At 41.1% G+C, this 144,179-nt stretch overlaps 3 protein-coding genes across 3 annotated transcripts; 1 reads left to right on the top strand and 2 right to left on the bottom strand.

The window, feature by feature from the left end:
• Positions 1-8,298: 8,298 nt before the first annotated feature.
• Positions 8,299-11,335, bottom strand: LOC311166884 (trypsin I-P1-like; the record flags this gene model as incomplete). Its single annotated transcript, XM_084227105.1, has 5 exons — positions 8,299-8,448; positions 8,836-8,972; positions 9,574-9,827; positions 10,423-10,591; positions 11,296-11,335. 5 exons carry the CDS (start codon positions 11,333-11,335, stop codon positions 8,299-8,301), a joined length of 750 nt encoding a protein of 249 aa, XP_084083231.1.
• A 14,553-nt stretch (positions 11,336-25,888) lies between these two features.
• Positions 25,889-28,936, bottom strand: LOC311166207 (trypsin I-P1-like; the record flags this gene model as incomplete). Its single annotated transcript, XM_084226061.1, has 5 exons — positions 25,889-26,038; positions 26,435-26,571; positions 27,173-27,426; positions 28,022-28,190; positions 28,897-28,936. 5 exons carry the CDS (start codon positions 28,934-28,936, stop codon positions 25,889-25,891), a joined length of 750 nt encoding a protein of 249 aa, XP_084082187.1.
• Positions 28,937-87,028: 58,092 nt separating this feature from the next.
• On the top strand, positions 87,029-142,911 carry PRMT8 (protein arginine methyltransferase 8; the record flags this gene model as incomplete). The annotated part of the gene is made up of 11 exons (XM_084226798.1): positions 87,029-87,076; positions 87,698-87,841; positions 117,998-118,183; positions 121,377-121,532; positions 126,437-126,500; positions 130,228-130,370; positions 130,752-130,839; positions 133,927-134,042; positions 138,526-138,676; positions 140,930-141,051; positions 142,828-142,911. The coding sequence occupies 11 exons, from the start codon at positions 87,029-87,031 to the stop codon at positions 142,909-142,911; spliced, it is 1,302 nt and encodes a 433-aa protein (XP_084082924.1).
• Positions 142,912-144,179: the final 1,268 nt, after the last annotated feature.

Here is a 144,179-nt window from a genome sequence, read left to right as displayed (position 1 = left end):
GACCCTCAAGGGCAAATTCTTTTCATTTCCATCTTTCCATCAACCCTTAACCATTCCAACTTGTCCTTATGGCATGCACTGTATTTCCCTACACCTGCCTTTTTAGTAGTGAAAGGTTGGAATTACACCTCCCCTAGACCCAGCTGCCCTTAGCTTTCTTCTCTCCAAGCAAAGAATAGCAAGTCTCTCATTTTTAATTGTATGTCTTATTCCACCTAATCATCTTGGACACTAATCAACTTGTTGGCCATCTGCTGTAAATTCTCAGGTATTTAACACTACTTCTGCATGGGGGACAAGGTGTGAACAAAATTTGACTTTATTCAGCCCTTTACAATAGTCAGCTCCCCATAAGGAGCAGAAGGGGTTTGTCATCAAAGTCAGTAGCACAGATCAAGCAGAAAATGGACAAAAATGCTTTTTGCTTATGACATAGTAGATGGTCTATGGACCTAGCAATAATAGAGAGTCTATGATCCATCTTGCCCTTAATTATTGAAGGGACAGATAACTTTTACACCAGTTTTACATGTTGCAAAGAAAATTAATTTTTTTTCCTAGCCTAGGAAGCAGGGTAAGAATAATTTTGCATTTTTCCCATAAATTTAAATTGGTATAGAGCTCCAGTGTGCTGGAACACGTGATGTTTTTATCTACAAATAATTCCAGCATTTTAGCATATTAGATTATTTCTGTAGTGCGTGCTTGTTGACCAGTTACACTGGCGTTTGAAATGCTTGAGAGAATGGGCAGGTCCAAGTCCCAATTCTTTGACAGCTGTGCAATCATTTTCATTAGCCAATAAGACAAGAGTCAAATAATTTACTAGAGTCTGTAGTTACTGCTGCTCGCACACAAAACGAAATCATTCCACGAGATGCACATCAGGTAACATGTCCAGGAGATTTTCATTGCAATACATTGCCTGGATTTAAAAATGCACCCTCTTGGTGGACCAGAGTCTGAATTGGGAGGAGCACATGTGCATTTTCCCTGCAGGTGCTTCAGGGGAACCTCTCTCTCGGAAGGATAATGTAAGTAAGCCACCAGCTCACTTGGGGCAAGTGAAAACTAGAGCTTTCAAAAAATGATGGCCTGGAAATATGGTTCTTGACTGAAATCAAGAACCAGATCAGTTCCGGTGGAACACAACACAGAATCATAGAATTACAGAATCACACTGCCATAGAATGTTAGGGGATTGGAATGGACTTTAAAAACTGTGTAGTCCCAACCCCATTTTGTCCCCCACCACATCGTTGGGTCACTAGTTTAGCACTTTAGTCCTCATGCTGCTCACATGGCCTCTTCTTATGCCCGTGACTGATCCCTCCTCATTTACACAGTTGTCTTGCTTCAGTCCAGCAAATCAATGTGGTATTGAAATGTTCTGGGTTTCAATACAATTTGAAGGTGAAAGGGTTTTGTGGACCTTGCACTTAACATTGGTGTCTTAGTTCCAGCAAAACTATAACATGTCAGTTTACAGTTGTAGAGATAGAGGGAACTCTTTGAATGCAGCTGATGATTTATTATAGTGTATAAATCTGCAGAGAGGTTAGGAAGATTTCCAGCAGGACAAATTCCCTAAGTTTTTAATGAATTCAGAAAACTGTTCTGGCTTTGTGGGGCCTTTTCACTATTTTCTTCCCCCTGCCCAAATGTTTTATTACCTTTCTAAGGACTATGAATTAAAACTCAGACAATTGCTTTCTACTTACTATGTATTATATGAGGTGTTACTAGGATGACACTGAACAAAATTCTCTCAGGAGTAAGGCTAATCAAGAGCAGAAGTCTCACTTTAAAGATTACCAATATCACAGAGTCTGGAGTCAACCAGGCTTCCCCAGCAAGAGTCCTGTCTTGTCAGGGAGATCTCATGCAATGAAGCTCTTGCAGAGAACTTTAAGTTAGGTTCATTTTAAGTTATCAATTAGCTATATTATACCTTTTTGGTTTAGATACATAAGTAGGCATAAGGGCATCAGTGCCTGGAAGAGTTGTTCTTGACTCCTTTTTTTTCTGCAAGTCAGTTCTTTATTACGATTTCTTTGTCCTGCACCCAGCAGTTTGGTTGGTGGATTTTTTGGGAGGTTTTTTTCATTTGTTTGTTTGTTTGTTTTGGTTTTGGGGTTTGTTTTGGTTTGGTGGTTTTTGGAGTTTTTGTTGGTTTTTTTTTTATCGGAGGGGAACATGCTCTTATTTATAAGAGTGTTCCCAAGAGAACTCTGTCACTGCAGAAGACATGTTTACCAGTGAAATAGATATATTTGCTAAAATACTCTTTGCTATGGAGAACTTCTGCCGTTGTTACCTATCATTCTTCACTGCAGTGGCTGAAAATGATGATTGATGCCATCCATCTATTTTACAGCACAAGTTAACATTTTCCATAATGAGCTGGGCAGATGGACAGTCCACCCTCAGCAATTTTGCAGATGATATAAAACTGGGAGGACTGATTGATACACCTGTTGAGAGAAGGGGAACATCCTGTACATGGGAAAGAATAACCTCTTGTACCAAAGTTGGAAAGCAGCTTTCCAAAAACCAAAGGGACGTAGCATTCCTCAAGGAAAGGTTGAAGATGAGTCAGCAACATGCCCTTGCAGCAAATAAGTCCAACAGCATTTTTGACTGCACTAAGAAAAGTATTCCCAGGTCTAGGAAGTCATTACCCCTATTATGCACCAGCAAGATCACATCTGAGATATGTATTAAGTTCTGGACTCCCCAGCACAAGAATTATAGGGACACGCTGGAGCAAGTCCAGCAAAAGGCCACTAAGATCATGAAAGGGCTGGAGGAGAGGCTGAGAGATCTGGGATTATTTAGCCTTAAAAAAGAAGGTTCAGAAAGAACCTAATTGGTGGGTATGAATGTGTGAATAAAGAAAATATCAGCTATTCTCAGATGTGTAAGAGACATAAATTCAAATGCAGAAAATTCTGTTTAAAAACAACCCCCCTCACGTTTTTCTGTAAGGGTAGTCAAACACAGGAACAGGTTGCCTGGCTATGTTGTACAGCCCTTGAATATCTTTGGATATTGAATGTCTTTGGAGATATTTCAAACTTGACTGAATACTGAGCAAGCTGCTCTAGCTGACCATTATTCAAGAGCAGAGGTCAGCCTAGATAATCTGCAGAGATTCCTTTCAACCTCAAGATATTCACCGTGATTCCATAAATAGAATCTCCAAGGCAAAGAGTCTTAAATATTCTTTTAATTTTTGAGATGCTTGCATAAATAAATTATAATTTCTAAATTGACTCTCACACACCCAGGAAAGAAGAAGATACTTTTTGCTGTACCAAATAAGTTGACTCTTTGTATCTGCACTACATTTCATCTTTCCTTTTGGAAGTTGCTGTTATGCTGCCTGCAGTGCACTGAATGAAGATACATTAAAAACAATAAAATTGTTCCATTAAACTGTAAAGGTTTATGATTGAGGTCCTGCTCTCCTAGCACTCTGAATAAGTTGGAAGAAGCAAATCCTAGTCCTAGTCTCATAGCAATAGTTATATTACCTGCTGAAACTACCAGGAATATACATTTCATTTACTGGATTTAAAGTCAACTAGGAGAGATTTTATGTGCCATTTTAGCTGCAAGACTGTAATTTCTTTCACCATTAGTTCTACAAAAATGACACAGACCACTGCAAAGTAAAAACTTCACTTTTCCTTGACCCTGTAGACATACAAGCTGTCCTCAAATTTTAGAATCTATGCCTATCTTGGCCCAGACTACTTCAAGTGATAGGTCCCCCTCAAATCCTAATGTCAATTTACTTTTTGCTTTCTCTTGAAGAAGCTAAAGAGAAGAGACACCTAAGTCTGTAATGGTCCTTCTGAAATGTCAGAGCTTGTGTAAATTAAAGGCTGTAAAAGACACAACCTGTTATACAAATCCCACTTAACAACCATTAAAGCTAAATGAATTCTAAGCAGGAAGAAGAATTATCCTGTGGTGTGTGTTCCGCCACTGGGCCTCTTCTAGCCGGATAGTTAGACGGGTCCAGGGTTCCTCCAGGTTCCTCGGGCTGGGCAGCTCAGCCTTCAGCAGGCCGAGTGTCCAAACCCAAGTGCCCTTAGCCTGACACCTTAGCGAGGTTAGTGACTATCAGCTCTTAGTGATTTTCAGCTCTTTTAATTTCAGCTCTTTGCTCGCTAAGATGCGGCCTCAGTGGCATCCACAGAGCAGACGGAGAGAGAGGAGAAGGCGGCCTCGGAGATTCCACGATGATTTATTTGCAGGGATTCGCGAAGGGTTCCGACGGCAGCTCTTCTACCAGAATGGGCCGGGGTGGCAGAATAGAGCTGTGAAGCATTCATCTCACTACTTCCTGAAGCCAGTGTGTAGGAAACCAGGAAGGGTTTGAAGGAAAGATTCTGTGGGAAGGGATACGAAAATCCTAGCTCAACCATTCTGATCCTTGTTATTCCCTATTTTTTTGCACAGTCTCTTCAAAAAATTGCTTTCGGCAGTTCACTCTTGAATGGAAAAGAGTCCCTTGACATAAAATTCTTTTCAATGAGGAGGCAAGTGTTTGCCATGGGCTTACAGAGGAAAGCCTGGAGTGGAAAGGAGAGGAGGCAGGACAAATAAACTAAAAGCATCTGGGAACAGGAGGAAGGCAAGGCAAAGAAGCAGAGCAGCAAATGAGTGAGAAGTGATCACCCTGCCTCGTGCAGCACCCACAAGGTGGAAAGCAGGTCCTGTTTGTGCAGGGACAAGTTTGTGCTCAGCTGCCTCAGCAGTCTCACCACTGTGTTCACTCTCAGCACAGTAGTATGTGCCAGAGTCATTGAGAAAGGCATGTTCTATTGAGAGGGTGATACTGTCTCCTTGTATATTGCTGCTCTTGAAATGGCTCTCAAAACCCTTCTCCACTGCTGCGGTACCACCTTGTACTGCAGAAGCCAGAAGAGTCAGACTGGAATTCTTCTCTGAAGGCTGCATGTACCAGTACATAACTCTGTGGATTTCTTCTTGGAACATTCCAGATTCGCAGACTGGCCTTCTTTTATCACCATGTCTGGAGACTGTTCCAGGGCTAACACTGGAAAGGAAAAGTAGGGGCAGTGAGGAGGTAGAAAAAATGGGGAAAATCTCAGCTAGGCCCTGTGGGTTTGTACGGAATGGATGAGAACAAATTGGGCAGCAAATGGAGCAGTTCAAGGCATGGGAAAGCTCTTCAGATCAGTAGGTGAATTTCCAATCTCTCCTCAGTAGGCAAGATCCAATCCATTTGGACGTTTGAGTCCAAAACCCGGAACCATCTACGGGCTGCACAACGAATGACAAATAGATGGCCATTGCAGAAGATTTCAGAGACTCCTGATCACCACATTATGCATTTCTGCAGAATGTGCATTCTGTGCTTCATTCTGCATTTCTGCATTTCCTCCATGCAGAAGTCTCTGCAGAAGGAAGCACTGCCAGGCACTGGTTACACAGCTGGGAGAGCAGCAGCGGGATCAGGGGAGGTGCTCAGGGCTGCGTTGAGTTCACTTACCCAGCGGGGCCAGCATGGCCACCAAGAAACAGCAGGGCACCATGGGGGGAAAGGCCCTACCCTCTGAGCAAGGTGCCTCTTGTAGCTGCCCAAAGGTATGTAAAGAGGCAGCAGGGAGTGAGGGTGAGACATCTCGGGGTGGGGCTGGCCAAGAAATGAGAGAAGGCATTGGCTGGCTGGGAGCCCTGGGCAGCGACACAAACTGTGTGTCAGCACAAACTCTGTTTCTGCAGGAAAGCGCAAACCCAGCAGAGATGCAGCAGGTGGAAGGGGCAGGCTGGGCGTGGGTGGGTGTGGAGGGAAGGATGGGGTTGGAAGGACAGGACTGTGCTGAGCTTGCAGGGGGGGCTGAGTGAGTGCAAGGCAGAGCAATGCCGGCTGCTCCCCTCCTGCTTCTGAAGGCCTTGGGAGATGGAGGAATGAGGGATAAAGCCACATCGAGGCGCCTTGGATTTTCCCATGCTCTCTCCCTGCGTTCCCCAGACCTGGCTGCTTCAGTCCCTGCCTGGCCAGCCCACGTCCCAGCCCGCTGTGGGACAGCTCCTCTTCTCCTTGCAGCCCTGTGAGCACAGCAAACGCCATCGGTGAGAGGGAGGCAGGAGCCCGAAAGGCACCACAGCAGCCCCAGCACTCAGAGCTGTGAGGGCCCTCATGGGCCTTGCAGCGAGAGCGGTAGGGGAGGAAGGTAAATACCTGTGGGGAGCTGGGGGACAGTCAGTGCCCTGGCAGGGGAAGAGAGAAGGGATCGACTGTGGCCCACAGGGACAGCCATGAGGGTGACAAGGAGCTGGGATGGGGATCAGGGTGACAGGAGATTGGCTAAGTAGCTCCAGAGATGGCTTCTCCCTGTACCTGGGGCCTACCTGGGGCGTCCAGGCTGTGTCAGACTGGTGCTGCCAGTGGCACAAGGGCTTCTGGGGTTGGAATTCAGAAACACACTGCATTTGGAAAATTCAGGGATTGCTCAGGGACAGAGAGCATCTGTGTTACTGCTCCTTCTGCCCTGAGAATTGGCCTCTGCAAGGAGATTTGCTTTCCTGTAGGACTGAGCTTGTCCTCCAGTGGGTGTGGAGGCGCCCCTGGGATTCAGGCAGTGAGAGCACTGGGGGCTAGAAAGCAGCTGTACAGTGCAATTGCCTTCACTCATGCTCTGCCAGGGACACCTCTGTGCTGCTCTGCTCTCAGGCTGAGGAGACCCAGGCCACTGCAGCCTCTCCTCTGTGCCCTCAGGTGTTTCTGCTCTGAAGAAAATCCACGTGTCCTCTGCTGCATGGGACAAAATCTGCATGGGATAGCTGGGGAAGCCGATGAGCACAGGGATAAATAACATCAGGCACCATGGCAAGGGGTGAAGGGGACACAGGGAAGGAGTGACAGGCCATTCTGCTGAGGTCTGCTGGCAGCACATTTCTCTCATCCTTCTCCTTCCTGTGCCTCGAGCTCTGCCTGACAATAGGGAAGGAGAAACAAGTGGAAATGGGTGAGGATCCCTGGTGGAACTTCTGCTTCAAAAAGAAGGGAAGGATAAGTGAAGGAGAAGGCTCGTGAGGTATCACCCAATTCAGTGTTTCACTGAAGGAGAAATTTCAGTGGAAGTCCTGAGGTAAACTGTGTGCAAGTGCTAAGAAGGAGACAGGATCAACCAGAGGTGACTATGGCACAGTTCTGCTTTCACTATGTTCTGCTTGCTTTTGAATTCACTATGACAATAATGCTGATAACAGAATTTTACTTGTAGTTAAGCCCTGCTTACCCCAAATCCAGGACCTTGCAGTGTCTCATGCTCTGCCAGAGATCAGCTGCACAAGCAGCTGGCAGGGAGCATTTCCAGGACAGCAGACCCAAAGTGGCCAAAAGGATATTTGCTCCCATTCAGCCTGATGCTCAACATGGAAACAGAGGGGAGCTGGCCAGCTGCGGCCTGTCACTGCTCAGGGATGGGCTGGGCACCAGGTCAGTGGGTGCTGAGGGACAGTATTGCATATCCCATGGATTTATCTGGCACTTTTTTTCACTCTTTTCCCTTTCCCCTATATTGCTTAGTTTGGATCTCAGCCTGTCAGTTCTACCCTTGTTCCCATCCCACCAGGGGCAGGGGGCAGTGAGGGAGTGCCTGTAACACCCAGAGGCTGACTGGGCTTTAACCACAAGGACATGAGCACCAGACAGCATCTCCCTGTTCCCACTGCTATGGCATGAGCTGCAGCTCTCCTGACCAAGCCTGTGCTTCACACTCCAGCAAGGAATTTCCAGCTTCTGTTCTTGATGGATTATGATAATTTAGAGGAGCATCACATTCCTCTGAAACCCTCTGCTGTCCTTTGAATTGAGAGTAATGAAGTGCAGGCGATTCAGGGTAGCCCTCATGTCTAGAAGCAAGAAGCATCCTCCACAGTGGACTGGAGAGCTACAGGAGGAGGAGGCAGAAGTCTGAAATGGCCATTTCAAAGTGAGAAATGTGTGGTAACCCTCATAAATGAAAAGCTTCAGAAACAACTTAAAATAACTGACTGAAAGACTTTTAAAAAGGAGTCTGTAATGTTTTCCAAGATACTTAGAGTTCTATAGGAACTGAAAATATTAAATACTTTCTTCTGTGTAGCATACACTATGCATCTGCTCCATATCACAGGTATGGAAGTTCCCAGAGAAACAGTGCACAAAGTAGGATTGCCTGAAAGTCTTTATTAATTTCTCATAATTTTTGCTTGTCCAGACCCAAAAGAACAGAAACTATGACGTGAAAATACAGGTCACACCAAGCCAGCATCTCAGTTGGAGGCGATGGTAGACTCGATCCAGGAGACGTAGTTGCAAACCTTGGTGTAAACTCCAGGTAAGCCCCTCTGGGCACATCCATAACCCCAGGAGACAATGCCCTGGAGCTCTCCATTGCAGACCATGGGACCGCCGGAATCTCCCTGTGCACACAAAGATAATGGATACTCAGCAAATGGCATCAGCTTAAGCAACGAGCCAGAGATCCCTGAGATCACTGACCCCGGAGGAAGCCCTGCCGGATGTACTCTGCACAAAAGTTCTACAAAGGCTGTTCCTGATTCGCTCTCTCCACCTGATACTCCCATGCCTGACTTTAGCACCACAGCTAAGGATGAGTCAGCTGCCTGCTTTTTCCAGATGTGGTACTTGGCAAACCTTCAGGATATGTGTGCCTGAAGCCTCTGCTGTCATTCAGAAACTCAGATTTACCAGTGCAGTGAGTATAGCTGACTCTGTAATGTGAAGGCCTCTTCAGCTGCAAAAAGGTGGGAGAGAAATAACTGGGAAAGGAGAGGCAGATGAGTTACCTGGCAGGAGTCTTTTCCTCCCTCCACAAATCCTGCACACATCATGTTGTTGGTGATTTCCCCAGGGTAGGCATCAGAGCACTGCTGGGCAGAGAGGACTGGAGCCTTCAGGCACTGCAGTTGGTCCGGTAATTTAGCTGCAAAGAAATAGGGAGAGATGGCTGATGGCATTGCTGAGTCCTTTTCAGAGCTTGGAGAAGACCTTAGCAGAAAAGCAAATGCTGGACAGCCTGTTCTAGCAGCCATCCTGCTTCCTGGCAACAGTAAGCACAGCATGGGCCCCTTCTGTAGAGATGGAACAAATTCTTACCCATGGGCCAACCGTTCTACACTGCAGCCACCTTAACTTTTCTGGTACCTGGAAGTTCATCAGCTCATGTGATACATACACTGGAAGAACCCTGAGCCTAAGGAAAACCATCCTCGCCTCTGGTGAAGGTTTAGATGTCATCAGGGGAATAGACACCACTGGCCATGCACATCCCTGACCATCGATGTGAGAGAACAGAGATCTCTGGTAGGAATTCAAGATCCACAGTCCCAGACTTCACCCTTATTCTCAGAGAACAGACAGCTCTTGTTGGCATTATCTGTGCAGTCCCTACACTGACGAATCACTCAGAAAATCTGTCCCCCAGCACTTCCCTGTGTTTTAGCCTGTCCTGTTGGGGGTTAATGGCCAGGTCTTAGTGACTGTCCTGGGCCCCCGAGGGTCTGCAGTTCCCCCAGAGTACTTACAGCCACTGCTGAGAGTGTTGCCCCAGCCGGAGATCAGGCAGGTGGTGCCGGCGGCCACGCAGCTGGTAGGCAGAGGAATGGTTTGGACAGCACTGCTGAGCGTGGCTGGGGTGGCCAGCTTGATAAGCATGATGTCATTATTCAGGGTGGCCGGGTTGTAGCCAGAGTGGCGGATGATTTTAGCAGCGTTGATAAACTGCTGTGTGGATTCAGTGAGCGCCAGGTTGTGTTTCCCGAGCCGCACTTGGATTCGACTGGAAAACAGAAGGCACGGCGTGTCCTTTAGTGCTACAGGCAGGCTGAGAGAAACCCCTGCCACTGAGTGCACGTGCTCCAAAATCACTGCCACAGAAGCCTTCTGGGGCACAGGATCTTTCTTGTCCTACAGGGAGCCCTGGGGTTCCACTCTGAGACTGTAACCCACTCCATGCATGGTGGTGAATACCAGCCATGGGGGTGGGGGTTGAAAATACATGATAACAGTACAATACAAAGCAGCACTAGGTACAAATATTCTGGGACAAGGCAAAGGGCTCCAGCTGGACCTTGATCCTCTTCCTGTTCTCCAGGGAGAATGCTTTAGCAAGGATCATGCTATTGATAAGAAATCCCAGCCCAGAACTCTCTGCTTGATTATCCCATTGTTATTTCAGAAAATGCTCTGCCTTCACAGGAACATTTGCAGAAATGGACAATCCCTCAGGATGCCTGAATGATCCACCCATCCCTTGGCTATCTCCAGTGAGAATGGAAGCACTTACATATTTCTGTCTCATAGCTCAGAATTCCTGCTAGAAGTGAACTGGAAGACAGAAATGTGTTTTAGAAAGTTGTAATTTTTCCACTCACGATTTGTAGCAGTGAGCAGCTGACAGGACCCACTGGCTGCTGATCAGGGAACCTCCACAGAAGTGATATCCAGAATTCAGGGACACCTGGTAGGGCACCGAGTTCTTTGCACAGGTGTAGCCTCCCACAATCTTGTCATCGTCGTCTTCAGCAAAGGTGGGGAAGGCAACTGGGGGACAAGAAGGGCCATGTGTCAACAGCTGGCCTAAGGTAATGTGACCTGTCATCTGCCCTGTGACTGCCTGTCTGAGGCCCCTCACTTGTAGGCTCCCCTTCTATGGACACTCAGGGCAGCGCTGCTGGGCAGGTCTAAGGCACAGGCATTTGCTGCACCCTCAAAGAAGGGGATCAGACTTACAGGGGTGCCTCTCATGCCTGCAACTAAAGCCCTGCTGGCTACTCCCTGAGGGAACATAGGGACACAGAAATGTTCTTGTTGGATCAGATCACAGGTGTGTCTTTCCCTGAATCCCATCTACTGAAACAGTCAAGGGTTGACTGAGGGAAAAAGTAAAAACAACTGTGCAGTGATCTTCTTGGAGAACCCACTGAGGATCCAAAATTTTGCAATTGCCTTAGAACTTTCTGAGTCAGAGCGATTCCCTGTGCCCTCCTTAGTCCTGAAGGAGGAGGCAGCCTTTTTCTGAAGCTGTGGTCACATCTCCATAGCTGGGCTGGGAACCCCCATGAAGGGCTCATTCCCCAGCTTGTGGCACAAGGAGTTATGAGCAGACCAAAGATGGAAGTTGCAGGGCTCTGACTTGTGCAAGTCAAAACTGGACTTGGCTTTCCCACAATAGGCTACCTTGCAGTTTTGCTCAGAAAATCAGCTTGCTATTAAATGACAGAAATAGAAATAAAAAATGTACTCACCTGCCACCCCAATAAAGGCGAGAAGCAGCAGGCACTTCATGGTCTCGATTCGATCTCAAACCCAGACTGGTTGAGTGGACGTGGGAGCTGCTAGAAATACGTTTCTGGTGATGGTCTTATCTCTTGTCAAGGTTGTCTTGTCAAGATTTTCTCCAGACAAAAAGTACACGGTGGAAAATTTGAAGATTCAAATATGGGCATTAACAGGCATTGATAGAATGTACAAATGTCATACATGTTAATCATAAACTCTGCTAAGATAGAGAGCTATTTTAATTATTCTGTAAGGTAGCCTTCAATCTAAAAATACCTTTTGGCTTTGGAAGATGTGTAGTTGTTTCTCTGTCTCATTCTTATATGCAGACCCTGTATAACAGAAATAACAACTCTCAAACCTCTTTCAGATTCCTCTGTGCTGACGGTATCTTTTCTAAAAATGCATATTTTTACCCAAAGTTGCATATTTTAGGTAGTGGGCAAAAACATACATTGCATGTATTTGGGGAAATAAACCCCCAAAAACTCCAGCAAACCCAGTGGTTAACTTTGTTAAATTTATTTTAGCAAATTCCTACTCTTGAATAATGTCTGTTTTTATCATATGCAAAACAGTGTTTTTCTAAATCCTAAATTCCTCCATTGTAATTTCAAATGGGAGGACAGAAAACTGATCCTGTGCCCCCCACTGTTTCTCAAGTTCAATAGTTCAAATGTGGGAATGCTCAGCAGCTCCCTTTTCTAATTTCTCTCTCGTAACCCCTCTTAAAATATCTGCCTATGTACCAAACCATGCTTTTATTCATCTTTGGAATATTCTACAGACTCATTTTTGCCACATCAGAATTTCAGTACAATGCTGATGTTTATGAGTGTAATGTAGATGAGCAATACTGCTGTGAACACAAATAGTGAGATCTTCTGAAATACCTCTGTGCAGGAGTGGGGATTTCTGTCATGACGCAAAGTTTACTAAAGCCTTGAAGAATAATCATGTTCATTCTCCAAGCAGCTGCCAACTTCATCATGTTAGCTCCTGAAAGACATGGGATGCTCTCCAGAGACATTAAAGAGAAGCCATATGTTTGGAAATGCTGGAATAGCTTGAGACACTAAATAGGAATACTCTTCCTCTCCATCTCTTGAATAATTTTTTTGTGGGTCCTGGAGGACTGATTCGCACAGTGTCACTGTCCAGAGGGAAATTTTCCTTCATGTTGAAGTACAAGTCCAAGGCCGGGGCCCTCTCCAAGGTGGAGTATGAATTCTGTTGGCCTTTAAACTGGTATTAGCACACAGCTTTCTTACAAGCATGTTGTATCCTGTGAAAGAATGAAGGATCAAAAGATTCTTGTGGGAAAGGAAAGTGTTCTAAGGATGAAGAGGGTCAAAAATTACCGAGGGTGTCCAATCCCATCATAACTAAGTGCAGCAAGAAAAATTTCCAGTTTATACAACGCTTTAGTTTGAAATTTCTGTTTCTTTTTCCAAAACATGCCATTGGCATAGAGCACCGCTGACATGAGATGTGCAGGTGAACATTCCGTAGACCCAGTGTATTGTGTTTTGCAAGCTCTTTCAAAGAATACAAGGGTGAACATCTATAATTACAAACAAGTTTCTCATTTCCTGCAGTGATGCTGCAGAAGAAAGCTGGTGGCTCCTGGGGGTGCAGGAATGGGGAGGGATGGTGATGAAGAGCAGGTGTGTTAGGTACTATTCATGGACAAACAATGGCAGTTTGTACTTCTAGAACTTCATATTCCTAGTTCAAGTATTTCAGACATCTGTATCAACACTAGAATCAGATAAAGGAAAATACATTTGCCCAGGCTGATGCAAGATCCTGGGAAAAGGAACTGTGGAAAACTGTGGGCTGACAGAAATGTAGCTTCCTAGGAGCATAAATCAGGAGGAATTTCTGAGGGTACTCCTTTTATACCTCACATAACCTGGTGGTGGAATTTGCATTGCTTCTCTCTTCCCACCTGTCTCTTTTCTGAGAGAAGCTGGTACATTCTCCAAAGCTTCTTATCCTCCATCTCTCCACACCTGAACAAAACTGCTGTCACAGCCTCTTCATTGTTCTCTGTGCCTGTATTTCTCTTTAACCTATGGCCACAATATTTTTTTTCTATTTCTGCCCTTGCCAGAAACATGGATTCTTAGTGTCCTGGAGAGAAAGAGGATGTAGGACATGACAGGGATTTATAAAATTGTGAGTGGCCTGCGGAGCCTGGGGAACGATGGGATTGCTTATTGTGTCTTAGGGAGTAGTGTGCAAAACTTGGTGGGGTTGGCTTGTTCAGAGCAAGCCAAGGAAACATTCTCTATTTTAGGAATGCTATGAAGACTTTTCCACAGGTTTTTATGGATGCAAAACATTTACATTACCTCAAAAAGAGAAGGGACACAAGGAAGAAATATCCTTGGAGGGCTGTGAGGTTGAAGGACATCCGATCCAATCTCCCTTGTCCCCAGGAGTAGCCTGGTGTTGGAATGTTCCCTGCTACTACAGCCCAGCAATAGACCAAAGATTAGTACATATCTCTCTGGAGGAAAGTCAGGGTTGCTTAAATCCTGCCAAGGTTTGGAGAGTTACCCAAACTCATGCCTTCATTTGCTGCAGCATAGAAGGTCTCCTGGGAGCATCTCAGCCCCATTTGAGCAGCATGGGAAGGCACAGGTCAGGTTCAACCTGACAAAGATGTGTGTTAGAAGGTGGATTTATCTGACAGTGCTGCTGGGCTGTTCTTGTTCAGGCAGATATGGAAGTGGAGATCGGGCTTAAATGATGGGAACACGCCCTAATGATTCTGAGTTATAAAGGGTTGGCTGGGGGAGTAAAATACCTGTCTGTCCTGGGAAACATAAAGACTACTCAGAACACTGCTTTCCACACAACTTCTCTTCTCTCTCTCTCAGAAGGGATACCTCGATAGAGATGCTTATGTCTTCCTTCCCCTAAAGCTTGTTTCTGCGTTGCTTGCATCATTGTTTAAATCGCATCCAGAGGGCAACTGAAGGTGGGAGATGCACATTTTCTTCTCCAGCCTTTGAGCAAAATTTCCCTGTGTCCGGGACATTCTCCAGTTGCCTTGGTATCATTTCTTCCTGCACTCTTCTTGCTCCCTTTTCTGAGGCAGAGAAACCAGGCATCTAGTGAGGAGTGTGGCCAAGCAAGGCTGTGGCAACCAAGGTACAGTCTCCAGTTTTGGTGGAGAAGGAACTGGGAAAGTAGGAATGTTGCCACATTACATCACCATACAGGCTGGCTTGTACTGGGCAAATGAATTCAGCTACCCAGCCAGCTCCATAAACCAGCCCTTGGGTTAAATGACAGGACCTTCAACCAATTATGTTCCTTCCTAAGCTGCAAGCATATCACGGGCCCAGGATTTGGGGGGCATGAAAGATCAGATCAATGAGTTATAAAGGGCATTTAAAAACCCAGGCTGGGTTTTTCAAATGCCCTTTATAAAGAAGAGCTGAAGAATAAACTCTCTCTGTTGCTACATGAACATCGGGTGAGTGGTTTTCTTTGTCTCCAACCCACTCCCCCCCACATTCACATAGGAGAGGGAAGGGCAGAGTCAGAGGAGAGGGAGAGGGAGAGGGTTTGGTATGGTTAAAAACACTCCCCAGGGAGAGCTCCTTGTCTTTTTCCACTACTGTTTACTGCCAGAACCCGCTGTGGTCTCCTTAAGTCACCTAATCATCCTTCTAATATCTTTGTCCAGTACCTCTTCCATTGACTCCTCTTTCTAAAATTCTGCTGCCTTCTTCCATTGTCTACTGTCTCTTCCTTCCCTAGTTATGCTGCTTTTCTTCACCCCTTTGGCAGACATCCTCTGTCAACTTTTCCATTGCCACCTTCTATTCTTCTGCCATATTCTTTTGCCACCTTCTTCAGTCACCGCCTGTTTTTCTTCTTCCACTGCCTTCTTTTGCTGCCTCCTTCTGTCCCTTCCTCTGTCATCTTCTACTGCACATCATCCACATCCCTGTTCCTCCTCTTCTTCCTGTCCTTCCATGTCCTTCTGACATGTTCTTCTGCTACCTTATTCCACTCTCTTCTTCATCCCCTTCTCCTTGTATTCTACTGCTTCCATCTTCCTTTCCCTTCTTTTGCCACCTTCTTCTACTGTGACTCTTTCCTATTTTTCCAGTGCCAGTATCTGTGGAGCATACAGGTCTCAGATGGAGCATACATGCCAGTGGAGCATACAGGCCTCAGATCCTCAGTATCCCTGACTCCAAAAGCCTAGGGATCAACCTTCAGTCTCCCTTAGTGCTTTCCACAAGAGTTGTAATTGGCGGGAGTAGGCGGGAGGGAGGGAGGGAGGGAGGGAGGGAAGGTAGGGAGGGAGGGAGGGAGGGAGGGAGGGAGGGAGGAAGGAAGGAAGGAAGGAAGGAAGGAAGGAAGGAAGGAAGGAAGGAAGGAAGGAAGGAAGGAAGGAAGGAAGGAAGGAAGGAAGGAAGGAAGGAAGGAAGGAAGGAAGGAAGGAAGGAAGGAAGGAAGGAAGGAAGGAAGGAAGGAAGGAAGGAAGGAAGGAAGGAAGGAAGGAAGGAAGGAAGGAAGGAAGGAAGGAAGGAAGGAAGGAAGGAAGGAAGGAAGGAAGGAAGGAAGGAAGGAAGGAAGGAAGGAAGGAAGGAAGGAAGGAAGGAAGGAAGGAAGGAAGGAAGGAAGGAAGGAAGGAATTAGGAATTTCCCCCCCTATATTGGCTCTGCAAGGAGAAAAGGCAAAGCATGTCATTATTAGTAGTTCCCAATAGGTGGCTCCCAAATCACAGCGGTGACAGCAATGCTGAGCACACAGATGAGATTAGTTTCAAGACTAGCAAATCTATCATACCTGATAAAAATGAATGCTTTTCTTTGGTTTGAAAATATGCAAAAATTATTTTGTTTCATCACACTTTGGTCAGATCTGTAGTAATCTCAACCCTTCGTGCCCCACATTGGCACCAAAAAAGGATCATTGTGCTTCAACCCCAGCCAGAATCTAGGTACAATGCAGCCGCTCACTCACTCCCTCACTTCCACTCCTCCAGCTGGATGGGGAGAGAAATTTAAAAAATAAAATAAAAGTAAAAAATCTTTGTGGCTTGAGATAAGAACTGCTTAATTCTTTGGGAAAAAAAAGGTATAAGAAGAACAGAAAAAGAAACCACCAGAAAAAGTGCAATTGCTTACCACCTGCTGAGCGATGCTCAGCCTGTCTCTGGGCAGTGATTAGTTCTGTCTGTCCAACTCCCCCCAGTTTACATTGTAAGGATGATGTTCTGTGGAGTGAAATATCCTGTTGGCCAGTTAGTGTCAGTTGTCCCAGCTATGCTCCCTCACAGCTTCATGTTCACCTCCTTGCTGGTAGAGCATGGCAAGCTGAAAAGTCCTTGATGTGGACTAAGCACTACATAGGAACAACCAAAACATCAGTGTGTTGTCAATATTATTCTTATATTAAAAACATAGTGCTGTACCAACCAACTACTAAGATGAAAATTAACTTTATGCCAGCCAAAATAAGAACAGTCACCTCCTCCATCTCCTCCTTCATCTTCTCCTGATCTTCCAACATTTTCTTCCATTGCCTCCTCCTTCCCTTCTGCAGCCCCTCTAATTGGCAAGCCCTATAATCAGAACTGTAGTTGTTAAGGACTATATAAGAATGTCTGTGTCAGCTCATTGGGAAATGATTACATTGGAAAACTTATCTTTTTAATTATACCTATGAGAGAAGTGTTGCATTCTAACAGCATTAAGAAAATAGGTTTTTTACTAGAATATTGCTCAGTGGTACACGTCTTAACTCTGCCTCTGACAATAATCTTGTACTATTCCACTGATCCTTGAGCAAATAACATTACCCTTCTATCTGTTTATCTTCCTGCCTTTTTTGTGTGTCTTAGCTATACAGACTGGAGATCTTAAGACAGGGACACTTTACATTAGTTATTTTCAGTTGGCCCAGCATGAAAGAAATACAATGGGATGTTTATAGCAAAAAGTAGTATTGAAGTGCATTTCCAGTTTAAATGTCTGTATATTTTGTGCTCTTTGACAATCAAGAGGCAATTTCATAGAATCACAGAATACTTTTTGCCTGAAAGAACATCCACAGGTTGGAGGTCTGTGGTCCAACCTCCAACTTAAAGCAATTCCAGTTTGTAACCTAGAAGAGGTTGCTTAGGGACTTACCCATCTGACAATTGGAAACCTCCAAGGAGGCAGATTCTACAATCTTTCTGGGCATTCTCTGTTCTGGCACAGTAGGACCCTCAAGGGCAAATTCTTTTCATTTCCATCTTTCCATCAACCCTTAACCATTCCAACTTGTCCTTATGGCATGCACTGTATTTCCCTACATCTGCCTTTTTAGTAGTGAAAGGTTGGAATTACACCTCCCCTAGACCCAGCTGCCCTTAGCTTTCTTCTCTCCAAGCAAAGAATACCAAGTCTCTCATTTTTAATTGTATGTCTTGTTCCACCTAATCATCTTGGACACTAATCAACTTGTTGGCCATCTGCTGTAAATTCTCAGGTATTTAACACTACTTCTGCATGGGGGAGAAGGTGTGAACAAAATTTGACTTTTTTCAGCCCTTTAAAATAGTCAGCTCCCCATAGGAAGCAGAAGGGGTTTGTCATCAAAGTCAGTAGCACAGATCATGCAGAAAATGGATAAAAATGCTTTTTGCTTATGACATAGTAGATGTTCTAAGGACCTAGCAATAATAGAGAGTCTATGATCCATCTTGCCCTTAATTATTGAAGGGACAGATAACTTTTTCACCAGTTTTACATGTTGCAAAGAAAATTAATTTTTTTTCCTAGCCTAGGCAGCAGGGTAAGAATAATTTTGCGTTTTTCCCATAAATTTAAATTGGTATAGAGGTCCAGTGTGCTGGAACACGTGATGTTTTTATCTACAAATAGTAATTCCAGCATTTTAGCATATTAGATTATTTCTGTAGTGCGTGCTTGTTGACCAGTTACACTGGCGTTTGAAATGCTTGAGAGAATGGGCAGGTCCAAGTCCCAATTCTTTGACAGCTGTGCAATCATTTTCATTAGCCAATAAGACAAGAGTCAAATAATTTACTAGAGTCTGTAGTTACTGCTGCTCGCACACAAAACGAAATCATTCCACGAGATGCACATCAGGTAACATGTCCAGGAGATTTTCATTGCAATACATTGCCTGGATTTAAAAATGCACCCTCTTGGTGGACCAGAGTCTGAATTGGGAGGAGCACATGTGCATTTTCCCTGCAGGTGCTTCAGGGGAACCTCTGTCTCTGAAGGATAATGTAAGTAAGCCACCAGCTCACTTGGGGCAAGTGAAAACTAGAGCTTTCAAAAAATGATGGCCTGGAAATATGGTTCTTGACTGAAATCAAGAACCAGATCAGTTCCGGTGGAACACAACACAGAATCATAGAATTACAGAATCACACTGCCATAGAATGTTAGGGGATTGGAATGGACTTTAAAAACTGTGTAGTCCCAACCCCATTTTGTCCCCCACCACATCGTTGGGTCACTAGTTTAGCACTTTAGTCCTCATGCTGCTCACATGGCCTCTTCTTATGCCCGTGACTGGCCCTTCCTCATTACACAGTTGTCTTGCTTCAGACCAGCAAATCAATGTGGTATTGAAATGTTCTGGGTTTCAATACAATTTGAAGGTGAAAGGGTTTTGTGGACCTTGCACTTAACATTGGTGTCTTAGTTCCAGCAAAGCTATAACATGTCAGTTTACAGTTGTAGAGATAGAGGGAACTCTTTGAATGCAGCTGATGATTTATTATAGTGTATAAATCTGCAGAGAGGTTAGGAAGATTTCCAGCAGGACAAATTCCCTAAGTTTTTAAGGAATTCAGAAAACTGTTCTGGCTTTGTGGGGCCTTTTCACTATTTTCTTCCCCCTGCCCAAATGTTTTATTACCTTTCTAAGGACTATGAATTAAAACTCAGACAATTGCTTTCTACTTACTATGTATTATATGAGGTGTTACTAGGATGACACTGAACAAAATTCTCTCAGGAGAAAGGCTAAGCAAGAGCAGAAGTCTCACTTTAAAGATTACCAATATCACAGAGTCTGGAGTCAGCCAGGCTTCCCCAGCAAGAGTCCTGTCTTGTCAGGGAGATCTCATGCAATGAAGCTCTTGCAGAGAACTTTAAGTTAGGTTCATTTTAGGAAAGCAATTAGCTATTTTATACCTTTTTGGTGTAGATACATAAGTAGGCATAAGGGCATCAGTGCCTGGAAGAGTTGTTCTTGACTCCTTTTTTTCTGCAAGTCAGTTCTTTATTACGATTTCTTTGTCCTGCACCCAGCAGTTTGCTTGGTGGCTTTTTTGGGAGGTTTTTTCATTTGTTTGTTTGTTTGTTTTGGTTTTGGGGTTTGTTTTGGTTTGGTGGTTTTTGGGTTTTTTGTTGGTTTTTTTTTTATCGGAGGGGAACATGCTCTTATTTATAAGAGTGTTCCCAAGAGAACTCTGTCAATGCAGAAGACATATTTACCAGTGAAATAGATATATTTGCTAAAATACTCTTTGCTATGGAGAGCTTCTGCCGTTGTTACCTATCATTCTTCACTGAAGTGGCTGAAAATGATGATTGATGCCATCCATCTATTTTACAGCACAAGTTAACATTTTCCATAATGAGTTGGGCAGATGGACAGTCCACCCTCAGCAATTTTGCAGATGATATAAAACTGGGAGGACTGATTGATACACCTGTTGAGAGAAGGGGAACATCCTGTACATGGGAAAGAATAACCTCTTGTACCAAAGTTGGAAAGCAGCTTTGCAAAAACAAAAGGGACGTAGCATTCCTCAAGGAAAGGTTGAAGATGAGTCAGCAACATGCCCTTGCAGCAAATAAGTCCAACAGCATTTTTGACTGCACTAAGAAAAGTATTCCCAGGTCTAGGAAGTCATTACCCCTATTATGCACCAGCAAGATCACATCTGAGATATGTATTAAGTTCTGGACTCCCCAGCACAAGAATAATAGGGACACGCTGGAGCAAGTCCAGCAAAAGGCCACTAAGATCATGAAAGGGCTGGAGGAGAGGCTGAGAGATCTGGGATTATTTAGCCTTAAAAAAGAAGGTTCAGAAAGAACCTAATTGGTGGGTATGAATGTGTGAATAAAGAAAATATCAGCTATTCTCAGTTGTGTAAGAGACATAAATTCAAATGCAGAAAATTCTGTTTAAAAACAACCCCCCTCACGTTTTTCTGTAAGGGTAGTCAAACACAGGAACAGGTTGCCTGGCTATGTTGTACAGCCCTTGAATATCTTTGGATATTGAATGTCTTTGGAGATATTTCAAACTTGACTGAATACTGAGCAAGCTGCTCTAGCTGACCATTATTCAAGAGCAGAGGTCAGCCTAGATAATCTGCAGAGATTCCTTTCAACCTCAAGATATTCACCGTGATTCCATAAATAGAATCTCCAAGGCAAAGAGTCTTAAATATTCTTTCAATTTTTGAGATGCTTGCATAAATAAATTATAATTTCTAAATTGACTCTCACACACCCAGGAAAGAAGAAGATACTTTTTGCTGTACCAAATAAGTTGACTCTTTGTATCTGCACTACATTTCATCTTTCCTTTTGGAAGTTGCTGTTATGCTGCCTGCAGTGCACTGAATGAAGATACATTAAAAACAATAAAATTGTTCCATTAAACTGTAAAGGTTTATGATTGAGCTCCTGCTCTCCTAGCACTCTGAATAAGTTGGAAGAAGCAAATCCTAGTCCTAGTCTCATAGCAATAGTTATATTACCTGCTGAAACTACCAGGAATATACATTTCATTTACTGGCTTTAAAGTCAACTAGGAGAGATTTTATGTGCCATTTTAGCTGCAAGACTGTAATTTCTTTCACCATTAGTTCTACAAAAATGACACAGACCACTGCAAAGTAAAAACTTCACTTTTCCTTGACCCTGTAGACATACAAGCTGTCCTCAAATTTTAGAATCTATGCCTATCTTGGCCCAGACTACTTCAAGTGATAGGTCCCCCTCAAATCCTAATGTCAATTTACTTTTTGCTTTCTCTTGAAGAAGCTAAAGAGAAGAGACACCTAAGTCTGTAATGGTCCTTCTGAAATGTCAGAGCTTGTGTAAATTAAAGGCAGTAAAAAACACAACCTGTTATACAAATCCCACTTAACAACCATTAAAGCTAAATGAATTCTAAGCAGGAAGAAGAATTATCCTGTGGTGTGTGTTCCGCCACTGGGCCTCTTCTAGCCGGATAGTTAGACGGGTCCAGGGTTCCTCCAGGTTCCTCGGGCCGGGCAGCTCAGCCTTCAGCAGGCCGAGTGTCCAAACCCAAGTGCCCTTAGCCTGACACCTTAGCGAGGTTAGTGACTATCAGCTCTTAGTGATTTTCAGCTCTTTTATAATTTCAGCTCTTTGCTCGCTAAGATGCGGCCTCAGTGGCATCCACAGAGCAGACAGAGAGAGAGGAGAAGGCGGCCTCGGAGATTCCACGAGGATTTATTTGCAGGGATTCGCGAAGGGTTCCGACGGCAGCTCTTCTACCAGAATGGGCCGGGGTGGCAGAATAGAGCTGTGAAGCATTCATCTCACTACTTCCTGAAGCCAGTGTGTAGGAAACCAGGAAGGGTTTGAAGGAAAGATTCTGTGGGAAGGGATACGAAAATCCTAGCTCAACCATTCTGATCCTTATTATTCCCTATTTTTTGGCACAGTGTCTTCAAAAAATCGCTTTCGGCATGTCACTCTTGAATGGAAAAGAGTCCCTTGACATAAAATTCTTTTCACTGAGGAGGCAAAGCTAGCAAGATAAGTGTTTGCCATGGGCTTACAGAGGAAAGCCTGGAGTGGAAAGGAGAGGAGGCAGGACAAATAAACTAAAAGCATCTGGGAACAGGAGGAAGGCAAGGCAAAGAAGCAGAGCAGCAAATGAGTGAGAAGTGATCACCCTGCCACGTGCAGCACCCACAAGGTGGAAAGCAGGTCCTGTTTGTGCAGGGACAAGTTTGTGCTCAGCTGCCTCAGCAGTCTCACCACTGTGATCACTCTCAGCACAGTAGTATGTGCCAGAGTCATTGAGAAAGGCATGTTCTATTGAGAGGGTGATACTGTCTCCTTGTATATTGCTGCTCTTGAAATGGCTCTCAAAACCCTTCTCCAGCACTGAGGTACCACCTTTGAATGTATAAACAACCCCGGTCAGACTGGAATTCTTCTCTGAAGGCTGCATGTACCAGTACATAACTCTGTGGATTTCTTCTTGGAACATTCCAGATTCGCAGACTGGCCTTCTTTTATCACCATGTCTGGAGACTGTTCCAGGGCTAACACTGGAAAGGAAAAGTAGGGGCAGTGAGGAGGTAGAAAAAATGGGGAAAATCTCAGCTAGGCCCTGTGGGTTTGTACGGAATGGATGAGAACAAATTGGGCAGCAAATGGAGCAGTTCAAGGCATGGGAAAGCTCTTCAGATCAGTAGGTGAATTTCCAATCTCTCCTCAGTAGGCAAGATCCATTCCATTTGGACGTTTGAGTCCAAAACCCGGAACCATCTACGGGCTGCACAACGAATGACAAATAGATGGCCATTGCAGAAGATTTCAGAGACTCCTGATCACCACATTATGCATTTCTGCAGAATGTGCATTCTGTGCTTCATTCTGCATTTCTGCATTTCCTCCCTGCAGAAGTCTCTGCAGAAGGAAGCACTGCCAGGCACTGGTTACACAGCTGGGAGAGCAGCAGCGCGATCAGGGGAGGTGCTCAGGGCTGCGTTGAGTTCACTTACCCAGCGGGGCCAGCATGGCCACCAAGAAACAGCAGGGCACCATGGGGGGAAAGGCCCTACCCTCTGAGCAAGGAGCCTCTTGTAGCTGCCCAAAGGTATGTGCAGAGGGAGCAGTGAGTGAGGGTGAGACATCTCGGGGTGGGGCTGGCCAAGAAATGAGAGAAGGCATTGGCTGGCTGGGAGCCCTGGGCAGGGACACAAACTGTGTGTCAGCACAAACTCTGTTTCTGCAGGAAAGCGCAAACCCAGCAGAGATGCAGCAGGTGGAAGGGGCAGGCTGGGCGTGGGTGGGTGTGGAGGGAAGGATGGGGTTGGAAGGACAGGACTGAGCTGAGCTTGCAGGGGAGGCTGAGTGAGTGCAAGGCAGAGCAATGCCGGCTGCTCCCCTCCTGCTTCTGAAGGCCTTGGGAGATGGAGGAATGAGGGATAAAGCCACATCGAGGCGCCTTGGATTTTCCCATGCACTCTCCCTGCGTTCCCCAGACCTGGCTGCTTCAGTCCCTGCCTGGCCAGCCCACGTCCCAGCCCGCTGTGGGACAGCTCCTCTTCTCCTTGCAGCCCTGTGAGCACAGCAAATGCCATCGGTGAGAGGGAGGCAGGAGCCCGAAAGGCACCACAGCAGCCCCAGCACTCAGAGCTGTGAGGGCCCTCATGGGCCTTGCAGCGATAGTGGTAGGGGAGGAAGGTAAATACCTGTGGGGAGCTGGGGGACAGTCAGTGCCCTGGCAGGGGAAGAGAGAAGGGATCGACTGTGGCCCACAGGGACAGCCATGAGGGTGACAAGGAGCTGGGATGGGGATCAGGGTGACAGGAGATTGGCTAAGTAGCTCCAGAGATGGCTTCTCCCTGTACCTGGGGCCTACCTGGGGCGTCCAGGCTGTGTCAGACTGGTGCTGCCTGTGGCACAAGGGCTTCTGGTGTTGGAATTCAGAAACACACTGCATTTGGAAAATTCAGGGATTGCTCAGGGACAGAGAGCATCTGTGTCACTGCTCCTTCTGGCCTGAGAATTGGCCTCTGCAAGGAGATTTGCTTTCCTGTAGGACTGAGCTTGTCCTCCAGTGGGTGTGGAGGCGCCCCTGGGATTCAGGCAGTGAGAGCACTGGGGGCTAGAAAGCAGCTGTACAGTGCAATTGCCTTCACTCATGCTCTGCCAGGGACACCTCTGTGCTGCTCTGCTCTCAGGCTGAGGAGACCCAGGCCACTGCAGCCTCTCCTCTGTGCCCTCAGGTGTTTCTGCTCTGAAGAAAATCCACGTGTTCTCTGCTGCATGGGACAAAATCTGCATAACTGGGGATAGCTGGGGAAGCCGATGAGCACAGGGATAAATAACATCAGGCACCATGGCAAGGGGTGAAGGGGACACAGGGAAGGAGTGACAGGCCAGTCTGCTGAGGTCTGCTGGCAGCACATTTCCCTCCTCCTTCTCCTTCCTTTGCCTCAAGCTCTGCCTGACAATAGGGAAGGAGAAACAAGTGGAAATGGGTGAGGATCCCTGGTGGAACTTCTGCTTCAAAAGGAAGGGAAGGATAAGTGAAGGAGAAGGCTCATGAGGTGTCAACCAATTCAGTGTTTCACTGAAGGAGAAATTTCAGTGGAAGTCCTGAGGTAAACTGTGTGCAAGTGCTAAGAAGGAGACAGGATCAACCAGAGGTGACTATGGCACAGTTCTGCTTTCACTATGTTCTGCTTGCTTTTGAATTCACTATGACAATAATGGTGATAACAGAATTTTACTTGTAGTGACGCACTGCTTACCTAAAATCCAGGACCTTGCAGTGTCTCATGCTCTGCCAGAGATCAGATGCACAAGCAGCTGGCAGGGAACATTTCCAGGACAGCAGACCCAAACTGGCCAAAAGGATATTTGCTCCCATTCAGCCTGATGCTCAACATGGAACCAGAGGGGGGCTGGCCAGCTGCGGCCTGTCACTGCTCAGGGATGGGCTGGGCACCAGGTCAGTGGGTGCTGAGGGACAGTATTGCATATCCCATGGATTTATCTGGCACTTTTTTTCATTCTTTTCCCTTTCCCCTATATTGCTTAGTTTGGATCTCAGCCTGTCAGTTCTACCCTTGTTCCCATCCCACCAGGGGCAGGGGGCAGTGAGGGAGTGCCTGTAACCCCCAGAGGCTGACTGGGCTTTAACCACAAGGACATGAGCACCAGACAGCATCTCCCTGTTCCCACTGCTATGGCATGAGCTGCAGCTCCCCTGACCAAGCCTGTGCTTCACACTCCAGCAAGGAATTTCCAGCTTCTGTTCTTGATGGATTATGATAATTTAGAGGAGCATCACATTCCTCTGAAACCCTCTGCTGTCCTTTGAATTGAGAGTAATGAAGTGCAGGCGATTCAGGGTAGCCCTCATGTCTAGAAGCAAGAAGCATCCTCCACAGTGGACTGGAGAGCTACAGGAGGAGGAGGCAGAAGTCTGAAATGGCCATTTCAAAGTGAGAAATGTGTTGTAACCCTCATAAATGAAAAGCTTCAGAAACAACTTAAAATAACTGACTGAAAGACTTTTAAAAAGGAGTCTGTAATGTTTTCCTAGATACTTAGAGTTCTGTAGGAACTGAAAATATTAAATACTTTCTTCTGTGTAGCATACACTATGCATCTGCTCCATATCACAGGTATGGAAGTTCCCAGAGAAACAGTGCACAAAGTAGGATTGCCTGAAAGTCTTTATTAATTTCTCATAATTTTTGCTTGTCCAGACCCAAAAGAACAGAAACTATGACATGAAAATACAGGTCACACCAAGCCAGCATCTCAGTTGGAGGCGATGGTAGACTCGATCCAGGAGACGTAGTTGCAAACCTTGGTGTAAACTCCAGGTAAGCCCCTCTGGGCACATCCATAACCCCAGGAGACAATGCCCTGGAGCTCTCCATTGCAGACCATGGGACCACCGGAATCTCCCTGTGCGCACAAAGATAATGGATACTCAGCAAATGGCATCAGCTTAAGCAATGAGCCAGAGATCCCTGAGATCACTGACCCCGGAGGAAGCCCTGCCGGATGTACTCTGCACAAAAGTTCTACAAAGGCTGTTCCTGATTCGCTCTCTCCACCTGATGCTCCCATGCCTGACTTGAGCTCCAAGGGCACCACAGCTAAGGATGAGCCAGCTGCCTGCTTTTTCCAGATGTGGTACTTGGCAAACCTTCAGGATATGTGTGCCTGAAGCCTCTGCTGTCATTCAGAAACTCAGATTTACCAGTGCAGTGAGTATAGCTGACTCTGTAATGTGAAGGCCTCTTCAGCTGCAAAAAGGTGGGAGAGAAATAACTGGGAAAGGAGAGGCAGATGAGTTACCTGGCAGGAGTCTTTTCCTCCCTCCACAAATCCTGCACACATCATGTTGTTGGTGATTTCCCCAGGGTAGGCATCAGAGCACTGCTGGGCAGAGAGGACTGGAGCCTTCAGGCACTGCAGTTGGTCCGGTAATTTAGCTGCAAAGAAATAGGGAGAGATGGCTGATGGCATTGCTGAGTCCTTTTCAGAGCTTGGAGAAGACCTTAGCAGAAAAGCAAATGCTGGACACCCTGTTCTAGCAGCCATCCTGCTTCCTGGCAACAGTAAGCACAGCATGGGCCCCTTCTGTAGAGATGGAACAAATTCTTACCCATGGGCCAACCGTTCTACACTGCAGCCACCTTAACTTTTCTGGTACCTGGAAGCCCATCAGTTCATGTGATACATACACGGGAAGAACCCTGAGCCTAAGGAAAACCATCCTCGCCTCTGGTGAAGGTTTAGATGTCATCAGGGGAATAGACACCACTGGCCATGCACATCCCTGACCATCGGTGTAAGAGAACAGAGATCTCTGGTAGGAATTCAAGATCCACAGTCCCAAACTTCACCCTTATTCCCAGAGAACAGACAGCTCTTGTTGGCATTATCTGTGCAGTCCCTACACTGACGAATCACTCAGAAAATCTGTCCCCCAGCACTTCCCTGTGTTTTAGCCTGTCCTGTTGGGGGTTAATGGCCAGGTCTTAGTGACTGTCCTGGGCCCCCGAGGGTCTGCAGTTCCCCCAGAGTACTTACAGCCACTGCTGAGAGTGTTGCCCCAGCCGGAGATCAGGCAGGTGGTGCCGGCGGCCACGCAGCTGGTAGGCAGAGGAATGGTTTGGACAGCACTGCTGAGCGTGGCTGGGGTGGCCAGCTTGATGAGCATGATGTCATTATTCAGGGTGGCCGGGTTGTAGCCAGAGTGGCGGATGATTTTAGCAGCGTTGATAAACTGCTGTGTGGATTCAGTGAGCGCCAGGTTGTGTTTCCCGAGCCGCACTTGGATTCGACTGGAAAACAGAAGGCACGGCGTGTCCTTTAGTGCTACAGGCAGGCTGAGAGAAACCCCTGCCACTGAGTGCACGTGCTCCAAAATCACTGCCACAGAAGCCTTCTGGGGCACAGGATCTTTCTTGTCCTACAGGGAGCCCTGGGGTTCCACTCTGAGACCGTAACCCACTCCATGCATGGTGGTGAATACCAGCCATGGGGGTGGGGGTTGAAAATACATGACAACAGTAGAATACAGAGCAGCACTAGGTACAAATATTCTAGGACAAGGCAAACGGCTCCAGCTGGACCTTGATCCTCTTCCTGTTCTCCAGGGAGAATGCTTTAGCAAGGATCATGCTATTGATAAGAAATCCCAGCCCAGAACTCTCTGCTTGATTATCCCATTGTTATTTCAGAAAATGCTCTGCCTTCACAAGAACATTTGCAGAAATGGACAATCCCTCAGAATGCCTGAATGATCCACCCATCCCTTGGCTATCTCCAGTGAGAATGGAAGCACTTACATATTTCTGTCTCATAGCTCAGAATTCCTGCTAGAAGTGAACTGGAAGACAGAAATGTGTTTTAGAAAGATGTGATTTTTCCACTCACGATTTGTAGCAGTGAGCAGCCGACAGGACCCACTGGCTATTGATGAGGGAACCTCCACAGAAGTGATATCCAGAATTCAGGGACACCTGGTAGGGCACCGAGTTCTTTGCACAGGTGTAGCCTCCCACAATCTTGTCATCGTCGTCTTCAGCAAAGGTGGGGAAGGCAACTGGGGGACAAGAAGGGCCATGTGTCAACAGCTGGCCTAAGGTAATGTGACCTGTCATCTGCCCTGTGACTGCCTGTCTGAGGCCCCTCACTTGTAGGCTCCCCTTCTATGGACACTCAGGGCAGCGCTGCTGGGCAGGTCTAAGGCACAGGCATTTGCTGCACCCTCAAAGAAGGGGATCAGACTTACAGGGGTGCCTCTCGTGCCTACAACTAAAGCCCTGCTGGCTACTCCCTGAGGGAACACAGGGACACAGAAATGTTCTTGTTGGATCAGATCACAGGTGTGTCTTTCCCTGAATCCTATCTACTGAAACAGTCAAGGGTTGACTGAGGGAAAAAGTAAAAACAACTGTGCAGTGATATCTTCTTGGAGAACCCACTGAGGATCCAAAATTTTGCAATTGCCTTAGAACTTTCTGAGTCAGAGCTATTCCCTGTGCTCTCCTTAGTCCTGAAGGAGGAGGCAGCCTTTTTCTGAAGCTGTGGTCACATCTCCATAGCTGGGTTGGGAACCCCCATGAAGGACTCATTCCCCAGCTTGTGGCACAAGGAGTTATGAGCAGACCAAAGATGGAAGTTGCAGGGCTCTGACTTGTGCAAGTCAAAACTGGACTTGGCTTTCCCACAATAGGCTACTTTGCAGTTTTTCTCAGAAAATCAGCTTGCTATTAAATGACAGAAATACAAATAAAAAATGTACTCACCTGCCACCCCAATAAAGGCGAGAAGCAGCAGGCACTTCATGGTCTTGATTCGATCTCAAACCCAGACAGGTTGAGTGGACGTGGGAGCTGCTAGAAATACGGTTTTGGTGATGGTCTTATCTCTTGTCAAGGCTGTCTTGTCAAGGTTTTCTCCAGACAAAAAGTACGCAGTGGAAAATTTGAAGATCCAAATGTAGTCATTAACAGGCATTGATAGAATGTACAAATGTCATACACGTTAATCATAAACCTCTGCTGAGATAGCTATTGTACTTATTCTGTAAGGTAGCCTTCAATCTAAAAATACTTTTTGGCTTTGGAAGATGTGTAGTTGTTTGTCTGTCTCAGTCTTATACACAGCACCTGTATTACAGAAATAACAACTCTCAAACCTCTTTCAGATTCCTCTGTGCTGATGGTATCTATCTTGAAAAAGCATGTTTTTACCCAAAGTTGCATATTTTAGATAGTGGACAAAAAGATATTTGGGGAAAAGAACCCCAAAAACTCCAGCAAACCCAGTGGTTAACTTTGTTAAATTTATTTCAGCAAATTCCTTTTCTTGAATAATGTCTGTTTTTTTCATATGCAAGATAGAGTTTTCCTAAAACAAATTCCTCCAGTGTAATTTCAAATGGGAGGACAGAAAAACAATCTTATGCCCCCTGCTGTTTCCCAAGTTAAATAGTTCAAATGTGGGAATGCTCAGCAGCTCCCTTTTCTAATTTCTCTCTCCTAACCTCTATTAAAATATCTGCCTATGTACCAAACCATGCTTTTATTCATCTTTGGACTGTTCCACAGACTCAGTTTTGCCACACCAGAATTTCAGTACAATGCTGATGTTTATGAGTGTAATGTAGATGAGCAATACTTCTGTGAACACAAATAGTGAGATCTTCTGAAATCCCTCTGTGCAGGAGTGGGGATTTCTGTCATGACACAAAGTTTACTAAAGCTTTGCAGAATAATCATGTTCATTCTCCAAGCAGCTGCCAATTTCATCAAGGTCGCTCCTGAAAGACATGGGATGCTCTCCAGAGACATTAAAGAGAAGCCATATGTTTGGAACTGCTGGAATAGCTTGAGACACTAAATAGGAATACTCTTCCTCTCCATCTCTTGAATAATTTTTTTGTGGGTCCTGGAGGACTGATTCGCACAGTGTCACTGTCCAGAGGGAAATTTTCCCTTCATGTTGAAGTACAAGTCCAAGCCCGGGGCCCTCTCCAAGGTGGAGTATGAATTCTGTTGGCCTTTAAACTGGTATTAGCACAGAGCTTTCTTACAAGCATGTTGTATCCTGTGAAAGAAAGAAGGATTAGAAGCTTCTTGTGGGAAAGGAAAGTGTTCTAAGGATGAAGAGGGTCAAAAATTACCGAGGGTGTCCAATCCCATCATAACTAAGTGCAGCAAGAAAAATTTCCAGTTTATAAAACGCTTTAGTTTGAAATTTCTGTTTCTTTTACCAAAACATGCCATTGGTATAGAGCAGCGCTGACATGAGATGTGCAGGTGAACATTCCGTAGACCCAGTGTATTGTGTTTTGCAGGCTCTTTCAAAGAATACAAGGGTGTTCATCTATAATTACAAACAAGTTTCTCATTTCCTGCAGTGATGCTGCAGAAGAAAGCTGGTGGCTCCTGGGGGTGCAGGAACGGGGAGGGATGGTGATGAAGAGCAGGTGTGTTAGGTACTATTCATGGACAAACAATGGCAGTTTGTACTTCTAGAACTTCATATTCCTAGTTCAAGTATTTCAGACATCTGTATCAACACTAGAATCAGATAAAGGAAAATACATTTGCCCAGGCTGATGCAAGATCCTGGGAAAAGGAACTGTGGAAAACTGTGGGCTGACAGAAATGTAGCTTCCTAGGAGCATAAATCAGGAGGAATTTCTGAGGGTACTCCTTTTATACCTCACATAACCTGGTGGTGGAATTTGCATTGCTTCTCTCTTCCCACCTGTCTCTTTTCTGAGAGAAGCTGGTACATTCTCCAAAGCTTCTTATCCTCCATCTCTCCACACCTGAACAAAACTGCTGTCACAGCCTCTTCATTGTTCTCTGTGCCTGTATTTCTCTTTAACCTATGGCCACAATATTTTTTTTCTATTTCTGCCCTTGCCAGAAACATGGATTCTTAGTGTCCTGGAGAGAAAGAGGATGTAGGACATGACAGGGATTTATAAAATTGTGAGTGGCCTGCAGAGCCTGGGGAACGATGGGATTGCTTATTGTGTCTTAGGGAGTAGCATGCAAAACTTGGTGGGGTGGCTTGTTCAGAGCAAGCCAAGGACACATTCTCTATTTTAGGAATGCTATGAAGACTTTTCCACAGGTTTTTATGGATGCAAAACATTTACATTACCTCAAAAAGAGAAGGGACACAAGGAAGAAATATCCTTGGAGGGCTGTGAGGTTGAAGGACATCGATCCAATCTCCCTTGTCCCCAGGAGTGGCCTGGTGTTGGAATGTTCCCTGCTACTACAGCCCAGCAATAGACCAAAGATTAGTACATATCTCTCTGGAGGAAAGTCAGGGTTGCTTAAATCCTGCCAAGGTTTGGAGAGTTACCCAAACTCATGCCTTCATTTGCTGCAGCATAGAAGGTCTCCTGGGAGCATCTCAGCCCCATTTGAGCAGCATGGGAAGGCACAGGTCAGGTTGAACCTGACAAAGATGTGTGTTAGAAGGTGGATTTATCTGACAGTGCTGCTGAGCTGTTCTTGTTCAGGCAGATATGGAAGTGGCGATCGGGCTTAAATGATGGGAACGCTTGCCCTAATGATTCTGAGTTATAAAGGGTTGGCTGGGGGAGTAAAATACCTGTCTGTCCTGGGAAACATAAAGACTACTCAGAACACTGCTTTCCACACAACTTCTCTTCTCTCTCTCTCAGAAGGGATACCTCGATAGAGATGCTTATGTCTTCCTTCCCCTAAAGCTTGTTTCTGCGTTGCTTGCATCATTGTTTAAATCGCATCCAGAGGGCAACTGAAGGTGGGAGATGCACATTTTCTTCTCCAGCCTTTGAGCAAAATTTCCCTGTGTCCGGGACATTCTCCAGTTGCCTTGGTATCATTTCTTCCTGCACTCTTCTTGCTCCCTTTTCTGAGGCAGAGAAACCAGGCATCTAGTGAGGAGTGTGGCCAAGCAAGGCTGTGGCAACCAAGGTACAGTCTCCAGTTTTGGTGGAGAAGGAACTGGGAAAGTAGGAATGTTGCCACATTACATCACCATACAAGCTGGCTTGTACTGGGCAAATGAATTCAGCTACCCAGCCAGCTCCATAAACCAGCCTTTGGGTTAACTGACAGGAACTTCAACCAATTATGTTCCTTCCTAAGCTGCAAGCATATCACTGGCCCAGGATTTGGGGGGCATGAAAGATCAGATCAATGAGTTATAAAGGGCATTTAAAAACCCAGACTGGGTTTTTCAAATGCCCTTTATAAAGAAGAGCTGAAGAATAAACTCTCTCTGTTGCTACATGAACATCGGGTGAGTGGTTTTCTTTGTCTCCAACCCACTCCTCCCCACATTCACATAGGAGAGGGAAGGGCAGAGTCAGAGGAGAGGGAGAGGGAGAGGGTTTGGTATGGTTAAAAACACTCCCCAGGGAGAGCTCCTTGTCTTTTTCCACTACTGTTTACTGCCACAACCTGCTGTGGTCTCCTTAAGTCACCTAATCATCCTTCTAATATCTTTGTCCAGTACCTCTTCCATTGACTCCTCTTTCTAAAATTCTGCTGCCTTCTTCCATTGTCTGCTGTCTCTTCCTTCCCTAGTTATGCTGCTTTTCTTCACCCCTTTGGCAGACATCCTCTGTCAACTTTTCCATTGCCACCTTCTATTCTTCTGCCATATTCTTTTGCCACCTTCTTCAGTCACCGCCTGTTTTTCTTCTTCCACTGCCTTCTTTTGCTGCCTCCTTCTGTCCTTCCTCTGTCATCTTCTACTGCACATCATCCACATCCCTGTTCCTCCTCTTCTTCCTGTCCTTCCAATACCACCTTCTGACATGTTCTTCTGCTACCTTATTCCCCTCTCTTCTTCATCCCCTTCTCCTTGTATTCTACTGCTTCCATCTTCCTTTCCCTTCTTTTGCCACCTTCTTCTACTGTGACTCCTTCCTATTTTTCCAGTGCCAGTATCTGTTTTTCAGGTGGAGCATACAGGCCTGAGATCCTCAGTATCCCTGACTCCAAAGGCCTAGGGATCAACCTTCAGTCTCCCTTAGTGCTTTCCACAACAGTTGTAATTGGCGGGAGTAGGCGGGGGGGGGGGGGAGGTGGGAGGGATGGAGGGATGGAGGGATGGAGGGATGGAGGGATGGAGGGATGGAGGGATGGAGGGATGGAGGGAGGGAGGCAGGAAGGAAGGAAGGAAGGAAGGAAGGAAGGAAGGAAGGAAGGAAGGAAGGAAGGAAGGAAGGAAGGAAGGAAGGAAGGAAGGAAGGAAGGAAGGAAGGAAGGAAGGAAGGAAGGAAGGAAGGAAGGAAGGAAGGAAGGAAGGAAGGAAGGAAGGAAGGAAGGAAGGAAGGAAGGAAGGAAGGAAGGAAGGAAGGAAGGAAGGAATTAGGAATTTCCCCCCCATATTGGCTCTGCAAGGAGAAAAGGCAAAGCATGTCATTATTAGTAGTTCCCAATAGGTGGCTCCCAAATCACAGCGGTGACAGCAATGCTGAGCACACAGATGAGATTAGTTTCAAGACTAGCAAATCTATCATACCTGATAAAAATGAATGCTTTTGTTTGGTTTGGAAAAATGCAAAAATTATTTTGTTTCATCACACTTTGGTCAGATCTGTAGTAATCTCAACCCTTCGTGCCCCACATTGGCACCAAAAAAGGATCATTGTGCTTCAACCCCAGCCAGAATCTAGGTACAATGCAGCCGCTCACTCACTCCCTCACTTCCACTCCTCCAGCTGGATGGGGAGAAGAATTTAAAAAATAAAATAAAAGAAAAAATCTTTGTGGCTTGAGATAAGAACTGCTTAATTCTTTGGAAAAAAAAAAGGTATAAGAAGAACAGAAAAAGAAACCACCAGAAAAAGTGCAATTGCTTACCACCTGCTGAGCGATGCTCAGCCTGTCTCTAGGCAGTGATTAGTTCTGTCTGTCCAACTCCCCCCAGTTTACATTGTAAGGATGATGTTCTGTGGAGTGAAATATCCTGTTGGCCAGTTAGTGTCAGTTGTCCCAGCTATGCTTCCCCACAGCTTCATGTTCACCTCCTTGCTGCTAGAGCATGGCAAGCTGAAAAGTCCTTGATGTGGACTAAGCACTACATAGGAACAACCAAAACATCAGTGTGTTATCAATATTATTCTCATATTAAAAACATAGTGCTGTACCAACCAACTACTAAGAAGAAAATTAACTTTATGCCGGCCAAAATAAGAACAGTCACCTCCTCCATCTCCTCCTTCATCTTCTCCTGATCTTCCAACATTTTCTTCCATTGCCTCCTCCTTCCTTTCTGCTGCCCCCTTCTTCCACTTCCTTATTCTATTCTATTCTGTTCTATTCTATTCTATTCTATTCTATTCTATTCTATTCTATTCTATTCTATTCTGTTCTACCTCTTCTGTCTCCTCCTTCTTTTCTTCTTATACCACCTTCTTCTACCACTTTCATCCTCTGCTTTCTTCTGTGGCCTTTTCCTCACACTGCCTTCTTCCATTGCCTCCTGCTCTTTTTCCAACAACTTCTTCCATCAAGTCTTCCTTCTCATTTTTTGCTGCGGTCTGAGACTTTATTCCACCACCTTCTCCATTCCCTCTGCCTTCTTTTCCTCTCCCATCTTCTTTTGTCACCTGCACCATCACATCCTCCTTTTCTTCCACCACATTTTTCTGGTCTCTTCTTCCATCACTTACCTCGTCTCATTCTTAATCACTTCCTTCATTCCTAATTCCAGCACCTTCTTCCATTGCCTTCTTTCACATCCTCCTTTTCTTCTTCCATCCCACACTTCTACTGCATTCTGCTGCATTCTGTCTGCCCTCTCTTCCTTCACTGCCTTTTCCCACCATTGCCATTGCCTCCTCCTTCACTTCTTCTGCCACCTTTTTCCTTCACCTCCTTTGTTGTCTCTTGCTTCTTCTTCCATTGCCTTCTTCACCATTGTCTTCTATTGCCTCCTCAGTTGTTTCTTCCTTCTTTACTTTCACAGCCTCCTCCTCCCCCTCCTTCACTGTCTTCTTCCATAGCCTCCCTTTTCTCCTAATGTCTTCTGCCACCTTCTTTCCTTGCCTTGTCTGTAGCCGTCTCTTTCTCTTCTTACAACCTTTTTTCTTTGCCTCCTCCTTTTCCTTCTTCTTTAATCTGCAGCTTTATTCCTCTGCTTTTTTTTGTTCTCTCCACCATTGCCTCCTCCTTCTATTTTTCTGCTTGCTTCTGTTGCTTTCATCTGCCACAGCCACCTTCCAACGCAAATGCCTTCCTTCTGCCACCTCCACCTTCTTCTGTCTTCTTCCACCACCATTTTTGATGCCTCCTTCCACCGCTGCTGCCTTCATGCGCCGCCTGTCTCTGCTGTCTTCCTCCAGTGCTTTCTGCTGCCACCAGCTCCTGTCAATGCAGTCTGCTGTCACATTTCATCACTGCCTCCTGTTGCTGCCTTCTGCCACCTCCCACTGCTGCCACCTTCCACTGCTGAATTAATCAGCCACTGCCTCCATATGCCAAAGCTGCCTCCTGTCTCACTGCTTTTACCACTCCATTCCACCACCACACCATTCCATGACTTCCACCCTTGAGCCACTGTATACCTCCAGCTTTGGCCTCTGCCACCTTCCATTCCCTCCACTTTCTCTTATTCACCACCTTCTTCCAGCTTCTTCTGTCACCTGCTCTATCATCTCATTCACCATCTCCTTCTCTTCCACCACCTTCTACTGCCTCATTTCTTACATCACTTCCTCTGTCACCTCCTTCTTCTCTGCTTCTGCTGCAGCTCTTTGCAACTTCATTTGTCACCTTCTCCATGGCCTCCTCCTTCTGCTCCTCTATGGCCTTCTGCTGCTCACTGCCACTGCTTGCTTCTGCCAGCTCTTCCACCATTTCCTCCTTTTCTTCTACATTACCAAGACATCCTAATGAAACTCTAATTGGCAAGCCCAATAATCAGAACTGTAGTTGTTAAGGACTATATAAGAATGTCTGTGTCAACTCATTGGGAAATGATTACATTGGAAAACTTATCTTTTTAATTATACCTATGAGAGAAGTGTTGCATTCTAACAGCATTAAGAAAATAGGTTTTTTACTAGAATATTGCTCAGTGGTACACGTCTTAACTCTGCCTCTGACAATAATCTTGTACTATTCCACTGATCCTTGAGCAAATAACATTACCCTTCTATCTATTTATCTTCCTGCCTTTTTTGTGTGTCTTAGCTATACAGACTGGAGATCTTAAGACAGGGACACTTTACATTAGTTATTTTCAGTTGGCCCAGCATGAAAGAAATACAATGGGATGTTTATAGCAAAAAGTAGTATTGAAGTGTCATTTCCAGTTTAAATGTCTGTATACTTTATGCTCTTTGACAATCAAGAAGCAATTTCATAGAATCACAGAATACTTTTTGCCTGAAAGAACATCCACAGGTTGGAGGTCTGTGGTCCAACCTCCAACTTAAAGCAATTCCAGTTTGTAACCTAGAAGAGGTTGCTTACGGACTTACCCATCTGACAATTGGAAACCTCCAAGGAGGCAGATTCTACAATCTCTCTGGGCATTCTCTGTTCTGGCACAGTAGGACCCTCAAGGGCAAATTCTTTTCATTTCCATCTTTCCATCAACATTTAACCATTCCAACTTGTCCTTATGGCATGCACTGTATTTCCCTACATCTGCCTTTTTAGTAGTGAAAGGTTGGAATTACACCTCCCCTAGACCCAGCTGCCCTTAGCTTTCTTCTCTCCAAGCAAAGAATTCATTTTTTCTTGTTCATGTGCCACCTAATCATCTTGGACACTAATCAACTTGTTGGCCATCTGCTGTAAATTCTCAGGTATTTAACACTACTTCTGCATGGAGGAGAAGGTGTGAACAAAATTTGACTTTATTCAGCCCTTTACAATAGTCAGCTCCCCATAAGGAGCAGAAGGGGTTTGTCATCAAAGTCAGTAGCACAGATCAAGCAGAAAATGGACAAAAATGCTTTTTGCTTATGACATAGTAGATGGTCTATGGACCTAGCAATAATAGAGAGTCTATGATCCATCTTGCCCTTAATTATTGAAGGGACAGATACTTTTTTCACCAGTTTTACATGTTGCAAAAGAAATTTAACTTTTTTTTCCCTAGCCTAGGAAGCAGGGTAAGAATAATTTTGCATTTTTCCCATAAATTTAAATTGGTATAGAGGTCCAGTGTGCTGGAACATGTGATGTTTTTATCTACAAATAATAATTCCAGCATTTTAGCATATTAGATTATTTCTGTAGTGCGTGCTTGTTGACCAGTTACACTGGCATTTGAAATGCTTGAGAGAATGGGCAGGTCCAAGTCCTAATTCTTTGACAGCTGTGCAATCATTTTCATTAGCCAATAAGACAAGAGTCAAATAATTTACTAGAGTCTGTAGTTACTGCTGCTCGCACACAAAACAAAATCATTCCACGAGATGCACATCAGGTAACATGTCCAGGAGATTTTCATTGCAATACATTGCCTGGATTTAAAAATGCACCCTCTTGGTGGACCAGAGTCTGAATTGGGAGGAGCACATGTGCATTTTCCCTGCAGGTGCTTCAGGGGAACCTCTGTCTCTGAAGGATAATGTAAGTAAGCCACCAGCTCACTTGGGGCAAGTGAAAACTAGAGCTTTCAAAAAATGATGGCCTGGAAATATGGTTCTTGACTGAAATCAAGAACCAGATCAGTTCCGGTGGAACACAACACAGAATCATAGAATTACAGAATCACACTGCCATAGAATGTTAGGGGATTGGAATGGACTTTAAAAACTGTGTAGTCCCAACCCAGTTTTGTCCCCCACCACATCGTTGGGTCACTAGTTTAGCACTTTAGTCCTCATGCTGCTCACATGGCCTCTTCTTATGCCCGTGACTGACCCCTCCTCATTTACACAGTTGTCTTGCTTCAGACCAGCAAATCAATGTGGTATTGAAATGTTCTGGGTTTCAATACAATTTGAAGGTGAAAGGGTTTTGTGGACCTTGCACTTAACATTGGTGTCTTAGTTCCAGCAAAGCTATAACATGTCATTTTACAGTTGTAGAGATAGAGGGAACTCTCTGAATGCAGCTGATGATTTATTATAGTGTATAAATCTGCAGAGAGGTTAGGAAGATTTCCAGCAGGACAAATTCCCTAAGTTTTTAAGGAATTCAGAAAACTGTTCTGGCTTTGTGGGGCCTTTTCACTATTTTCTTCCCCCTGCCCAAATGTTTTATTACCTTTCTAAGGACTATGAATTAAAACTCAGACAATTGCTTTCTACTTACTATGTATTATATGAGGTGTTACTAGGATGACACTGAACAAAATTCTCTCAGGAGTAAGGCTAATCAAGAGCAGAAGTCTCACTTTAAAGATTACCAATATCACAGAGTCTGGAGTCAGCCAGGCTTCCCCAGCAAGAGTCCTGTCTTGTCAGGGAGATCTCATGCAATGAAGCTCTTGCAGAGAACTTTAAGTTAGGTTCATTTTAGGCAAGCAATTAGCTATTTTATACCTTTTTGGTGTAGATACATAAGTAGGCATAAGGGCATCAGTGCCTGGAAGAGTTGTTCTTGACTCCTTTTTTTCTGCAAGTCAGTTCTTTATTACGATTTCTTTGTCCTGCACCCAGCAGTTTGGTTGGTGGCTTTTTTTGGGAGGTTTTTTTCATTTGTTTGTTTGTTTGTTTTGGTTTTGGGGTTTGTTTTGGTTTGGAGGTTTTTGGGGTTTTTGTTGGTTTTTTTTTTATCGGAGGGGAACATGCTCTTATTTATAAGAGTGTTCCCAAGAGAACTCTGTCACTGCAGAAGACATGTTTACCAGTGAAATAGATATATTTGCTAAAATACTCTTTGCTATGGAGAGCTTCTGCCGTTGTTACCTATCATTCTTCACTGCAGTGGCTGAAGATGATGATTGATGCCATCCATCTATTTTACAGCACAAGTTAACATTTTCCATAATGAGTTGGGCAGATGGACAGTCCACCCTCAGCAATTTTGCAGATGATATAAAACTGGGAGGACTGATTAATACACCTGTTGAGAGAAGGGGAACATCCTGTACATGGGAAAGAATAACCTCTTGTACCAAAGTTGGAAAGCAGCTTTGCAAAAACAAAAGGGACGTAGCATTCCTCAAGGAAAGGTTGAAGATGAGTCAGCAACATGCCCTTGCAGCAAATAAGTCCAACAGCATTTTTGACTGCACTAAGAAAAGTATTCCCAGGTCTAGGAAGTCATTACCCCTATTATGCACCAGCAAGATCACATCTGAGATATGTATTCAGTTCTGGACTCAGCACAAGAATTATAGGGACATGCTGGAGCAAGTCCAGCAAAAGGTCACTAAGATCATGAAAGGGCTGGAGGAGAGGCTGAGAGATCTGGGATTATTTAGCCTTTAAAAAGAAGGTTCAGAAAGAACCTAATTGGTGGGTATGAATGTGTGAATAAAGAAAATATCAGCTATTATCAGTTGTGTAAGAGGCAAAAATTCAAATGCAGAAAATTCTGTTTAAAAACAACCCCCCTCATGTTTTTCTGTAAGGGTAGTCAAACACAGGAACAGGTTGCCTGGCTATGTTGTACAGCCCTTGAATACCTTTGGATATTGAATGTCTTTGGAGATATTTCAAACTTGACTGAATACTGAGCAAGCTGCTCTAGCTGACCATTATTCAAGAGCAGAGGTCAGCCTAGATAATCTGCAGAGATTCCTTTCAACCTCAAGATATTCACCGTGATTCCATAAATAGAATCTCCAAGGCAAAGAGTCTTAAATATTCTTTCAATTTTTGAGATGCTTGCATAAATAAATTATAATTTCTAAATTGACTCTCACACACCCAGGAAAGAAGAAGATACTTTTTGCTGTACCAAATAAGTTGACTCTTTGTATCTGCACTACATTTCATCTTTCCTTTTGGAAGTTGCTGTTATGCTGCCTGCAGTGCACTGAATGAAGTTACATTAAAAACAATAAAATTGTTCCATTAAACTGTAAAGGTTTATGATTGAGGTCCTGCTCTCCTAGCACTCTTAATAAGTTGGAAGAAGCAAATCCTAGTCCTAGTCTCATAGCAATAGTTATATTACCTGCTGAAACTACCAGGAATATACATTTCATTTACTGGCTTTAAAGTCAACTAGGAGAGATTTTATGTGCCATTTTAGCTGCAAGACTGTAATTTCTTTCACCATTAGTTCTACAAAAATGACACAGACCACTGCAAAGTAAAAACTTCACTTTTCCTTGACCCTGTAGACATACAAGCTGTCCTCAAATTTTAGAATCTATGCCTATCTCGGCCCAGACTACTTCAAGTGATAGGTCCCCCTGAAATCCTAATGTCAATTTACTTTTTGCTTTCTCTTGAAGAAGCTAAAGAGAAGAGACACCTAAGTCTGTAATGGTCCTTCTGAAATGTCAGAGCTTGTGTAAATTAAATGCTGTAAAAGACACAACCTGTTATACAAATCCCACTTAACAATCATTAAAGCTAAATGAATTCTAAGCAGGAAGAAGAATTATCCTGTGGGCCGCCATTCATTCACTGAGCAGCTCTCTCTTTCTTCACCTCTCTGTTTCTCTTCTACTTTTTCCTCTTTAATCTTGTCAAAGTGCCTGAGGAAAATAAAACCAGTTGAAAGTGTTTGTAGTTCATACAGAGAACAGAGCTGTGAAGCATTCATCTCACTACTTCCTGAAGCCAGTGTGTAGGAAACCAGGAAGGGTTTGAAGGAAAGATTCTGTGGGAACAGATATGAAAATCCTAGCTCAACCATTCTGATCCTTTCTATTCCCTATGTTTTGCACTGTTTCTTCAAACAATCTCTTTGGGCAGTTCGCTCTTGAACTGGAATAGAGTCCCTTGACATAAAATTCTTTTCATTGTGGAGGCAAAGCTAGCAAGCTAAGTGTTGGCACGGGCTTTCAGAATCTGGAATGCTACCAGTAAGCACTGCACAGTTGACAGCTTTATGGTGATATAATTGCTAAATTATAATGGCTTTAACAGCTGTGTCACAGACCAAGTTTTTTACGCAATCTTATTCAGGGCATATTTATCCTAGTCCACACAATTCCAATACCCAGAGTATGTTTATGAGATTATTTCAAGCTCCATGACTTGGTTAACAGGAGCACAGTGAAGGTTGTTCACTTGACCTAATTGATTAAGGGACTAGAGCTCCTCTGCATCTACTGAACTTAGTAAAAAGTAAATCCTTCCCCTCTGGGATGCGTCTCATGATCTACACCCCAGATAAAGAGAGTATCTCATTCACAAATTCTGGTTGATACGTAGTCTTACAGACACAGACTACTGCTACTTCTGCTATGAATTTCACTGAAAAACAGATTGACATCAGTTTTGACATTTTCCCTGTCCTCCAAAGGACGCTATATTTTCTTCAATAAGACCACGGATTTAATAATGCAATTTCAGCCTTCAGGATAGGAGTAATCTTAAGGTATAAAAGCTGTATCAGCCCTAGCATGCATCCTGAGTTGCAAAGCTACTATTTAGAGCTAGTCAATATTCTCTACAGGTAAATTGTAGGCAACACTCTTAGAAGTCAGACAAAAAGGATACAGAAAGGCAATGCTTTGACGCAAGCCATTTGTGAAGGAGACAAAACTTCCATTTGCAATTCTGCAAGTGCAAGTCAGTTTACAGTGGAATCAAGCTTGAGGGTATTTCTTATTCCTGTCTCTCTCTATTGCTATATTAAGAGCTAGTGCTCATGGGACTTGGAAATATCATTCTTATTGGACAGCACAATTCTTTACAGCTCTGAATTGATTTCAAGGTTCTATAATTGGGTTTATATGGTATTGTAACCCAACACGTCAGACAGAACTTCTGTTATTTGAGGTCTATAGAAAGTCATTGGCAGGAAGATGATACTTTAATCAGTTTGACCAACACATTAATGTCTTTGGAATAAAAATACTCTCTGGATCACATCCTGTGATTTCAGAGCTCTTTCTTATTTGAGTTGCTCTCACTGTTTGGGCTTTCATTTGATGTTATTCTAGCCTTTTTTAAACTAAGAGTGATAATTATTAAATATTTTATTGTGCAGCATACTGCAGCTTCAGGGCATACTGAAGGGCACTGCTATGATGTTTTATTGCAGTTGACAATGAATGTGGTAATGTTTTGGTGTGCTTGTCTCTGGAGTGTTCTCTTTACATTCTGTTACCCTACTTATTTCCCCATTCCTGGATGCTAAAATGGATCTCTTTGTAACTGTAAACAAAACAAAATTTTAATCATGTGAGGGATTCTGGATGCTCTCTGAGTAGGGTGGTGTTTTACTGGAATAGAAACTCATGTGGGCTTCCTGCACAGCTGGATAGAAGTGGTCAAAAATTATCTTGGCTTGCCCATACTCTTGGCAGGACATGAAACAAAATCTGCTCCCAAAGCCATTTATACGTGTTAACATAGGACTGAGCCTGATCACAGAAACTCTTAGTCTCAAGGCTGCAAAAACCTTCTGATCCAGAGACAGTCCATAGCAAGACAGGACTTAAAACCATCTAATTAAGAAAAGTTTGTCTTGCTATTAAATCTTTCATTTAAAGCAACTTATTTTACATAATTGTATTTCCACCCCTCCCAATAAAATGCATCTGCATGGCAAAATGCATGGCCAATGATTTTTTGATGGAACTTACCACTTAGCCCCTGAGCTTGTTATTGGTAGTCACAGGTAGAGCATGCTTAGATGGGTGGTTTGCAATGTCTTGCATTCATAGCATGCATTTTACATTTGTCAAACTCAGAGCAGAAATTGGCCAAGTAAACAGAGTTCTTTACTGTAACTACTGCATATTATCCAGCTTTTGTCAGTGGTCAGTTCATGCTATGTCCAGTCTATATATGCTCCTACTGCATATTTATAAATATTCTTTATGATCAGCTTTCCTTTATCTTTTCTCTGTTTTCTGCTAGTTTTATACTGCATTTCATTTTTCTCTTTCTCTGAACAAGGTCTTTGATCTTTCACATGGTGACTCAATGACTTACTGAGGTTTTAAACAAGATGGATTCATTCAGAGAATTCACAGAAACCTGAGACAAAATTATTCATATGTACTGAATTATACTATTAAGCCTTTTATTAAGTCTAACTATTTTGCTGCAAGCTAGGCCCAGAGAGGAATGAGTTTAAGAACCCAAGAAAATCTTTGCTTTGGCTTTTCCTCAGTTAGCTATCTGAAAGCCATTAAATGTTACAGGCATGTCACATCTGCTCTGCTTTGTCTGGCTGACAAAGAAAACTAAAACAGGGATAAAGACCTTGGAAGTGAACATCAAATAAGATTTATATTTCTCCTGTCATTGATGTTACTTAAGAATTATTCTGTTGATGCCGTTGATTTCTAAGACAAATGGAGAACTTGGCTTCCCCTGGACAAGTGTAGAAGAGAAGCTGACTTGGACCAAATAGCAGCAAAATCAAAGCCCATTGCATGTTAGCTCAGTTTTCAGAGCTCAGGTATGCCTGGTATCTTTTTCAGGCTTCAAATGAGAAGCTTTCATCGATTTCCCCAGTTATGGGAGGCATTTTTTTTCACAAGCCTGCACCAATTAAAAAAAAAATTCTCACTTTAATTTGGAAAACTAGAATATAATAAAACAACCTATTATGTCCCTCGGTCAGACATCTCTGTCAGGAGGATCTGACAGTCAGACAGATAGGATTATTGAGTCTCTTTCTTTGGCTGACTATACTGTTCTTAGTTCAGGTGAGCAGTCTGGTCATGCTGATGTTAATGCCAGTGCAGAACACAAACATGCATAGTGAAGGCAGAATTTATTTCCATGTTTCATTATTTTTAAATCATGAAAAGATTACAAAGACAATATCCATGTTTACAAAAACAGAACAATTTCTTCAGAGCCAATGTACTTACATATTCACATACCTGCTCACAGGTCTGTAACTGTGCACAGGTGCAGCTCTTCTAGGGAGCTGTCAGAGGCATTGTGTCTCAGGAAACAAAAATGGGCTCTGTCAAGGCACAAGATTTGCAGCCAACAGTGACCAGCAGAAACAGACTTTAACTATGAAGAACAAAAAAAAAACCAAAAAACACCCCAAAAACCCCAACCAACTAAAATGCCCCAAACAACCAAACCAAAACATAAAGAGTTACAGGATTTCTAAATTTGTTTCCTTGATAAGCAGTGGCTTTGATTAATACGTGGAAGGTTTAAGAATCAGAACTACAAAAGAGTTAAAAGCCCATGTGTTTCTGGACGAAAGTCATCTTTAATCCAGGATGAGAGAAAAATTGCAGAGCAGCTAGTAACTTTCCATTTGAGAAAGTCATTCTGTAGCTGTTTAATCTGAGGCTTCTTGCATCTCCTTCTGAAGCACCAGGTACTGGCCTCAGGGCCAGTCTACCACTTCTGTGCTATCCTTAGCATGTGATGAACTCTTTCTGGTTGGCTGTAGGTTTGAAAAGAAGTGGAAGAAACATGCTTTACTTCCTTTACCATCGTAATTACAGCAAAAATATGCTATCTTTATTGACACCTTAGGTGTCAAAGTATGAGTTAAAGACAAATAAAGGCCAAGCTGCAAAATTGCATTTATTCTTGCTGCGTGTATATGGATATGCCATGTTCAGTTTGCAGTGAAGGAAGATGAAACCCATCATGTTCTGCTTCAGATCCATTAACCCAGAGGATGTTTAGAAAACACCTGTATTTGATCCTCTTCAAAGCTCCAGACATCACTGCTAGGAATATTTTATGACTTCCAGAACTCTGTGCTCTCTAGCATTGGCAGTTTGCAATTGCCTGGCCACATGAGATTAAAGGCATTCATCAGAAACAAAAGGATCATTCGGTGCCTTAGGTTTTCTTGGCAAGTGAAACAGAGAGACCTCACTTAAAATTAATTTTAAGCACATCACTAATGGGATATTCTCCTGGTAACTTCAATATTTATTTTCTTAATAGCTACTTTCTGGAGCCAAGAGAACTATCATACTTTCTATGCAGAGTTGTGCATTGAGGAGTCTGTGCCTCCGTGTCTCTGGCAAAATATGTTTCCCCATGTGTATTGATGTAGCTCTTTATTCCATGCTGCTGCTTCCTTCATTCAGGATGGAATGCTTAAAAACAAAAATTTGAGAACAGCTGTTTACTCCCTATAATCCCTGCAGCATATCAACTAGACAGAAAGTGCCCTTGTGCTATACTTCAGAAGAATTAGGAAAGAATAGTATTGTATCCCCACACTCCCCTTTCTTTTTGTTTGGTAGTGTTTTCCTTTTACTCATCAGGGTAAAAGAGGGATGCACAGCAAGCAGAAAGATTTTTGCCACAAGCTCATCTGAAAAAAAGTCTAAGAAGTTCCCAATCTTCATTTTTTTGTCTTTCTTGATTGCTCTTTATAGCTCAGCATAAACCTGAAGCCAGTCCTGACTTCCAAGACCTGGGGTCTGACTATTATTTTTTATATTTGGGCAATTCCTAATCAGGGCAGAGTGAGATGCAAAGAGACAGGGGATCAGAGAAAGCATTTTAATGAAATGCTGAAGCATTTATAAAATACTGGCATTAATAAAATTCTGTTTGCAGCAGTAGATTCCAAAAAGAATCAAAAGCAAGGGACAAGGAGGGACAGCATGGGTATCGTATCGATATAAGAATGTTACGTAGTCAACATTGTTGGGAATCTGCTGTAGGCCTTAATTTAATATAAAGTACTAATTTAGTATGAATTAATGTCAGTAAATAATTAGTAATAATTATTATTAATAATTTATAAATTAGTAATTATAAATTATTATTACTCATTACTAATTTTATAATAATTAATTTAGACTGCAGGATTAAATTAATGTAGAGTATTTATTAATTTTGTAGTATTTCTAGTGATTGTTCCTTAGCAGGAGCGTTTCAAACAACCAAAATGAAAACACAGGCTTCTATGAAAAAATCTTCTCAACAAACAACTGCTCTGGTGCAGTGCATGAAAGAGCTGGTGCCCAAATGCAGCTGTGCAGAATGCTGTGATACACAAATGTATGTTTGTTACATGAATATGATTCTGAATATGTGATGAAAGACCAAAAGAAGAGTTTGTTTGAGAAGAAAAAGAAGCAATAATAAAGAAGCCTTTAAATAAATGGAGTTTTAGAAATCTTATATTATTATTAATTATATTTCCTCTCTGATCACTTGCCTGTTTGATCTACTGCCACCACAGAACTGCAGGGTTCCTCAGTTTGTTCACCTGTAAAAATTTTATTTGTAAAAAATATAATATTGTGTGCACATTGTGGTGCTCTTTTATTGCTTAGGTTTGCACCAAACCTTACTAGCCTGACCAATAAGGTGGCAGTCTACTCATACCATAAGTACTGCCAAATTTTTGTTCCTAATCTTTCCTTTTCCAGAGATCTTTATATTCATGATTCCTAATAGGTAGAGGCATAATAAACCTTTATTGGATTGTTTTCTTTTGGAGAGCGTAGTTTGATTACATTGAATTCATGTTTTGCAGCAATTGAAATACACTGAATATAAGTCTGAATATATATTATTCTAATGTAACTTCTTGAAGGTCTAGTGACTGAAAGGCGGCTGTTGTAAAGCTATATAACTGATATTTCCCACCAATAATTGCCTAGCTTTTTTTACTACCTTTATGTACTTTGCTTTAAAATCTTTTTATGTACCTTTATTGATGCTGATATGTGTTTTTTGTACTTTGATGTCAGTGCCTGTGTTTTGGTATTCCTGCCTATTGAGTATTCTTTCCTTGACCCAATGAAGTTGTAATATTATCACTTAAAAAGTGAGTTAGAGTCAGCTGCCATAAATCCTCAGAATGTTTGTGATCCTCAGGATGTGAGTGCAATCAATCAGCAGTTCCAGCCAGCAGACTTTAATGAATCATATGCTTTGGTCTACTTTTGGTGGTTGTATAAGATACATTAATCAACAATCCATGCATGTTTAGAAAATACTAGAATCAGCCAGCCTTTGCTTTGAGATTTTTAATTTTTCGCATTGCTTTGATGATTACAACATCATTTGGTATAGAGGGTGGTTTGCTCATCATGGTCTGATGATTTGCTTATGATTTAATCAAGCACTAAATTCAGAGTGTAATGTGACTGCATCTGGCTTCCCTTACTATTTTTAAAGAGATGGGGGGCAGTCAGTATTCCAGGAACATGACAGCTTTGCAATCATAGTGCTTACATTTAAGGTTTTTGTAAAGAGGTTCATTATGTGAAGTGTTTATGCTAAGGATGATTATGAAATCAGTGGTGAATAAGGGACTGGCGTTCCCATTTATGAAGCCTTAATGGAACCCTGGGCCACCCTTGCAATGCCCAGCAGAGCACAGTATCAAGAAAATGGCAAGGGGGCCTTCTGAAAAACTTCATATGCCCTTTGAGGAGCTGGTAGTGCAAGGTGTCTGCTCAGAGGAGAATGTTTTCAGTGACTACTGTCAGAGAGAAAGGCATCCTGGCCTGACTGATATAGAGAGAAATGTTCTTTAGGATCCTACAAGAATTTACAATATCAGTATACAAGTTTTAAAAACCTTTTCAAAGGATTGGGAAAGGGGTTTTTTGTGTTTGCATGAAATTGAAGAGTAATATGAGATTGTTTACAAAAAATCAATGGTAACATCTGCATAAAGAGCTATCTAGAAAACATATCAAGGGTGAATAAGAAAGTCACTTTGTAAGATTTTTGTTGAAAGGGTTTGGTTGGCTTTATGTCTGTTCATCACTTGCCAGTGTACCTTGCAGGTTCCTTATTTACTATCCTATTTAATACTTAATTTATGCCCAGTTTCCATTGCACATAGCAGCTAGAAGTCCAGACATCATTGATAATTTTTAAGTTAGGTGGTTCCAGAAAGTAATTTTCTGACTAATTATTACTACTTTGGCTTCACCCATCAAGTGTGATCTAACTAAAATTACTACCTTGTCATGATAAGAAAGACTGAACCATCCTTTCCTAATTCCCATGAACAAGCTGTGACATGTAAATTGTTACACGTGATGCTCCTCTGACTGACATTAGCATTCTCTGACAGAGTCTGTAGAAATGGATGGGCACAATTTTAGTCACTTTCTCTCATGGTCTAGCATGTTGTCTGAAAATATAGCTTGAAATGGAATTTTGCTATGATACCAGACCATGGGCATGGGTTTCTGAGGCTCATATCTATCCTGGTTACTCTACAAATCACTGCCTCCCAGCAGCCTCATTATGTTGTATTATTGTAAGAGTCTTTCAGGTAGCAGATCTACTATGATAAATGTCTGTGTGAAGATGGTGATTTCTTGTTGAATGGACTTATTCCCTGTGTATATTCCTTTCCTCCCCATTTTTACCGAAACAACTCTTATTGCTGGTTTTTATCTCTATTTATCTTTCAAAGCCTGAAGAGAGCAATGAGAAGACTTGGAAAGAGTGATTATATACTTTCTTTCATGTCATCAGTCTTTTTGACTTAGTAGAAATTCACTCACTGCAGAAACGAAATAGAATCCCCAGGGAGTTGTTACAAGAACGGGACTGAGGTAGTACATTTGCAAAGGGAAGAAAGGGAATTAGTCACTTTGTGTAACTTACTAGCATTAGTAAGTGGACATGCTGAAACCTCAGGCCACAAGTTGTAAACTTTATCCTAAATATGCTGAGCTTTTTATCTACTTAGGTAATAGGAGGCTTCACAGCCAGTTCACAGTGGAAGATAAGGAAGCAAGGAAGGTCACTACCTCCATCAGCAGGGGCTGCAGCCTTAGACACAGGAGGAGAAATAGTCTGCCTAGAGACAGTGAAGACAACCAGCAGAGAACAAGAAGACCTAAGAACCTAAAACAAATATGGGACCAAACTGTCACATGAGGGGTGGGAAACTTAGTTTGTAACAGCATAATTCCTATGTATTCCTTTGTTTGGGGTACTCAGCTTGAGCCAATCCTATTGTTGTACCACTCAAATATTCAGACATCTGAGACTCTGCTGTGGGAAACCTAGGGTGAAGACATTTCTTTAACACATTTACACAGATTCCAGTGAGCATCCTAATTTATTCTGCAGAATTTTATTGCTTATGGCAATAGAAAGGAAACTCAGTTTGTCTCAGACTCCAGATTGTATTTCAAGGAATGACACCTAAACTATAACTGAAAGCTATTTTGACTACTCTTTCACCTAAAGTTTAATCTTGGTACTTGATAATTTTTTTGTGCAGTTAGAATACAACAAAGCTTTATGAATGATAGTTCAAACAATCAATTCTTAATATCGGTTAATCTATCATATTACATATCTATATAACAACAGATATAACCCTTTATAGAGACCAAGAGAGAAGTCCGTACTTTGCAACCCATTCTGCTTGGCAATGGAAAAGCAAAACAAGAACATTCTAGAAGTTCTTTCACAAGAATGCCATGGGCTCACAGAATCACAGAATGGGTCAGTCTGGAAGGTACAACAGTGGATAATCTGGTTAAAACCCCCTGCTTAAGCAGAGTCATCCTAGAGCACATGGCACAGGATTGCATCCAGATGGTTCTGGAATATCGCCAGTGAGGGAGATTCCACAACTGCTCTGAGCAATCACGTGCTTGGTCACCTGCACAGCAAAATTCTTCCTTATGTTCAGGTGGAATTTCCTCTGCAGGCAGCTCAGTCTTGGAAACATCTACTAGTGGAAATTACCCATTTTGTTCCTGCCCATACAAGCTTCTAATAGACAAAAAGAAGAACAAAAGTTTTTTGGGATTTTTGATTGGTTTTTTGTTGTTGTTTTTTGGGATTTTGTTTTTGGTTTTGTTTTGTTTTGTTTTGTTCTGACTTCATGATTCATGCCTGAAAACTTTCTCACATATGGTGAATTTTCTATACCTTGTGGTGAAAACAGTGCTCCATCTGTGAGAGCACAGGGAGAGTGCTGACAGGAAGTAGCTATCTGTTTACTGTCACTGTTGGCAGTGTAAATTATAAAGGTCTCTGAGCCCTGCAAGGAGTGTTTTTGCAGTTTTCTTAACTATGACCAACAAAAGAATGAGATACCAAATCAGCAGAACTCGGAAAAGAGCAATATTGGCAAGTATTGCCACTACTGGAAATGGCCTTAAATTGCATCAAGGGAGGTTTAGATTAGATATTAGGGAAGAAAAAAACTTCACAAAAAGGATTGTAAAGCACTGGAACAGACTTCCCATGGAAGTGGTGAAGTTGCCACCACTGGAAGTGTTCAAAAAATCTGTGGATATGGCACTTGAGAACATGTTTTAATACATGGAGGTGGTGCTGGGTAGGACCTCATGGTCCTAAAGGTCTTTTCCAACCTTTATGGTTCTATGACTGTCATTCTAAGAACCAGGATTTTGAACATGATAACTGACAAAATGAGGTGATTGCAGCATATGGGGCAGCAGCAAGGAACAGCAGTCTTTTCCCTGTGATCTCTCTTCAGGGAAAACATCTTGTTTCTACCATGGTTTCTATGCAAGCTTGCATCAGAGCCACTTCTGATATGGAGCTGGAACATCACATGGTCAACACATCTCACAAGGTCAACAATGAGCAGCTGACAATTGTTAGTGTGTGATACTCAACTTGGTGCCACCCTCATAATCCAAAAAATGCATGAGTGTTCTTCTCAACTACCTCATCCTTGTTGGATGTGCTGCTGTGTGAAGATGGCAGCAGGCTGACTCCAGAAAGACTCAGCTTTCTTGGCATCTTAGATGCCTTCTAGTCAGTATGGAAGTTGAATGTGTTGAGAGAAAGCAGTTGTATTGTGTCAGTGAATCATCTACAAGGAATTGCAGCTCTAGGCCAAGAATCCAGAATCCACTTTTCAATTTGGTATGGAATAACACAAATCATATGTGGAAAAACCCTAAACCATGAGGATTACTCCATTCTTCAATGTTACAGCATTGTTCTCTGCAGTAACACTTCCTATTACTGTGTTCAGTACTGCTGACCATTATTTATTGACTTGCAAGGATTTTAAGTATTAGATTAAATTGCCATTCTTTACTCATCTCTGCCCAATCCCAAAGGCTGCCGATTGCAGCTATGCTCTCTTCTAATTCCTTTAAGTTATTCCTATGATGTGCAGTGTTCAGCTTTATTATGTTATTAATTAAATGTCTTCAGTTACTCAGCAACACCACAGAAGTGTATTGCATTTTGTAAATCAATTCTTGTCCTGGTTTCATATGGGAAAGAGTTCATTTTCCTCTCAGCAGCTGGCACAGTGCTGTGTTTTGGGTTTATATGAGAAAAACATTGATAACACACCGATGTTTCAGTTTTTGCTCTGTGGTGTTTACTCTCAATCAAGAACTTTTCTGCTTCCCATGCTCTGCCAGTGAGGAGATGCACAAGAAGCTGGGAGGGAGGGAGCATGGCCAGAACAGCTGACCTGAATTGGCCAAAGGGATGTTCCACACCATGCAATGTCATGCTCAGCATATAAACTAGGGAGACCTGGCCAGCTGTTGATTGCTGCCCAGGGATGGGCTGGGCATGCGTCAGGAAGTGGTGAATGACTGTTGTGCATCACTTGTAGTGTATTTAAATTTCATTGTGTTTCAGTTATAAAACCTTTCCTGTCTCATTTTTTCTTGATCCTCCTCCCCCAGGGGGAAGATGGGGCCAAGGCAGCTGGGGTGTACCTCGTTGCTGACTGGAGTTAAACCACAATAGTTTTGTATGTTAAACACATCCTGCTTTCATTCCTTCCGTGGTGAACATAAACCCTGATGTTTCCCAGTTCAGTCCCTATGAAATGAAAGCAGTTGCTAAGGTAGTCAATTAAAAAGAAGCTTTAAAAAGGTAAAGATTTTTAGGACAGGAATATTTTTAGGTTTTTTCCTTTTTTCTTTTTTTCTTCCTTTTCTTCATCTGGTTTTGTTTTTCTGAAAAGGTATATATTTTCAGAGATGAATGTAATCAAGATAAAGAACAATGTTTTGTTCAATTTCAGCCTTTTTCTGTAGGCATTTTGAACAGAACTATTGCATCATTGAATGGCTGAAGGTAAAGACTGACTCACTGCCCTGTTTTTATTGTCTAAGTTGAGTGCTATGAAAATAGTAAATGCTTGGTGCTGACACCAAAAAACTGTTTAAAATCATCACCCTTTTTTAATGCTCCAAATTCATCTTAGGGTATTATTAAAATTATCGGATTCCATTTTGATTATGGTACCACAATGGTATTTGTTATATATATTTGTTATATATTCCTACCCTGCTTCTGTAGAGTTACCATTCAACAATATTTCGTGTCCCTACATGTTGCTGGCAGTTTGCTCTTTAGTGGTGATGTGTATTGGCACCATCCTGTAGAACTTGTGTCTATTCTTCTTTAACTAGAATATTCTGTCAGTTCATTAATTTTTAAATTTTTTTTTAAAGCCTAGAGGTTATCAGCTATAAGACATTTTTATATAAATGTATTATGGTCATCATGGTCCCTTCATGCATATGCCTTCTTTATACATCGCCCAAAAACTTTAGTAGTGATAGACCATGCCATGCCACATAGCATATAAAAAAAATAGTAATGGATTGGATTCCTAGTATTGCCATTCCAGTTAAGATCACTGAGGCTGTGACCAAGGGTCTTTTTAGATATCTTTAAAGGTAAGTTCAGCCACATTTTATATGAGAGCTTTTTAATAGAGTTTTTTTCTTCACTTTGCTTTAAAGATCCCTATTTCTGGAAACTCACTGAAATTTTCTTAAACTTTCTTTACCATTTAAATTACAATATTTTTGGCTATAGATTGCATTTAAGCACAATTCCACTGTAATTTTGAGGGAGAACAGGTTGTTTGCCTTTTAGATTTGCTTTTTTATTGGCTATTTTTAGCTCTTGGGAGAAGTATTTTCAGATATTTGCTCAATCTGCTCTCTTTGACCTGTTCTGACTTAAGCAGAAGTTTTTGTCTGAAAGAGCCAAAATTTGCTCACCTTTAATTTCACCTTATATCACACTACCAGAACTTTGTGTAAGTTAAATTGAAAAACCTCACTTTTCACTTTGGGAAGATTAAAAGACTGAACAGAGAATAATGGAGAGAATCAAGGGGTGAATCTCTACAGTTCACATTTTATAGGTAGTTGGAGTTCTTACATCTTATCCAGTTTTTAGTTAAATATGAGAGTACAATCTGAATTAAAGAACCTTGCTGAATGTCAATTCTAGATATTTTCTGTAAGTATCTTTGTGTAACAAATGTTTATAAATATATATATACCTTACTATAACATTATAAACAGTGAAGGATATTTGAGAATGTGGATGAAGCCTCTTTAACAGCAACAGCACCAGTAAAAATTTTTTTTTTTCCTAGAGGCCAATTGCATTCCCACGAATGAATGACAGAAAACAATTGAGAATTAGTTTATGTCTTCATAGATCCAGGTTGTACTGAAGTCAGTGGAAAAACCCATGACTTTTAGGGAAGTCAGTATTTTAAAATAATGTTTAGTCAAATTTGTCAGATTTCTAAGACCAGGAGGAACCAATAAAATCTTTTGTGGTCTACTCCACAATGCAGGATGTAAAACTTATTTCCCTGATATCTGCACTGAATCTGTTCTGATTGCTCTTATATTTGGTGGAATGATGCAAAGTAATTTAGCTGTTGCACAAGAATGGATAACATCCAGACCCCTGGATGAATTGTGTGGGTTCTGCAAGGGGACAGGACAGGAATAAAAGTTGTAAAGGCATATTTTTGTCTATGAGGTAAATAGATCTGACTCTGAATAAACACAGCAATCAAATCTGTTGAGTAGGAAGGTGTAATTTTTATGTAATCACTTTTGGAATAGAACTTCCAATAGTCTATCCAGTTATCCAGTTTTTAGTTAAGTAAGCGAATACAATCTGACTTTAGGTACCTAATGTCCATTTAAATTATTTTCTGTAAAATAATACATTCAACATTCCCACTTGAACTTTCAATATAAACATGAGTGCTGCCCTCATATCTCCTTGTTGTTACAGTAGCAATTTAAATTTTACTGTCAACTTTTTTAGGGTTTCACAACTTCAGCACTGTCATCTCTTCCTGAACACTTCTCAAGACTCTGCATCTCTTGAGTCTAATGTGAAGTGTGTATCTCTCTTCTTTCTTTACCCCTTTGTTTGGCTTGCTCTCTGGCTTTTGTTTGCCCATTCTGAAGATGCACAACATCTTTCAAACAACACATAACTCATGCAGAACAACAAACTGCCATTGAGATTGAGAGCACTGTGTTCTTAAAGTACTCTTTGCACTTGCCTTCTCTGACCTGTGTGCCTTAGATCAGAAGTTAAAAACCAGAGTGCACCACTGCATGCAATTCTTCCTCTTTCCCACTACATTTGACAGGTAAAAACTGTTCATATTTAACTTTTGGGCATTTATTTTGTTTAAGCGTACAGCTCTCAAAGAGATATTATATTCCTCTTTGGAATCTGCTCGTCTGCCTCCTTTCTGTACACTTGGTTGACTTCACCTGTTTTCTGTTAACCGCAACATTAACTGATTTTCATGGTCTAATTTGCATAAACTGTCCATGGAGCTTTTGCTTTCCCCTCACAAAATTCAACACCAAGCTCTTGCCCATAACTCCTAGTCTGTTTTCAGGCTTTCACATGGACCCCAATCAATTTCCTTACTCCTAACTTTGCCAATACATGCAGGGATACCTGGGTGAATTTTCTCTAGTTTTCTGACAGTGCAACTCTTACTAGGAATTGAAAGATCCTTTGTTCTGTAGTTGGTGAGTTTCAGCACAGAAACCAATTTTAACACCTCCTACCTTCACTATAAACAGCCCAAAACTTTCTTGCACCAAATATCAAATCAGGAATTTTTTTAAAATCTTTAAAAATTAGTCAGTGGCTTAGTTAACAAAGATATTTAAATTTTCCCAGTATTTATTTTCCAGAAAATTCTTTTAAAGGTTTGGATTGGGTTGGTTTTAGTTTATTTTTTAGTGTGAAATTTCAAAGACATCCAGTGAATTTGTACTTTATTGATGTTTCCCCTGTGCAGGATAGCAGAGCCAGTGGAAAGGAAGGGGAAATGGCAGAATATTGCAATCAGCACGCAGTTGTTTATTGCACAGTAAATTCTGGTTTGTTTCTAGTGTATTTTTCCTGGAAAAGGCCACCAAAAGCCCCCATACATGTCCCGCATCACCTTGTCTTTTACCAGCTGTTGAAGTGTAGGGGCTGCCTTGCTCAGAGACAAGGTGTCACTGCTCATTGTTTACCTTTTACAATGTGAGCTGATATCTCTAAATCCCTTAAAGCTTTTGCAGGAGCTTAAATGGTGTTAAACATCTGGGCAATGACAGAGTGGTGATGTTCAGGCAGAGTGGGATATTTGTCCTGATTTCAGCTGGGATGGAGTTATTTTCTTAGTAGGTGGCACAGTGCTGTGTTTTCAATTTAGTATGAGAATAAAGTTGATAACACACCAATGCTTTCATTGTTGCTAAGAAGAGCTTACTCTAAATCAAGGACTTTTCAGTTTCCCATGTCCTGTCAGTGAGCAGATGCACAAGAAGTTGGGAGGGAGCATGGCCAGGACAGCTGACACAAACTGGCCTGAGGGATATTCTGTACTAGGGAACATCATGCCCAGTACATGCACTGGGGAGAGTTTTGCCAGAAGCCACCAAATGCTGTGCAGGTGTAGGCTGGGGAGTCAGTGGGTGGTGAGTATTGTGCATCACTTGGTTTTTTGGGGGTTTTAATTTGCTTTCTCCTTTTCCTTTTTAAATTATTTTTGCCATGACTATTATTATTAAACTGCTCTTTTCTCAACCCACGAGTTTTACGTTTTTCCAATTCCCTTCTTTATTTCATTGTGTGTGGGAGAAGCGTGAGCATGTTGCTGTGTAGTGCTTAGTTGCCAGCAGGGGTTAAACCACGACAGTCCTTCTTGGTGCCCAGTGGGGGGCAAAAAGAGTTGAGGAAACAACAGATCTGACCAGAGCATATTAAAACAAAATTAATTTAAGCGTTCATTTTATTAGTTCAATAGTCACTGGCCACACTGCTGATTTATTTGCTCTCAGAGCTTCTGCATGTGTGTTCAATACTTCACTTGATGTGTGTGTTCCCTGTTGTGCTGCCTATACTTCTCGAGGTCAGGGCCAAGGTTGTCATTTTGTTTGTCTATGCAATACTGGCTTATGATTAGATATAGAATCACAGGTTGTGAAACTAATCTGCTACGTGTGATCTGTGTGCTCAGCACTGCTGTCACCTCTGTGTTTCGGGAGCCATCTATTGGGAACTATTAATAACTACACTTTCCACCTTTTCTCCTTGCAGAGACAACCTAGGGGACAAACATCTTCCTTCCTTCCTTCCTTCCTTCCTTCCTTCCTTCCTTCCTTCCTTCCTTCCTTCCTTCCTTCCTTCCTTCCTTCCTTCCTTCCTTCCTTCCTTCCTTCCTTCCTTCCTTCCTTCCTTCCTTCCTTCCTTCCTTCCTTCCTTCCTTCCTTCCTTCCTTCCTTCCTTCCTTCCTTCCTTCCTTCCTTCCTTCCTTCCTTCCTTCCTTCCTTCCTTCCTTCCTTCCTTCCTTCCTTCCTTCCTTCCTTCCTTCCTTCCTTCCTTCCTTCCTTCCTTCCTTCCTTCCTTCCTTCCTTCCTTCCTTCCTTCCTTCCTTCCTTCCTTCCTTCCTTCCTTCCTTCCTTCCTTCCTTCCTTCCTTCCTTCCTTCCTTCCTTCCTTCCTTCCTTCCTTCCTTCCTTCCTTCCTTCCTTCCTTCCTTCCTTCCTTCCTTCCTTCCTTCCTTCCTTCCTTCCTTCCTTCCTTCCTTCCTTCCTTCCTCAAAGCTGTTTACTGTAGCATGTGGGATTTTTAAAGGTGTTGAATATCCTTTGAATTACCTCAAAACAAACCTGCTCCTTCTGCTAGGATCCAGCCTACTGTTGAATTCAGTTCAGATCATGTTTAGGGCTAAGCAAATGTCTGTAACATGCTACTCCAGAAAGAACTCCAGACAATGGACTCACATCCAACAGGACCTTATAGATCCCTGGTCCAAAGAAAAGGGTATTGAGTGGTGTATCACATTCTTTCTCATGCACCAGCCTCTGGGAAAATTGAACAATGCAAGGGACTGTTAAAGACTGCTGAAAGCAATGGATGGGGGGACCCTCAAACTTTGGGTTACACATTTGGCAAAGGTGACCTAATTAATCAACACTAGGCAATCTGCCAATTGATCTGACCCTCCCCAAACTTTTATGACTGTAGAATGGATAAAGTTGCTGTAGTGGACATGAAAAATACTCCAGAGAAAACAGTCTGGGTTATTCCTGCCTCAGGCAAAGGCTGACCCATCCATAGGATTGCTTTTACTCAAGAGCCTGAGTGCCCTTGGTGGGTAAAGTGGGAGGATGGGGAGTTCTGGTGTGTGCCTCAGGGGGATTTGATAAGGGGTAAGAATAGTCGATCAATTAAATTGCATTATGTTAATTGCTAGATAACACTATATGTTATCACTTGTGCAGTGCCTGTATGCTCATCACACTGGGATTTGAGCCCCACTTAATTTTGATTGCCAGATTACTGAAAACTGAATTTTGATGAAACTGGACAAGCACAGCAGTGATGGAATCAGAACTGACTTCAACATGCAACAATTCACACACCATCTTTGCTGCTGTGAAAGATTGTTATGACAGATGGAGCCCAATTTCATGGACTAAATGAACTCAATAAATGGTCCATACACTAAGAGAGTATATCTGTGTGCATATATCCAAAACCAGGAAAGGTGACAGATAGGGTCTTGGAAGTGTGGCATGACATACATTATATGGAAAAAGTCATGTAGTACAAGTTTTATCTGGGATAGAACTAATTTTCTTCTTAGTAGCTGGCACAGTGCTGTGTCTTGGATTTAGTGTGAAATAATGTTGATAATACTCTGATGCTTCAGTTGTTGCTAAGTAGTGCTTACTCTAAATCGAGACCTTTTCAATTTCTCGTGCTCTGCCAGCAAGCAGATGCAGAAGAAGCTGGGAGGAAGCGTGGCCAGGACAACTGACCTGAACTGGCCAAAGACACATTCCATATGATGCAGTGTTATTCTCAGTATTTAAATGGAGCGAAGTTGGCTGTGAGCCACCAATTGCTGCTCGGGGATGGGCTGGGCATTGGTCAGTGGGTGGTGAGTGACGGTATTGTGCATCACTTGTTTTCCTTTTTCCCTTTTTAAATTGATTTTTTTCACTATCATCACCATCATCATCATCATTGTCATTTACTTTATTTCAATAATTAAGCGTTCTTAACTTGTGAATTTTACCTTTTTCTACTTCCCCCTTCCCATCCTGCTGAGGGGAGAGGGGAGCATGTGGCTGTGTGATGCTTACTGAGTGGCTGGAATTAAACCACCGCAGTATTCTAGACATGGAAGCAGGGAAGCCCAGGATAAAGAACTGAGGAAACAGCAGTGTGAGGTGAGGGTGAATAAGGTTAATTCATCTTTTGGGTGAGTTGAGTGGTAGTGACAGGAACATGGGTTTGGATTTCTGTTTAGGAGGTGTAAAAATATGTGATATAAGGGTTAGGAATTTGTACGATAGGAGATGTAGGATCACACAATATTTCAAGTAAAATTTGTACTTCTTTCCTCTCAAAGGGACATAAAATTAGGAGTGATCTGTAAGATCATCTTGGAGACAACAGTATGTCTTTGGAATATGGTGGTGTACATTTCTCAGGAATTATTTAGTCACCCCAAAATAGTTCATATACAGTATCTAGAGGCATGCAATAAAAACTATGGGAAGTTGAGGACCACAGGCTAAATATTCCTTTATGAGAAGGAGTTAACCTGCTAGACCCACTTGGCTTAGAAGACAGAGTTGTAGAAAGAGCTGTGAAACCATAGTGTTTAATACAATAAACTTGGAAGGAGGATTTGGAAGGATTCTTGTTTTCATGATAAAATTTCAATAGCGCAGCTAACCGATTAATTAATTAGTATTTATGAGTGTCCTTATCCAAGCATATGTGGCATACCAAGAATATTTGGTGCAAGAACATAATGCAGGATTGGGAACAGTTACGAAAGAAATATTGGTGTTGAGGGGGAAGAGGTAACTAAAAATGTACTGTTGTGGTGTAACCCGGGTAGGCAGCTAAGCACCACCCAGCCACACGCTCACTCCCCTGCAGTGGGATGGAGGAGATGAACGGAAGGGTAGAAGTGTGAAAACTCATGGGCTGAGATAAGGATGGTTTAATAGGTAAAGCAAAGGCTGCATGCACAGCAAAAATAGGGAGTTCATTCATTACTTCCCATCAACAGGCAAATATTTTGCCGTCTCCAGGCAAGCAGCGCTCCATCACGCGTTGTGGGAAGACAAATGTCAATACTCTGATCTTTCCCTTTTCTCCTTCTTTCCCCAGCTCTTACTGCTCAGCATCATGCCATAGGGTATGGACATCCCTTTGGTCATTGGGGTCAGCTGTCCTGGCTCTGTCCTATCCCAACTTCTTCCACACTTTCAACTCAACTCATGGGCAGGGCCGTATGAGAAACAGGAAAAGCCTCAATATTGTGTAATTGCTACTCAGCAGTATTGAAAACTTTGGTGTATGATTGGCACTGTTTTGGTCACAAATCCAAAGCTTGGCACCATAACCTATTCTGAAGAAAACTAACTGTCTCTGAGCCCAAACAATGAGTACTTATAAAATTTTAATCTTATTAGTTGTTAGGGGAACATCTGCAAATAATGAATATTCATTAAAATCATGGACTTTTCTTCTAACAGTTCCTCAAGACTCAAATTCTTGTCCCATTGTGAAAAGAGAAATAGACAAACAGATTTTGCATTTCTATCAGAGACATTTACTATTGCCCAAACCTGGTCTGCTGCTTGTTTTTATCAAAGAGAACTGTTTTACTGTACCTTGGAGCTCTTTGGATCATGCTAACTTTAGATATATTGTCTAGCTGCAGATGGTTCATTTTATTTAGAATGCAGAAATAGAAGGCATTCATTTAAATGCAAATTTGCCACTATGTCCTATGGAATTTCCTCTCACTGAACAGTGTTTTTGTAACTGGAAAAATACTGACACTCATGTATGCCTGCCCCTATTTTCCTGCAGAAAAGTGCAAGAGCTGTTAACCATTATAATTTGTGACAAACAACTGCCAAAAAAGAAATCTTACATTAAACATCTTGACGTACTGATGTATGAGTGGGGGATATCTGCCCAACTTAATGTTTTAATTAAAGCAGACATTAGAATATTAGCTTTTTGTAGAATCAAAAATTCACATTCTCTGGATTTTTCTTGACTGATGCAGAGGTTTTCAAATTTAATATTTCATGACAGATAATTTGCATATTTTTGAAGTCCCACCTTCTCACAGTTGTCAGATCTTTCATATTTCTTTCAAGAAATGTCATGAGTCTCATTGCTTTAACAAGTATTAACCAGTTTACATCACATCATTTGTTTCTCTGCTCATGTGGTATCAGCATTGAAAAATGAATCTCTGAACCTCAAGTTATTGTGACATTGATGTTTTCAAAGAGAGTGTCTGGGTGTTTGTTTTGTTGGCTTCATCTGTGCTGGGTTTCTTGTTTGGTTTATCTTATTTTGTTTTTCATTTGAAACAGGAATCAGGAGGCAGCTAACAACTTTAGGACAAGTATGATCAGTATCATGTGATGTCAATGTTGCTTCAAGCTTCACTTTTCTCTTATACAGTCTCCAAAAAATCCCCTTATGCATTCTACAAACTATACAAGAATGAAGCAAAGTTACTCATGAAGTGTCTATCTGGTTGTATGGTGGCCAGGATTCTGATCTTACACTCACTATAAAATATTTATTTTGTTTATTCTCTTAGTTTGGTTTAATTTCAATTGTGTAAGATTCCTTACTTCTGGAACAAACTGCAGCACCTAGTCCTGCAGATAAACCTTAACATACCACTCCAGTCAAAGCCACCCTGGGCCTGAAATCTAAGCATATATTTATGAACTTGGCAGAATTATAGCCCATAATTGTGTAAGAAGTAATACTCTGAGAAATGCTGTTCAGTATTACATGCTTTCATCGCTTTCCCCTTATATCAAATTTCAAGCATACAATCAATTTGCTGTCCACAAAATCTTTTAGGCATCACTTGCGAGTATAGTTTGCTTGGTTTCTGTGTCCATGCAGTATTTGTAAGGAGTAATGATATTTTTTAAAATGCCCCAGCTTTGTTCTGAGAATTAAATAGCACAGAATGAAATAAATCATACCCTAATTAAAATTCAAGGTGTTAAGGTTAACTAGTTGTACTCCAGGTGTTCCCCATTTTTCCCTTTCTGCTTTTTCTTCTTTACTGTAACGTCCTTTTCTTTAACCTGTGAAGTCCTCTTGTTTGATTTCTTGAGCCCTGTCCTGGAGGATTTTTGATGTCAAAGTTCTAAACTCCCTTTTTGACATCAGTAGCAAATGTAATGAATGAAGCAGAGCTTGACACCAAAACTTTGCTACCTCTCCAGAGATGTTTCCCTCTAACACTCCTCGGTGTGGATCAGAAAGACCATATTCACTCTAGTAACTTCCCAGGTTCTCCCTCACACTGCTGAGAATGGAAGGAATCTCTCTCCTCTGCCAGCACGTGTGTCTTTGGACTCTCTCTGAGTCTGTCATGCACCTCTTTAGAGTAGTCAGTGCACATGCTGCACAAAACACTCACTCTATTGTTACCTGAGCAAGCTGCACTTTACATCAGTGTACTTGTTTATGCTTATTATTTATTCTAAGTTTTTATTGAGGAAGATCAGATTGTATTACTGAACATTGTCCCCAGGTAAGAGAAAGCCCATGTTCTGATGAATTTGCAGTCAAAGTAGACAAACCAGGGTGGGGAACAGAAGAACTCACTGTTAGCATATGAACACAACAATCCTCCTACGAGGTCCACATCTCCACCTCCTTCTCTTATTTTGTACAACACATATTGTGTCACATGTGTTAGTCTATGACAGTGCCATCATTGCTCTGAACACAAAATCAAGCATCAACCAAGGTAAAGATTTCACCACTATCTTACAGGCACCTGTTTGCTTAATTAAGTGACAACTCTGTGTCTGTAATAAACTATTTTGTGTCAGGACAAAACAGGACAAAGGGGAATGCTTTTGCAGTGTGGATTATTTAGTGCACTAAGTTTGGGACTGAGGTTTGTAAATAAAAGTGTTTTCATTTCATAGGAACAGTACAAACTGGGAGAGGTCCAGTTTGATTGCAAAAATGCAGCAGCATCAAAAATTCAGAACATTGATAAAAATCCAGACATTGGGGCCCATGTTTCCTGTGCGTACTGCTTTTCAAAGAAAAGGAAAATTATGCAAAACCTCATCTTTTGATGGTTAGTTAAGCTACAAAGACCGGAAAATCTAATGAGAATTCTCTCATTTGACAAAAAAAAGAGTCTATTTTACCATCACAGAGTCTTTTAACTGCTGGAGCATATATTGATTCAAGGAAACCATCTTGAAAGTGAAGTCTCTTTCACGTGTGTTAAAACATGCAGATCTGTCTTATAGGAAACTGTGACAGCCCTGCGAGGCACCACTTTGCATTTTTTAGCTGCTATCAGCCTATGAAAATGCAATCTTGAGCTATGAGCTAGAACCCTCCTATAAGAGCACAGCCACTTCTTTTGATCATATTTCTTTGGATGAAGTACAGCACCCACGTCCATCTCTTGGAAGGCTAGGTCCCTAGGATCTTGCCTAGCTTTCCTAACAACTTAAAATATATCTAATTAGGGAAATGTCTTGGGGAAACTTCAGACAGTTTTGAGCTGAAGAACTCATGATAAATGAAGGATGTGGAAAAACTTGGAAAGGGTCTGGCAGAGGGTTGCTAAAATGGTGTAGGGCCTAGAGCACATGATCTGCAAAGGAGATGCTTAGTCTGGTAAAGGGAAAATGAAAACCAAAATGAAAATGAAAATGAAATGTTGTATGTAACAATCTCCAGGAGTACTTCCAATAACTATTTTTCATTTTTTCTTTTTCTTTTTAATTTTTTTTCTTTTTCCTTTACTTTTTCTTCTGCTTCCACTTCATCTTCTTCTGCTGCTTCATGCACTGCTTCTGCTTCTGCATCTGGTTCTTCTTTATCTGCTTCTGCTTCTTCTGTTTCTGCTTCTACTTATTTTTTTTCTTCTGCTTCTGCTTTTTCCTCTCCTCCTGCTTCTTCTGCTGCTGCTTCTGCTGCATTTCTGCTCCTTTTTTGCCTTCTGCTTCTTTTGCTTCTTCTTCTGCTGCTGCTGCTTTTGTTGCTTCTTCTTCTTCTTCTTCTTCTTCTTCTTCTTCTTCTTCTTCTTCTTCTTCTTCTTCTTCTTCTTCTTCTTCTTCTTCTTTTGTTCTTCTTCTTCTTCCTCCTCCTCCAGCAGATCTTATGCCAACTAACCAGTATCTTTAGTGTGTTGGTTTTTAGGGGATTTTTATGTGCACAAGGCTTGTACCATTCCTTTCTTGATCTGCCTTTACCAGATGAAACATTCCAAATACCTTTGATCTATCCTGCTGTCTACTCAAAGGAATCTGCAATTCTCTGGAGAGAAAAATTAAATTATTTATGCAGTTTAAAATCACTGTGTGTAGGCAAAGAGTTTTAGAATCACTGTGAAACACACATAAATTAAAATTGTAAATGCAATTATTTGTTTCTTATTTAGATTTTTTTTTTAAATTCTGTGCAGTAGTTCTGCTTTTATGAGTGGATAACCTGGACAAGGATTATCTAGAGCATTATGATGGTGGATAGAACTGCCTTCCAAAGGGACCCTAGCAGACTGGAGAAATTACACAGGCTCCAAGACCACATGGCCATGATTGATAGTGCCTTGATAGAGCCTTTTCTGGGAACAAGTTGGCCTTTACCTTCTCAGTCCAATTCACTGTGAGGACCATGGAAAGTATGTCCAGGTACCTGTTAGCACACTGAGATGTTTTGGGCTGAGACACAGCTAATTTTTTTCTTAGGAGGTTATGTGGTGCTGTGCTTTGCATCTGTGACCAAAACAGAGTCAATAATACATGAAACTTCTGTTGTGGCTGAGCAGCACTTGCACAACATCAAGGCCTTTTCTGTTTCTCACACAGCCCTGCCTACGAGTAGCCTGGGGGTGTGGAAGAAGTTGGGAGAGGACAGAGCCATGACAGCTGACCCCAGGGACCAAAGGGATGTTCCATGCATATGGCATCATGCTCAGCGTAAAAATCCAGGGAAAAGGAGGGAGGGTGGAGATTCAGATTTACTGTGTTTGTCTTTCCAAGTAACTATTCTGCATCATTAAACCCTCCTTTCCTGGAGGTGTGAAAACATCTGCCTGTTGACTGGAATTAATGAATTAACTCCTTATTTTTCATTTGCTCATGAATGAAGTTTTTGCTTTATCCTGTTTCTATTCTCTGTCTCTTTTCAGATTTTTTGTTACTCGTTCTGCCTGTGGGGAGTAAGAACCATCTTTTGATTCTCATGGTTTTTTTACAGTGTAAAAAAAAAAAATCTCTTATATCTGCACTTTCTTTTATGATTCCTTCACAGTCAAAGCGTTGTAAAGGGAACTCGGTGTACATCCAAATCAGACAATCTATCTCTGATAAAACGTTGGCCTTTCAAGAAGGAAGCGATTTCTCTTTTCCAAATGTAGCTACTTGTGAAATGACTGGAGCTTAACTTCGGTTGAGTAGCCAGCTGTTGAACAGAGGTAACTTAAGGAATGAAATGACACGTATTTATGGATGCATTATGAAATTCAAAACTAGGAGAAAAATGCAAGTAAAATGTGATTATGGTAATTTCAGCTATCTAAAATGTATTTGTAACTGAAGAGACATAAATTTTAGAAGGCGATAACCTCAGGTAAGCATATCTTAATACATCTTTTTTATAAATGTCTCATAAAAATATGTATTTCTACTGCAGTGATCCTGACTGTGAGACTGCTATGCATTGAGGAGTTAGTGATGCACACAACAGGTTCCTGAATAGGGCCAGGTTTGTGCTGTGCCACATATACAGCGTGGCCTTCAGGCTTGTGTTGGACACAGATTCCTCAGACACTGAACAACCATTGTGTCAGATGAGCCTCCAGGCAGCTGCCACTCAGTACTGACTATCTGTGTGGCTTTTCTTCTCTCTGACTTCTCTCTGTGTGGCTTCTTCTTCTCTTTTTTGGACACCAAAAAGTTCTCATGGGAAACCTCCAAAAGAGGGGGGAGCAAGGTTTATTTTATTCTAGCATGTTTCAGATATTTTTACAGGCTCAACAAAATTCTGTGAGACATACAGGTGACTAGAAGCACCCTCAAACAGTTGCCCCATACCAGAGGAGTTTGTAATTGTAGAAATATCCTGCAGAATTATGCACTTAGAATTTTGGGGATTCGCTAAACATTCATTAGCTTTGTCTTTGTGAGATCACTGTCTTACTGGAGTGTCCACCAGCACAGTACACAATAAATAACATAAGTCACCCAATTTCAGTTGTTTCTAAAAAACTTTGGGGAGCAAATAATAAAGGTTTAGATATAATAAATACCATTGCTAGTCAGACACCGTAGAAATATTTCACAGATCTTTTGTGTGCCTTTTATTTGAAATCTTAGCATGTGTTTAGTCTCTTACAGTTGAAGTTCTGCCTCTCATGTCTCTCTCATCCTATCTGTTCAAAAAGGTAAGCAAAAGTACTTTTCTTTTGTATTTAATTGTTCTGTTCTCTTTTGTTAAACCTGACTTTGGTCTAAATCAATCCAGTCTCAATTCTGTCAATAACAGGAGACGTTTGCCTCCAGACTTGCAAAATAATATTCTTTGGAATAGCAAAGACTGCATAAGTTCAGACACTTTCCAGAACTTTCAAGGCAGCCCATAAAGCCTGATTCAAAGGCATTGAGGCCTAAATAACAGTGGGATTTTGTCTATCCTTTTACATAAGCATAAGGAAACTCTGGTATATGACAAAAGACAATTTATATATGCCCTTCTGCAACTTTTTTAGATGATTAATTATGCATGACTGCAGAAGTTTTTTTTGTTAATTTGTCAGTGTACTAAGACCAAATACCTAAGAATTTCCAAACAGAAGGGCTTAATGAAAGACACAGATTGTATGCATTTTCTAAGATCGTTGGCACAGCACTTGGATTAGATGGGTTTACCTCTGGATATCAATGTTATCATCTTTCTACTACTTCTTGTTCCTAGATAATGATGAGAGTCCTTAAAGCTAAGATTCTTGACTCTTAATCCAAAATTTTATGGCTCTTGGGAGACAAATTTTGGTGCATCTCAAAAATAAGCTTTAAAAGATAATGACTTCAGAATTCCTAGACCATCAGAATTGAATATGCAAAAAGAAATAATAAGAAAACCCCAAACCCCTCAAATATGTGGAAGAGGTTCTATTAATGAAGATAACATGGGAGGTTTCTCACAGTAGAGAGTGTTCTTGGTTAAACAGTTGCTCACTTCTTTGTGGCTTTCACATTCCTAGCAAAGCTTTAGGTCCTTAGAAAAATTTAGGTCCTTCCTTAGCCTCATTTTCTTTCCTGTCCTCATGCTTAAATCAAACATGCATATATGACAAAAGAGATTCAATGCATGAGCAAAAAATAAGAAATGTTGAGCAAACTAAGCAGGAATGCTGAATGCCAAGATAAAATCTACAGCTAATGATCACCCCAACAAGTTTATTTTAAGCACAGTGAATGGAGTGGAGTTGAAAAGAAGACGATATATCTTTAAAAAGTTACTTTGCAGCATGTTGCAAGGTGATACAGAAGCTGTTAACATAGAACTCAAAATGAACAAGGTGCTTTGGCTGGATTTTCCCTAGAGAGAGGTAATTTACAAAGCAGGTGTAAAAAAACCATGGGAGTCTTTGTAAAACAAATGAACTGTGCCTCTTAATTAAGAGACTCCCTCAGCACTCTTGGCAAGTCAAGGAAAAGCATGCTTATATCAAAATCAGCTGGCTGTTTTAAGTGAATTTAGGATTTGTGCCATATATTGGCCTGACAGCTCTGGAGACTGAAATCACTCAATAGTAAACAAGGAAGCAACTGTGCAGACTTCCCTACCTTCTTCCTGCAAAAGTGTTTTGTTTCTATCATCTCAGAGCTCTCCCAAGATGCTTCCATTCATTCTCCAAGCCTGTTTCATGCAAGGCTTTTATGATGACTGCTCAAGGTCTAGTCCTGTCACCACAAGGATTCCTGCTGTGCTTAAGCACATGACTTAAGGAGGGAGTAGGGAGTGCTAAGTTTGCTGCTGAGATATTCATGTTCTTGTAAATAAAGCAATATGCAGTTTCTGAGAACACGCACATGGATTTTCATCCGTCTTTACCCTGTGAGTGATTACTGTTTAAAACTTAAATAAGAATCAGGAGTTAAATTTAAATTTAGTCCCTACTCCTGTGCAAACTCTCGACTCCACTGCGTCTGTTGCACAGATTTATCAGGAGTCTGCACATGGAACTTGACTGGCCTTTTCCCATCTTCCCAAAGAAAGCTTAAAGCAGTTCTTAAAGAGGTTCAACCAATTTAAACATGTTTTTTTCCATCTAACAGTGCTGCTGATCCACAGCTACAAATGGTCAGATTTGCTTTGTGTAAGAATTACAACATCAGCATAAACAGGCTCACATAAATAAATTCGAGAACACTTTAGTGAGATCTGTAAAGAAGACTGTTTCATCTTGTTTTGCAGAGTAGAATAAATTAAATCCAGGAAAATCAAACAATTCATTTTGAGTATGTCTGAAGTATCTGGAAGAAGGCAAGCTTGATTCATATGATCTTATTGTTCATTCTGTAATGTTTAGCTACTTTCTTTTATAAAGATGATTTCTTTCTAGATTTGTATAATATGGTCCTTTCACTAGACAAAATGAGGCATTGCCTTTGTAAATGTGCTGAATCAATTGTGCATTAAAACATGACTAATGAAGCACGCAAATCAGATTCTTACTTTTGTCATTTTTATTGTCTTTAGAAATGGTGACTTTCCTATTTGGTAGATGAAAAGCTTTCTCATTCATTGTGTAGGTTAAGCAGGCTTTTGTAAAGAAATGGAGTTCAACTCAAAACTCAAAAGGACTTTAATTGATTTTATTCTTTAGCGAAGCTGCTGTAAAGATGTTGGCTATACAAGAATAAAGTAGCTTATCAAATTTCATGCACTGAAACAGAATCCTTCTAGTGAGAAAGATAACTATTAGCTACAGTACCAGAATAGAAATAAATTGGTTTGGCCTGATCTAACAAAAGAAAAACTAGGTTTGGAGATCTTTTTGTTGTTGTTGTTTTGGAACATCTGTCAGCTTTTCCATTTTGGATAAATCAAATATCAAGCAGCCACAGATAAATCAACTTAAATGAAGTGAGTGTTCTTTCTGTATCCATAAGATACAGAATCAGTTGCCAAAGGCAACTGGTGGATTGATGGGAAAAGGAGAAACCTGAGCAGAAAACAGTGAGACACATGAATAGTACATTGTCATTTAGGCATTCTACAAAAAATCTGATCATCACTGGCTTTGATGGATTTTTATGAGGTTATGAGAAAATTAATCTCATTTTAAAATGTTCATTAGCAGAACATAACACTCATGAAGAAATATTTCATTTCAGAGTTTATTTTTAGGGTCATATTCAAAGAGTAAATCTGGAAAACATATCACAGGGTCATAGAATGGTTTGTGTTAGAAGGGACTTCAGACACCATCTAATTCCAACCCTACTGCCATGGGTGAGTTTTTAGGATCAATGCTTCATTTGCCTGGTTGCACCTGAAAAGAAAATGCATTTTCTAATGACATTGAAAGCAAAACATTATTTGGATTATATAATCTCAACTTTTTTTTTCCTGACAGAATCTTAATATTTAGTTTCTGACTTTCACTTTTGTGAAATTGTTTTCCTTTAACAATTGAAAGAGTTACATATTCAGGGATGCACACATAGTCAAATGCAAAATTTCCTTTGGTGAAAAAGACAGCCCTTCCCAACATATTTTCACAAGAAAGGTGATTTTTAATTGATTAATTTGTTTTCACAAAGGAAATAGATTTCTCTGATTCGCATTAGCTAATGCTTGCATGTTTGAGTCACAAACAGCTCCTAATAACTCTCCAGGTAAAAAACTGCTTAGATTTATGTCTGATAGTATATCCTGGGAGCAGACTTTTTGAAACAAAGGAGTACGCACATTTGTAAAGGGCTGCTGTTTTTGAATATGCACTGAATTTGGCATTACATGGGCTGAAAAACCCCAGAAACGAGTCTTTGGGGAGTCTAAGGTCCACAACAGAACAATCTGCTGGCAACTGTTTTGCAGTTCAAGAGATTTCTGTGTCTCTCCTGTCTCTGCCTGTGTCCCTCCCTCTTGGCCACCGTGCTGCTTGTGTCTGTTCTGGGAGTAAGGGAGACGACAGGGAACACGAGCCTTCACATGAACCACTGCAGCGGAAAATCTCGTCACGTAGCACATTCTGCCAGGAAAAGTGTTTTGGTCTAAAATGTCATGCCATGAACTGGAGAGTTTAAAAAGCAGAGGTTGTTTTCTCGCTCTTCTGTGGCTGAGTGGAAAGTTTCTAGCAGCAAGGACAAAAAGCAGCTGAGTAACTCTGTAGGCTCCTTCAGAAAGGGAACACCAGAACTTGCTTATGTAGATCCAGGTTATTTTAACTAAGTTGTAACTAGGTGTCACTTTGCATTTGCAGCAACATGAAAAAGGAGAGTAGTCTATTATGGTTGTCCAGCTTCTCCTTTTCTTAAGCTGATGATTTTTATGGCACATAGGTTAACTTTTGTTGTTTGTTTATTTATTTGCTGGATATTTAGTACTGCAGATTGCACTTCTGCTCTTTAAACAGAACTCAGTGCTTTTGAAAGCAAAGATGTATATATTTGCATTAGGAACAAGCAGAGTGCTTGGAAAATTTTCTGAGATTCACTTGAGTATGTCAAAGTGGGTGTGTGTCTAATTTGATTAGCTCATTTGCTGTGTTAAGAAACTGCGGTTCCTTTGGGGTCATGTGCTTTCTTTTGTGGAACAATCTGATGGAACTCATACTCTCAAAAAGCACAGTAAGTTGCATCTGTAAAGGCAAGTTTGTGTTCAGTCATCATCTGCTGAAGTCATCCCACTGACAGTGATACACAAATTGTGTTTGTCTTCACAATCCTCACTCAGACCACAGTACCATTATGCTATTGAGAAATAAAAATGCTCTGTCTCAGATACTATTTAGCATATTGGTTTAGTTTAAGAACTAACTCAGCTTTTTTGGGTAAGCTTGTTTTTTCTTTCAGAACCAAGAATTCAAATTTCATCTTGTAGTCAAATATGCAAATTTACAATAATGCTGAAGTTACATTGGGGTTCATTTGGGTTTAAAATAGCCCAAGGCACTAATGATCCTGACACAGGGCTTGAAGGGTCTTAGGAATTGAGACTCTGATAGTTTTCTTCGTGCTATTTATTTTACATCTGTGCCAAAAATATTAATCTCATTCTTTTCTGTGATATCCTCAGAAAGAGTGCGCCCTGAAAAAGCAATTTTCCCAGAGCGAATTTCTAGAACAGAATTGCATATTAATTTCTTTAAAATTCATGTTTTCTCACTCACCTGAAGGAAGTGATGATTTCTGACGTGTAAAAAGGGAGCAGATTGGAAATTGTCCCAACCTAGAGCATTTGCAGTGTTTAAAGTGAGACAGCAGTGAGAGCCTTTCAAGTACACTGCAACATAGGTATTCAAACTGTGGGAAGAAAAAGCTCTCCTTAGCACCTAACAGAGACTGGAAGTATTGGCTGGACTTCCCCTGCTGAAATCATAAAGTCAGGAGTGCAAATTACAAATTTCAAGGACCTGGGAAGATCAACCACCGATATGTCACCTCACTCTCATGAAAGCATAGACTTTGAGAAAAATTTAATGTATATCTTCCCAGCTCACTGGGCAGGCACTGGTTGCCAATGCTTTATCATTAGCAGTAGGGTGTAGAACCCTCAAGACTTTAGAATTTTTCTCTGCCATGTCTGTGTTGTCCTTTTGAGGTAGACTCTTCTGCACTGTTCTTATTTAAGAAGAAAATCTCCACTCAAATGGAGATTAAAATACAGAAAGGAAATGCTGTAGTAGTGTGGGAAGGAAACTGGAGAGATCTGAAAGGAAAGATGGTAAGGACCACTAAGGGAGTCTCAGAGTGACTTTGTTTTCATTACTGTGATTAAATTCTTCATTATCTTTGATGATGTTTGTATGAAAAGGTTAATGGATTTGGTCAAATTCAAAAGTAGACATGCTTTATGAGGTGCTGCAAGATACTGATAAAACCAGAAGATTTTAAAGGGAATTACAGTTGTCAGAACTATGATAAGGAATATGTTTCAAAAAACCTCAGGATTCTGGAAGAAAAAAAAAGGCAGATGCATGACTGGTAGGAAATATTCAGGAAAAAAAAAGTATTTAACATTGCTAAATTTGAGAATATTACAGTGAAGAATTAGAGAAGAGGAGATTTTTTTTAAGGAATATACCAGTGAAAAAGGTCTTGAATGTGGTATTGAACTTTGATAACACACAGCAGTAGTCCCTCTTCCCCTGGTGCTGACAAAATTGTCCTCTGGGCATGTCCTTAAAGATGGATAATCCCATAAAATATGAAGGAAAAGAAAGAAAGAAAAAAATCTGATGGATCTGTTTGGAGGGATTAATTTATGGGGAAAAATATGTGAAGAAGGATATAAAAATGCCGTGCTCGACTGAGACACCATTAAAAAGGAGAAGGGACAGAAGTATTTACATTTTTCCAAGAGTAAACAAGTCTTAAGTTTATTTTTAGACCTTTTTATCCTTCAAACACATATTCTCATTGAAGTTTCCTAGGGAAAAAAAAACCTTCCCAGAACTAAACTCCTTCATATCAGCAGAACAGAGATCTACTATGTCTGACACCATCAATTAGTCTTTATTCTCTAGCACAGATTTAAATATCACACTTTATAAATAGATAAAACAGATTTCTTGGGATTTATAAACTGTGTATAAGTCAAAAATATCAAAAAGTAAAAATAAGAAAGAAATACCAATTTGTAAGTTTAAAGACACCTAGAGATTCCCCCATCTTCCCTTAGGCAACCAGTGGTCAGTATTTAAAATACTGCATTAAAATGGGTAATCCTGAAACAGAGTAAGCATTCCCACCATCCTCCAGTGGAAAGCTTTTGTAGCCCTACCTCTTATTAGCTGCAGTGATAGCATTTCCTCAGGAGTGTTTGCTGTCTTTGAAAAACTCTGGTCCTGTCTGACCTGTAATTTGGATCTTTAATGCCCTGGATCTGAGAATCAGGCCCTTTGTGTTTAACTAGGATTGCTGCATCTGCTGCATCTGTCTCTTTTTTTAATTTAAAATTGACTGTAAATTGACATTTATTATTCTTTGAGGTAATTGATCTTCAATTTCTGTTCAAGGTCAGCCTACCCACTTTCATTTGCCTTTAGAACAGAAACTGTTGCAGGTGGTAGAGTTTTTGCAAGGAACAAGGGCAGCTTGGAGAAAGGAAGGAAGCAGACACCAAGCAGAAAATACCTAGCAGGTCTTAAACTGAAGAGGCAGGACTGAAGAAAGTGAAAATGGGCCTGCATCAAAATTTAGTAATAAAACCATATCCTACTGGCTTGGACTGAATCAAGAAAAATATCATAGTATTGCCATTAAATAATGTGATAATGTATATAATAAGATTTGCCATGACACAGCTCTACTTTGCAGTGCATATGGCACGATGAGCAGAGTTAATTTTTCATTGCTTTTGGGAATGTGATGTTCTCTTGTTAAGGTGCAAACTGACTTGTCATCACTTCTGGGAATTCAGTTTTAGTGGTCTGGTATTATTTCTTGGGGTAAATATACACTGACATTACTTAACATACATTAGCAGCAGAGTGTGTCTAGCTAAGGAAATGCAAATCACGAGTTTTAAGATGCAATATGGAATATAAACTGCAACCTGGCAGAGAAAACTCCTAAATTTAAAGTAGTGAGATTGGCAGATTTTTTATTCTGTCATAGGAGCTGATTACTCTTTTCACTTAGAAACCTTTGATATTGAAACCTTCTACAAGAAAAAGCCAAATTTTAAAACATTTTGTGTCAAGAAACCAAAGTAGAAAAAACACAATTTAAACTCATATTGGAATATCTTGCTTAATTAGCCATATTTTAAAAGCTAGTCTCCATGGCATTCCATAATAATTTGTAAGATGACCAGAACAGTTTGAAAGAGATGTCTCATTACAGTGTCCATGCTTTTGTTTTAGTCCACGTTCCTCAATTTACTGTGTGTGGACAATAAGACCAAGGGGATTTCTTAAATTGGTCTCATGGTCACTGGATCTGATGCCCAATAGTGTCTCACTTATAAACCTGTTAAATTCATAATAAGGTAATACAAGATAAAGTCCATAACCCTTAAACTGTTGGGGGTTTTTTAAGCCTTGATTCAGAGCACTCAGTCCAGGAAGAAAGCTTAGGCACATAAATTAAATATCACCAGACCCTGAAGTAAAAATGTGTAAATAGTGGCTATTTTGTAGCCCAGATCTTCCTAATACTCAAAAGTATTTAGAAATTCTCCTACATGCACACTTCAAAACTTAAGTATTTCCCCTTGTTTTTCTGTTTATTTCTGTTTCATAAACAAAATTCGTCTATACCACTGCCTACCAAATATGATTTTTCATGCCACACTAAGCTCAGTGGACTAGTATTCTTCTGTCAAGAACTTGTGATGCAAAGTAAGAAAATGTTGAGCTCAAAGCTACTAATAATAAATGTTATATAACGAGAAGAATCGGTGAAAAAATTAAGCACTTAGACAGCAGCTAATGATTCAAGAATTATAGAACCAGAGAAGCAGTGAATGGAATGAACCTCAGAGGTCTCCATCCAAATTTCATTATTGGAGTGGGACTGTTGCCAGCACTCTGTGAGATGAATCTTGAAAGTGCTCCGACCTGGAGATTACCCAGGCTCTCTGAGAGACATCTAGTGCTGCCCTACCCAATGAATGCCTTCATTTCCTCTAAGATAAAAACAGCTTTCCCCCAAGTTTTTGGGAATTCCCAAGGCATTTGCAGCCCTGTGGCCCTTGCTGTATCATCTACCCTAACTGAGAAAAGTTTTGCTCTGTCATCCTCCTAAACTGCCCTTCATGTAATTATCAAAAAACTCAGCTCCAGCTTTAAGATTGGCTCCCACCTGTGGGACCAGGAAGGCTGGTGGGATGCCCTGCTCTCCTCAGAGTGCCTCCTGGCCAGGGAAGCCCGGCATGGTGCCCTGCTGCCCCTCAGGGGACCTTGCCTCTGAGACCCAGTGGTTTGTTGTGGTGCCCTCTCCCCTCAAGGCTGAGTATTTTGGGCCAGCATAGCGCTCCCGTCCCACTGTGGTCCCATTCCCCTCCTAGCTGTCCTGCTTCTGGGGTCTGGCAGGCTGGAGAGGTGTCCTCTCCCATTCAGGATGCCCTGCCTTGAGCTCCATCAGAGAGCCCTGTTGTCCTCCAGGGCTCTCCAGGCTGCCCTTCCTCCAGGCTGTAGCAAGGAGTCCTGCCTCGCTCAAGGCTGCTGTGCTTCTGGATCAATTCCTTTTAGGGGAAGCTGCCCACTGTCCTTGGCCTGGCAGGTGGCCAGTTCCCTTTGAGACTGCTGAGTCTTCAGGGCATGGTGTGGTGCCCCAGACCCCCTCAATTCCTACACCCCAGAGGCCAGCATCATGATCCGTGCTTCCCGAGGCTGTGCTGCCTCCGTGCCCAGCATGCAGGCTCAGTGTCCTTTCAGATGGAATCACTGTATGATCTTCATCTCTTGATCAGGAGGTCATTGCATCTCTTGATTACCCCTTCAAAATATTTCACATTGCAGTTCAGTAAGTGATTACAATTAGTAATAGAAGAGTAGTAGTAAGTAAAACAGGTGTTGCTTGTGAGAGTAAGTGTAGACCAGCAGTGACATTAGAGATAGGGCCACCAAACCCTTCGTCAAGTACAAAGGTGTTCACTGCAGCCTCTGGCCTCTCTGGCAGGGAGAGCCAGCAGTCCTTCAAAGGCCCTTCTCTACAAATTATTCGTCTGAAATGGGTGTCCTCTCCTGGGGCAGGCCATTAGCCCCACTGGTATGAAACCCTGAGAACAGCAGCTGGAGTCAGACCACAGATTGGAGAGGCCTATATTTGTCTGTGATACCAAAATTGCTAATACAGGCATTTATGAATCACTACCTCCACCATAAACACAGGACTGAAGCTGTGTCTTTAATCATTTTTTTTTTTTGTGCTAAAGGCAAAATTTCTGTCCCTTTCTCTTTGGACTTGCCCTCCAATAGCCTCAGTATTGTGCTAGTTCAGCTCTTTTTTTCAGCTATACAATGAATTAGTTCAGTGAATGAAATGGAATAAAAGTAAACCCTCCCAAAGAACAATGTCACACTCCCTAAAAAAAATTTGGTTTATAGTTTTAATCAGTGCCTTGATCTGGATCGACTTGCATGCACACAGACAAGTGGGTTTGCAAACAAAAAAAAACCAAAAACAATTGGCAACAGATCTTGCTGTTGAGAAAATTGCCATCTTGAGCTGCATCTTGAACTCACCAATTTCGTACACTGGTACACATAAATGCTCATTAGAGAACAATTACTTCTATAACTACCAGCTTCAGCTAATTTCCAGTTCTGTGATCTGGGATTAAAACTGTGTTCCTTTAATAACTTCTTGTGTCACTGTCAAATTGATCCTTGTGATGTTGAAATAGGAGTCTCAATGGAAGCAATTTCTTACCTTTCCAGAGAACAGATCTTCCCTAAATAGTCAGTACAGAGCTGCTCCAGAAAGTCTTCATGTTTTGCAAAACAGAAAAGCCCAAATTTTCACGTTCTCCGGAACACAGAGCATAGCATTTTGCTGCACTTTAGATCAGGACAGAATAAAACATGCTTTAATTATTAAGGAATAATTATATCCACATGAAGGAGTTTGGGAACTTATTGCCTTTGTGAAAGAGTGGTTATTGATGCATAAAACACTACAACATAACAGAGCCATGGTAATTTCTATTTCCCCTTTCCTTGTTGACAAGGACAGCAGCTGACTGTCAGTGCTCTGGAGGAGTAGGCTGTTAAAAGTAGGTTCTGGCCACATGAGTTTGGTCCCAGGTATCCCTGGAGTGGACCCAGAGAAGGCAAAATCCTCCCCCTTCAGACAGAGGTGGATGAGCAAATTCTGGACTTTTAATGTTATTATTGATGGGCTGCTCTGAATTGTTATATGCTGATCAATGTAGCAGGTTGCCAGGCAAATATGAATTGTTAAGTTCTGTTATTTTTGACACTTTCATGTGTTTTCATAATACCTGTCTAACTACAATTTAACTAATAAAAGTTACATCCCTAACAACACCACAGCAGCATATCTAAGGTCAAATTCTGAGTCTCCAACACCAATCTAATTATTCTAGTCATGTCAGCTCAGTAGGGATTTATCTCTCTATAAGAAAGTTTGCTTTTGGAACAAGTCCCAGTTTCTCATGGGGTTTCAGCACCCCACATTCCCTCCTCCATCAATTCCTCCTCCTAAAGATTCCATTGGAGGTGATGTACGTACCTGAGAACAGGTGCACAGACAATCATACGATACATTATTTGTTTAAAAAAAATCATTTTTTGCATAAGATAATATTCACATAGGAAATCAAATCTCTCAAACAGGTTGGTGAACTGGTATCTGAACAGTGACCCTATAAGTGTCTGTTGCAAGTGTCTTTGTAAAAGCATCTTCAGCTGAGTCTAGTGAGACTGAACTGCTTCTCTGCTGGCTCCTTATAATACAGCTGGCAAACAGTCTAATGTGCAAACCCAGTCCAGATGTCTCAAGTGTTATGTTTGACCATTTCTGTAACTACAGGAGCAGTTCTACAGACTGGTTACAAGTATCTACGTAGAGTTTGGCCAATCCTGCAGCATCAGTGACCTGGGAGCCTCTCTGAGACAGTGGTGCCATCAATCAGCTTATAAAAAGCAGGAACTGCCTGTGGAAACCTCCAGGACCAGCTGAAATTCTCTCTTGGAGAGCTTCTTCAGTGGTTTCTCACTTTCTGCAGTGGTTTCTCACCTTGTTGGGAAGACAGGTAGGAGTTTGGTTGCCCCCCTCATGTCATGTGTCCATTATCTCAAATGAGTTGTCTCAGACAGCAGGATCAGCCGGCAGAGTTCCTCAGCCACCCAGGGAATTTGTGATCGTGCTGAGTAGGCACAGCCAGGATACACAGCTACACTGTGACTGCAACTGGTCACAAATGAGTTTATCTGGATGTTATATATCAGTTAAGGAATTGCTGGCATGGCAATGTTTAGAAAACTGAGACCAGGGCGAGAAGTTCCAGTTTTAATTGAGAAAAACAGATTTTTTTCTAAATTCATCCATCAGCAATTCACTTCTTGGCTAGAGTCAGTGCTTCTCTTATACTGATCATAACCACTCCGTATACAGGACTCTTAGTCTTTAGCAATTTTAAATTTCTGTGAGTACACATGGACCTGATGGCTCAGGGGTCAGGATGAGTAGGATTGAGAGCGCAGTACAAGCCATGTTGGAATATCCTGATTAGTACAATTATATGTTTTAATTTTCAAAGGCCTCTGCAATAGTCCCAAATTACAGATCAAATGCAAAGTTCAATCTTACATCACAATTAAAACTTAAAATCCATAATTCTTTGCACAAGGGAATTCTGATTGCTTTTCTTTTTGGGTGTTCTCAGATGTGAGAGGTTTTGGGTCATTTGCTACCTTTGTACTGAAGATAAAATAGCTATTAATATAGCAGAGAGGCAAAATAATCACTCAGAGAGACAAAATAATTTTTAAAATATATGAAATACACTCATCCCTTTGGAGCAACCACGATTAGGTTACTGTATATGACAATGTTCTGGACTTGACCATATCTTCAATCTTTTTAGTTCTCTTCCTCCTGCAAACCACAGTTTGAGAGCTTTCTGTCCTTTGTTACTGTAAACTTTAAGATTGTACTGGATAATTAAATATTTTGGTTTGCAGTGCATGAAATTATTTGTATAATTTTAATGTGAAGTCTATGTGTGTTTGTAACGATATTCCAAATATCATTGTAATATGATACAACAAAATTAAAAATATTATAGTAATACATGTTTGGACAATGTCCAAATCCACTCCCTGAAATAACAATCCAGGTGGTCTCTCCCATTCTTGTATCACATAGAAGAAGTGCTTTAAATAATACTTTGCACTTAGGGAGATTTTATATTATCTCTAAACATGTACAACACGAAGCATGTACTGCTAGCTGATCATCCACACCCCGAAAATGCAGGGTAATATTATAGATTAACTTAAATATTAATATAATAGATCACAAATCTCGAAGATAAAATCATCTTGGTTTTGGGATAGAGACAATGGGGAAGACGAAAATCTAATGCTTCTAGCCATGTGTGTATTTCTAACTTAGGCATTAGAAATTTCAATATGCTTTCTCATAAAAAATGTTATTCAAGGTTTATACTCCTATTTGACCATCAGTTCCAGGAACCATTATGGGATTCATTGTGGCTTAAGGTTGTTGGTGTTCAGTTTTTTATTTGTCCTGGCATCAAAAGACAGAACAGCTCAAATTCGTACTGAGCTCATACTCCTACAAAATGAACATGACCTTTCATATGCCATTTTAAAAACATGCCTTACATTTGCTTATAATTTAAATCTTCTGTGGTTTAGATTGCTGTAATTTCCCTTTTCCTCCTCACTAAGCTGGTAATTCTTTGTAAGCTATACACACATGAATTTACTACCTATAAGTCATAATTTTTATGTATTTCTAGAACAGATTAGGGGCAAGAGAAAGAATGTGCCACTTTCTTATATTTTTTCTGTCATTAAGAAATTACATATTTTTTCAAAGCACTTGCAGGCTCCAATACTGCAGGCTCCAATACTGCAGTAAAGATTAGCATATTTTCATTTGGAGTTGCAGTGGTGTACCCTTCTTGCTAAACCCATCTACTCTATTATTGTTGCTTCCACACTGAAGAAGGTACTGTTCCCAATGAAAGGGAGTGGATCACACAAACTAACTTAGTCACAAGAAGAGTTCTAATTCTGTGTTATTTCTTTTTTCTAAATCCTCCATTTTTAATTATGTACTGTTTAGATCGAGCAGCTTGAATTTCATTTCAATTTTTTCCCAGAATACCATTTCTTAGGTTTATGGACAGAAAGATCCTGTCAGCTACTGAAATAGACCTGAAAACTGGCGCTGGCCCAGCCCTCCTGGAATTTGTTTTATGTTTCATGTAATTCACTTGAGCTCTGTGGCAAAACTGTAAAGCAAGAATCAGGGAAATAATGCTTTGCTGTCATCTATTTTGTGGCAAGCTACCAAAGCAGGATCTGAAGGGCAATACCTGGAACAACGGGATTTTTGAAGATTGACGGGCTTCTCTAGGCCACATCTGTAACAAAAATATCTGGTATAAGAAACTCTTTCCTTAAGGAAGAGAATGCTTTCATTTACCTTGCCTTTAAAAGTATTAGCAATGTTCTCAGAAGCAGTTTCACCCAAACTGTGACCTCTGTAGCACTGATTTCTCTAGCTTGATAAATTATGCCCAAAATATTTGTATTTCCATAGGCTTTTTATTAAATCAAGCAGGTTTCTGAACACGACAAGCAAAACCATTATATACTACTTAAGTACTTTTTTTCTCCTGAAAGAAAATACAAACATACCAGATATAAAGTCCATGTAATTCTCAATATTGGCTCCTTTATTATACCCTTTCTATTTAATGTAGTTTGAAGAAAGAGAGAAAAGGGAGACCATTAACACCTAGGTCACACAATTAAACCTGTGTTATGGAGAGTTTAGTATAAATAAGTTGATCTTCTCCCTGGCAGCGATCACAGATGATTTAGCAGTCTCCCAATCCTGCCGAAGTCCACAGCCACATCAGGTGCCAAGGTCTACTACCAGATCAATAACCCAGGAGGCTGAGCTCTGTTTGCAGCCAGAAAAATCATCAACTTAGGCCCCTCAGAGTGCTGACTCCATGCTATAACCTGGCCAAAGCCCGATTATATTTAATTTATTGGGGAACATCATCAAGCAACATTCTGAGAGGTATGACCTCACTTTTGCTAAGCTATAGACAGTTCTGGAAGAATAGCTACATTGTTCTCAGCTCATGAAATACACAGCACTGATCACACTTTCTTATTTTTCATGTTTTAGTGGGAGGCAGCAGGATTTGGCAATTTTCCTTATTGGAAGAGGAAGGAAAATACCAAACTGGGGAGAAAAAATGCCAGCCCACTATCATAGTTACCGTTGGTTGCTTGTCAACAGTGACAGCTGAACACGAAGAAAATTGTTCACAACAGGGAAACGTGAGGAACGTAGCAGAATGCCTTGCTGTGTAAGGCAGTTATGGAAGGGAAAGCAAGAAGACAGACAGCTATTTGCCAGACCTGACAGATCCATCTAAGTTATTTTCATAGATCTTCCAGTTAAAACGCTTTACAGGAGCGCTCCCAAAGCGTTATGTGTATCACTGAAGGAGGCAAATAAATGCCTCATCCATTTTCTGAAAAACAGAAAGCGACGGAAACCAAGATGACAGAACGCCTGCTATTGGGCAAAGAAATAAAAGAGAGGTGTAATTTCAATTATTGCAGCTTCATCTGTGGTCTAGTTTAATTCCTCTAACCTCATGTGACATAGCAATTCAAACGTTTAGGCACAGACTATACCCTAAGAAGCAAAGAAATAATTAAGATTTGATATTTAGAGAGAAAGAAAACCTCTTGTTTGAATGAACAGTGACATTTTTACATATTTGCTCTTCATCTCAGACTTATTAATCATGCTATAATCCATCAGGAGAGAAAGGCAGAGCAGATGAAAAAGAAATGGGTCTTTAAGTGTAGAAATTCCACCTCAGAGTCCAGCAAACAGTATAAGGTAGAAGGCAGAGATTTTCTCAGGAAAGAAATTTTCTTAACGCTATCACACAAGAGAAGTGACAAGATAGGATGGACTCTAGTGATTTGCATTTCTTTTCAGTGAGTTCATGACCCTGAGAGTATTACTTCACTTTCTTTCTGATGAGCTGCGTGCCTGGGTACAATATTCTGCACCCATTGATAGTTTATGGGAGATGGGTGATGAGATTTAGCTCTTCAAACAACATTATACACCTTCTCTCTCCTGTGAGAACTCAAGAACAGAATACAAGCAACAGTCTGTCACTTCTCTCAGCATATTTTTCCTGTGAAAATATTGGCTGCACATATCAAATCACCATGGTATGAGATTATACATGTATAATCTTTTCTTTTCAAGGCTTCAGGAATAATACAGAAGAGAAAGCAAAAAGACAGATGCCCATTTGCCAGATCTGGCAGAGCCATCTAAGTGATTTTCATGGCTCTTCCACAATCACACAGAATTACATGATCACTGAAGTTAGAAAAGACATCACATCTAGTCCAGCCCCGACTCAAAGGACTGTCAGCTACAGATGGAGACATTTGTAGCCAGGTTTTTAAACACATCTAAGGAAGGAAACTACAAAATATCTTTGAATGCCTTAAAAGTATTAGTTTTTAATGTTTCCATGTCCTTCATTTCAATTTATGCTCATCTCCTCTTCTCCTTTTGCTGAGTAGCACTGAGAAGAGTCTGGCTTCATCTTTTTTACTTCCTCCCACATCAAGCACTATGAGCCTATCTTCATATGAGAAAGGTCCTTAGTTAGTTACTCAGTAATTGTTGTGGCTCCTTCACTCCAATATACCCATGTTTTTCTTACAGGGGGGAAAAGTTTTGCATAACAGAATCTTTAGGCACCTCATAACTTTAAGATAACTTTCAGAAGTATTTTGCTGTCTGTTCTGAGTACATGATTTGTAAATGCTCAAAAAGTTAAGTGGGAACTGAACAATTATATAACAAAGATATCATGATACTTTGCCCATTTATCTGCCATTGTAGTAATCAGAATTCTCAAAAAGCTGCTTAGCTCCTCCAATCCACAGAGAACTGGAGACACACTTTGGTGACCTTTATAGAAGTTCTCAGAATACAACTTTCTTCCAACTGACCCAGATAAGATACAACTTATTCAGAGTTCTGCACTCTCAATGGAAAAAAAATAAATGAAGGAACATTTTGGTTCTGTTTAGTTTAAGTTTTTGGGTGTGCAACTGTAAAACAAAGCTTCTGTTTTTAAATAAAATTAAGTCTAAAGTCTTAGAAAAGATAATTCAAATATCTTTCAGGGATAGTTCTGGGATGTTCCATTATCTGTAAGTATAGCTAAGGGTTCATTTGTGAGAAGGTGTCTATAATTTAAGACAGTGGTCTGAGCCCTGGACACATCCTTGGCCTGCAGCAGTGGGTATCTCAGATCAGCTTAGCTTCTGACAGACCCTTCCTCACTCAAACCTAACATCAATGGTGAAACATGCAGTGTTAATGAAGAAGGATAAGAAGATGATAGATTGGGGGTGGGGGGGGGGGTGTAAAAGACAAAAAATTGAGAAAAACCATAAGACAAGGAAGGAGAAGCTTAAATAAAATGAGATCTTTAAATCTGCAGTGTGAATTAGAATTCAATTCAAATTCTTCAGAATTAACATGGGCAAGTTTCAGGACTAAGAGTAATATTGGAAATACTGGCAACTTTAGAGACACAGTAGGGATAAAAGTACATGAAGAGACTGGAAAGATTGCCAAAGGTACCTTTTGAGACAACGGAAGTCACTGTGACTTCCTGAGCAATAAAAAGCAATGAAAAGTGATGCTACAGGATAAATAAATAACATTGCAATAAAAAACAATGCAAAGTGTTCCAATAACAAATTACATAACAAACAAAATTTGGTGAGGATATTGGAATAGATTTTTGCTACAATATTTTGCCATCCAAATAGGAAGTGGATTCATAGTTCAAGAATTGGCTAATACTCAATCTGAACTTCCAAAGCCACAACGTGCAGTTGGTTGTTGCCCATTTTCACTTGATCTGACTGTACCAAATAGAGTTTGGGTCATCGTAGCTACAATCCTTAAAGCTAGTCATGAGATATTACTGGCTTAAAAAGGCAGTTTTTGACAGTTTTCCTCAGAGTTTAGCTCCTAAGAGACCATTGTAACAGGCTTTCACTGAGCCATCTGCAATGTATGAGCCTCCTTCCTGAAGCAGAGGACCCAGCTCTGGACACAGAATCAATGATGTAGTCTCAGCAGCTCCAAGCAGAGACAGAGTCACCCTTCCCTCACCCCAGTGGCCACTTTCCATTTGATGTAGATGAATGATGCAGCCGGCCTTCCGTGCGGCGAGAGCGCGTGATGAGTCACACCCAGCCTGGCTGCACCTCCGCCCCGCAACCCCCAGGTGCTTTCCAGAAGGGCTGCTCTGCAATTTCTCAGCCTGCACCTATGCACAGGATTATCCCACCTCAAATGCAGATATCTGGGTTTCATCCAAGCTGATGACAAAGCTGGCAATAAGTCTGAATCTTTTGAGGGCCAGCACAGTGTTATTGCCACACTCAGCAAGTAGCACAGCAGCCTCCACCACAGCTGCTATTATTGGAATTCTGAAGTAATAAATGCTTCCCTTTCCACTTTCCCTTCAGCACCACTCTACTCAATTCCTAATACTTGGTGACCTTCATATGTACTTACACATGTTATATTTAAACTCAGAAGAGGCTTTTGACACCTCCTGGCTTTGCTGCAGATGCACTTCTACCACCATGACATTTTCTTCATGACAGTTTTCTTTTCCTCAAGACCTAACAGAACAGGGGTTCAGAAATATGTTCCCGTGATAGTTCCAATAACCAGCTATCACCCTTGGGTAATGGGTGATGTCAGCAGGATTTGTATTCATATGATGGGAGTATAATTTGTCCCCTAAACAGTGTGAAAGCTCACATTCCTCAAGTTCAGTGTTGCAAGTTCAGGAACTTGCACTGAGCCTCATACTCAAACTGAAGGAGTGGCGAAGTGTCTGCGTGCTCACCGACATCCGTGTATGCAAACAAACTGCTCTGAGTCTCTTAAAAATTATTAGAAGGAAAAACTTCTACCTGATTTCAAAAAAAGGTTCCAGTAGGACCAGTCATCTTCCCTTTGGAATAAAGCAGGTCAGAGAAATCTGTGTGTATGTTTTCAAAGCAGTTTCCTCAATCACATATAGAACATAAATGGAGTGAAGACACCAACCATCTGGCAGATTTCCAAAGGCGCTCAGGACCAAAACATTCATGCCTGTGCTGGAAACTAAGAGACTGGAAAGCTTTCCCAGTATCTCTAAAACATCAGCACCACGTTCAAGGATGAGCAGTCAGGTGTCATCTGTGTTGACAAAGAGGTGGAGGAGGACAAGAATAGGTGCCAGGGTAAGTCATGCAGTATCTGAAGCATAGAAGAGAAGGATATATTAAATCTCTGCCTGCCAACTTTGCTCGTTGCCGAGTGCTTTTGAAAATCTGATGCCTCATTTAGCTGACTAAAGAGTGATTGAGCTGTACCAGAAATACAAACCCAGCTGTCAGAGAAAACTGGAAAATATGTTCTGGAGTAGTTTTTCAAAATGAAATTCTTTTTCTCTATATAGAGCACTGGCTTATTTTAAAATGTTTAATTAGGCTAAGTTTAGCTATGTGTATCACCTGAAAATAGAAAAGACACACTAAAGCTATGCAGGTTAGTCCAAATGCATGCTGACTAAAACTTCATGCGCTCACTAACCACCAGATATTCACTCCATAGCAGAGAAAAACATTATGACAAAGATTGCAGAGGCATCAAGTTTTTATCTGCAGACTATTTTTTCCCCTTATCCCTTCACCCAGAAATTGAAGTACTTGGTGAGGAAGAGGCCCATAGCCCAAGATTATGAGAGTAGCTTTGGAATACTTGGCAATGACTATAGATGTTTTCATATTTGAAGGGTTTGAAGACCTGCAAAAGCTCGATGAATGTCACAAAGAAAAGGGGAGATGAACCGCTTCCACCTCTGTCATTACTTAAGTCTCATGCCTAGAAGGTGTGAAATTAAATTCTACTATACAAACACAGGAGGTGTGGATGATTACTGAAAAAATTATCAGTGATGTGGTGCTAATGAAAGAACTTGGCGTGTCAAAATAAATGTGAGATGAAAGGCAAATCAGAAGCTTTTGAAAGACTGAGTGATCAAATGGCTCTGCAAAGTGTCACACCAAGGTCCAGTTTCAGTCTGTACGGAATGTGTGTCTAAAACGTATTCTCAGATTCTGAAACCACTTTATATGGTACCATTGTGCCCTACATGGCATGTTCTCATTGCCACTTGACATTTCAGCATACCACACACCTTCTGCTTCCCTAGGTTTCTTACTTATTGCTGTGCAACTTATTACAAATTCCTGAAATCTAATGTTTACCTACCAATCTGTTTCTGAGCAAGGATTTGTGAGGGTCGTTCAAGTAAAAAGGAGAAATTCGCCTCCTTAATTTTCTTGGTCCCACCTCCTCCTCCCCATGGGGCAGGAGAATAGTTTTGCTCTCCACTCTCTAATTCATATACTCTATTTCCATTCCCCCACCCCCAGGAATATTTCCGCCTGCCGTGTGCCCAGGGACCTCCTGGTTTTTGGCAGTACTTCACGGTATGTCAGTATTCCAGAGGTCAGCTGAGGATAAACTCTAATTGAGAGATATTAAAATAGGCTGCAAGGGACAAAAATTCAAAACCCCAAATCTATCAAGATCTGTTACTGATGAAGCATCGGAGCTGGCCACGTCCTTAAAAGATGCATCGAAAGTAATCTTTCAAACCTCTTATTCAGGTCTCCATTGGCACCCCCAGAGGAAATAATTTCAAACTGTTCAGAGAGCAGCAATCCTGTTCTGGTCCTTGAAATCCTTCGAGCAACACACACCCACACACCAGCATTATTTTCTCACCTCCTCCGTATAAAAACAAAACAGAAACGTGAGAACAGTGGGCTGGAGATGGAGCTGCGGAAAGTGAAGTTGGAAGGATTAATTATGTAATACGCCCCCTCTCCCGCCCTTACCCACAGCAACACGAGTGAGGTAAACCCAATCCTCCCAGCTGACAACTCAGAACTAGAAAGTGCCCGGAGGAGTGAAAGCAAAATAAACGTGTGGGGAAGGTGGCGATGCACTCCTACAGAGGAAGATGTCATTAGGAAAAGGCTAAAAACAAGTTCAAATCACCTTTAGCCTCTTCCCTTCCCTCCCCGGCGAGACCTCTCCCTCCGCCTCTTCCCCTCTCCTCCCCCCAGCTCCTCCTCCCCCCTTTTCAGCAGGAGCTGCAGCCGGATCGGGACTATATTCCTACAGTTCACGGCTCTCTGACGGAGCGTGGATCCTCCTGAAAAACTTCAAGTAAAACAGGAGCTGGGAGAACACACACACGAGAAGATATATTAAGAAAGCAGGTTTGCTACTTAACTCGGAGGAAAGAAGCTGGAGCAGACTTCTTCGGTTGCTCTCTAAGAGCCTTGCCGAGAGTCCTTGCAAAGAAAAGTGTTGCTGATTCAAAAGAAGAGGAGGGATGGGGAAGAGGAAAAAAATTGTGCATGTCTGTGTGAGAGGGAGACAACGTGTGTGCGCGTACGTGTGAATGCGTGCTTGTGTGTGAGAGGGTGTAGGCGACGGGTGGGGGGAGCTTGAAATTATATTTTTTTTTCCTACGAAAGACACGTGAATGCAATTCCCAGTGAGGGGCACCAAGCTCTGCCCAAGAGCAGAAGGGGTAGGGAGAGGGAAAGGGAGAAAAGAAGGAAGGGAAAAGGAGAGGGAAGGGGAGAGGGGGGGAGGAGGAGGAGGGAGGGAGAAGGAGGAGGAGAAGGGATTTCTATTGCAGGAGACATTCATAGAAAGAGGGTGGCAAATTCTGTGACCGTCTTTAAAGGAAGTGTCCTGGGACGTAGAGAGAAAGAAAGAAGCCCAAAGAAGGAAAATAAAGGGCTATGATTTCCTTGTCCTGTTGCTTTGTCTCTGGCTCCCTCTGCCTCTGGAAGAGTAGCCACAGGACACAAAGATGCCCAGCTGGTCACTGCACGCCCAAGTTCAGTTTAGCTGGTGCTTCTCTCCTGTTTAGCCTGACTGCTTTCTCTGAAGGGGAGGACTCATAGCCCGACAGCCTTTTAGTTTAACCTGAAGAGTGTGTGCCGCCTCTCTCTGCCCACCCCAAGAACTCGCTGGAGGTGGAGGAGAGGGGAGAAAGAGGAGGACTTGAAAGTGCCTGAGGAGCTCCCGATGCTAAGAGGAGAAAAACATTCCTGTGGACGACGCAGAAAGGACAAAGCTGACTGATTTATTGCTGTTTTCCATATTTTTTTTTTTTATCTCCCTGTCCTTTGGCGCACACCAGTGTTTGGAGATCTTTGAAAACACAAACCAAAACACCAGCCCCGAAGCCCCAACCCCTTGGCTAGCTCTTATGGGAATGAAACACTCCTCCCGCTGCCTGCTCCTAAGGAGGAAAATGGCGGAGAACGCTGCCGACAGCACCGAGGTGAGTAAGGATGCGAGCCGGAGTCGGCGCCGCGCTCCCCCAGCCCCGAGCACCGATCCCCGGGCAGAAGCAGCGGGAAGTGCGGAACAACTTTCCCGGCCCCTCCGGCCAGCTCCTGCCTGCCGTGCTCTATGGTTTCCTGCATTCTCCCCCCCTCTCCCCGCCGCTTCCCTCCCCCCGGATCCCTCCGATCCCCGTAGGCAGAGAAGTTTGCCCGGCGCGGAGCCCTCCGGCCGCTCCCGGCTGCCGGGGCCGCCGCTCCGGCCGCTTCCTGGGAAGTTGGGTGGCCGTGCGGAGCGGAGGCTCCGCGGGGTGTCGGCTCTGGGGGCAGCGGGGGAGGGCGGCGGTAATTCGGGTGTTGGACCCGCCGAAAGGGGCAGACCGTCTCTTGCGGCAGCACCTTGGCCAGCTCCCCGTGCTTTCCGCCGGCAGCCTTGGCCGGGATCGTTCGGGGCCACTTTAGGAGCATCCGTGTCTCTGCAGCATCCTGCATATTAGCAGAGCGGAGCTGCCCGAGGTGGGGGCTGTCCGGCTGGCCTGAGCAGTGCCGAAAATAGCTTTGCACTGCCTTCAGGCCGGGAGGGTACCCTGCGAGGTCTCAGGTTTTCTGCGAGAAATCCACCCCATCCCCGCCGCTCCCCCACCCGTTACCTTCTGCTTCCTCAACATTGGGGTTGAGCAGCCCCTGTTTACTTGTCTGGGGCTGTCTTGACCTCACTGAGACTTCTCAGGGCATACAGCAGTGTGCGAAGTCTCAGGTCTGGAAAAGCAGAAGGATGCAGGATGCAGTCCCAGCATCTCTGTGAGCATGTGAGAAGGAGACAGGCGAAAGTGAGAGCGTGTGCCAAACTCGCTGTTTCTATTAATAGCCTGTGCCTAGCACTCTGACTGAACACTTAACACATGCTTTAGCAAGATGCAGCACAGCCATGTACAGACCCCACGGATTCTGCACCCCAAACAACTTCACGGCTTTGCCCTTGCAGAGGCAGCACTGAACCTTCTCCCCAGTTACCCCACAAAGGGAATAAAGAGCAAAACCTATTGTGAACACACGACTATTCCATTCTTTATTGTTTCCACATCTCTGCCTAATGTCTCCTTCTTTCAGTTAGTCCTCCCAGTAGGTGTCCTGCTCGCTCATGAATTCCATCCACATTTCTCTTCACAATAGTGTTCTCTCTGCTTGACCTTCATAAATGTGCCTCCTTTGCCATGCCAGGTGAAGAACCAAATTTTCTTAAATGAAAATGATGTAAGCACTAAATCAAAGAGCATGCCTGCTACTGCGCTACAACCCCATAGAGTACTGCTTGCAGAAGAGGCATCTATAAATAGCAAGAAGTCTGGCTGCACATCTGTAAACTGTCGTAGTCCTGACAGCACATATTGCATTATAGGTCTCAGGATCCCAGGACAGGATTGCAACAAGAAATGTACAAGCACAGACAGTTCCTTTCAAAGCCATTTTTGTCAATGGAAATTGTTTATAGACAGGGAAAATAGGTGAAAAGAGCTCTTTAAAGATTCCTCTTCTGGTTCATTCACTCTTAGAACATTTTTATTGTTTAATCCTGTTCCCTGCTTGTGCAATGCTGCACATGCTGCAATGTCATTTTATGGAGAAGGATTTTTTTAACAAAAACAGATTCATTCCAATGCTGCATACAGGTTAGGAGAATATTAAAATGCTGTGCTTCGTCTCCTCAGAGTATCCATCAGTGACAGACTTGTGAAATGAGAGTGAAAATGTTGCAGATTAGGCATATCCTTCTCCACTTCTACCTTCAGAAAATCAGAAGGGATACATTTGTAACCCCTGCCTAGATATTTTTTATTTTCTTAATGTTCATATTTCTGATATGGTCTGAGAGAAGTTGTCTGTCCGCGTATGTGCAGAGATAGAAGTGCACCAAGCAAAATATGCCAAGACCTGTGAAGCTCTTTTACTCATCGAGCATCTATATTTAGCTAAGCCATATGATACCAGTTTGACCTTCAAACCTGTATTTCTCTAACTTTCTCCTGAAGTTAACAAATATGTGTGACAGAAGGAATACTGGACAAAACATCTCACTTTTGGACTTACCACAGTGTCAGAGAAAATCAGGAATTGTTATAAATTTGCTTCATTTGAAACAAGTGAGATACCAGTAATAGTCATTAATTGATATTAAATTTCTGAAGAATTTTGATGTCACAGTCATATAGGCATGATATAAACAAAATCAGCAGTAATGAGAGATGAAGAATTAAAACATTTAGCAACTTGTCAGAATGCCCTTCTACCAAATTATTCCAAAGACCTTCTTGTTCTTGCTTAGATTGATTTGACCCAATTTACTTGTGTTACAGCTTCATCGTGTATTTTTCATGTTTCAGGGTTGTTTTTGTTTTTTTAAATCTACCACAACTGAGGGCATTTATTCAAAGTTTTAGTCAAATATGGCAAGAACACTCTTTCAGTTGCAGGGCAGTTTAAAACAGTACATTAAGTCAAGGAACATGGACACTGCATGAAAAACTTTTTATTCCCTTGACTACCCTCTGTTGCCCATGCTACCTCTTCAGCTTTAAGAGCTTAAAGAAATGATGAGAACAGGCACAGACAAGGAAAAAACAAAGCTACAGTAAGCACTCACTGTTTCCTCAAGCAGAAATGCAGACTAGAAAAGCAATTGCTCACTAGCATTACTTTCCAGTCAAGGAAGATGCCTTGTGTTACCAGGACACTTAGAGGAGTATGCTCCCATGGTTCCAGCTGTACAGACATTCACATCACTGGTATCCCCACAGCCTTGTATCTTGATACAAAACATGGTCAAGTGAGTCCAAGTGTTGCCACAGGTGCTGCTGGGCCTTGGATCAGAATATCAGAACTATCAGAATGGTTCTGCAGTTTATTTCACTGATAAGAGTCTGGTATCAGTCGATCTGCCAGAGTTTACGTAGGACCAGTGGTTTGTTGTATGTGTTTATAGTACCCTGAGAATGCACAGTGTTTTGTATAAAAATAAAAGTCAAGGGGGAAAAAACCCTAAGAGTTTTCTATTTAGACCCTCACTAAATGCCACAAGGTCCCACTAAATAGGAAACCTGCCAGAATGGTTTCAGATCCGTGTCTACAGCACATAAGGAAAAAAGATGAAGAAAATCTTTATTGCCCATGGCCATCACATGAATATTAAGAGATGTTCCACTGGAACAAAAGCTTGAGAATCTCTCTTCAAGATACAAGCATGAACCTCTGTATCTTTAGTCACGAAAGGAGGCTTGTCTAAATAAAACAGGACTGTTTGCATAAATAACAGATGCAGAATTGCATTCTCTGCAAATAATTAAAGACACTCTGACAGAAAACAAAGTAAAAGAGAAACTGTTCTTTGTAGAACATACGCACAAAGGTTTTGCAAAATTCGTGGTGCTGACCAGCTGTAGATTTTGGGTTCTGGGTTTTTTTATTTCAAATGTATTATTTGGAATCCTTATCAATAGTAGGCCTGATATCAGTGATGGAAAAAAAAATCTGAAAGAAATGTGATTTCACAAGAAGGGTGCCTGACTGTAACTTGTGAACCTATGCCAGGTGAAGGGAACACAACCATAAAATCATAGAATAATTTGAGTTGGAAGGAAAATTCAAGGTCATCTACTCCCCCACCTTGCCATGGGGAGGATATCTTCAACTTGACCAGGTTGCTCAGAGCCCCATCCAACCTGACATGGAATGTTTTCATGGATGGGGTGTTAATCACCTCTCTGGGCAACCTGTGCCAGTGCTTCACCATCCTCCTTGTAAAAAATTTCTTCCTTATGTCTTCTTTATATATAAATCTAGTCTAAATCAACCCTCTTTTAGTTTAAAACCATTATGCCTCGTCCTGTCACGACAGGTCCTGCTACAAAGTTTGTCTTTCTCATAGGCCCCCTTTAAGTACTGAGAAGGTGCAATAACCACAAAGTGCTGCAATAGCACAAAGTGCCAGGGTTTGTGTGCACATCCAAAAGATATCTACCTGTGACAGGCTAGTGTCTGACTGAAACAATCCTAGAACTTGAAACTGGTCTGGTTTTGTACTATCTAATTGCTCAGTAACTTCATAAAAAGCTATTCTTATGCTGAAGACTTCGCAGTCTATAGAGAGAAAAGATTCATGTCTCATTGCTAAGAATAGAGAGATCAGTTAATTTATTTATGGTAGCATAATGGAGTCCTCCCAGAATGACCTATTATGCAAACCTTGGGCTTTGGTTAGATTTGGGGTAATATGCCTAATAGATGTTCTTCCCTAAACAGATGAATAAAATGGATTCAGGATTATGTGATCCAGGTCAGCAAAGGTAACTGACTGTTCTGTTGTCAGAAGTGGGGAGGTTAAAGCATTCTATCTGCATGAAATCCAGTCATACCACTACTGAGGGGGGGGGGAAAGATATTGTAGAATCTATTGAAACCATGAGCTTCTATTTGTGATTTATGAGTAGGAAGAGGGATTTCTCCTTAATAAGCTACCAAAGTAGGAATTAACAGGAGCAGAACACAAGTGTGTGTAACAGAGAAAATTGGACTGAATTTATTCAGTAAACCAAACCTGGATATTGTGCTGGGTGATCTTGCAGATATAATTAATTCTCTCTAAGCTTTTCCATTCATTCTAGTGGATTCTATGGTTCATTAGTGAGAGGTCTTGTAGAAATTTCTTATTTGGTGTGATTAAATTGCTTAGAACAGCATATATGAATGAACATTAATGAGTGGGTGATGTTTACCCAGGAGAGGAATGGCACTGCTGTATGGTGTGCACCTTGTACTAACAGAAGTGACAAGAGGTCTGGCCTGGTGTCCCAGAGCCAGCTGAGGAGGCAGTTTGTAACACAATTCTCAACTTTACTGAGTGCCCACATGCCTGTGTCACATAACTTTGAACGGGAAAGGTTGTGGATGTGTGCAAGTGGTGCAGGTGAGCTACAGAGACCAGACCACTGCCTCATGATCCAGAGGGGTTGTGCTGCTGACAAGGCAGTCAGAAAGCTGACCAGGATGTCAGGGCTTCACTGAGGGTGTAGCCAAATTCCAAAGGGCTGTATAGGCAGCTCTGAGTTAAAGCAGGGCACATTCCACCTCCAACACATTTTGATCCTTTACAATGCTCCTACGAGAACTGAGTCACCCATGCCATTAGAACTAGTACAAGGTACTAGCACAAGGCAGATCTAACATAGTCTTAGGGGCTTTCTTTAGTTTCTAGCCAATTCAAGAGTGGGGGGGCAGAAATATGGCTCTGAGCCACCTTCTACAACTTCAGCTGTGCAGAACATTAATTTAGCTCAGCTGAAGATAGAGCTAAATGCATTGCACTCCTTTCTCAAATTTAATACTAAAAGTTCAAGGTATTGACCATGATATTTTGGCCCCATTGAAGAAATAGATTTTAGCTGGCATTAATAATAGAGATAGGATAAAGAAACACTTATGCCTAAGTAAAGAGTAACAGCAATCACTCAAAGCAGAGTTTCAAGATAAATATACCTTATCATGGTTCATCCTCTGCCAGCACAGGGTTGTTTTAGTGAGTAATGTTTTAGTGTCAAGAAGACTGGGATTTTTAGAAAGGGTCTGGTTCACATTGGTGACATCATGGGCCAAATCACATTGTGTCCTTGTGCCAATGCTAAAAGAGGACTTCCATGCTAGTAAGCAGGCTTTAATGACACTTTTTTTTCAACCTCAGTTGAAAACTTTTTTTTCAACCTTGTTGTGAAAAGCACAAAAATCTTCAGAGAAGAGCACAAGATATTCTGTAGATGATAGATTCTGTAATTGTTCTACATCCATACAAAAAGTGAGCTTAGCAAGAGTGATTCACATGCCTTCCAAGGCTGATTGTGAAAGATGAAGGCTTGTGCCTTTACTGGTAAAGGCAGAGCATAGAAATACTTAAAGGCAAAAAATCATTGAACCTATTCTCTTCATAAGATTTTGTCTCAGCCTTTCTGAGTTTGCAACAAAGTTCAGTCCCTGGAAGGGTGAGATAGTGAACAGCTAAAGGGGGTGAATAATGAAACTTGTTGCTCCTACCCTCTGATTCCACAGAGAATTCTGTGTACCTGCTGCCCTGATCACTAGCTTTGATTCTGTCTTTATTTTGATCTAGAAGTTTGGGATAAAATGGTTCTTTTCCATATTTTGCTTTTTTCTTTGGGAGTAACCTCTAATTAACAGAAACAAAAACCACTCATCTCAAGGAAGCAAAAAGGAGATTACCCAAGAAGTGGCTGAGTTGATGACCACAAGTTTGTCTTCCTCATGCCAGAGTGGAGCAATTGTTGATTAATCACAGCCTACCTGTCTTTTTCCTGTGTTCTTGAACAGGTCCTGGCTGGCTTCATGATGTCTTTTGGCATGTTATTTCTTTCAGTGTCTTGCATGGGAGCTGAGTACTTCATGGAGACGGTGAGAGGATGGGCACTACTTAATTCTTACTATTTCGCTTTTAAACTGAGCTTAAACTTGTGGAGGGGCAGGTACTGATCTCTTCACTCTTGTGACCAGTGACAGGACTTGATGGAACAGCCTGAAGCTGAGTCAGGAAAGGCTTAGGCTGGATATCAGGAAAAGGTTTTTCACTCAGGGGGTGGCTGGGCACCGGAACAGCTCCCCTGGGCAGTGGTCACAGCACCAAGCCTGACAGAGTTCAGAAAGTGTTTGGAGAGCACTCTCAGGCACACAGTGTGATTTTTGGGGATGTCCCATCCAGGAGCTGGACTCGATGACCTGATGGGTCCCTTCCACCTCAGCTTATTCTATGATGCTATGACTACAATTCTGTGATTGATTCTATGATTTAAGAGGTATGGTAAGGTCAAGGATGATAGTTTTACATCTTTCTTATGTGCTAGATTTGCTAAGTCCCAGTTCTGAAATATAAAGAACCCCAAAATTTTAAAAGGCATGTAAAATGGTGTCTTTTCCATGATCTACATAATTGCAAAAATGGAAACTCACTTTAAAAATCTGGAACAGAAAATCTATTTTTCTTCATTTTATTGCATCAACAATTCAGGGATTTAAAGACCAGAACTGGAAATAAGGCAGACTCATTTTCAAAAGCACTCACTCCCAAGTTCACTTTTCTGAAAATTCTGTTAAGTGCAGAAATTAAAGATAATTTTCCTTTGTATTTTGAGTGTGAAATGCTAGGTGATCATAAATAAAATCTCAATGTTTTTCTTTCCAAAATGAACAGAATATTTTAGTAATAAAACATTTGAAAGGATATTAAGGTGAGAAAAAATTGTTTAGCTGAAATTTTTGATAGAGGAACAATAATGAAGGTGAAGAGAATACCATTCTCCCTCAGTTAAAATATCCTGTCCTGCAGTGCATGCTCTTGGAAGTTTGTGAGTATTGAGGACTGTACTTGGGTCCTTTCCTCACAGAGTGAATTCTTGTTTAAAAAGAGCATTACCACCTTTTCTAACCATTGCTCATAAAAAAAAGAAGTTACTTAAGCTCTTAAATTTTCCTTTTTTCCTTTTTTTTTTTTTTCTGAGGGGTGGGAAACCACCTTGGAAGAAGGGCATGGAGGTGGGTATTTTGTAAGAAATTGTTTGATACCACTGTCTTCCTCAGCTTTTCCTGGTGCCAAACTCTTCACCATAGTGCAGCTGGCAAGCTTCCCATTCGGTATTCTTTTTGGTCTAGAGCACACACTTCTGTTCCCAGTGCTCTCCTTGTCCTGTCCCAAGCTACCAAGGATATTTGAGACATTCTGCCACAGCTCCTCCCTGGTCCCCCTTTTTGAAAGAAAAAGTAGCACTTCCATCTCTTGTGTCAGTGTGGTGAAAGTCAACATCTACTGGCTGGAAGCAGTAATAAGTTGTGATACTGCAAGACTTGGGGTCATGTGTGGTCTCCCAGTTCTCCTGTCCTGCTTGTCCTTTTTTGGCCAGACAGCTAATGTTTCATTGCTTCCAGTGGGACCAGGAAGGCTCAGACCTGGTCTCAGAGCCCAGAATAATATGTGACCTAGACAGGGCCCTCCAACAACAATCCACCAGTTCAAACTTATTTCTGCTTTGGACCTTAATTTCTCATTTAGAGAGGAAGAGAGGAGATGTTGCCATCTGTTTCAGTTTTTGGTTGTGTCCATGTGCTATTCTTCAATCCATTGTGAAAATTGACCCCAGCTTGGGAGAAAGACCAACTACTGATATTCTTTTCCTTAGTCACAAACAGCAAAGTAATTTACCCTTCCTGTAACTCATTCTGAACTACTTCTATTTGAGGACCAAAGATCTCATGACTGAGCTCCACAGTACACATTAACCTGTCTGAAGTAAAGGATCTGTACTTTTTTATTTTACTCTGATGTGATTTACATTAGGATGTATCAGGAGTAACACCTCTGAGTCCGATATAAATAGGGATCCCAGTGGCGTGGCAAAACCAGACGTGTTGATTTGGACAAACTTCTGCAGACCATCTCCTGCGACCTCACAGCCAGGGAAGAACAGTCACCAGCATTGGATCATGTTGCTGTCTCTGGCCAAGTCTTGAAAATCTCCAAGCACTGAGATTCCACTGCCTCTCTGGAGAACTTCTTCCAGGGCTGTGCCCTCAGCAGACCTGTCAGAGGACAAGTATTTCGTATTGTCCTATCTGAACCTCAATAATTGCAGGTTGTGACCTTTTCACCTCATTATCTCACCTGCTGCTATTGAGAAGAGTTCTCTTCCATACTCTTTGTAACTATTTTTCAAGTACTTGCAGGCTGCTGTTGGATTGTCCCTTAGTCTCCTCTTTCACAAATCAAGCTCAGCACACAGCAATCTCTTCTTACAGGTCGTCTTCTCAGGCCCCTGACTATTCCATTTTATAGAGTCTTGCTTACCTTTTTTTAACTAAAGGCTGTGCAGAAATTGTTAAGAGAATGGAAAGGAAGGAAATTTTCCTAAATGAAAGGATGTAGTAGAAGACTAACTGATTAATGCACATGGCCAAGTAGCATCAGCAAAGTGTATTTTGCAGAAATCCCCTGTGACAGAGCCCAGCCGTATATCTGGCATGTTTTACTTCAGTCTTTTGGGTCAGTAGTTTCATATTTTCCCTTGAAAGAGAGGTCAAATCCAAAAAGTAACGCTGCTTCTTACCCACAGTTTGAATCTTGTCTAAGTGTGCATGTGGAGCAGCTGTTTTGGGAGGAAATAAAATGAGATAGAGTTAACCCCATCACAATATCGTTGTCTCCTTAGGAGGCACAGTGTTTTAAACCTAATTAGGATTAGCCAAATTTAGTAGGAGCAGGGGGTGTTCCACAGTTGCTAGGGATGCTTGCCTGTTGTTGAACCTTAAAAAAAGGGTAAGGGCCATCATTACCCTTTCAGTTCCATTGGCTTTGGTAAAACCCAGCAAACCCTCTGTGAGCCTGAAGCAGACCAAGGATGCAAAATAGCAAAACTGAGATATGAAATAGTTGTTGGGCAGAGAAGACAAAGAAAGGGAACAGATTTCAGTGTGCAAGAAAGCATGTTGCAGACTGAAATTTCAGCTGAATCCTTTTCAGCTCTGTGTAAGTTTGCTGATCTCTTAGATCCTTTGGATTAGAAGAGGCAAATGCAAAGTTACCCTAAAGTAAAAGCCCTGTTCTGGAAAATATTGTATTTATATAGTACTATATTTAGCCATGTCACAGAATGCTTTGCAAATCTACTGGAGGTCAAACTATATAATGAAATTACTTTGTGAAGTTGGAAAAGAAAAGGCAAGAGAGACAAAAGGCAGTCAGGAAAATGGGTGGGCAGATGGATGGAGGAAAAAATGAAGGGAGGGAGGGAGAAAGGATAAGGTGGGAAGAAAGGGAAGGAAGGAAGAAAGGGAAGAAAGAAAGGGAAGGAAGGAAAGAAAGGGAAGGGAAGAAAGGGAAGGAAGGGAAGGGAAGGAAGGGAAGGAAGGGAAGGAAGGGAAGGAAGGGAAGGAAGGAAGGGAAGGAAGGAAGGGAAGGAAGGAAGGGAAGGAAGGAAAGGGATGGGGAAATAGAGTCAAAATACAGAGAAACCCAGGAACAGTAGAAATACTTAAATTCATTATCAAAAAATCACAGACTCATTCTGTGCCTCCTTGAAGACTATCAGTTCTTATCAGTAAAGGCCAAGGTAAAGAAAGCACTGAGTACCTTGGCCTTTTCCTCATTCATTGTCCCCAGGGCCCCTGCTCCATTTAGCCACAGGCCCACATTTTCCTTAGCCTCCCTTTTGGTGCCTGTGTACTTGCAGATCATTATTCCATTGTCAGGTTTTACAAATGTCAGGAATCAAGGAGCTGTAGGCAGAAGTAGCAGGAGGCCTTCAGAGGAGTGAATCAATTTACCCTTTTACAGCCTGTCAATAAGGAAATAGCAGGGGGGTTGCCATAGCCTGTAAGGTCTAATGCAAATCTCAATTTCTCTGTCAAAGTGAATAAGCCCAACATTCACTGCTCTTTGACAAATTAGTCAGTTATGAAATAAGAAGAGACAGTATGTAGTTCTGGGCTTTTGATTCTCCCCCATTGACCATGAAAAAAGAACATAACATAGAAAAAAACCAAGAATCTTTAAAACTAGTTATCAAGGTATGTATTTAAAGCTTCCTTTAAATTCTCAATCAAAATTTGCCCTTATCAGCATTGTCTCACAAATGATTAAATCAATTGGCAATCTCACAAATAAGGGAGTTACAATACTGTGAGAGAGACTCTGCCAGTGAAAACTTATCACCAGCTCTTACACCTTTGCACACACACCTGACCCCACCCCAATCTCCACTCCAACGAGTGGAACCAGGGCAATGTGCAATATTCCCCACTTGTCTCCATGTCAGGATTCTGAGCAGCAGCTCAGCTCCAGCTCACCTCATCTCACCTCACAGGCACATTGTCATCGCTGAACGTAACATATTACTGTAAAGATCATTTCCTAGCTCGCTGCTTCAACTACATTACCCTTCTATTCATATCTAAATTGCTGAATCTTTATATTCTATTAAATCCAAAAGCTGATTGCACTTTCCAGGGCTGTTCAAAGCATGTGTCCTGCTACCTATCTGAATTTCTTATTCAGCACCAAGAGATTAATTCAAGCTTCCAGTGCCAAACTCCATCTCCCACTTCTTAGATTTTTCAAACATACTTTAATGAATAATAATACTAGCACCCTGACAGTGTGTATACAGCTTAATGAAGTATATTTTGCCTAACAAAATTGTAAAACTAGGCCAATGGGTTTATATTTCTGTTTTCTCTGTATTTGACATTCAATTTCTGTCCTGCTTTTCTAAGAGACATTTTTCATCAGATAAACTTAATGGGAGCAAAGGTATATAAGGATTTTAAGTAAAAAAGGTGCTTGCACTTATTACTGTGAGATTTTCATGAAAATGTGAAACTATTCTCATAGCCTCAATGCTACAATTTTATTGATGAAAAAGGCTCTATGCCATCTTTCTATCTTTTTGGGTCTGTTCCTTTCTCAACAGAAAGCCAATAATGCTTCTCAGTGCTCATAAAATATCTCTTTGTTGCTTTGTAAAAAGGAAGGCAGAAGTATTTATGTTTGCAAAACCTATCTCCACCTGGTAAAACTGAGTATTCTAACTATGCCTACTAAAAACCAAAAGTGTTCTCAGCTCAAGACAGGTTTACCCTCATGTAAATCCGGCAGTTTCAGCAGAATTATTTTTGATTTATATAGATTCAAAACCAGCTCACATCTATATATAAAATTATATTTTAAAGGATGAATCATCAGTGGTTTTGCTCAAGAATAGTGTTTTCATAATTCTATTTCACGATCGTATAAAAATGTTAGGAGCTTACTTTTTTGTATTGCTTTCTTAACCATATTTAAAAGATGGGTTTAAGATACCAAAAGCTTATTTGATTGTTAACACAAAGCTACAAAAGCCTGATTTATATCAACACAATTATCAATTGCTGCTTTTGAAATACACAGTGTAGATACCTTTTTAACAGGCGTGGTTCAGAACCCCCTGTAGTTAACATAAATCCCTGAAGATCTCTGAACATTTCAGTGAATGTTTGATTAATAATGCAAGAAATGCTGAACACACTGGTTTGCTCATGTGTGTCAGTAGCACTCAGCATGATTATTTATCATAGAATCAAGTCCATACCAGCAGAGTATTTAAAAACACTCCTCATCTACCTTGTATAATATGGAGTAAGAGTAATTCTGCTGAAACCAGAGGTATTACCTTTGTTCTGCATGTTAGATACATATCCATTTTCTTAAATGACTGCTGAAAACACATTGAAGTCAATTATGGCGTTTGCAGCTCTCCTGGGAAAAAATGTATTACCAAGGCTGGAATTGTCAGGTTTTTAATCTCAGTCTCTTCCAATGAAATTTCTTGCACTAGGTAAACTGACACCAAATTATACTTAATCGCCAAATGTGAGCAAGTGTAGTTCATTAGGCTAAATTTACAAGATGGTTAAGAACAATATGTTGTCCTTGCTATAAATGGGGACTAGTCTCACAAATACACACCCTTGCCTTTTTAGCCTGCAGAAAGATTAGTTTTATTTTGTCCATTACTAAGCAGACTGTCATGGTTTAACCCCAGTTGGCAACTAAGTACCACACAGCTGCTCCTTCACTCCTTTTCTTCCCCAGGGAGATGGGGAGGATAATCAGGAGAAGAAAAAAGGAAGCAAAACTCATGAGATAAGAAGAATTTAATAATTGAAAGAATTTAAAATGCAATAATAACGACAATGCTATTAATACTGCTGCTACTACTGCTACTACTAATAATAATTTTAATAAAATGGAGAGGGAGAGACAAACAAGGATGCACAATATAGTTTCTCACCATGGACTGATGCCCAGCCCATCCCTGAGCAGCAATCAGCAGCTCCCAGCCATCTCACCCCAGTTTATACACTGAGCTGATGTTCAGTGGAATATCCCTTCAGCCAGCGGGGTCAGCTTTCCTGGCCATGCTTCCTCCAAGCTTCTTTTGCACCTGCTCACTGACAGGGCATGGGACACTGAAAAGTCCTTGGCTTAGAGCAAGCACCAACCAAAACTTCAGTATGGTTCTCACACTAAATCCAAAACACAGCACTGTGCCAGCTACTAAGAAAATGTACTCTGTCCCAGCTGAAACCAGGAGGAAGACTCACAAGTAGCTTTCCTTTACATGGACATTTTAAACCTCAGATTTAAATTTAATTAGCTGCTTTAACATGCTTATAAAGTACCATCACCATTAAAAAAACCAGTGATACCCAGTTTAGTTCCAGAATCTGATAATTAATTAATTGCCATAAGATACTCGGTCACACAACAGTTTCTTCTCTGACACTATTCCAAACCAAGGAAGTTACTCCACTCCCCATCTTATAACTAAAATGCAAATTGATACATAACCCTAACTCTGAGTTAGCAGGACTGTGCTACTTAATAATTCAATGACTGCCTTGACATTGTGATCATTTGTCATTTCAGCCACGCAGTTCCTTAAAGACACATTAAGATGCTTGCATTCTTTAGCAGGTATATGTGTGTGCATACATATACTTGCAATGTTCTATATTTACATGAAATTCAAAATGGATATTGTGTCATGACTTCCATGTCTTTGTGCAACTTAAGACCTTTAGTCTTATTAAAACTCTGTCAGAGAAGACACAACTATGCCTGTGTGGGCTCAAACACTGCAAAGTGATCAAATCCTGGTTGAAGTCTTGTACCACATCAAGTGTTTGTGTATACACGTATACATATACATTTATATGTTGATAGAGAAACTCTGTGTTTAAAAAGGCAGTTTTATGGAAAAGTCCTAGCTTTTTATTTCTTTACATCCTTTGTATTCACTATGTTCCTCTGTATGGGTGTTGTGACGAAATTCAGTTTAGATGTGGAGAATCACAGGAGGATGAAACCTTCCATTTCAAGTTCAAAACCAACCTCATATTTTAGATATAGTACCACCAGAGCTGAAGTAAGATTAAATTCAACTAACTTGGTGAGCTGTTAGTAATACAAGCCCCCAGTGTAGAAAGGGAGCATTTAATTATATTTGTCTCTTTGAGTTTAGATCACCTCCAAGCATTCACACCATTGATTCAGCAATTAAATATAGTTGGCCTTGTTTTCTTAAATTCTGTAACACCTACATGTCTCATAGCTCATAGAGATGCCCACCTGGGTCCTGGGCTCCCTTTCCTGCCCCACAGGGTCTCCCAGTGCCAGCTGTGCCCACGACAGGATCAGAAGCAATGGGCACAAACTGAAACACCAGAGGTTCCATCTTCAAATCAGGAAGTCTTGTCTTCCTGCAAGGATGACTGAGCACTGGCATAGATTGCCCAGGCTGAGTGTGGAGTCTCTTTCCTTGGAGATAATCAAAAGCCACCTGGATACACACAGGCAGCTGGCCTGAGGTGGAGCTGCTTGAACATAGGGGCTGGACCAGACAACCAGAGGTGCCTTCCAACCTCAGCTGCTCTGCAGTTCTGTGAAATCAAACACAACATATAAATAAAATTGGAAATCTAAGTGCTTTCTATGCCTATTTCACACATCACATTTGTCTTCTTTGCTGATATTTTAAAATCTGGTAAATTTAGGAATCTGTGACAAAGGAGCACAGCCTCTGTTTTTTCTCAAACATTCAATCCTGTGAAATGCTGAGTATGTTCACATCTCTATTAACTGTGGTGTTTTTTACATCTGATGAACTGAGGTCTCAATGAAATGAAAAGGACCAATGATTTATTGAAGTCACTGGATTGTACAGACTGTACAGAACAAAGGAAGTCAAGTCAATTAACTTAATGTGCTAGGCAACAATTCTATATTTAGCTTTTTTTCACTTTGCATTGGTTTTAGTTTTTGACTGCTGGATATGACTTTGCTATCTCTGACATCAACTTGAAAACAAACTTCTTCTTAATCTTGTGGTTTTAGTGTGAAATCCCAAATTGAATAAAGATAGTATTATTTATTTGGGATTTCCTAAGGCGTTAGGGGAGATGCTGTTGTCAGTTCCCATCGTTCTTCCTTCATCTTTTAACCATTTAGATTTTTCTACATGGTATGGTCTTCAAAAGAAACATTCTTGTTTGAGGGATACAGTTTATGTGTCTTGCTGCTGGTGGCAGAACTTTGTATTCCTCTGACTCGCAACATGCTTCAGAGTTCTGCTGAAAATCACTGCATTGTCAGTAAAAGGAGAAAAATAAAAACTGGTGTTTTTATGTGGTGCAGAATGATTTAATCTCCAGGGATTTGGTGGCTGAAAAAAAAAACAAAACAAAAACAAGGGAAAAAAACACCGAAAAACCCCCAAACCAAAGCAAGAAAACCACCCCAAATATTTTTATAAGCCTTTTTTGGATCTTCTTGATGACAGTAATTTGTTTCCCAGGGTATTATAAGAAATATTCACAACTCATTGGAGAGAGTCCTAATGTTCTCTATCATTGAATCAAGAAATCTTAATTATTTTCTGTTGTTGCTATTTTACTTTGAACGGATCAGCTAGGATCTGGAATCTGCTCCCATAAATTCAAATGCTTTAATAAGGCATCAGAGCTGCTGGCCTGCTTGTCCTGTCTGAGGAGCAGAGACAAACACCTCTGAATGGCAACTCTGCCCATCTCAAACCATACTGTAAGGAAACCCTTTTCTTTCTATTGATCCTGGACAGAGCCTAGAGCAATTTGGTGGCCAGACTCCAGTTATATTAACAGATTTGTATGACAGTACTGAGAGCATACTCCCCTGATTTATATATATGTCTATGAAAAATCTTATTTTTTGTCTGTGTTTTTTACATTTTCAAAATCTTCTCCTTGTCAGAAAGCTCTCCCTCCCCATTAATTCTGAATGTGCAGCCGGTTCAGAAGTGAGAGCTGCTGCTTCTTCTCCTCCTCTATCCCACTCAGCTGTCAATCATTCCATGAACAGAAGAAATATTTAAAGAAACAGGATTCCATGAAGCTTGATATGTTCCAAAAAGAAAAAAACAAAAAGCACTCCATGTCAATAAAACCTTGAGTCACCTTGAATTGAAACACTATTTTTACTTCTGTTATTTCTCCGTTCTTTTTCTTCCAGTGTCTGAGGTCAAGTTAATGTTCAAATAAGCAGCAAGTGAAACTTTCAGTCCTGTCCTTTAACTCCAAGTTATCTTAAGCAATTTGGAGCTTTTTTTTTAATTTCTCTTTAAATTTCAGGGGTTTTTAGGGCAGTACAACAGCACATCAAAAGGCAAGAAAATCTGAAGGTCTCTTCTGCCATCAGAACACAAATAGGGTTGGTGCAACAAAGAATTTTGCATTGCTGTACATCATGCTGTGCCCATGCTGTGGCTAAAGAACAATAATGCCAACCTTTTATGTGGAAAGGCGATAAGACTGGCTAAAAAAAGACACTGAATCTGCGTCAGTGTGTTACTTTTATAGGTCTTTCTGTACCCAGAAACTTTTACTCAGACTTTTCAAGGTTTCTTCACAACTGTGAATAGTAAAAACCTTTCTGAGATCCACCCTCTGAGCTTTTCAGGTTAAGAAAAGCCGCATGAATCAGTGGAATTCACGGGTCAGAAGCACTTTAATCAGAAAACATCAGTCTTCACACTCATCCAGCTATTTACACAGCGTCAACAGGAGACTAAATTGAACAGAAGCCCAGTTATCCAGACCTTGCTACCGCCAGTTACATTTTCTGCTCTTGTTGTTGCTAGTAATTTCCTTTTTGCTCTGCAGCTTTCCTGAGTGGAGCCACTTCTCCAGCCTGTAGTGATTCCACACCAATCATTTCTATTGCTTCCCTATTACTGCCTAGGCAAAGGGAAGGATGAGGAGCCACTCAGGCGTGCACGAGGACGTCTCGGTCCCCAGCTGCTCCTGTGGAGGCTCTTGGCAGAGCCAGATCTCTTCACACAACAAGAAACAACCAGACCCCAGGAGGGATGTCAACAGGAAAGCGTGGAAGGGCTTTTCTGTGGCCACTACAGGAAGGGGGGCAGGATGCAGACTGTCCTTGCACGCCTGAGACGGGCAGGAAGGACCCAGCCCCAGCTGACCCCGTGCAGCAAGCAGCCTTTTCTTGCTGCCAGAGAGACACTGACAGCTGTCAGGACAGTCCCAGGGTGTGTTTTGTGGACAAAGCACGGTGCTTTGTGTCCCTAAGTCAGGCAAGGATTTCCATTCTGTCTTAGCCAAGCGCGTACCCACTCTCATCTCAAAATAACATATGCTGCCTTATGAATCAGCACCAAGAGAAGTGCTGAGGCACAAGGGGAAGTGCTGCCAATCCCTTATGAAAATGGCAGCAACAAGAAAAGCAAGGCAGATTGCAGCAGCAAAAGCCAGGGTGGAGAGAGCCCCTAGGTGAATAGAAATGGAGGTGGCTCAGGGTAGGTTGTTTGTTATATTTTAACCAACCTGAAACCAGTCAGTATAAAATTCATACATCCTCACTCCTGGAGGGAGAAGATGCACTCTTCATCGCAAATCTCAAGGGGGACTGTCTTCTCCAACTTCAAGTGCCCAAGAGAGAACCAAGTCAGAATTTTCCTCCTTAACCATGTTTGTGAGGCCAAAAAGCTGCTGACTGAGTTTTAGCAGCTGGGGATCCTGAGCACAAGCTAAAATGGCTTTCTGCCAGTTTTCTACCCAGTGATTTAACTACAGTTGGACCTTTTACGTCTGATTTTAAAAAAAAACAAACAACCTTTGAATGTCAGGAGTTGTATTCTAATGACTACAAACAAAAATAGTAATTGCTGAGAGGCATCAGAGTACAATATGCTTTTGATCAATTTCTTCTATAAATTCCTGCAAGGAAGATGCAATGTGAAATATCAAATGTCTTATTAATGTCTCTTTTGACGTTACATGGGATTTCTGATTTAGCAGGGGGGTACAAAATACACTGAAAATGGAATATAAACCAAAGTTTAACTTAGAAAAATATAAGAATTATAGTTAAATCATAATATAAATGTGTTTTTGTAATATATCCATAGTCATGGTACTGGGTGTCCCCAGTTACTGGGGAGGATAATGTGAGTTGAAGGCAGCTCAACCCCATGGCTCTCACTGAAATTGTTCTGTCAGTTTTTCAACTTTTATACTTTATGTTGGGTCATGTCAGCACAGTCCCCTTTACAAGTCTGGCTAACTCAGGGAGGCGATCGTGTTCTTTTAATGAACTCAGGGAGAAACATTCAAGCTATCAAATGATTCACCCAAAATCAGCTTCTTTCCAACAGCTGTGGGCAGCTGCATTATTCCCTGAGTTTCACAGGCACTTCATCCTTGCCCATCTTCAGTGAGCCATCCTAAGTGTTGATTCAGAGAGCCACATTCCACCTCTGGGGGTTTCATCTGTCACAAAAAGGTGCACAATTCTGGTAACCCACAGTAAGAAATGGCTGATTCCTTCAAGGTCACAAGGTCTTCCTTAAGACCAACACAGAGGACAAAAAAACTGCCAGGTGACGAAGAGAAAGTCTGTGCTATAATATATTAAGATCCAGTGAGCTACAGCTCCAAAGGAAGTGGCAGGGTGTCATTGCTCTGTGCAGGGAAATGTTATTTTTTGCCAGTTGACAAATGGAAGTGACAAATGTGGGACTTCTATCCAATGTTGGTGCTTGTTTGCTGGTAGCTCTGCAGCAGCACTGAGCTGTAAGTCACTGTGCTGATTTTCTCTGGCACTTCAGCTCAGGAACTGCCATTTCTCAGTCTTGTTCTTCTTTCTGTCTCTGCACTTATCCTGCAGAGGGGAAGAAATAACAAACCTGGACACTTCTCAGGCAGAGACCTCCTCTAGAGCTGAAGTACGTCTGAAACTGTGCTGAGTGTAGATCAGAAGTCTGGCTAGGACACGGGGTAGGTGGTCCATTGGATATTTTTCCTGCTCCATACTAAGGCTCAGCAAAGCCTCCAGAATGTAATGTCTGCCTGAAGGACTTCCTATAGAACCGTTGTGAAACAGCTGAAACTCAGTGAGAGGGGAAGAAAAGACTGGTATATCAGCTGCAAAGTGACTTTCAGAGATCAGTGCCTTAGAAATTTGCTAAGCAGAGGAGGACTTCCATTAAATTTTCTGCTAATTTAAGAAAATAATTTGTACAGATAGATAAAAAAATAACCAGATACTCTGGTTATTTTTGTTAATAATTAGCCTCTAAAAATAGTGGAGCTCTACTTTTTCATGTGAAGTTCAGCTTACTGCCTGATACTGAGAAAAGGCCTAAAAATAACTGGTTTTATAGTTGATTAGCACTTTCTGGTTCTTGTTCTCTGTCACTAGAGAGTCAGTCGAAATTATGCTGGGGAGGGGAAGAGGACAGTCAATGATACAGCTGCTTTCCCTGCAAGAAGGGTAGTGTGAGCATTGATAATGCTCCCCCTGACCTCTCCTCAGCAGATTTTCATGCACTTGCCAGGGTGATTTAAAGTAGCTTGAAAGTACCAAGTCCTTTTAGTTTCCTTTCCATTCATTTCCATTGCCTTGCCTGTTCAGCAAGGCAGGCACTTATGCAGCAGCGATGATAGTAAAAACCAGTAAGAAAATCACAATGGAAAGTTCACACTTCTCTGGCTTTGTATCTTCCTAACTCTTTATGCAATGATCTGCAACAAACTCTTCCTCTTCACTGCATTCAACTTTGATATTTTCAGTGCAGGCTTCTATAACTTCTGTTTCTATTTCTACAACAAGCTGCGCCTTGTGATGCGAGGCGTTTTAAAGTAATCTGGCACATGAATATCTCTCTTCACTTGAAAATCAATAAAAACCTTCAGTCACATCTACATTTCTGTGTACTGCTTCCAGATAACAGGAGCATGTCTTCCCTGGGTTATAGCTGATCACAAAGTGAAAACAACTGCTAGGGTTTCATGTCTCAGAAGATGACCTTGTCCTTATTTTTTTTTTTCTTGTCACAAAAAGAGCTGACTTGCCTAGCCATCCTCAAAATAGAACTAATTACCATCTGTTAGCAGGCCCCTAATGCTCTGACTGTAGATCCTCATGCACCATTCATGGTTTCACAGCCATGATGATAAATTGTCTGTAATTCAGAATTCATGTGGAATTATATCCGTTTACCTGGGTGACCCAGCACACATTATGGAGGCTTCTTCTACAGAGCCTCAATACTGAATGTTGGACTCCACAGAGAAATGCAAGGGCAGCCTTTTAGTCAGTTTACACTGTGGAAGTATTCAGGCAACAGTGATGAGTCCTCTCTGTTGCATGCAGGAGGACAGAGAAATGAGAAACCTAGATCTTCCTTCCAGCTAGTCCATAGCTGGTGCAAAGGCAGCCCTGAAAAACTGAGCCCCACATTACAGGAGGAAAAAGGAACTGAGTCGTGACTTGCTAAATAATGATATAGGCTTTGAGCAACTCCCAGGGAAACATAGCATGGAATGATTTCTTCATTCTGTATGATTGCATAGCCAAATCTAGCCAAGCAGCAGGGAACATGACTCACAGCCACCCTGAACTTTGCTCATGTGCACACAAGAAGAGCCACTTACCCTTGTTCCAGCTACTCCCTCACAGTACTCAGCCACCCTAGAAGCGGTGCTGGATTCACAGGTCTGGGTGACTCCTCTCAGCCACACATAAAGCTGAGTGTGCTTCCATCCTGTCTGAAAAAATGAGGCAAGGCTGCTGCAGTTGCATTGCAGAATACAAGGGAAAGGGGAAGACTTCACAACTGCAGTTTCAAGCCAGTGCTGTTTGAGCAACATGACATTTTTGCAGCCTTCTCTCTCTGCCATGCCAAACCTGAAAGGGTCTTGGAAATGGTTAGGGGGAGTTCAGTCCCTGAACAGCACCCCATAGCTACTTGTGTGCTACTTGTTGATGGCAGAGAAGGGCTTGCCCAGTCAGGCCAGGTGGGACATTCAATATCAGTATCAGTGCAATTAGTAAGCATATAAAATTAACAGTTATCACTACCAAATATAGAGGTGACTCTGCAATGAATGCCCAGGAATGAAAGTGATAGGGTTTATTTTTAGACTCTTCCCATTTGGGACCAATATTTTAAAATCATCTGGAAGACCTGATGCATTTTATTAATGCAGAGATATTTCTTTCCCTTGTGTAACTCCCTGAAAGGCAAATCAGAAATAAAATGACATTAAACTTGGAAAAGCTCTTTATTTCCCAGAGGCTGTAGCCTACTTCAAATGGAAAATACTGTTATCAGCTTTTCCTTTTTCCAGTTTCAACAACAGACAGGCAGTAGTTTTACCTTAAACCTTCCCTCTTAACAACCACAAAAAATAAGCCTCTAATAGCTCTGTCAGAACAACAGGCTGTTTCCCCTTCTTATATCTGTGCATCTTGATTTCTTTTGTTCTAGACAGTTTTGGATGTAGCACTTTAAAGGCAAGAGATCTGTTGAAACTCCCAAAACCCAGACATCTCAGAAGGAAAATCAGTTCCAGGAGAACATACAACATAGTTTAAACCTCCTGCTTGTTTTTTTCTGGATATTTGAACGAAAGAAGAAAAGTGTTCCATGGTGATCAGTCAATTTAAGTGCTCTCTGGCCTTTACTGGCTATTTTAGGCGTTAGGTTCTCTTCAAATTCTGATAGAAGTGATACCAATGATGTAACATGGTTGTCAATAACAATTGTAACTCTCAGAGTTGACCTCAGTTCTAAATTTAAAATTCCTGTGATGATATCAGAATTTCACAGTCAACATTGGTAGGCTTGGGACCACAGATTAGGGCACCTTCCTGTTTTTCAGTACCAAGTTAGCTTCTACCAACAGAATAAAGAATTAAATTAAATTAAATTCTCATCTTCTTTAGTCACAAAAGGAGAGACTTAAAATTGCGAGAAGGTGGGGAGGAATTTTTTTTAATCTTTTGGTTTTATTTGCCTTTCATGAATCTTTGAAAAGGGTCAGGATGCTCCACAGAAAGCAGGGACTTGCAGTGTTACCATGTCAGACATAGCTGTAAACCTGTGTAAGTCCAGAAGCTTCAGCCTTTGTGAACTTGGCTTTGTGAAGGTACTAGTGTGCTGCTCTGTGGTCCACACACCAGAGTAAACTTTTCAGACTGGATTCTGGAACAGGAGAAAGGCTGCTGGAGCATAAACCAACCAAAAAGCTCATACATCATAGCAAGGCACTATATTCAGAAGAGCTCTGTTAGAAATCATGCTTTTCCTAGGAGCCCTGATATATGGTTCTGAGTCAGGAAAAAGCTGAGAAGTCTGGAGTGTCTCTCAGAAACACCTAGCCCTGGTGGTCTAGCCTGTATTTCTCAGCCTGCCAGATTTACTTATAGGTATCAATCTTGTGTCAAAATAATCACAATGTTTCAACATATCCACCTCTTCTATTCCTGATTATGGTGAAAAATGGAAAGAACACCACAGGACATCTAGCCACGGATCATCACAGCTTTCTTTATTTATCCATAGTTCTCCTTTATTTAAATCTTCAGCTTTCAGATTCTTGACTTATGTGTCAGAGACCATTAAACTACAACAAATCCATATGCTGCGAGTGTGGAGGCAACAGCTCGGTTATACATGGAGATCCGTTTCCAGATTATTGATAGCAGTTAGATTAGTCTCTACCCTAGGAAAAGAAGAATGAATTTAAGCCATCTGCCAACTGTAGTTTGCTTTTGGTATTACCCACCAGAGGACAAGACTTCTAAAACACGATCCCCCGCTGAGCTGAAGCTGTGCAGCTCTGGCTGTGAGAGGAGCGGGTTTGAGGCGCCAGCCAGAGCCTGAGAACCTCCTCACTGTGCAACCTGCCTCCCTCCTAACGAGGCTCAGGGGGCTCCAGACAAACAGATGGACATCAGAGTCTACTGACAGACCATCTGCTCAACACCACGGAGGACAGGTGAAAACACAAGGCTTTTCTCCAGCTGTTCCTTGGAGCAGGGATCTTGCAAACCAAGAAGGTGTTGCTGTGATATTAAATCTAAAATAATAATAATAGGCATTAGATCTACCAAATGCCAAAGATAATTTTAATGCAACCTTCTCCTAAAGAAAGGTGCCTCTCAGTTCTTTTAAAATAATGCTTGGCTATCCTTCCACAAAGTGCTTTGCACTTTCAGTTAATACTAATACATTTCTCTCATATTTTCCTTTTGTTCTGTGCTGAACTAGACTTTTCATGCCCTGCATGGGACTTTCTGCTCTGCATGCATTGCAAAATCTCCAGCTTTATGAAAAGTAACACATGTTCAATTAAATGTCAACATCTGTAACTTGTTGCTGTTTTTTTTCCCCATGGCACCGCACACTAAGCAGTCATGAGAGCAGATTGGATGAAGAGCATTTTCATTACATGCCCACAGAATGGTCTGGAACTGCTCACACACTTATAAATAATACAAATATTTAATATCATTCCTGTCCTTAAATTTTGTCAACTCATTTCCTGTAATCTCAGTTCTGTTCTGTTACATGTAGCTTTAGAAGGTTTTAATTCCTGAGTGACATGTCCTCATCTTCTCATAGTGTGCATTCTTTAATCTCATGAAAGCAGGTTCTGTTCTTATTGTGTGTACAAAACTATCAACCAAAATTTATAACCTACCTCATAATTTGCACCAGGCTCAGGTTTATAAACCTTGCCACCTGTATCTCCTGCACAGTGCAAATATAACTATGTCTTAATATCATGGAATAATATGTGTGGAAAGGACCTCTGGAGGCCATCTAGTCCTGCTCAGATAAAAGATAGCTTTAAGGGATATTCTCCAGCTGAGTTCTACAATCTACACAGTCAGAGACCTCACAGACCATTCATTTCAGTGCTTAAACTCCATTAGGGAGAAGAATTACTCCTGCATACACAGGAATATTGGAAACTGGAAATTGGATTGCTTATTTTGTGACCTGTCACAAAGAAAATACAACAGACAGTGCCCATTAAAAATCTTGACAGTATGAAGTACCCTGGATCAGATCCATGAAGGTATCACAGCACCTATTTTGCATTTACATGTCTAAATTTCTTTTTAGCTTCTGCACAATAAGTAAAAGTTTTGCAAACGTTGTGATCTTTACATTCCTTTTTGCTACTTGGTGTTATTTCTGCTGCAGCCTAAGTATGCTGACCACACCTTTATCCCACTGATGACCAGCTTGCATCTTTTCCTTCGAATTTTTGAGGATTTGGACATCTGAGGTATAATCTAGTTCCTTGTACAACTGATCAGTCTCAGTTGCTCTGGACAGAGGCTTTATTCTAAAGCCCCAGCGTTTTCACAGTACTTTTCGTATCACCATCACTTAGGGGTATTATGTCACAGCAGTAACACCCTCTAGGCTCTGCTTGTCTGTATAAAGGGCAGTGAATTTTTTGCTGATAACAAATGGACAGGTTTGTCTGTGACAGGGTGATCTGGCATTCCAAACAATCCATGTAGAAAGTTCAGAGCAGCGCCTCACTTTGAAGTGGCTGAACAAGGGGAAGCCTTAAAGCAAGCAATTTTAAGAATCAGTTCTCTCTCCCAGTTTTTCTTACAGAGTCTGCCTGACTAGATTCAGTTTTAGAGTTTAGATAGATTTGCATTTGCACTGAACTCATACTCGCATGCAACTTAAAACAGACTGAGCCTGACTTTCATCAAGCAGAAAGTAGATTTATAGCTGCTGAAGAATTGGCAATTTCCTATTGATTTGTAGACAACGTAAAGCTTCCACTAAGTAAATGTTCTTTACTGGTCTTCAGAGGTCCTAGTTCCTGAAAGCACATACCTAATACAGGCATATATATATATATATATATATATATATATATATATATATATATATATATATATATATATATCCTTGTTCCCAAACAGCTACATCTGTCTGCAGTTGAATGTTGGAACTCCCTGATTTCCTGCCATTTTGCATTCCTTGTGAATGTCCTATCCTCAGGATGGAGATGTTTTCCCATGTGCAGAGGAGCTAAAAAACCTGGTTTCCTGCAAGTATGTGCTCTTTATGCCCCCAGCTCTTAATTTAGTTCTGAGCAAGGCCTGGTCTTCTTTGTACACCCTCATTACTGCTCATCCAGTCCAGAGGGCTCACGTTGCACATGTAGCACCAGCCAGGTGCCTTAATAGACCTAGAGCAGGTGGAAAGCATGACAGCTGAAATCTGGCTGCTTCAATTTCAGTGGATCATCAAATCACTTACCCTTCTACCTAATTCCTGGTTTTCAAGAAATGTACCAAAATATAATTGTATTTGATATTTCCACACTTCTGTCAAATCAGACTGGCTTGGAGTTATTAATGGGAGGCATAGGCAAAATATTGTAAGAGCTTCATTTCCTCAGAAAATCAGGTTAAAACTTCTCTGATAATGGATTAGATTCTTTGCCCTATTCAAAGATCACTTAAGATAAGCATTGGACAAAGACTTCAAAACAATACAAGATAAAGGAGGTTTTAACTTGCATGATGACTGCCAAGAAGTTTTTGTTGAAGCCTAAATTTTGGCAGAAGGATAGCAAATACCTCTTATATTTGGCTGTGCTTTCATATCTGCAGCAGGAAGAAGCTGTATTGTTGAAATAGCTATGGTGATTGCATACCAGTTGATAATCTCTTGCACTCCAGAAGTCTTGATTATTAAATCCAGACTAATTAAAATGGTGTTAGGCACATTCTATTCTGGTAGTACTGACATAGAAAGCTATCTGGCTCAAAAACTAAGTAAAATCGACATTTAGATATGATAAAACCTCTTGTTTAAAAGGAAGATGATGCGGAAATTGAATAAGTTAAAACTGCAATTCCATTTTTAATTAGTTTCTGAAGGAAAAGTTCAGCACTTCCAAGCAGAAGTTAACCACTTCAATGTCATAAAAATGCCATAAATAACTAAGAATTTGTCAAGAATAAAATACTGCAGCTTGAACAACAGTTTTGCAAGGATTGGAATTTTAACCTCCAGCCTGATGTCTCCATAGTAATATCAAGAAAGAATTGAAATTCAAGTTTATTTTTACTCTACACACCACAACTTTTGTCACAAACCTCCTAGAAAATGAATTGTGCATATTTCACCATCTTGTCTCTCTGTAGACAGATGGATATATCTAAAAGGCTCAAATTTTCAAAAATAGCTCATGATTTTTGAATATCCAGTTCTCTTTTGTGTTTTGGGAGTTGTACACCCAGACAGCCTTGTTGGTCCTTGTTTGGATTAGGTCCAGTTTTCAAAGAACTTCACCAGTACCCATTGATGCTCATGGGCAGCTCTATATGTCTCAAAGTCACACAGAGGTGTCACTGAGGTGCCTGTATATGTTTCAGAAGCCTACATCAGGATACTGAGTTGTGGGATTTTGAGAAAGAAGGAGATTTACAAACCTTGTCTTTTGGGAGAATTCAAAGCTTTTACAGAAACCAGTCCTGTGCTAGAACAGTTGATCACCTGCAGTGCACCAACCCTGGCCACAAAGAAAGAGGAAATAAATTTCATTTGCTTTTTAAAAGTAGGAAAGCATTTCCCTAATTTGATTTTATTTAAATGCTGAAATGGTTCACAAAGGTAGGAATTCAGTCACAAAGTGGTGATAGAACTTCTCAGATCCTTCGGATGCCCCACCTCCACTTCCAGTACCACAAGGGAGATGGTCAAATAGAGGGCTGCATGTTCAGCACAGTGAAGAATGAATTCTGAAGCAGCTGCTTCCATTCTTTCAGACTTCGCTGCAAGCCAGTGTTCTGGAATTGTGTGCAGCTGGCCAGAATCCATACATGGCTTCTGCAGAGAGAGTTTTTTAGATTCTTTACACTGATGTGAGGTTTGCCCCCAGCCCAGATGCTTTGCCTTTTCAGGTGTTATTCAAAAGATGAGTTGTTCCTCATGTAGGCTATATATATATGCTAAGCTTGCAAATCACATCAAGGGTTCTTTTCAGTTCTGGAAAGAATGTAGGAAGTTGTCTATCCTTGATAGCTGTTGTCTTAAAAGCATGTTTTCTCCTTAAGCAATTATACCATATCCCTAAAAGCATAGTTGTGTCTAGTTTACAATCTCAGGGCTGTACACTGAAAGACTTTATTGTTTCTGATACAAATAATAGCTTTCATTGCAATTCTTTATTCCACAGTTGTCCACTGTGTTGATGCTTTCCCCAGATATTTGTTGTCATAGGGCATAAGTCGCCCTCATGTTAAATTTTTCATAGAGGCTATAGCAACTTATTGAAAGAGGGATTTTCTGAGCCTCACTCACAAAACCTTTGTTCAAATTGTGATGTTGTTTTGGAATTCCAGAATTACAGCGCTACACACAGAAATTTCAGCAGGGGGTATCACAGATGCTGCAAAATTTACACCATTTGAATCAGGAAGTTAGTGTTGTGTTAGTATGCCTAAAACAGAAATGAAGCAGCTGGTTTAAGGTCCCTGTGACTGAGTGCTGCTGGCTGAGAAGATCACCACCCCTGTGCAGTTTTCTACTGCCCCTGCTGCATGAGGCTGTGGTACCCACAGCATAGGATGGACCTATTGGCATTCAGAGCCAAATGTTGTCAAACAACCACCATCAACATGTTTTTCCACAGGCTGCTTGGCTACAAACTAAGGCAGCTGAGAAGCAGAACTATTAGGCTTCTGTTTCTTCTGCTGGGTGGGATATGTTCTTCCTGGCAGAGATGTAGATGCTCAGTTGAGAGCAGTGAATCTTCAGCTAGTTTGGATAAATCTGAAAAGTACTGTGAGTCAAAGGTGCAATACTGCCTTGGTAGCTTAAAAAAATGTTATCTTCCACCCCTTGGCCACAGCAGAATTCAGTTGCTGACTAGGAAACAGTGATATTAATTCTTTTGCAGAAAAGAAATTCATTCAGACAACTTTCCTAGCTTAAGTTGTTAAGTTTACTTTAATTCAGTGTCTCTAGTCAGAGTAACCTTGTTCTCATAATCCAGTCTAGACCCTTCCATGCAGCCAGGAGCAGAATTGATACCGCCTGAGATCCAGACAGGAGATTTGCCTTCAAGACCAGCCTCTTTTCCTGTAGCAAGTGCTCTCTATTGTACAGCAAACCACATCTAAATTTGTAGTTTGACAGCAACAGAAATACTAGAAGCCCCCTGGTTTTCTTTACAAAACTGCTACAACTTCTCTCCACTACATATCTTTTGAGCAATTGCCTGTGATGCACTGTCAGGTGTCTGGAGACATTCTTACCTAGGACAGGAACAGAATTCAGTGACTATTTTATTTTGCAATTTATATAAACTTATGTATTTTGCTTGTAAAATGATGCAGAGGGCAAGATTTAGGAGGAAAGTGTAGGACCTTACAGATTTCATATTCTAATAAAACAGAATTTCCAACACTTACAGTTTAAGTCTGTAATCCAGCAGACAAATACAGAAAGGACTGCTGAGAAAGGTAAGAATTACATAGGGTACATGCCAATGGAGAAAAAAGTTGAGATATAACCTCAAGTATGCAATTAAAAGTAGCAGGATTATATTTTAAAGAGTTGAATACTAAGAGCAACAGTCTGACAGACTAAGTTATCAGTGTTACTGCTTGCAATGAACAGGCAATGAAGCAATGTCTTAAGAGAAATTACTTGACTGCAGATGGACATTTTTGAAACTAGACCAGACAGAAATACAAACACCAATTGGGAGCAAGTGTATTCTGTGTGGTAAGTGAACTAGATGAGGTGAAGAAGGTGAGGTGATAAAGTAAAAAATGTAAGAAATAGAAAAGGCTTATAAATAAAGCACTTCTGTATCTTTGGGGATAAAAAATGTTACAGGAACATAAACCAATGGCATTTACTTTTTTAACAGATGGACCAAAGAAGCCATCAAAAGATGACACATAGAAATCTACAAAATGTGGGGGCCTTTTTCTTCTTCCTCTTTTTTTTTTTTGTTTTAATTGAAGCAAACTAGGCTAATTGATGCTATTCAGAGACGGTACAGGGGATTGACGCCTCACAGTACCAAGCTATAGAAGACAGCATGAACTTCATGAAAGTAGTGAGAAGAGGCTCAGGCAACTCTGGTCTCCACTGGGAACCTACTGAGTCATAAAAAAAACCCCAGAAGTACAAAAGGATATGATATATTTTAAGTAGGATTGACCTTACCATATGAAGTTGTTGACCCATAATTTGCAGGTGACTTAGTGCATAGGTGAAGCTGTAGGATATTGCTCAGTCTTTCTCAGTTTTCAGCATTTTGCTTCATATTAAGGAATCAAAATGTAGATACACTCATGGGCCAGACCAGGGTCTGTTTTACCTCATATTTGAAAAAACATCCTGTCTTCTGTCCTATGTGCTACAGGTATTAAATGTGAACCAAGGGGGTGTGAGAATTCTGTGGCTATCAGAATGCTGGTGTTGGAGATGCAGTGCTCAATAAAAAACTGGGTGCTGGGGACCATGGTGTGTTGGAAACACATAACTCCTGCATCTGCCAACAACAGGAAACTGCATTAAGAGACCACACATGCCAAACAGCTCCCTATAGTGCCCCCTGGACATGCTGAGAGACTTTCAGATAGCATCAGGGACTTTGAGATATTTTGAGTCTTCTCAGATCCAGCTCATCAATATAAACAGGCACCTTACCTGATAATTAAGAATCGGTTGTGAATCCTGTCCTTGTTGGCAACACTGTGTCTGGAATCCTTTTTTCATGGGCTCTTCTTTGCAGGGGAACTATGTGTTTATTGCAACCTGCCTCTCACAAAGCTGTGGCAGTTTGACAGACTAGGACACTAATGGAGAAAAAGTAGCACTTTACTGCTTTGTGTCAATGTTTGCAGTAACCCAATTCAGCCAACAACCATAATTTACCATTACTCTGCACTAATTCAGGTATCTGCAGAGAAACATTAAGGAAAAATCCATTAAGGAAATTTTACAGGACATCAAATAAGTTAAAGATCCAAGAAAGAAGGCAGCCTAAATTTCACTTATGATACACCAGGTGTCTTTGGACTGGACAAAGACTAGATAGTTATCTACTAGGTAGTTGTCTACTAGATAGTTACAATAATAGCACTAACAGTAATATCACTATGCTAGACATAGAGAGAAATATTTTCTTTTAATGATGCCTCTTAACAATATGCCATGTTCTCCTAGGTTTGCACCATTCCATCCCAGCCTCCTCAGCCTGCTGTTGTTCCAAAGCCAGTTCAGTCTGTCATCCATGTTCCACTGCAACCCAGCTGCCCTGGCCGAGGCAAGATGGCAAAGCTCATCAATCCAGAAGAGATGACATCTAGGGATTATTACTTTGATTCCTATGCTCACTTTGGAATTCATGAGGTAACCTGTGGTTTTTTTCAGCAATTGGTAAATAACTAACGATATAATTATTATTATTATTATTATTTCTTTTATATTTTACTTATTTATCTGTATCCCACTTGCTCATGATTATATTCCTCTGCCTTTCTCAGACAATTGTATAGCCTGGTTAAGTGTCAAAGATATCGCCCACTTCTCTAGAGACTTGCACTCAAAACCTCTGTCCCACTTACATTCTTATTGCAGAGGTGAATTTCACAAATGCATCAATGCAGTGCATTTATGAGGGCTGCAAACCAGCCCAGCCACAACCATGGGCACTCCCTCACTGCTAAGGTGGGGATTTTGGTCTCCTGGGTGTTCGAGCGCAGACATCAGCAGAACAGCCACTCAGCTGACATGAGAAACCAAACAGTTCCTTGACTCCTATCGTGCACAACTTGAATGCACAAGGTGCAGTGATAGGAACATTAAGCCCAATTGCCTCCATTAAACACAGTCCTGGAAAGAATTTTAAATACTTGACGGACAATTTACTATCAAAATGCTCACTGTAGATGAGTTCTAAAGAAGTCACTGATACTTTGCCCTGCTGATATTTTTGTGACACAAGAGGATGAGATCTTTAGGAGCAGGATGCAAAAAAGCAGATGTGAAATGACTTGGTGCATTCCTCACAAACAGCATGAGAAGATCTATTTCCATTACTCTAGTAATTGGTTGTGGGGTGTAAACATAAAAGATTTCTATCTGCCAATAACATCTTGCCATTGTAGCATTCAGAAATTCAGTCCAAGAACGGAAGACTATAGAGAAACAATTGAATGGGAAGGAGACCTAGGAGAAATTTTGGAGACACATCAGGGACCTTAAATCAAATGGAGCTCCTGATGGAAGGATGCAGCCACATAGGTCTCAGGGAGTGCAGAGAGCTTCTTGCTGAGGCTGGGACGTTTCCTCCTTGCCTACAGAAGGTGTGGACTAGTAAAGGATCTATGTCAACCAGTAAAGGAGGTGCTAGAGGAGGCTGGCGGACTTTGAAGCACCAGGGGCATGAGGAAGAGGCTATCTTGTCTGAGACCATGAAGGTACAAGAGCCTAAAACCCCAACTGTAGTGAAAGGAGAGGCAGCCAGAGTCTGTACTTACCAGGTTTGGAAGTGGGGACTCCTCTGATGGTGAAGGCTGGAAACTTGTGCCTTCTGGGAACAGGAGGGAGGCTCTTGATCCACCTGCAGACCTCTGGGTACAGAATAGGGTCAGTGTCTTCATTGTAGTCGAGGGGCAGGAAGTTCTGTCCAACAAACCTCCAGAACCAGCTGGCTCTAAGCCAGGCAGTGTCACTGGGAGCAGGTGACAAGTGATAGCTGCAAAGGCTCTTCTCACCTGCTGGGTACAGAGGCCCCCATCTGCTGACAAGACCTTCTGCCAAAGCATTTGGAACTGGGACATTGTGGAGAGGCTGCTGGCTTTTGTCCATGTCTTAGACCAGCCCTTAGAGCCTGCTGCTGTTCTACATGAGCACCAGTGAGACCTGGAGCATATCAAGTGTCACTGGGAGCTCTCAGGATGATGATCCAACAGCAAGGTGTGCCAGGTGGATTTCTGCCTCAATTTCAACAGCACAAACAAGGACTCGAGGAGAAATGTTACCACGGGTCCACAAATGCTTGTGCAGCTGGTGTCAATTACAAGTTTTTGGGTTTTGTATCTATGAGACTCTTTTTGAGGATTGAGGTCTGCTAGGAAGAGATGGAATCCACCTGAAAAAACAGGCTAAAAGGCATCAGTATCGACACCTGGGGAGATACTACTAGTGACTGGCCTCCAGATGGACTTTGTGCTGCTCACTACAACATTTTTGGAGCAGCAGTTCAGTCAGTTCTCAGCCCACTGCACTGACCATTTATGCAGTCCATAGTTCATCCATTTTTCAATGAGGATGTCATGGGAAAAATGTTGAAAATTTTGCAAAAAATCAAGATAAATACCATTCTCTTCCTCATTCCTCTTCCCTCATCCACAAAGCCCATTACTTCACCACAGAAATATACCAAGTGCTCAGTCATCTCCAAATCCATGGTGAACATTCCCAGTCACCTTCTTGTTCTTAATATGTGTAGAAACAGTTTCCATGAGGGTGTACTCACACCTTTCCAGTGGTGATGGACTGCTCTCTGCCTGACACCAAGCCATGCTTTATGATAAAAGCTACCTTTTGTTCATCTGCAGTTACTGAGCACACACAGTGTCCTGCCAAGACAGGTAAGCAAGCAGCTGATATGTGTAGCAATGCAGTTCATGATTGCCTCCCACCACTGGGCAGTGAACAGATCCTTCTCATCCTGAAACTGGAAAAATCGTTTGTCTACTTGTTCAAACTATGAAATTAGGCAATAGAATAAGCAAACCTTCAGCCTTCTAGGCATAACAGGAGCATTTTCAGAAAACTAAAGTCTGTGTTGAATGGTCTGCACTTCTCTTAAAAATGGCACCTGGGTCTTGAGCTGGGTGCTTTTTATTGACGTAGTTTGACTGATGGATGTACAAGAGAAAGCAAGATATTGATGGAATTAAATGAATGTACTGCTGCTATCAGTGCATCAAAAATCAGGCCCTAACGATCATATCTCAAACTAGTGAGATAGTAGTCTAGGTGATACATTAATATCTTCTGGAAATTTATCAAATAAATGAGTGGAAAGAGCAGTGAGGGAGGACCTTACAATACTGAATTTCTAAGCTCTGCTACGGGCTTCTGCCTCACATGGGCAAGGCTGTCAAGCCTGCTGTTGTATAATGTCTTCTGGAACCATTTCTTTTCTGTTCAAAGAGGAACCTCAGAAGGTCCCTCCACTGAGGCTCTGGCTTGTGCATGATTTAGGAGGAAAGGAATGTTTGGATTTCTGTATGGCTTCTGTCTATTCCCAGAGCAGTGCTGTGGTTAGATTACATTCTGCTTGTTGATTGTAACAGTGAAGTAATAGCAGAATAAAATCATACAAGGGACATCATGCTGCTTCTTAATAATTCAGCTCTAAGTAGCTGGCGTTTTACAGCTGCTTTGATGTGTGCACCCCAAAGTACTTGAGAAACCCTTCGTGTTGTGTGTTAATAATGCTTCAATGACAGCAAGGGAATGCATTCAGCAGCAGTGTGGAAGGCATATAAGCATTTCAAATAGTGACACAACCCTTTTATTTTCATCACAGGAAATGTTAAAAGATGAAGTGCGCACATTAACCTATAGAAACTCAATGTATCACAATAAACATGTTTTTAAAGATAAGATTGTCCTCGATGTTGGAAGTGGCACGGGAATCCTCTCCATGTTTGCTGCAAAGGCAGGAGCCAAGAAGGTATATGGGGTAAGAAGACTTTCTCTCGCATTCTCTCAGTGTTTGTGCGTTTTGCCTGACAATTTGGCTTTGTGATTTACCTTTTCCTGCTTGTCTTGGTTTGAAATTCTACTCTCCAAGCTCATCTGTGGCTCGGTTTATAGTGACTTCAGTGCGGTTCTGTTGTATTCTATGACTTGCACTACTGCACCTTTTCCAATGGGGATGTAAATATCTTTTCATATGTGGAACCTTTGGTGTTCTGGTATATATTCACATTTCTTCTTGGCTGAAAAAAAATGTTAAAGAAACTCACTCCTACTCAGAGGGGTTAAGGGAACTATCTTGCATTTTAAATTTTCAGGGTCTGCAACTTTGTAGTCTTGGAAACACATTTCCTTAATACACTTTTCCCTGCATATTACAACTCAGCAAATTGTGCAAGAAAGCATGTGCATGTTTTCTGTGCCAACAATAACACTTTTCAGAGGCAGAAGGAAATTATTACCTTAAATACATTGAACTTTAGGAGCATGAATGTGCTGTTCTCTGCAGAGAAGTCATTACAGAGAGCATAGATTTGCTTACTAAGTATATTCAAACTTATTTTTACTGACTCTAAAATGACAAATGCAGTTTCTTTTTGCTTTGGACTTCTGTTTGCCCTGAAGACATAATGCAACATAGAAAAGGGGAAACAGATCCTATTTCTCAGTCTACTTCAACAAAATTGTTTACTAAAACTTAATTGGGTACATCTGTGCATTTGAGGACGCTGATGTCACTAAGTACCCAAACTGTGTGTCTTTATTACTGGTAATGATACATGAAATGCCATTTCAATTCTCAGGCTTACATTTTCAAAATCCAGTGTAACTTCTGAGTATCTCATTTGAGTATCAGACTAGAGTGGGAAATTATAGATAGCTAAAATCAAAAGGTGCTGGAGAAAGTTTTGGAGTTTGAGCCCAAGATAGAAAGCTGGAAGGTACTTTCTTGTAAACCAAGTATTACTTATTAATATGATTTATTACCTCAAAGCCTCAGGGAGGATAAACCTACAACTTTCTGTGATGCAGAAATGCAGGTCTCATGGGAAGATGTTGCAGTGCTCTAGAAGTATAAGCATATACAAAATGATGGTGGTGTGCTCCCACCTTCCCATCTCTCAGATCCCTGGCCATATGGTCTTCCTCCCTCCCTTGTGCTGGCACTGGTGCTTATCTGATTCTACAGTGAGCCAGCTCACTGGCAGAAAATTCACCAAGTAAACGAAAAATAAATAGTTTTCCATGTTTGTTGTTATTGTGAGGGTTTTTTGTGTTTGGGTTTTGTTTTTTTTCCCCCTTTGGACTTCTTTGGAGTTCAGTCTTTACCTCAGGACTTTATAAAGCTGATGGCACACCAGTGCCAGCTCACCAATGGACTGTTCATCGCTGTGGGTGTGCTATCCATGGAGCTTATCTCTCAGAGGAACTCCCTTAGGTGTGAAACTTCTGCTACAGCCAAAGAATTTCAACCTTCTTGTCAGATGAGCTGTCTCACTGTGAACCCTGTACACAGCAAGCTGCAGAGTGCATTTGTGTTGGACAAGCAGCCATTTCAGACCTAGCAGTGGCAATCTTATAGTCAAATTGAGAATTTATGGTCGTATTTGCCATTGGAAACTGTGAGTGTTCCATTTAAAAAGCAAACATTTGCCATGAGTTATTACATAGAGCTGCGATGTTCCAGTTTCTTCTCTACAGTTAAATGTGATTTTTCAAATAGCATGATGTGGGAACTGTTGACAAATGCAGAGTGTTGGTATTTTGACTACAGAAATCACTCTCCTCTTACTCACACTTTCCCTCTTGGGGTTCAAATTCATCCACTACTCTGTCTGGTTCTTCTTATGCCTTCTTACTCGCTGTTGGAACTTGCCCCTACCTAAGCCAACAGCTAGAATTATCTCTGAGTCTTCAAGAGATGTAAATCATAGAATCATTAACTTAAAGCTGTGTCAAGTTGGCCAAGGACATGTGCAGTCCAATTTGGAAAATCTCCAAGTACAGAGACTCTCTCAGCACCTATTCCAGGCCTACAATCAGCAGGAATTTCCCTTGCCACAGCTCATGATTACTGACTTTTGTCTTGTCTCTGTGCATTTCAGAAAAGAGTTTGACTTTACTTTCTTTGCAAGCCCTTTTGGGATACTTTTAGATTGCTATTGGAGTGGGGGTGGGGATCTGAACAGAACCAGCCCCCTCATCTTTTCTTCTTTCTTCACCTGCTCTGAGCCCTAACCCTTGTGGGAGGGTACCAATGTGCCACACAGTGATGCTCATCTAGCAAGGGAGCTGCTGTAAGAAATGTAAGGATAGAGTTGGCACATAGCTCTTGGTGCTTGGGAGGGGTCAGTGCGGGACACAAAAATACTCAAAATATCCCTTGAAGCCTTGGTTCATCGGCTGCATTCAGTCATCCAAAATTCAGGAGGGTCACTGCAGTAGAACTCTGAATTCCATGCTGTTTTCAGACAAACAAGACAGTGCAGGGAAGAAGGAGTTAAACAGACGCAGAAAATGAAGGCTGATGTCAGATGTCAGCTGCTTTGTATAAAAAGGTGGAGATGAGGACACAGCCCAGGGGAAATCTGAGGATCTTGTGACTGTTTCAGGAAGAGACCACAGTAAAAGAGGAGACATTTGCAGCAGTGGATTGAAGACTGAGAAGTAAAATGAAAGCAGAGGTGAATATACACACACAGAACCAGATACAGCTGGAGCAATTCAAGGGTCCATGCTGGCACCACTGCTATTTAAGATCTTCATTAAGGACAATAGATGGTGGGACTGAGTTCACTCTCAGCAAGTTTGCAGATGACACAAAACTGCTTTGTGCAGCTGCTATACTTGAGGGAAAATAGCCCACACAGAGGAATCTTGTCAGGCTCGAGGAGCGGGCCTGCGTGAACCTTGTGATTTTCAACATGGCCAAGAACAGGATCTTTCCCTTGAATCAGGCAATCCTTTGAAGATCTCTTCAAGCCCAAACCGTCCTGTGATTCTGTGATTATAAACTCAGGTACAGACTTTATTGGAACATGTGCTTTTCATAAAATCCAAACGCTTTGCTAAATAGGACAGATTTGAGCAGATCACTGACTGGAAAGAAAACTGAGAAAAAAATCTGACAACACCAATTTTTCCTTTATTTCTTCACCTGCAGAATTCAGTTTTCTTTTTTCTGAAATTGGTTGCTTTTTAAAATAAAATTCAACCACAGTATAGAGTCCAATTCAAAATGCAGATGAATAGCTTTAGCCACCCTAAAGCAAGTTTTTTTCTGAAATATTCATTCCTTCATGAAGCATTTAAATGATGGGGGATTTTATTCCTTTGCTTCTTTGCATCTGAAACTGATTTTTGGAAATTTGTTGTCATTCATGATAGAGAACTTTTTATTTCTTTGCACCTTGTTCTTTGGAAAGTTTGGAAAGCAACCTCCAAACACCTACCTATGCCTGCTTTATTTAAAAACCATCCAAAGTGGGCAATGGAATTGAAAATACCAGACAAATGTGAATAAAGAGAGGGAAAATGAGTATAATGGCAGTAACTATAGACAGGGCATACAGCCCATACAGTGTACAGTGAGGGAAGGACCTGGATGGAGCAGAAGGATGTCCCTCACCACAAAGGATTTCTTCCTCGAACTCTCTGGACTGGTACCCAGGTGTTCCTTTCCACAAGCCAGTTTTGATTTATCCTCAAGCCATTGAGCCAGGCATTTTAGGAATAGTTTGCATCCACAGGCAAGCTAGGCAGAATCAATGTGCTCCCATGGGGACTGGGACTGATATTAAGGCTGCTATTAAGTCTGTTTCATGCACAACATAAAAAGAATAAAGGATTTGTGTGTCCTTGCAGCCGCTGTCCTGCCATCTGTGAGTGCTGTCTCAGAGGTCAAGCACAATTTAGCTTTTAGAGATTAAATGGGATTCACTGGCTATATAAACCACTTCATTAGAGATAATATAGTTCTATTTGACATTCCCACAGGGGAATTAGGGAGACAAGGATTATGCAAAGTAGCATCGTCCGTTTAATGCCAAATTTGGAAGAGGTAAATTAGGAACTGATTCAGTGACTGCAAGCAACTTTGGCCTTCATGACTTTCAAGGGGCACAGAACCCAGAGAAATTCATGGAATGTAGTTTTTCTCTGAAAGATATTAGAGGTCATTGCAAACATGCTTTTATGCTAGTACGCAGATTTTACCAAGTTTAAGGGCAAATCTAAAACTTGGAAGCACTCTGTAATTATTTTCCTAGAAAAAGTACAGAACTGGTCAGAGAAAAAGCCATGCAGATCTGGATGTTCTTCTAAATAGAAAATTTCAGTCCTTTCTTATATGTTAAATGACTGCATTCTTTTGGAATAGCAACTTTTCTAAAGAATATAGATTTTTCACATAGAAAACACTTGCTTCTTGGCATAGACCAGTATTGGCATATTTGAATTTTAATATTATTCACCAAGTTTGAATGTATTTTTTAAAAAATATATATGGAAATGTAGCATCATCCTAATTCATTCAATTCAGCAGATTTTTGTGGGGGAGGAGGCAATATTCTAAAGTATCAGGAATAAATTAAATATAATTAATAATGTACATTTTGCAGGTAAAACCTCTTTTTTTCGCATTTCAATAATTTTAAAAGCAATGTTTTCCACAGGAGCCACTTTAACTCAGACACAGACTGCAATTAAAATATTAAAATATCATTAATTTTGATCGTCCCCACAGGTTTGATTTACTCTTTATCAATTGGTACATGCTTTGTAGAGTCTTTGCTGCCTTCAGTTGATAGTTTTCATTCTCACAGCTGAGCTCTCTAACAGATAAATTGCTCTTTATCTTGCTTTTCTTTTTTTCTTTTTTTTTCCTAGATTGAATGCTCAAGTATATCTGACTACTCAGAAAAAATTATCAAGGCCAACCACTTGGACAACAGTAAGACATATATAATTTTTTTTTCAGGAAAAAGAGAAGATAACTGTTTTGCTATTTCTGATTAATTTACGTTGTGTGTTTTACATGTAAATGGTAGTTTTGCAGAATTTACTTATGTAAATACAAAACTAAACACCTCTTTCTAGGCAATACAACAATTCCTCACAGGAATTACTGTCAATTCTGTATTTATCAGAGACAAAAAAAAGGAAATAGAAATGATCAATGGGAGGTTTGGTTTAGCAAAGCAGAAGGAAGACCCTATATTAGAACTGAACTTATCAAATTAATTCTGCCATTAGAATTCCACCTTCTGTCTTAGACAGAATAGAAATGCAAACACACATACTGACATTCAAATTGAAATAAGGTTTGAAGCAAAAGCTTTTCACTACGTTTTCTCACTCCCCACTTTAAGAAAATACTTTTTTCAAAACCTTATCAAAACACACACTCACACAAATGAAAATGTTTGAATCCTAAGATAAAAATATCATATAAAACTTCTTTTTTGATTGAAAAGAAAGCTGATGAAATTTCCAAGTGGAAAATCTAAATTAAAAAAAAAAAAACAACAAAAATCCAACAAAAAACCTAGAAGTAACCCCAAGCTACTGAAAACCCCTTAGCAGAAAATAATCCCCAACAAGTTCTATTTCATGCCTTCAGTCCTCCTCCAAATCACAGCACTCGAGATATCTTTGTAACAACCTAAAAAGTCAGTCTTTTTTTAACTGAGGCCGTGAGACAGCTCCTGTTTAAAAGTGCTTTTTGTGAAGAGCTTGCCTTTGCTGCAGAGCAGGTCATGGCTGGGCTGTACCCAGTGCCCCCACTTTCAGCTGTGTCTGTGCTGATGCTCTGCCTGCACTTGCACAGGAATGGGTTTCTGTGCTGCTTCAGAGCTGCTCTGATTTTTCTTGCTGTCACTGGCAGTTTGTGACTGACCCCGAGCTCTCTGGGAGGAATATTTCTTGGCACTCAGGTGTTGTGGTGTGAACCAGCAGTGATGTGGGGTACAAGGGGCCAGCCAGCCTGTGCAACTCTTGGTTCAGTAAGGAAGCAAAGGAGCAGAAAATGCTCTTCCCACAGCAGGGATAAGGCACTAAAGCAGTGAGGTGTGACCTCTGTGGCTGTCCTGAGCCTTGGATGCAGAGGCTGTGTGTTCCCAGAATGGCTTTCATGGGCCAGAGACACAAATAGCACGCCGCAAATCAATCTGTGTTTGGATTTCCAGCAGCAGGGGTTGTGTGCAAAGGAACCATTGTCAGAATAAATTAGAAGGTTCCAGTGTTCTCCAGAAGGTGCAGAAGGTTTTTATCTCTGCTTTTTCCTCCTGTTTCTACAAGGAGAAAGTCCCTGGGAAACTGTGGAGGCAGGAGCAGAGCCCCCTCCCTTTGGGAGGAGATTTGGCAGGCGAGGTTCAGCAGTCTGCCTGACTGCAGTTCGGTCTGCAAACTGCACATCTGTAGCCATGATATTTGATGCAAAATCCTTTCCTTAGGATTTTTCCTCCTGAGAAGCTGAGAGGCCTCAGAACAAAATGTAAACAATGATTGTTTGCTGCTGTGGAATGCAACAGGTGGGTCTGTGACTGGTCTCCTGTGGTTGTTTCTAATTAATGGCCATTCACAGTCCAGCTGCCCAGACTGGGTCAGACACAAGCCTTTGTTATTCATTTCTTTTCTATTCTTAGCTAAGCCTTCTGATGAAATCTTTCTTCTATTCTTTTAGTATAGTTTTTAATATAATATATATCATAAAATAATAAATCAGCCTTCTGAAACATGGAGTCAACTTTCTCATCTCTTCCCTCATCCTGGGACCCCTGCAATCACCGTCACACACACCTGAACCAACATTTACACTTTCACACTCACACTGACCCACATTCACTTCTATTTTAATGCAGCCAGGTACTGAGCCAAAGGATCTTACTGCTCATGGAAATTTTCCTTTCCCCATCCCCCACAAATGTTTTGAGCAATGCAGAGTCAGCAAAAGGGGCTGAACCAAGGGAAAACCCACTGCTTCCAGAACAGATACATGCAATCCATCTGGGCACAGCACCATCTGTCCCCACATGATGCCTTGTGAAGTGAAGGGAGGTGGGAGGAACCAGTGCTGCTGCTGCTGCTGCTGCTGCTTACACTGTGACTGTTCTAGGTGTAAGCAGGGGGCTTCAGTGTCAGGTGTGTCACTCTGGCAGCTGTCAGCAGTGCTAAAATTCACTCCAAAAGAATTGGGGCAGTGGAAGTTCTTGGGAGAAAAAAGAACTAAAGAGAACTCATGGCTGGAGCTTATAAACATAGAACCTTCAGTATAAGAGATGAACTGTTGAATTACTAACTGTGAAAGAAATGAGTTTAAATAATGGCGAGAAGAGAAGAGAAGAGAAGAGAAGAGAAGAGAAGAGAAGAGAAGAGAAGAGAGAAGAAGAGAAGAGAAGAGAAGAGAGAGAAGAGAGAAGAGAGAAGAGAGAAGAGAGAGAGAGAGAAGAGAGAAGAGAGAAGAGAGAAGAGAGAAGAGAGAAGAGAGAAGAGAGAAGAGAGAAGAGAGAAGAGAGAAGAGAGAAGAGAGAAGAGAGAAGAGAGAAGAGAGAAGAGAGAAGAGAGAAGAGAGAAGAGAGAAGAGAGAGAACTCTGCTCTTTTCCAGTCAGGTTCCTTATAGAGCTGATACTTTGTGGTACCAGTCTGAGTCAGTGTTCCCAATTTCATAGGGGCCCAGTCTGGATTAAAAATTTGCTATGCAAATAAAGTGGCCACATCAGGTTAGAGTAATACTAGTACTGCATCTATTTGGGAAAGACAAAACCTCCTTTTCCCTGGGCTGAGTTCTGAAAATCACTCAACCCACATTCCACACCCAGCCAACTAACCTACTTCTAGCAAAATTACATTAAATTAAATTAAATTAAATTAAATTAAATTAAATTAAATTACCTTCATTTTTCTGAAACTGAATGCTGACCATTTCATCAATAAAAACTGCTATCATTAAAAATTGCCATAAATTAAGAGTAGTGGAGTAATCTTATCAATTAGTAATGGAAACTAGAATATTCCTAATTCCTAAATTTGAAGTGCATCTGTTACCTTTTCAAGGAAGGATCCAGAGCCATGAGACTTTATCCACTGCAACAAACAATAGAAATATGAGAGAAACACACACTGAAAATTATCTAGCACAAGCAGAAAATACATTTGTAAATAGGATTTTTTTTTTAAGCAGGAATGATTGGTGACTTGTGTAGCGCTCCTAAAACAAAATTATTTGTTACAACTGAACTAAATATGGCCCAACATTCAAACATTAATGTGTAAACCTGCAGGGATGTTTAAAGGCTTCTAAGTGGATTCTTTGCTATACTTGGTCAATGATCCAGAAATCTGCCAAATTCTAAAGGGCATTTTAAAATGAGATCACACAGGCAACCAGGTAAGGCCTGTTTTTCTGTTGTTTTTAGACATAGTGGGGATTTTTGTTTGGCCTTTGGCTTTTGGGTTGGTATTTTTTCCTTTCGTACTGCTACTAAAAATGCTACTTATTGTACGTACTCTGAATAGTTTTTAAAAAGTGTGAAGTGCATTGAGTCACGTGGAGTCATGCCTTATGGACAGGCATTCAAGAAGAGAATCATATTGAAAAGGTCAGCCTGACATTCACCAGTAAGGATCTTAGTCAGGTGTTTTATTATGTGAAACGTATTTCTTTGGGTTCTCTTTTCAGTAATCACAATATTTAAAGGTAAAGTGGAAGAAGTTGAATTACCTGTGGATCAAGTAGACATCATCATCAGCGAGTGGATGGGTTACTGTCTGTTCTATGAGTCAATGTTAAACACGGTCATCTTCGCACGAGACAAGTGGCTGGTAGGTGCTCTGCATGTCGCGCTCCCTGCTGGAGCAGCCACCATTCATTTCCTGACGACAAGCTTTCCCTTCCCTACTGTCACCATAACGAGACACAGTCATCTCCAAGCGCCATTTCCTGGGCTTTAACGAGGAGATGACAAAGGGAACCTCAGTGAAAGAGCTTTGCTTTTGATTAAGTGCGGGCCGGCCAAGTTTGCCTAGACACTGTCTAATGACATTGCCGCAGGCTGCGAGGCTGAAGCCGGTGTGCAAATCTCGAGGAAAACAATAAAGGCATGCAAGGGGTGCTTGTCTGGTTTTTGTATGTGCAGTTCAAAATGTGATGTCTTTGTCAGGTGAATAGATTACGAGATCCATTTCCCCACAATTCATCAACAGAAACCTGGAGGGCTAATGTTTCCAGACCGAGCTGCTTTGTACGTGGTAGCAATTGAAGACAGACAGTACAAGGACTTCAAAATTCACTGTGAGTAAGCACCTGCCAGTAACACTTTTCTGTGGTTATTTCCCTAAAATCTTTCATTTCCAGTAGCCTACTGTGATCTCTTTGCAGACCAGAATTCCGCTATGAGTGTGAACTCTGAGAAAATGTTGGTCTGCTGATAAATTCAGGAAATTTGCAGTAATTTAAAGAGCACTAAGGAGAGATGCATGTATAAACTGATGAAGACTTTGCCCAGAGTTATATTAATACCTCTAGCTATATTTAAAATGTGGATTAAAGGAGATTTACTTTTGTTGTTGTTTTGATAAATATATAATCCATCATAAAAGCCACAAAACCCAGTAATATTCTTCTGCCATTCAGGTCCTTATTTTTGTTTTTAACATAACAAAAACATAAAAACAGTAAGACGTGAATTAATTGTACATGTGAAGAAATAAACTTAGAAAAAAAATTCCATGATGGCTTGTAAAAAAGAAAAAAACTCACAACATGTATAACTTATTAAAAAACATTTTATGTGAGAATTTTTAAATTAAAAATAAGGAATAGAAATTTAAATTTCACTTATATGTTAAAAAAGGGTTCTAATTTGGGGTTTTTTAATACTTCATAGGTGCATAAAATTGACATTTCCTTTCCTTTTAAAATGTTGGGAGGGTTTCCTTGAAGTATCATTGAATAACTGGTGTTGTTAGCGAGATCTACAAGTGACCTAGTCCAGGCTCCTGCTGTGATCAAATGAACAAGCTTTACATTATTTCATTCTTCTTTTCCTTTCAACATTTTTTGATTTTATTCATTTTTCAAAGCTGGGCAGTTTCACTTAAAGGTATTTGCCATTATGGAAAAAAAAAAAGAACCACAAAATTCTTAAGCAGATTTATTTACCAAAGATACATGTGAAAATTTGGGTTAAATTAGTCGGTTCAGACAACCTTTAAATAAAAACGCCTAACTCCTCATTCCTTGACTCTCACCTCCTCCCAGAAAAGAAGGCTTGGTGTTTGTGTAATCAAATTCAGTGCTAATACACAGAACTGCCAGTTGGTCAAAATTGCTATTTTGGGTCAAAAGCGAGCCCAGTGCAGTGGGGCGGTGACAAGAAGTCTCTGTAGGTGCCAGGAAGGATTATATCTCCTCCTCAAGCACAGCCTAGATTTTTCTCCTCAGCTATGTGATGACCTTGACAGTTAAACTCCTTACAAAATGTACAGATTCAAATGGATGTATGAGGCATCCATTCTGTAAAGGAATCAGAGCCATTTTGGCCTAAAATCTTTCATTTTGCTTTTGAACTCCTTCCTTTCTAGACCTTAAGTTTTGGGGTTTTTTTTGTTTTTTCTCACAGACAATACATCTGTTTTCAAATGGTTTCATTTTGAGCCATGTGAAAAAATGTACAAAGTCACTTTTTCCTCTTCTAAAATGTTGTTTTCCTTTTAGACACTTTATTTTCTGATTTCACCTCTGATTTCCCTTCCCCCCTTGCCTTATATACCTCTGTGTCTTCAGTTATTTCTGTCCCACTATCTGCACCACCATCTTGTCTCCCCTTTCCAGTTATAAATCCTTGATGGTGTCTCCTTACATTTCAATTTTTCATCTTTTTCTCTCTTAAGGAGGATAAAGTCTTGCCTTCATATGAGATGCAGTTCTGAGCATTTTAAAGAGCCTTCAAGAACCATTATATTGATAAAGAAATAATGCAATATGAGGTTTCTAAAAAAATCTAACTTCTGATTTTTCTAACTGAAGATTAATTCCACAGAGTACTGCTATAGTCAATTACTCTGATTTACTGCAAAATGTAAAACATATAATTTTATTTTTTACCTCCTGTGACAGCTCTCTCCCTAAGACAGATTGGGCCACATATTTCAAAGGTATCCCATGTGGGCTGAGGTGCAGTAAATTATGGAGGCCCCAATAATAAATAAAAAATTAATAAGTTGTTTCTTCTGGGCTTTCTAGTTATTATTTTCTGAGTAATCAAATAAAAATATATGACTTTTTAAAATGTAATCTGAAGTTCTCACACGCTCATGAGGCCTGAAACAAAAGTTTCAGCTCCCCTGAAGTGTTGAGAAACTCACAACCCAATAAAGAGATAATAAAGAGATATCAAAGAATCATTCATGTCCTTGTTTTTTCCAATTTAGGAATATGCAGATTTTTATATGACATGACATTTTCTGTCATACTCCTCTGGAAACCCAGTAGCTCAAATGCTATGCTTTGAAAAAAATGAGACATTTCAAACATGCTCACAAATGTGTTTATCTGTTTACTTTGGTTTTTGTTCAAGCCACTTATAAAAACACTCACGGTATCGAGTTTAGATTTTGAGATGAAGCACTGAATGGACCTTGACTTCCATGCTTCAAAAGACTAAGATTTCTCTTGTTTGAAGGTTCTCGTTTTCACTTTGTTAAGCAAACTTAAAAGCAAAGCCAGTGTACTTCTCCATTTTTCAATGTTTTCATTTTGTGCAAAAAATGCTCAACATGATAAGAAGCCTCTGTTGGAACAATCAGAAGAACAATTCAAATACAGAGGATTGGCATGGCTTTTAAATCTTTTCAAAGTGAACCTTTTGCTTTTCTGTCATGATGTACGTGCAGATTTAAACTTGGAGTCCCAACTATTGAAACACACCTGCAATTCTACTCCTGCCAGTAATTTACTTGCTGAAACTAAAACTACTTAAATAATCAAAAGAGCATGTAAACTGCCAATTGAGTGGCAATCTATGAGGGGAAAAAAAAGAAACCCCAACACTCAGCCTGACGTCAGAAGATCTTGGGCAACAACCACAAGTGTCTAAGCAACAAAAATCATTGACAAATCACATAAAACAGTTTTGGAGACACCAAAAATAAGGGTCACTTGTTCAAAGATGTACATTGAGGGCTTGTTTTGCCACAACTGCAGTATCTGTAAAATGGCAATGATGACATTGACAGCTGGGGCAGAGAGCAAAGAGCTGAAGGAGACATCTGAAAATTAGGGGATGGTAGAAATTCTTTCAAAGGAAAAATGCTTTGAGAAGCAAAAAATACTTTCTGTTATTGCTGCTAACCTTGACAAATCCATTTGCACTGACAGGGTGGGAGAATGTGTACGGCTTTGACATGACCTGTATTAGGGATGTTGCCATGAAGGAGCCCTTGGTGGACATAGTAGATCCAAAGCAAGTGGTGACCAACGCCTGCTTAATAAAGGTTTGGTAATTCTGAATATACCTCACTGTGACTGTTTGCACCTAACTGCAGGGTTCTTTTGGGACCTGCTGCTTATGTTTTTCTTGCTTTGAAGCAGCTGCAGAAGCCATCATTGCAGAATGCTGCCACACTATGAAGGAAAATTGTGCAGTTTTAGATTAGCCAGTTCTTGCATGTTTCACATGCTCAATATTGTCACGTGACCTGAGCATGAACACTGATACCTTGATTTCTTATGGAATTCCCAAAAGCAAGATGCTGCTTGTGTCTCCACTCATCTGGTTACATCTGCAGGCTGTAACTCAAGAGTCTTACAAATTTTACATGTGCAAATACTGGATGAAGAGAGACACGGTATGTTTAGATATGAATTTGAATTGCCCTGCCTTTTAGTAAATAGATGTTGGAAATTACTGACTGAGTGCTGCTGAGGAGAAGGGGTAAATGATTCTGTTTGCAATAAGAAAGTCTGAAGCATCAGTTCTGAACTGACGATGAAATAATTAACTGCAGAACATGTGATCAGAATTGGAACTCAATTTATTTCTCTAACTTCCTAATTCTTAGCCTTATATAGAATTCTCTCTCAGCTCCAACATCTGCACCTAGAGTTTAACTGGTACCCTGCTCTACATGAGACAGAGAGGTCACTAAACCCTGTTCACAAAATCATGTCAACAATGGAGGAACTCCCTGCAGGAACACTTGAAAGCTCTAAAATTCCCATCACCTGAAGGAATCCTCATGTGGGACCACTGTCCTGAACAAGGCTGTCTGCATCAGTAGTAGTGGTAGCACCAGGTCCATGAATCCAAGAGCTCATTTATCCCAAAGAATCAGTTCTATCTTTTCCCTTTCACTTTTTGCCAGTGAAAAACACAACGTTAACTATTCCCATATGCAAAAGGGAAAGCTGTGCCTCCAGTCTGCAAAACCTTTACTGAAAGCAGCAGAAAGGAACAGAAGCAGAAACTCTGCATGGGTACGGATGCATGCACAGTCCATCTGCACTGAGGGGAGCACAAGATGGCTGTGCCTGAAAACAGCCTCAACCAGAGTGATTTAGAATTGCAGCACACACAAAAGAAGCAGCTATTTAGACTCTATGAAATATGTCCAAAGAGATCAGGGAGCAAAATGGGTTGGCTGCTCTGGAACAAAAAGCTGCACGCCCTTAACTGAAGTGCAAATCCAATGCTTTATTTAGAAGGTCTTTGAAAGTAATTTGGTTTAAGATGACAGACAACAATTTTCAAAGTGTTCCTACTCAGGTTTTATATTTAGTTTTGACATCTTTCGCCCATAAACTGAATGGTGCTGTACCACGTAGAGGCACCATGAGAGCAAAGCAGGTAATAAGTACACGAGCACAAACCACCCTCAGTCGCTAATCTCACAAACTAATCACTAAGCAAAGAGAAAATTGTCAATGAAAAGCATGCAGGAGAGAGATTTATGTTCAAGATAGCAATGTGAAAGCAGGAAAAACAGACTCTGTAGTTATATATTTTTTAATTTAATTTATTTTTGCACATGGTTTATTTATATAAAATGCATTTCTTTCCTCCTGAAAATATTTGTGAATTCAGAGAATAATATTAGCCTAAGAAAACATTTGAGAATAAACAAAGCCATAATGTTTAATTATTCAAATGTTTTATTACAGCACTTTTGGATAGCACAGCTTGTTCATATTAGATTCACAGAGGGATTTTTAGGGTTGTATTCAACCCAAAGCCAGCTAATTTAGGGTGCCTACCAGATGAGTCTGGGTTCTCTCTACATTAGTCAGTGGATGGACCAGTCACTAGATACATTCCTCAGAGACCAGAGTCTTGTGCTTCTGCAGTTATTTCAGTTCCCAATTTAGATGCTCTGAATGGTTCTACAAAATCAGCAAAATAAGACATCAAATGTGCATGCTGTGTAGCCATGGCACTTATCAGACATGCTGGAGACTTGAGTAAAATTTCCTCTTTTTTGCTCCTCAGAAACTGGATGTAAGCAAGTCCTGAATGCTTTAAGGAACTTTAGGCACTGGACCACAGGTGCACTAGGGGTGGTGCACACAGGGAATGCAGCATCCTCTCTGCTGGGAGAGCCATTCTCATTTCCATGATCTATTAATATATGTGAGGGACACGGGAATTGTCCTGCCAAATAGGAGTCCTGTGTTTAACTTCCACAGCAAATCAGCCAGGGAGAGTAGTGAGAACAAAGCATCTTCAAACCACCAGAATTAATAAGTGAACTCAGGAATAAGTGTACAGGTGTCCTGCTGGGGGCCTACTGCTTTCAGTAACACTGCCCAAAAATATGGAAAAGTTTGTTTCATGCTTAGTAAAACAGTTGTGTCTTCTTCTCTGATCCAGAACCAACCAACCAAACAAAGAAACAAATGAAAGATCTCCATCAAACCTGGACATCCACTGAGATCTGCACGTTTAGCTTATTTCCATGCTCACAAAGTTTAGCTGAGTAATCTGACTGTCTGGGAAGGAGATCAGGAAAGAGGTGCCATGGCACTCTAGAAGCAACCTTAACTCCAGTTTCTATCATTTATCTCCTGTGCAGTTAGCTGTAATGAGTGTTGCCATTTTATATAAGAATATCTGGTTGCCAGAGTACAATTCAAGGAGATCACCAAAACCAGACTTGGCCATTCTCAGAATTATATTAACTAATAAAAAAACACCCCACTTTTGTCTCCTACCTTGCATTGTAAAAAAGTTCCTGTCCTTAAAAAAAGGACTGCAAAAGTGACCAACAGTTTATTCAGGATATCTGTTTAATATTTTTGAGAAATTTCTACTGACTTCTCAAATGAAAATATTTCCTGGTGATTTTGATTCTACTTGACCCTGCACAGCCAACACAGCTCAGAGAGAAGGAGCTAGCTCCCTTTTATGTGCCTCACCCACTAGACTTAAGTCCCCATTTCCCCACAGTGAGATCACTAAAAAGACACCAAAAATTACAGAAGTCTGCAGCTATCACCCACCAGTCCAGTTTAGCTTGGCAAAGCAAATTTTGCAGGCTGCTGTGGAACTCTGCCAGGAGACCTCAGAAGTTCTCATTCCTACCATGCTTTTTTCTTATCCTCTTTTGAGGGGGAAAAACCAAAGACATTTTAAGGTTATCACAGCTTTAAATGAGCAGTTATATGCATAGGTCACATAGGATAAACACTAGTGCCTCAGGACGTCGTTGCAATGCAGTAGAATAATTTTCATTATGGTTAAGTTGTTCTTGAACAATAATGTTAACCAGACAGGCCAAAGCTATGGCTTGCTTAAAACATCTCCCCATAAGTCTTCCAAGGAACACATATGTGGTCTGTGCAAAGACTCAGTAACTGAAATATGGCTCCATCTTTCTATGTCTCTTTTTGCAGTCCTACCTTAGATTGCAGAAGGCAATTTCTACGAGAGCCCTCTAAGGTGCCCTAAAAGAGGCTAAAATTTAGAGCCCTCTAATGGGCAATCTAGACTCTGCTCTCCATTCTTGCAGTTCAAGTCTTATGAAATGCTGGTGAGGTCAGAGACACAATTCCGGACTTCAGCTGGTAGAGAAAATTTGGATTTCTGCCTGCAAAAATTCTGTTTCCCTGTATGCCTGAGCAATAAGGGTACCAGAGCAACAAGAACGAACAATGAAGTAACCAGAAAGTGCATCCATTTCCCACAGCATTAGAATAGTACTTCAGACTTACCATCCTCCCCATCATCACTACAACTTTTGGAAACATCCTAGATAAAAGCAGTACCTAGCTGGGAAAATCAGATCCATCTGAGAACACAGTTTATGCCTTGAACAGTGAGATTTAAATATTGATGGAAATAAGCAATCCTGAAGACTACATCGTCCCTTCCAACTACTGCAATCAAGCCATAGTACAAGTGACATAATTTATTTTTGTCTTGTTCAAGAGCAAGATCCCTGTGCTCACTGTTTGGAATCAGTTACCTGACACAGAACTAGAAAGCATCACCACCAAAAAGAGGGCCCCTCTTGCGCCTCAAATGTTTTGACTGCTTGACACTGTCAAATCACTTTCCTTTCCAGAGATAAATTAAAAAAACCAAATAAATCTATTTTCATTAAAAACTTAACTCTGGCATCTTTCTTCATGCTGATGATAAAAGGTCTTTGAACTGGACCTATATCTCCATTTCAACATCCACCTGTATTTGTCAGAGCACCTTTATACCCTGGTTTCCCCAGCTCCCACAGCCCCTCCCTGCCATTCCCCAGAACACACTCTTTTCAGTGAGAGTCCTCTCTCTCAGCTTAGTCAGATGACTGCATCATTTGCTCATGATTGATACATTAGAATATACCTCTGATTTCTTGCAGTTTAACAAAGCTGCCAGTCATCTTTGTGTCTGATCATTAAATGAAATACTAAAGTACCTCATTTTAACACTTAACCTGAGAGTCACAGACATCTGCATGTAAATGTCATTTCTTTCTCCTCAAACAGGAAGTAGATATTTATACAGTGAAGACTGAAGAATTGGAATTTACTTCTGCATTCTGCCTCCAAATTCAACGCAATGATTACATTCATGCCTTGGTCACCTATTTTAATATTGAATTTACAAAGTGCCACAAGAAGATGGGATTTTCTACAGGTAATCTGTATATCTTTTAATTTATTTTTTGTTGCTATCAGTCTATCAGTGCTGCTGGTTAGATGGTACAAGAAGGTTTAATGTACCACCACATTTGAATTTCAGTGATAAAAATTATTGTAATTTGGGGGGTGAGCAGCATGGGGAAAGGACAACTGCTTACAGGATTTCTGTGGAAACAGAGGCAGAATTTCACAATGGCTATCAAGCTTGGAGCTCAGCAGGAACTATAATCTGTGAATTTATGTCCCTCACCTGTTAAATCTAAACCCTGTGTCAAGTTTCTCAGATTAGACAGAGAATTATCAGCTCAGAAATAGCAGCTCTGCATGCTAGTTTTCCACAAATCCAAAACCCAACAAAGCTTGCCCCAGAGCCTAGAACAAAGCTACCATTTTTTCCAAGCTATAAAAACACACATACTGATTATGTGAGTTGTCTCTAACAACCCAGATGTGAAACTCTAACTTGCCTTGGTGAGCAGATATTTAAAAGAATAACTCCATTCTCTCAAGGCATTGTTTACCAGGCTAAATAAACCAGAGAGTCTTGCAATAAATGCAAAAACCTCATCCTGCAGACAGCCTTTGTGTAGACAGGAGGGTGAAGTGTTTCTCTGCTCTGTTCAGTTTATCATGATATGGTAGGTGCAGAATTACTCCATAAAAAGGTTGTTTGGCCATCTGCTGCTGAAGGTCATCACTGTCTAGAAGACTGGTAAAGATTCTCAGCTGGTGTCTGTTAGCAAAGCTGCACTGAATTCAGTAAAATTCACCAGTTTGTAGGACATGTCAAAACACTGCTTCATTGATATGTAGTTTTATAAATTATGAATAAGTGTTTAATTTGGGGTGGATTTGGAGACCAGGGCCTGCATTACAGACACCCCCTGTTGTTGGGGCACAAGTTTCCAGTGATGTCAGGCTTTTCTAGGGAATGTGGTCCTACACAGGGGCATGTGCACCACTACGTGGGTATGTACAAGGCAGCAGTTATGATTTAGAATAGAAACTCAATTTCATTTTAGTCTAACATGTTTTCAGTTAGAAATTTTATGTCCATGTCCAAATTTATGTCCATGTCCATGTCCAATAGTCTGGATCAGAACTCCTACAAGAAGATATCTCACTTAACTATTGAGATTAACAGTCATTAAAACTGTCTGGATACATAGACAGAATTTATCTGGTAAAATCCTTTTCCTTTCGACAATACCAATTTTCCAGCACAGTTTCTGAAAAAAGTTGGTTTATATAGGTCTTCTGATTCTAGAATTTTAGAAAAGAGTTAAAAATTCCTGGCCTGCCAGTTTTTTTAAAAAGCATCAGTATTTCCCCAGTCACAAACAATTTTCAAAGCCAAGTAATTTTTTTGAAGCATTGATGTTGAAAGAAAATAAAAACATTATTTTATTAAAGTGTTAATAATGATACCATACAGTGACCTCATGTGACCGGGGGGTACAAATAGAAGAAAAATAAATATATCAGAGGGTTTTTTTTGCCAAGTTAGGAAGTCTTTGAGCTCCTGCAGCTTAGGTTCCTAGATGCTCTTGACTGCAAGAATGGTAGAAACAAAAAGTGACCAATACAAGTTCATTAGGCACTGCTCAAAGATTGAAACTTAAATCAGAAATAGAACCAAAGAAGTAAATTAAAAGCCTAAAATAGCAAAGGGTCATCAAAGTCATTCTGCTAAGCAAGAGTAGAAATTAATTTAGACCAGTTTCTGTCTCTGGCAAATTGCCCAAAATGCCTTTTAATAGTCCCAAAAGAGATCAAGGTGCAAATGCCCTTTCATGTGCTCCATCCTGGAAACTAAAAAACTTGCTGGTTTGGCATCACTAGTCAAATGTTTCATTTGCAACACTGTGATTAATAATTTTTGATGGACCTTTCCTTCATGCTTTCGTATCATTATTTTTTGAACTAATTTAGATTTCTGAAATTCAAAGCACTTAGTGGTAAAGCTTTTCCCAATTTGAGCATGCGTGGGTTGAAAGAAAAGCATAAAAATGTGCCTATGCTGCCCTGTAACCCTTTTTGTGGAATCTTTCTTGCTGGGTGTGATTCACATCTGACATATTCCGGTAAAAATTAGAAGACAACTCACAGACTGCCAACAGAATTCTGTTCTAAAGCGTATTTGCTAATATAGTACATAAAGTATTCTATGAAAAGAAAGGATTTTTCCCAATTGTTTGCAAGGCATTTAAGAAATTTCAATAAGTGATACCCAGATATATATTTTTAGCACCTGATGCTCCTTATACCCACTGGAAGCAAACTGTCTTCTACTTGGAGGACTATTTAACTGTGAGACGAGGAGAAGAAATCTATGGGACTATATCCATGAAACCAAATGCAAAAAATGTGGTAAGTCAGCGTCCCTGATCCTAATTCCACATCTTCTGATCACAAACCATGACCAGCAATAAAGAAAATGCATAGGAGTAAAACAGTGAGTGTGCTAAAGGCAATCATGTTTATTAGTAAGAGCTCCAGTCACAGCCTCACCAAAGCTGATGACAGCAATGGTAAAGCAGAGCTAATGTCACAGAAGTCAGCCCTCAAGCAGGCTAGCATGGGAAGGGAGAAAGGATTCAGATACATCACTGAGTCAGCTGCCCTCTGCAATCAGCTTTACTCACATTTTGTGACGCAAGCAGGCAAGGGGTTTTTCACAATGTCACTGAAATCAGTGGGAAGATCCCTTCTGCCAACATAGGGTGATCAAGAGTAAGCACTTCAGTTCCACATCTATGGGCACTGAGTGATTTGCCACTCAGTGCCCAAGGACAGTCCAACAGGAAATTAAGTAACACATTTCAGAGGAATGCTTGCATGAACTCACTGATCTAATGTACGCGAGCTCACTGAGTGAAAGGGTTGTTTAAAAATTGTGCCTTTCCACAGAAAATAGAGATGCTTTATTTAAGACTAAAGCTAAGCATGATGGATATCACACTACCATGACTGCTGAAAACTTCCTGAGTTTCCCTGCTATGGGCTGAACCCCCCTAGTGCTTCTTTTAACTGGTAAGGAGACCGTGAGACACGGTCTGATAGACAACCTATGGCAGGGTAGAAAAAGAAATGGCTGTTAGGGCTTCTGGGAGAAACACAGGACCATTTTCTGCCAAAAATCTTCAGCAGTATCTCTTCATTTTCTATTACAGTAAACAGCAGTTAACCTGTTATCCATCTACACAGTTGCTGTAATTGTTGAAAAACTGCATTTGTTAACTGCAACAAGTCTTAACATTTCATTGTCTTCCCTTTTTTTCACTGCTTTTCCATTTTTATACCAAACACAGATTGGATATGGTAGTGTTGATACAGAGGGAGAAATAAACACAAAATAAACTTGGCTTTAAAACAAACACATTCACCCCCGAGGCTACTTGCTGCAAGAGGAAAATAATCTGTTTCCCCACCCTTATGTTGTCCTAGGGGGACTGGAATATTTTCTTTTGGTTTGAATGTATCAATTTTCAGTAAGGGGAAAAATGAATAAAGTATTTCAAATTTGTTCACACAGCAGTAAGCATCTGAATGCAGATTTGGGTGCTAAAATAAATGTGCTTCTGATAGTTGTCATAAGACAGAGAGACCACCTCGGTTCAAAAGGATTTGCTACTGCTTTGTTCTTCTGAAACATGAAGTTTTTCAAAAGCTTGCATAGACACAGCTTCTTTCTGTAGGGCTGTGTAGTGCCTCTTCCCTAAAAACATCAGTATAAGATAAAAAATGACTGTACAATGGGAAGTTTACTGGATCTATTCTGGAACAACCCCTAGTGGGAAAGCGCTTTAGCCTAAATTACGAGCATCTCAATGGGAGATAAAAATTTTGATAGGATCATATGATAACAGCATTTCAGAAGCTTCCTGAACCAGGAAGTAACCAGGACATTAAATCCACCTCAGGAAGAGTATAGAAATACGACCTAAGCACAGAGTGTGTGGTGAATGCGATTAAACATCTTACGGCCTGCTTTCTCTGTGTTAGCACCATTTAAAACCAGAAGAAGTTAGAAACCACCATAGAATCTCTTGAATCTGCTGGTCTTTTCAACCCAAGCAATGATAACTGAATTAATACACTGAACTTATGGTCTTACTTACATGTTGCATTTAAATCTTTTTACAGCGTGACCTGGATTTCACAGTAGACTTGGATTTTAAAGGACAGCTATGTGAAATGTCAGTATCTAATGACTACAAAATGCGTTAGCAAGAAACCTCTGAGAGAGATGAAAAGGAGAATTTTATCAAGTCTTGAACTGCTGAGCTTCAAGCTAGGAACAACTGTTCACAAGATTATTATATTAAATACTAGAATGTTTACTCTGATGGAGGGTGGTAACCTGATCTTTCTTGCAGATAGTACAGGGGGCTGGGATCCCACTGTGAATGTACAGTATACAGAACTGTAGCTTTTGTTAAACATAGAAAAAAAAAATAAGCAACAGTCTTGAGTGTTCTGGTTAACTTTAGGATGGCAGAAGATGCATATACAAATTGTATTACTTACTGTGAATTTCTGGTTCTTCCAAGCTTTGCATGTTAAAGATGATTAGGGCAGTTTTCTCACTATGAAAGACTACTACAGCACATTACTGTGATAGTATTACTGGACTTATATTCAATATAAATGAATATATATATTGTACATGAGGAAAAAAAAGTCATTTCATAATAGGAATTTGTTTTGTGATTATTTAATTCTCATTACGCAGTTATGGAAAGATAATGATGTTACCTCTGGCGCTACTCTAGGCAGTGATATATTCCATTAACTGTCCAATGTTATAGCTTTGGTAAATATTCCATGCAAAGTGTAGATAAGAGCTGGGCATTTACAGGAAGTTCAACAACTATATTTTTGAATGTCCTCTGAAAATGTGGACCATTAGTTTTGAAATTCTCCTTCACAACTGGATGTCTGTCAGAGCTTTAAAAAACATTAGCTTTTTATCCTTGAAAATATTCTGTGGTGAGTTTTTATAGCTGGATTTTGCATGAGACTTTCAGAAATCAGACACCTAGTATTTAAATGTGATGAATGCAAAGTCTCTGAAATGGTGGATAATTCATGCTTTTTGGCCATGCCATATTTCAGTTCTTTGCAAAATTCTTAATACAAAATAATTTTTAAAAAATAGGAATTCGTGTTACCTTTTGGTGATGTTTTAGATAAGTTTTAAATTGCAAATACTATTCTCAAGAGTGCAGTAATTTGCAGGAGCAGGTTAATGTCTTTAAAAAAAAATGTCGATGGCTTCTGATATTACTAAGATGTCTGTAGCTTTCCCGTCCCCTCGAGTCCCTTGTTTTTCGTACCAAATCTCCTGCTTATCGTTAAAATATGAAGTGCTTATAATCCCTCATATGTATGTGTCAGGTCTTTTTACTATATGAATGTGGGCCATTTAATCACATGTAATTCATCAACAACTGCATCACCAGTCCTATCGACACATTTTCCGGTCCGTCTGGCAT

This window comes from Fringilla coelebs (genome assembly GCF_963513975.1).
Source record: "Fringilla coelebs genome assembly, chromosome: 2".
In the NCBI taxonomy this organism is placed as follows: domain Eukaryota; kingdom Metazoa; phylum Chordata; class Aves; order Passeriformes; family Fringillidae; genus Fringilla; species Fringilla coelebs.
This window is presented reverse-complemented; position numbering and strand designations above follow the sequence as displayed.